This window comes from Hyla sarda, chromosome 2 (assembly GCF_029499605.1).
Source record: "Hyla sarda isolate aHylSar1 chromosome 2, aHylSar1.hap1, whole genome shotgun sequence".
Taxonomy (NCBI): Eukaryota; Metazoa; Chordata; class Amphibia; order Anura; family Hylidae; genus Hyla; species Hyla sarda.
The window spans coordinates 353,586,706-353,730,884 of NC_079190.1; the positions used below are offsets into that span (position 1 = coordinate 353,586,706).

Here is a 144,179-nt window from a genome sequence, read left to right on the forward strand (position 1 = left end):
ATTTTTGTTCAGAACGCTAGCTTTGGGTGGCCGTGGACGTGACTTCACACCACGCCCCATCCCATCCCCATCCATTCTATGGGAGAGGACGTGAGGAGCGACTACAGGTGTCACGCCCCCTCCCAAGGACATAAATGGAGGGGACCACCTGAACTCAGCATACTGAACAAAAATGTTCCGAACGCCATGGGGCTGCCTGAGATCTGATGTTTGATCGCGGGGGGTCTGTCCGCTGGGACCCCATGATCAGACATTTTATTCACTATCCTTTCAATAGGGGATAAGATGTTCAGGGGCGGACTTCCCCTTTAAGGACTCAGGAATTTTTTATTTTTGCACTTTCGTTCTTTCCTCCTCACCTTCTCAAAATCATAATGCTTTCAACTTTATGCCTACAGACCTATATGAGGGCTTGTTTTTTTGCGTCACAAATTTTATTTTATAATGACATCAATAATTTTACCCCAAAATTTAAGGCAAAACCAAAAAAAAATATATATATATTTGTGGGGCACAACTGAAAAAGAAAAAAAAACACAATTATTTTACTTTTGGGGGCTTCTGTTTCACGCAGTGCACTTTTCGGTAAAAATGACACACAATCTACACGCTGTAGGTCCATAGAATTACAAGGATACCCACATTTTATAGGTTGTAATTTGTTATACTTCTTTAAAAAAAATTATACTTTCTGTACAAAAATATGTATGTTTAAAATTGTACTTTTCTGACCCTTAAAATGTTTTTATTTATATCAGTACAGTACCATTTTTGTTTTGATGTCACTCTTTGATCACTTGTTATACATTTTATTATGGTATACGAAGGGACCAAAAATAAGCAATTCTGAAGTTTTGTATTTTTTTTTTAACGCATACGCCATACGTTCAATTACCGTATTTATCGGGGTATACCACGCACCGGCCTATAACACGCACTCTCATTTTACCAAGGATATTTGGGTAAAAAAAGTTTTTACCCAAATATCCTTGGTAAAATGAGGGTGCGTGTGTGTGCATGCGTATACCCCGATACACTGTTTCTGACCCCGCAGAAGCCCCCAGGAAAGGCAGGGGGAGAGAGGCCGTCGCTGCCCGCTTCTCTCCCCCTGCCTTTCCTGGGGTCTAGATCCCTGCTGCCGCCGCTTCTCTCCCGCTGGCTATCTGCGCCGCTGCCCGTTCTCTCCCCGTGGCTATCGGTGCCGCTGCCCGTTCTGTCCCCCTGACTATCGGTGCCGGCGCCGATAGCCAGGGGGAGAGAAGGGGCAGTGGCACCCATTGCCGGCACCGCTGCCCCGTTACCTCCCCCATCCCCGGTTGTATAATTGCCTGTTGCCGGGGTCGGGTCCGCGCTGCTTCAGGCCTCCGGTGTGCCTCCCCTGCGTCGTTGCTATGCACTGCACGTCAATGATGAGTGACGTCATTGCGTCTCGCAGTGCATAGCAATGCACTGCCCCATTGCCGGCGCCGCTTCTCTCCCCCTGGCTATCAGCGCCGGCAATGGGGCGCCTGCACCGATAGCCAGGGGGAGAGAACGGGCAGCGGCACCAATAGCCAGGGGGAGAGAAGGGCCGGCAGCAGGGCTCTAGATCCCAGGACAGGCAGGGGCAGAGAAGCCGGCAGCGACGGCAGGTCTCTGCACCAGCAAAGCCGCTGCAGTTCATTGATTTAAAGCACCCGCTTTAAATCATTGAACTGCAGCGGCTTATCGGCGTATAACACGCAGGTAGACTTTAGGCTAAAAATTTTAGCCTAAAAAGTGCGTGTTATACGCCGATAAATATGGTATATTTTAATAGTTTGGACACTTACGCACATATTTTTTTAAATGGGAAAAGGGGGAAGGCCTTAATTCACCTTTATTTATTTTTATTTTTTACTCATTTTTTTTTTACAATTTATTTGTCCCCATAGGAGACTATTACATGCAATTTTCTGACTGCATATACTGTTCAATTCTACTCCATAGAACAGCATTGTTCAGTGTTATCGGTGCTCCCTTGCTCCAGCCTGCTATGGCTGACTGGAGCATTAGAGCACCGATCTAACGGCAAGGAAGCAGGTAAGTGCCCTATCATAGTCCTCTCAGCTGATCGGGTAAAACAGCAGTGGTCCCAATCAGCACCGCTGAGCAGCCGGGATGGTTCTTCCGCAATCTTCCACCATATTTTCAGTTTCAGGCTGACTTGGAGCATGGGCAAAGCTATGTTACATTACCACTGCTGTTTGCAAGCAGTGGGATCCAGCATAGAACAGTGGCGGTGACAATACAAAGCTCTGCTCTTGCTCCAAGTCAGCCCCAGAACAGAAGATACAGCGAAAGATTGTGGAAGAAGCAGAGCACGGAACAGGACCAAGTAAGTATCATTGTCATCAGTGTCACCTGTGTCATGCACCTGAATGCGGGCTGTCACGAAACTCGATGTGGATCCCCTACCTGTGTGGCTGATGACTCGGACTGTATTGGGGAGCGGAGTCTAAGGTGCCACTGGTCTTCACCAGAGCCCGTAGCAAAGCAGGATGAATTTGCTGCGGCAGGCGACACCCAGGTCGCTACCCCCAACACGGCTCGACCACACAGACAACTGGGGAGGTACCGGAGGATGAGGCAGAGGTGTAGTCAACATAGCAGAAGGTCTAGGCAGGCAGCAAAGGTTCAGAGTAAAAAAAACATAGCAGGATGGACAGGAAACACAGGTAGGCAAAACAGGCAATGGGAACGCTTTCTCTTAGGCAATAAGCACTGAAGATCCGGCAGGGGGATGTGGGAGATGCAACAACTTATAATGTGCTGTCAGGTGCGTTTACTAATTATGGGCGTACTGGCCCTTTAAATTTCAAAGCTCCGGAGCTGAGAAAGTGAGGGAACTGCAGAGGCGGGACTGCAGGCCAGGTGGCGAGCTCCCTGATAACCTTAGTCAATTGTTCAATGTCCTGTCTAATACTCTGTAGGTCTGAAAACGTAGTGACTGACAGGGTTGCTTGGACTGCAGTCGGGCCAGTTGAACGGGGTGGTATAGGCCTGACCGTTGCCCCTGAGGGTTCACAAGCAGGTGCGAGGGAGTACAAACATCTTTAGACCCAGTGTTTAGCTAGTCTTTTAAAAACAGAAAATGACATACTGGAGTTTTGGACTGCTAACATTCTCAATTGGGCCTTGTCCCACTTGTTCTTTGTCCCATCAATAAATCTGTCCATTAATACTTTGTTGCCCTGCTCGGGAGATAGACCATCTAATTTTTAGACAGTCTCTAGGGCATTCTGTAAGGCTAGAGCATACACTCTCAAGTTCTCACCTGGCTTCTGTCACCTTTCATACAGTAGGAGACGTACCTCTGATGGAGAATGGGACTCAAATACCTGGCACAGTCCTTCAAAGATCTGCTCTACAGTCGCCTTCTCGGAGGCTGGCCAGGTGCAGACTTCTTCTAATGCTGGTCCCTGTAGTTGTCCTGTGAGCAGTTGCCCCTGTTGATTAGGAGGGAAAGAGTAAAAGACAAACAAACTTTGGATCCTTTACTTGAAATCCCTCAGGGTGAAGGGGTCTCCATTGTTGGTAGGGAGGACACGGTTCCCCATGAATACCGATGCAGATGCTGGAACACCAGGACTGTTGATGTTGACTGCAGGCAGGGCTGGCAAGAGCCTCCTGGCTGCTGGGGCAGGTGATGACCTTGCTGCTGGAGATGGAGGAGCACTGTCTCCTGGTTGATCTGGAGAGATGGGTTCTGACATCCTGTAGACTTTTTTGAGTGCGGTGTAACTTTAAGAAGAATTGACTGCGCTGTCACTTTAAGAAGAATTGAGTACGCTGTCACTTTAAGATTAATTGAGTCCTCTGTCGCTTTAAGATGCTGGATGAGGTGCTGCAGCGGCCTAGTCATGGCTGGTGGGAGCACTCTGGGGGGCTCTCCCCCTCTATTTTGCAGGTACCCGGAAATACTGTTGGGCACTAGGGGTTAATGTGGCTAATTACCGGCACTGGAGACTGGATACTTATAACCGCAGGTATTTGCAGAGTCTGCACTGCAGCGGGTGCCGGGTAGTAGACAGCAGAGCCAAACGCAGCCGCCGGAACCTCCAATATGGCTGTGTCCAGGAAACTTCCTGTTTCAGTCTGGCCGGTAAAGTCTCCCCCTGTGCAACACAGAGTGGATATTTGGCTCCTCCTAGCAACACTGAAGAGGCGTCACCGCTGGGGACTGACGGGTGGAGCTGCGACCGCTTGCGCACGTGGGAAACATTGGGCCAATTTAACCCTTTCAGATACCGACTCTTTACACTCCACAGCAGCTAACAATGGTCTTTCCTTCACCTCCCCTTCTATTTCACAAGCACCACTAGTAAAACACTTTTCAATGACAAAGTCCCGTACACCTTATAGTGCAAACTTCTGTGGCATCAGCATGCGATTTTTGCAAACAGTATTGGACACAGTTCAGACTAGGGGGGAGGACTTGTGGCATATGGCGCACACCCGTATCCTGTTGGTGACGCCAAAAGTTGTGGTGTCAGCGGGGTGCAATGCAGGGTAGATGTTATAACCCATGGGGCAGATGTTATTAACCCCTTCTTGTTGTGACACTAGGGCGTGGTTTAGCCTTAACGGCTGGTAATACCACTGGTCCTGGGCTAGGCACAAGGGCAACGAAGACAAAGATGCCAAGTTACGTACAACGGTAGCTTTACTGAGGGTAGACAGATGACACAGTCTATGCAGTACAGCCGATATCCCAAGGAGGTGAGCAGTGACACATGGGGACCTTGCAGGCTTGCTGTGACTTGCAGTAGGTGGAGACACTTTAGTGTAGGCCACGGTGACTAGACAATTGACTTGACTGATGATTGACTTGTGACTGACCAGACAATGACTTTAGCTTACTTTAGCTGACTTGTGACTGCAGACTTTAGGCTTGAGGCATCCAATGCTCCGGACACACACTGAGACGACTGCACTGGACCTCAGCAGGAATGGCAAAGAGCTAAGAGAGAGATTACAGCCCCTCCCCTCATTTTATAGGAGGCCTGTGCAAGGAGCCCATAGGTCACTTGGGGGGGGGGTGGTCACCTGGTCACTAGTGCCTCCTGGGTAACAATCACATGGTCACAGCAATTAAAGAAATATTACATTTTAATGTATAACATATGTACACTGTGGGTAACACTGGAGGGGGGCCCTGGGGACATGAATGGACACTGCCTGATAAGGCAGGAGAGGTACAGGGAAACACCATACCGTACTGGGCCACCACAGTGTTATTAGTTAGTGGTGATGGTGGTAATATTTGTCCCTAATGGTAACACACAAAATTAGCAGTGTGCACTTTTGCGATTAGGCGTAAATGAGGGTGTGGTTAGGGGCGTGACTTGGGACTTGGAGTGTGGTTAGGGGGTCTTTTGGAGACCTAGCAACTCCCCTGGTCTGAACTATTAAAATATAATGATAATGATCCCACACAGGGAATGACGTGAACAAAAAACAATACCAAATACAATAATTGTTGTTTTTTTTGGGTCATATCATGTTCCAGGAAAAATACCAAAAAATGTGATAAAAAAGCCCCAAAATGGTAAAAAAAAAAAAAAAAAAAAATACAGGTCATGACACAAACAATGAGCTCTAAAACAGCTCCATAGACAAAAAAAAAAAAAGATTATAGAGGTCAGAATATCGCAATTTAAAGGGATAGACATGACATGAATGGAGCGGGTGTGGCGTGAAGTCACAAGAGGGCGTAACGTCACATCTCCAGTCCTGGAAACAAAGAGGTTTCCAAGACTGGAGACACAGCCCTGCATAAAATGAGGGTGCTGCACGGAGATCGCGGGGGGTCCCAGCGGTGGGCCCCCCACGATCAGACAACTTATCACCTATCCTTTGGATAGGGGAAAAGATGTATTTGGCGGGAATACCCCTTTAAAGCATTTTTTTAACCCCTCTTATCCCATATCCAAAGGATAATGGATAAGATGTCAGATCGCGGGGGTTAATTTGATGAAGCTTTTCGATCGCTTTTTATACATTTCTTAGTATATACAAAGTGACCAAAAATATGCAATTTTGGACTTTGGAATTTTTTTTACGTATACACCATCGACCATCTGGTTTAATTAACCTTATATTTTTATAGTTTAGACTCTTACGCACACGACGGTACCACATATGTATTATTTTTGTTTACATATTGTGATAAAATGGCAAGGAAAGGGTGTATTTCCTTGGCTCACTCTGGAGAAACCTTCACCTGGGGCCTAATTAATGAGTCAGCAGAGAGGGGAGGTCTTTATAAGGAAGAGACTCAGTGTGATCTAGACTCTCCCTAGGAAACAGCAGGCTGGCTGTAAGGGGGCCCTGTTGAGGAAACACACCGCCGGAGCTGTGAGTGGTCCAAGTACTGGTGTGAACTGTGAGTGACAGGTTGCAGGAGGCACATGTTTTACTGGCTGAGGGTAGCTCACCAGTTAGTAGTCAGTGCATGCTGATATGTGTAGTCAGTGACCAAACGGTCTAGGATTTTATTTTGTTCCTGTATTATGTTTGTTTTTTTCCTGCAACCTGTATAAATAAAGCTGGCAAGGTGCCAGACTTGAATTATGAACTGTTGTCTGCCGATTTATTGAGAGGAAATGTGTCCCATGGCAGTGTCCAGGACGATCCCAGAGCTATCCCCAAGGTGGAATCCTTACATTATATATATATATATATATATATATATATATATATTTATATCATTTTTTTTTATTACTGAAGGGGTTAAAACATTTATGAATTTGTTTTAAAACGTTTTTTAACACTTTATTTTATGGACTATTCCATGCAATCCTTTGATTGCATACACTGAACAATGCTATCCCATAGCATAGCATTGGTCAGTGTTATCTGTGCTCGATTGCTTCAGCCTGCAGAGCCTGGCTGGAGCATTGAGGGACAGATCAAACAGTGAGGAATAAGCCGCAACCGGGAGCCACAGGGTATGAAGCACACTCAACTCCTGAGTGCGTTTAACATTACGGGAGTTGGCAATGGACGTAAATATATATCCATTTTCGTTAAGGGGTTAAAGCGTACCTGTCATATCCCAAAAAACGAAAACAAAAAAACTGTTATATGTTACTCAGTACCTCATCCTGGTCATGTACGTGTAATTTTTATGTATCTATCACCCATTTTTCACAAAAAAAAATAGCGTGTCCTTCTCTTGTCTGCACTGTGATGACTCCTCCCCCTCCCTCACTCTGCTGACTCACTGCTCTTGGGGGGGGGGGCCTGGAAGCCCTGCTCTGTAACCCTTTCCTCTCTGGATTTATGTTGTGTGTGCACACACATATACACACAATGATTATTGGAGATTGCCTATACTCTACCACCAAAGACACTATGGGGAGTTTATAACTTCCATCTTCTTACGTCATTCATGTGTGTCATCCTTAGGCAGTCCTTTAATGCTGGGACTTGTAGTTTTGGAATAGTTGGAGGTACAATGTTTGGATAACTCTTGCAGTGTTGCCTTAACCTGTGTGCCTACAGCTTTTGCAAAACTTCAACTCCCAGCATGCCCAGACATCCTTTGACTGTCTAGGCATGCTTGGAGCTGTAGTTCTGCAACACCTGGAGGCATTATTGGTAAAACTCTGTGTTACAGCAGTGTTGCTGCAGGCTGATTTCCTCCAGAAGTCTTGTCAATCAGACATCTCGTGTCCATGACCCTTGGACACTCATTCTGCTGTGAGACTCATCAGTGTCCCAGGGGATATGGGGACCCCTAGTAGTGGGATTTTCAAGGGCAGTTTTGTTTAATAAAATGTGATTTAAAAAAAAAAAAAGTGTGTTAGAAAAAATATTGTTTTGTCAAGATGTAAAACATCTGTAAAACACATATAAAAAGTTTTTTTTTATATCTGACAGTGCCCATTTAAGGACTCTGGCTTTTTGTTTGCACTTTTTTTCCTCCTCACTGTAACATCTGCACTCCTGCCAAACACGCTGGCCGTGAGTGTTCTCTTGTAATGTCCCGGCGGGGCTGGGATTTGAATCGCGAGACCTGCATGCATTTGAATCCCAGCCTCCCTGGACATTCTGTTCCCGCAGCCCCGGCGCGTGTGCGCCAGAGCTCTTACATTTAAAGGGCCAGTACTCATTTAATTAAGTGTCTACATCTGCACTCTGTCTTTAACCCCTTAAGGACCAGGCCAATTTTCACTGTAGGACCAGAGCATTTTTTGCACATCTGACTACTTTCACTTTAAGCATTAATAACTCTGGGATGCTTTTACCTTTCATTCCGATTCCGAGATTGTTTTTTCGTGACATTTTCTACTTTATGTTAGTGGTAAAATGTTGTCGATACTTCATACTGCATCATTTCTTGGTGAAAAATTCCAAAATGTTATGAAAAAATTGAAAATGTTGCATTTTTCTAACTTTGAAGCTCTCGGCTTGTAAGGAAAATAGACATTCCAAATAAAATATATTTTGATTCACAAATAAAATATGTCTACTTTATGTTTGAATCATAAAGTTGACATGTTTTTACTTTTGGAAGACATCAGAGGGCTTCAAAGTTCAGCAGCAATTTTCCAGTTTTTCACAAAATTTTCTAAATCGGAATTTTTCAGGGACCAGTTCAGGTTTGAAGTGGATTTGAAGGGCCTTCCTATTAGAAATACCCCACAAATGACCCCATTATAAAACTGCACCTCTCAAAGTATTCAAAATGACATTCAGAAAGTGTGTTAACCCTTTAAGTGTTTCACAGGAATAACAGAAAATTAAAGGAGAAAATTCAAAATCTTCATTTTTTACACTCGCATGTTCTTGTAGACCCAGTTTTTTTAAAATTTTTACCAGGGTTAAAAGGAGACAAATCCTCTCAAAATTTGGAACACAATTTCTCTCGAGTAAGGAAATACCTCATATGTGTATGTCAAGTGTTCGGCGGGCGCAGTAGAGGGCTCAGAAGGGAAGGAGCGACAATTAGATTTTGGAGTGAGTTTTTCTGAAATGGTTTTTGGGGGCATGTCACATTTAGGAAGCCCATATGGTGCCAGAACAGCAGACAAACCCCCACATGGCATACCATCTTGGAAACTACACCCCTCAAGGCACGTAACAAGGGGTCCAGTGACCCTTAACACCCCACAGGTGTTTGATGACTTTTCGTTAAAGTCGGATGTGTAAATGAAAAAAAAAATGTTTCACTTAAGTGCGTTTCCCCCCCCCCCAAATTTACCATTTTTATAAAGGGTAATGGGAGAAAAAGCCCCCCAAAATTTGTAACCCCATCTCTTCTGAGTATGGAAATATCCCATTTTAGGACGTAAAATGCTCTGCGGGCGAACTACAATGCTCAAAAGAGAAGGAGTCACATTTGGCTTTTTGAGGGCAAATTTTGCTGAAATGGTTTTTGCGGGGCATGTCGCATTTAGGAAGCCCCTATGGTGCCAGAACAGCAAAAAAAAAAACACATGGTATACTATTTTGGAAACTACACCCCTCAAGGAAAGTAACATTAGGTACAGTGAGCCTTAACACCTCATAGGTATTTCACGACTTTTTGTTAAAGTTGGATGTGTAAATGAAAATAAAAAATTTTTTTCACTAAAATGCTGTTTTTTCCCCAAATTTAATATTTTTACAAGGGGTAATAGGAGAAAATGACCCCAAAAATTTGTAACCCTATTTCTTCTGAGTATGGAAATACCCCATGTGTGGACATCAAGTGCTCTGCTGGCACACTGCAATGCTCAGAAGAGGAGGATGCGCCATTGAGCTTTTGGAAAGGGAATTTGTTTGGAATGGAAGTCAGGGGCCATGTGCGTTTACAAAGCCCCCCGTGGTGCCGGGACAGTGGTACCCTCCACATGTGACCCCATTTTGGAAACTACACCCCTCACAGAATTTAATAAGGGGTGCAATGAGTATTTACACTCCACTGGTGTTTGACAGATCTTTGGAACAGTGGACTGAGCAAATGAAATATAAAATTTTTCATTTTCATGGACCACTGTTCCAAAAATCTGTCAGACACCTGTGGGGGGTAAATGCTCACAGTACCCCTTATTATATTACGTGAGGGGTGTAGTTTCCAAAAATGGGGTCACATGTGGGAGGGATCCATTGTTGTGGCACTATGGGGGCTTTGTAAATACACGTGGCCTTCAATTCCGGACAAATTTTCTCTTCAAAATCCCAATGGCGCTCCTTCTCTTCTGAGCATTGTAGTGCGCCCGCAGAGCACTTTACATCCACATATGGGGTATTTATATACTCAAGAGAAATGGGGTTACAAATTTTGTGGGGCTTTTTTTCCTATTTTCCCTTGTGAAAATGAAAAATTTAGGGTAACACCAGCATTTTAGTGAACATTTTTATTTTTTTTTTCCCATCCAACTTTAATGAAAATTTGTGAAACACATGTGGGGTGTTTAAGTTCACTATACCCCTTGTTACGTTCCGTGAGGGGTGTAATTTCCAAAATGGGGTCACATGTGGGTATTTATTTTTTGGCATTTATTTCAGAACCACTGTAAAATCAGCCACCCCTGTGCAAATCACCAATTTAGGCCTCAAATGTACATGTGCGTTCTCACTCCTGAACCTTGTTGTGTGCCCGCAGAGCATTTTACGCCCACATATGGGATATTCCCGTGTTCAAGAGAAATTGTGTTACAAATTTTGGGAGTCTTTTTTTCCTTTTACCTCTTGTGAAAATAAAAAGTAAAGGGCAACACCAGCATGTTAGTGTAAAATGTATTTATTTTTTTATACTAACAGGCTGGTGTAGACCACAACTTTTCCTTTTCATAAGGGATAAAAGGAAAAAAAGCCCCCCTATTGTGGGTGGGCAGAACGGGGAAAACGAAAGTTAAACCCCCCGCCCCCGATCTGCTATTGGATGTCGCTTCTAGAAGCCCAATAGCAGGGATAGGAGGGGTGGCACCCCTGCCACCTCACTCCTATCCCTTCAGGGGGATCGTGGGTGTCTAATATTCCGGGTCACCATAGACCCGTAATGACCCGGAATCGCGCAAATCGCAAGTGTGAATTCACTTGCGATTTGCGCCGACATGGGGGGTCTGATGACCCCCCTGGGCATTTCCGCGGGGTGCCTGCTGATCGATATCAGCAGGAACCCCGGTCCGGTCCCCGCCCGGCACGCGGCGTGGACAGAAATTCCCACGGGCGTACAGGCACGCCCTTGGTCGTGAGAAAAGGCGTACCTGAACGCCCTTGGTCCCTAACAGGTTAAATATCAGCACCCCCCTTTGCTCCCTACTGGATCTTTGTTGCCTTTGTGCTCTAGAGAAAGCTACTGTGTTTTTGATATCTGTGTACCTGATCCTTGTTCCGTTACCTTACCCTGTACCTGTGCCGCCTGCACTGACCTACTTCTACCTTGACCTCGTCTTGCCAGTTTCCTTTTGTGCCATGCCACATCCCAGTCACCTGTGTGGACGAGTCGTGCCAGGGGTGGTGACCTGGGTGCCGCCTGCCGCAGCAAGACCATCCCGCTTTGCGGCGGGCTCTGGTAAAAACCAGCGGCACATTAGACTATGCTCCCTGGCATGGCTCACGTCATCATCCACACAGACTTAGAGGATCCACCACCTGCCGTGATCCGTTACAGTAAGATCCGGCCATTGATCCCGCCTTTGCCAGATGTCTCATATCTTTCCACTGTCATGGCTCAACAGTCGCAGCAGTTAGCCCATCAGGCACAACAACTGAATCAACTCTCAGCCATGGTGCAACAGCTTCTTGCCGCTCAGCAGCATCAACAGCAACAGCAGCAACCACCTGTTCCTCAGCCTCCTCCTGTGTCTGTAGCTTCTCCCGGGACCAAGCTTTGTTTGTCCTTGCCTTCTAAGTATCACGGAGATCCCAAGCTGTGTAGAGGCTTTGTAACACAGTGTTCATTCCATCTATAACCATTGGCGGATCTGTTCCTGACGGAGTGTGCTAAAGTGGCATTTGTGGTCAGTCTACTATCTGGAAAAGCTTTAGCCTGGGCTACTCCTCTCTGGGATCGTAGAGATCCTGTCTCATTGAACCTGTCGGCCTTTCTTGCAGAATCCTGCAATGCTTTTGAAGAACCCGCGTGAGCCTCCTCTGCCAAGACAGCTCTTCTGAAACTCTGCCAAGGGAACTCCTCAGTTGGCAACTACGAGGTTCAGTTCCGCACTCTTGCCTCTGAGCTTGCTTGGAACGACGAGGCTTTGTATGCCACCTTTTAAAAGAGGGCTTTCCTCTAGAATCAAGAAAGCTCTCGCTGCACGAGATTCTCCGACTAACCTGAGCGAACTTATCCATTTAGCCACTCGAATTGCTGTGCGTTTTGCCGAGAGGCAGGAGGAACTTCCTGTGGAAAAAGAACCTGCCTGAACCTGGCGATTACCTCGTCTGGCACCCATGTTCCAACATCCACCCCTACTGTCTTCTTTGCCTCCTGCCGAAGAGGATATGGAAGTGGACCGTTTTCGCTTAATGCAGCAGGAAAGATCCCATCAATGCAATGAGAATTTTTGCCTATATTGTACTAGTCCGGAGCACTTTCTCAAAGACTGTTCTATAAGTCCTCCGTGTCCGGGAGAACGCTCTCATCTTGGACAAGTAGGAGTGGCATCCCTAGACGTGAATATTACCTCTCCTCGCCAGCAAAATTAAAGTGCAAACATTTTTGATTTCCAAAGTTGTTAAGGAGTTAAAGAGAAAGAGGAAGAAAAACATTAAAGTGCAAACATTTTGATTTCCAAGGTTATTAAGGAGTTAAAGAGAAAGAAAAACATTAAAGTGCAAACATTTTGATTTCCAATTTTGTTAAGGAGTTAAAAAGAAAGGGTGCAAAAGACATCAGGGGAGATTTATTAATATTGGTGATTCATGCGCCAATCTAATACTTAGTTGGAGTAAACATACCTGTCATCAGCTTGTTACATGTAGGGTTTCTAAAATTCTTCATCTTTTTCTCCTATTTTCATACACGCTTATGTAAAATATTGGCTATTTTAAAGAATGTAATGCAATGTGGAATTCAAAATCCACAAAAATATCTGATAGAATGGTTGGAAACGTATTGAGACCTCAGCTGAACTCATTTCACAGATTCCTGGACTACAGACAAGAAGCATAACTCTACCTGTATAATACTATATCATGTGTGCAAGAGTGCTATGGGAATATCATTTTACATCTGGAATATTGTTACCAGGAGGTTTCCTGCCGAAGAGCGATAACTTTGCTGCTGTACGTCTCATTCTTTAGCTTGACTGCTGTCCATTTAACCTACACTAGTGGTGTCAGTCTTTAGTGACTAAAATACTTAAAGGGAAAATATTTTAAATGCAGCACAAACCGTATGAAAAAGGAAAGCAATACATTTCTGATTCAGAAAGAGCCTAGAGCTACACTGCAACTTTGGCAGTGGCATGGGTCTTATGGCCAAAGATCGTTGTGTCACAATGAAGGGATTGTGGTGAAGTGCAGTATGCCGATCTTGAGCATGTTACCCCATGGCTATAAATTCAGCTTACTGTCTAGAATGGACCTACTTCATTGTTCCAGATAGGTATGCCTAGCTTTACTAATATTGATGTTGCAATTCATGCTTATCCATGCTGCTTTAGTTAGTTACTTAAAGTACAACTAAGAACTCATGTGGACATTTTTATCACAGCTGGGTTCCCACTACATTTTCTCCCATATGGGAGCGCATACGGCAGGGGAGAGCTAACACCTCGCGCTCCCGCATGACTTTCTATGCGCTCCCGTATGTAATTCATTTCAATGAGCCGGCCGGAGTGAAACGTTCGGTCCGGTCGGCTAATTTTTGCGCCGTATGCGCTTTTACAACCGGACCTAAAACCGGTTGTTGACCACAGTTTTAGGTCCGGGGAAAAAGCTCATACGGCGCAAAAATGAGCCGACCGGACCGAATGTTTCACTCCGGCCGGCTCATTGAAATTAATTACATACAAGAGCGCATACGAAGACATACGCCAGCGCAAGGTTTTAGCTCTCCCCTGCCGTATGCGCTCCCGTATGGGGAAAACGTGATGTGTACCCAGCCTTAAAGGTTTTGTCCGAGTAATCTCAGATCCAATGGGACATGTCTCAATTTCAGGTGCTGTCCACCAAGGTCTGTGTACGTGGTGAGCCAGGAAAATTGTACATAGGGCACATGCGGCAATCTAACAAGCTTTGAGGTACGCAAATTGTCATGTTTGTGATTCCAAAAATAGGGTTGTGTATATAGATGTATGTGTGTATAGGTGTATGATGAGGGTTGCTGTATCACTATGAAGTTTCCAACAAATCACTATTTCTAAGAAGCTGTTATCCTTACACAAGGCTCTGAGAAATAAAACCTCTAAAGCCAGGGTCTATAAAAAACAACATGGCACTTTACTCCTGGTGCAGATCAATACAGTAACAATACTTTAGTATATGTATATATAGAAAAAAGACCAGCTCACCGCCCTGGGATTTCTTTAAATTGGAGGAACCTCTGTAGTCACTTGGAAGCACGGAACCAATAACCAAGCCGCTTACTTGGTGTGAACAGGCAACAAAAAAGAGATGAAATTCCCGCTCCCAAAAATAAGATAAAAGTGCAACATTTATTTCACATCATTAAAAATAAATGAAAAAAGTAAAGCATTTTTCTACACCTTTTTTTTTTTTTGTGCTGGTAATGTGTAGGAGCACCAAATTTATTAAATGGTCACAGAGCAGGTAAACATTTTCTGAAATTTCTCTCTTCACATACTCCATAAAGCTAAGCTAAGTCTGGGCTGGTGTAGTTTTAGAGACTTTTCAGTGGCTTTGTGCCTTTTTTGAGCCTTTTCAAAGGCTCCGTTCATAAAACCCTTCCATATCATGTGTATTTCCAAAATCAGTGGATTGCAACTCAAAATCAGCAGAAATGTGTAAACCAAAAGCCGCAACAAAAGGAGCAAATAAAACCTTCTTGCGCCTGTTTTGCACCTTTTGTAGACACAAAAAACATTCTAAAGACAATGATAAATGTTGGCCATAGTGTGCACTAACCACAGTATCAATCCCAATATGATAAGAGAGAGTAAGTAGCAAAATGAAAAAAATATATATGTGAACATGCAAGACCCACAAGCATAAGTAACAGAGAGTAAGGATACATCATACAGATCACTTCACAGACCCCTGATACGTGTTTCGCTGACCGCTTTATCTCCCTTGGATAAAGCAGTCAGCATAACACGTGTCAGGGGTCTGTGAAGAGTGGTCTGTATGATGTATCCTTACTCTTTGTCACTTATGCTTGTGGGTCTTGCATGTTCACATATATATTTTTTTCATTTTGCTACTTACTCTCTCTTATCATATTGGGATTGATAATGTTCATTGATCAGACACCCCCACGCAATCAGCTACTTTTGCCCTACCCACAGGTTAATATAAGTTAACTTTCGCTGGAGTACTCCTTTAAGGACCCTTTGGGGCCAGGGCTAGAAGTGCAGTATCCCAGTACCCGATCTACCTTTTGCTGAAGAATACAGGTTGCCGTGTGGTGGTAGCTTCCCGTCTATATATCAAGTAATTACTGTCTGTCTACTGTAAGTCAAAACATGTTACATGTACTGTATTTCTTTATACTGTTTAATATGTGCATATGTGCAGGTCACATGATCATCCCGCCACAGGCTTCTAGAAGCTTCTAGAAAGTTCTGTGAGAGGAGTTCGCAAATCCAACCAATCGGTCCCCAGTTGGCTGAAACAAACCAGGAAGTCCTAGCTAGGCCCAGGAAAGAGGAGGTCTAGTCTAGTCAGTGTGTCTAAGTCTGGCTCAGGGAACAATCCCAGTTGAACTGCAACACAATGGTGAATCTCAATGTGTGGAGTTAATATACTCCCACAAGCGGCATCCAGTGCAGATTCTAAGGGCTCATTCACACTAGGAAAAATCAAGGTGGAATCCGCTTGGAATGTCCGCCTTGCATCAGACTCAGAATTGTGGTGGAAGAATGAATATGTCTATACTTCTAGCAAAATCTGCTAGTAAAATCCCATGAGAGGTTGAATTTCGGCACTAAATTCTGCGGAAAATAAGCATCAATTCCACATAATTTCTGCTTCATTTTACAATGGGGCAGAAAGATTTCAGTAAGGAAATTTTCATGAATAGAATTTTCTCTCTGAATTCCGTATTGTGAACATAACCTTACAATCAGTGTTGCTTCCTGAGTGGACAGTGTGATTTCACAGAAGTGTGATTGACTTGGAGTTACATTGTGTTGGAGCAGTGTATTTCACTACAGAACTCCTTTAAGCACACATTTCAGACTTCGGTTCAATGGGGTCTCTGGTGACCCGGAAATTTTTTTTTCATTTGCACAGTCCACTGTTCCAAAGATCTGTCAAACGCCAGTGGGGTGTAAATGCTCACTGCACCCCGTATTAAATTCTGTGAGGGGTGTAGGTTCCAAAATGGGGTCACATGTTGGGGGACTCCACTGTTCTGGCACCACGGGGGGCTTTGTAAACGCACATGGCCCCGACTTCCATTCGTACCAAATTCTCTCTCGAAAAGCTCAATGGCACTCCTTCTCTTCTGAGCATTGTAGTTTGCCCGCAGAGCACTTTAAATCCACATATGGGGTATTTCCATACTCAGAAGAAATGTGGTTACAAATTTTGGGGGGCATTTTCTCCTATTACCCCTTGTAAAAATTTTAAATTTGGGGGAAAACCAGCATTTTAGTGAAAAAAAAAAATTCATTTACACATCCGATTTTAATGAAAAGTCGTCAAACACCTGTGGGGTCTAAAGGCTCATTGTACCTCTTGTTATGTTCCGTGAGGGGTGTAATTTCCAAAATAGTATGCCATGTTAGGGCTGTTTTGGCACCATGGGGGCTTCCTAAATGTGACATGCCCTCCAAAAACCATTTCAGAAAAACTCACTCTCCAAAATCCCATTGTTGCTCCTTCCCTTCTGAGTCCTCTGCTGAGCCCGCCAAACACTTTACATATACATATCAGGTATTTTCTTACTTGAGAGAAATTGGGTTACAAATTTAGGGGTCTTTTTCTCCTTTTACCCCTTGTAAAATTTCAAAAACTGGGTCTAAAGGAACATGCAAGTGTAAAAAAAATGAAGATTTAGAATTTTCTCCTTCACTTTGCTGCTATTCCTGTGAAACACCTAAAGGGTAAACACACTTTCTGAATATCATTTTGAATACTTTGAGGGGTGAAGTTTTTATAATGGGGTCATTTGTGGGGAATTTCTAACATAAAGGCCCTTCAAATCTACTTCAAAACTGAACTGGTCCCTGAAAAATTCAGATTTTGAAAATTTTGCGAAAAATTGGAAAACTGCTGCTGAACTTTGAAGCCCTCTGATGTCATTCACAAGTAAAATCATGTCAACTTTAAGATGCAAATATAAAGTAGACATATTGGGGGACATTTACTAATCTAGTCTATTCTGGGTATGCTTATAGACCAGTGTATGTGGTAGGCTCCTGTCTATTGTGCTCTTAATTTATCAAAGGTCTCACAGCCCTTGATAAATTCTGTGCTCAGACTTCAGGGTCTACAGCTTAAACTGCATTTAGACCTGCTCCAACATGGTCTGATATTTCAGCGTATTTTGGGCAGATGCGACTTGTCGCACAAAAGTCGCACTTGATAAATTCAGCACCAATGCATTTTCCAATGCATTTCCGTCTAAAATAGACTAGCATGCATCATGTTCTAAAAATCCTCTACAGCAAAAGTCGCAGAAAAGTCGCACATATTTAGACTGCGACTTTCTGTGCGACAGGAAAAAACAGTCTAAATCGTTTGATAAATCTCCCCCATTGTATTTGTGAATCAATATATAATTTATTTGGAATGTCTATTTTCCTTATAAACAGAGAGCTTCAAAGTAAAAAAAAAAAAAAAAAATAGCTAAATTTTCAAATTTTTCATCAAATTGTAAAAATTTTTCACCAAGAAATGATACAAGTATGACAAAAATGTTCCACTGACATAAAGTAGAATATGTCTCGAAAAAATTATCTAGGAATCAGAATGAAAAGTAAAAGCATCCCAGAGTTATTAATGCTTAAGGTGACAGTGGTCAGATGTGAAAAAAATGCCCGGGTCCTTAAAGGGGTTCTCCGGTGCTTACACATCTTTTCCCCTATCTAAAGGATAGGGGATAAGATGCCTGATTGCGGGAGTCCCGCCGCTGGGAACCCCCGTGATCTTGCATGCGGCACCCCGTTTGTAATCAGTCCCCGGAGCATGTTCGCTCCGGGTCTGATTACAGGCGACCACCGGGCCGCCGGCGTTTGATGTCACGCCTCCGCCCCCGTGTGACGTCACGCTCTGCCCCTCAATGCAAACCTACGGGAGGGGGCGTGATAGCTGTCATGCCCCCTCCCGTAGGCTTGCATTGAGGGGTGGAGCGTAGCGTCACACGGGGGCGGAGGCGTGATGTCACACGCCGCCGGCCCGGTGGTCGCCTGTAATCAGACCTGGAGCGAACACGCTCCGGGGACTGATTACAAACGGGGTGCCGTAGGCAAGATCACGGGGGTCCCCAGCGGCGGGACTCCCGCGATCAGGCATCTTATCCCCTCTCCTTTGGAGAGGGGAAAAGATGTGTAAGCACCAGGGAACCCCTTTAAAGTGAAAATGTGCTGGGTCCTTAACCCCTTAACGACCACAGACGTAAATGTACGTCCTGGTTTGGCGGTACTTCCTGCACCAGGACGTACATTTACGTCCTGTGTATGACCGCGAGCATCGGAACTGTGCTTGCGTCATACACGGCAGGTTCCGGCTGCTAGCAGCTGCCAGGGATCCGCCGGTAATGGCCGACATCCGTGATCGCACGGATGTTCGCCATTAACCCCTCAGATGCCGTGATCAATACAGATCACGGCATCTGCGGCAGTGCGGTACTTTGAATGGATGATCGGATCGCCTGCAGCGCTGCCGTGGCGATCCGATCATCCAGCATGGCGGCCGGAGGTCCCCTCACCTGGCTCCGGCCGTCTCCCGGTGTCTTCTGCTCTGGTCTGAGATCGAGCAGACCAGAGCAGAAGATCACCCATAATACTGATCGGTGCTATGTCCTATACATAGCACTGCACAGTATTAGCAATCAAAGGATTGCTATAGATAGTCCCCTATGGAGACATAAAAAGTGTAGAAAAAAGGTGAAAATTTTAAAAATAAAAAGTAAAAAAAAGTGAAAAATTTTATTTAAAAAAATGAATAAAAAATTATCCATATCGCCCTATATACGGAAAGATGAAAAAGTTATAGGTGGTCAAAATAGGGCGATTTTAGATTACTGATTTTGTACAAAAAGTTTTAGATTTTTTTTAAGCGGTACAAAAATATATCTAGCCATGGATATCATTTTAATCGTATTGACCCAAAGAATAAAGAACACGTCATTTTTACCGTAAATTGTACAGTGTGAAAACAAAACCCTCCAAAATGCGCAAAATTGTGGTTTTCATTTAAATTTCCTCCCTAAAAATTTTTTTTTTGGGTTCGCCGTACATTTTATGGTAAATTGAGGGGTTTCATTACAAAGTACAATTGGTCACGCAAAAAACAAGCCCTTATATGGGTCTGTACATGGAAATATAAAAGAGTTATGGATTTTAGAAGTCGAGGAGGAAAAAACGAAAATGCAAAAATAAAATTGGCCTGGTCCTTGAGGTGAAAATGGGCTTGGACCTTAAAGGGTTAAGGTTGGATGGTTATACAGTAGGACTCTCTCCCTCTATATAACACGCTCCCACAGCTGCAGCCCCAGTGATGAGGAGGGAGGAAGGGACAGAAGTTTTACCTAAACTATTGTCTCCCCGTGTCAGCGGCCGCAGCTCCAGATGACAGGACGGCTGGAGGATGGATGAGGCCGCTCCCAGTCCTGTGTTCGCGGCCCAATCACCGGCGGCGGCTGACCGGAGCCAATCCGGGAGCTGTTTACATGGAGCGCGGCCGGGGCTCAGCCTTGTCCTGATTGTGGAGCTGGGAGGAAACCGCACCGGGTGCCCGTCTCACTGCGTCCTGCTCTACAACAAAGGAGGAGAAGTGTGAGTACGGGGGGCTGCGGCCGGAGTGATGGGGGGCTGCACGGGGGCTGGTGATGCTGGGGCCGGGGGATGGGCGGCCTCGCTGGCTGCTGCTCTCAGGTCTCAGGAGCGGGATGCCATCTATAGGGGAGACTGGTACATAGAGTGTGCCCGGAGGTGTATCTGTACTGGATGCCATCTATAGGGGAGACTGGTACATAGAGTGTGCCCGGAGGTGTATCTGTACTGGATGCCATCTATAGGGGAGACTGGTACATAGTGTGTGCCCGGAGGTGTATCTGTACTGGATGCCATCTATAGGGGAGACTGGTACATAGTGTGTGCCCGGAGGTGTATCTGTACTGGATGCCATCTATAGGGGAGACTGGTACATAGTGTGTGCCCGGAGGTGTATCTGTACTGGATGCCATCTATAGGAGAGACTGGTACATAGTGTGCCCGGAGGTGTATCTGTACTGGATGCCATCTATAGGGGAGACTGGTACATAGTGTGTGCCCGGAGGTGTATCTGTACTGGATGCCATCTATAGGGGAGACTGGTACATAGTGTGTGCCCGGAGGTGTATCTGTACTGGATGCCATCTATAGGAGAGACTGGTACATAGTGTGTGCCCGGAGGTGTATCTGTACTGGATGCCATCTATAGGAGAGACTGGTACATAGTGTGTGCCCGGAGGTGAATCTGTACTGGATGCCATCTATAGGGGAGACTGGTACATAGTGTGTGCCCGGAGGTGTATCTGTACTGGATGCCATCTATAGGGGAGACTGGTACATAGTGTGTGCCCGGAGGTGTATCTGTACTGGATGCCATCTATAGGGGAGACTGGTACATAGTGTGTGCCCGGAGGTGTATCTGTACTGGATGCCATCTATAGGGGAGACTGGTACATAGTGTGTGCCCGGAGGTGTATCTGTACTGGATGCCATCTATAGGGGAGACTGGTACATAGTGTGTGCCCGGAGGTGTATCTGTACTGGATGCCATCTATAGGGGAGACTGGTACATAGTGTGTGCTTGGAGGTGTATCTGTACTGGATGCCATCTATAGGGGAGACTGGTACATAGTGTGTGCCCGGAGGTGTATCTGTACTGGATGCCATCTATAGGGGAGACTGGTACATAGTGTGTGCCCGGAGGTGTATCTGTACTGGATGCCATCTATAGGGGAGACTGGTACATAGTGTGTGCCCGGAGGTGTATCTGTACTGGATGCCATCTATAGGAGAGACTGGTACATAGTGTGTGCCCGGAGGTGTATCTGTACTGGATGCCATCTATAGGGGAGACTGGTACATAGTGTGTGCCCGGAGGTGTATCTTTACTGGATGCCTCCTGGGCAGAGATGAGGGCATAGTGTGTGCCCGGAGGTGTATCTGTACTGGATGCCTCCTGGGCAGAGATGAGGGCATAGTGTGTGCCTGGGGTTGTATCTGTACTCGATGCCTCATGGGCAGAGATGGGGCATAGTGTGTGCCCGGAGGTGTATCTGTACTGGATGCCTCCTGGGCAGAGATGAGGGCATAGTGTGTGCCCGGGGTTGTATCTGTACTGGATGCCTCCTGGGGAGAGATGAGGGCATAGTGTGTGCCCGGGGTTGTATCTGTACTGGATGCCTCCTGGGCAGAGATGAGGGCATAGTGTGTGCCAGGAGGTGTATCTGTACTGGATGCCTCCTGGGCAGAGAATAGGGCATAGTGTGTGCCTGGGGGTGGATCTATACTGCTGGATGCCTCCTGGGCAGAGAATAGGGCATAGTGTGTGCCCGGAGGTGGATCTATACTGCTGGATGCCTTTTTATACAGGGAGTGTGTTTATATAGTTTGTGCCTGGGGGTACATATATACTGGATGCCTCCTGTGCAAAGATGGGGGCATGGTGTGTGCCAGGGTGCACATATATACAGCTGGATGCCTTTTATACAAGGTTGGTACTATACATAGTATGTACCATGGAGGACGTCTTTACTATTGATATTAGGTGCCTTTTATGCAGAGACTTGGTGCATAGTGTGTGCCAGGGTGTACTGCTGTGCCCGGAACTAGATTCTTCCCATGCAGGAATTGGTGTATAGTGTGTATCAGGGTGTACTGCTGTGCCCGGAACTAGATTCTTCCCATGCAGGAATTGGTGCATAGTGTGTGCCAGGGTGTACTGCTGTGCCCAGAACTAGATTCTTCCCATGCAGGAATTGGTGTATAGTGTGTGCCAGGGTGTACTGCTGTGCCCGGAACTAGATTCTTCCTATACAGGAATTGGTGCATAGTGTGTGCCAGGGTGTACTGCTGTGCCCGGAACTAGATTCTTCCCATACAGGAATTGGTGCATAGTGTGTGCCAGGGTGTACTGCTGTGCCCCGAACTAGATTCTTCCCATGCAGGAATTGGTGCATAGTGTGTGCCAGGGTGTACTGCTGTGCCCCGAACTAGATTCTTCCCATGCAGGAATTGGTGTATAGTGTGTGCCAGGGTGTACTGCTGTGCCCGGAGCTAGATTCTTCCCATGCAGGAATTGGTGTATAGTGTGTGCCAGGGTGTACTGCTGTGCCCGGAGCTAGATTCTTCCCATGCAGGAATTGGTGTATAGTGTGTGCCAGGGTGTACTGCTGTGCCCGGAACTAGATTCTTCCCATGCAGGAATTGGTGTATAGTGTGTATCAGGTTATACAGCTACGGGTGTTACTGCCGCCGGGTACTTTCTATATGGGGTGCTGTGTGCCAGGGTATAGCATAATACTGCTGCCTAATGCAGATGCGGTTGGATAGTCTGTCTACCAGTGTATACCCAAAAGCCGCTGATGCTTGAGTTTAATGCCACCTATGCAGAGTGATATGTGTGAGTACCAGGGTATATACTTCTGATGCTGAATGCCACTTATGCAGGGCACATGTGAGTGCTGGGTGCCAGGCTATAGAATGGTCCCTCACGCTGCAATATCTGGACGACTGGAACTGGAAATTATTGGAAATTTAGACTTTGACTCCACAGGAATATAGTAACCGGTTCTGAAACTCCCAAAATATCAACCTAAAAAAATCGCATCACTGGTGGATCACTTTGGCAGGGAAGATTTTGTAGCTCTAGACCAGTGGTCTTCAACCTGTGGACCTCCAGATGTTGCAAAACTACAACTCCCAGCATGCCCGGACAGCCGTTGTCTGTCCGGGCATGCTGGGAGTTGTAGTTTTGCAACATCTGGAGGTCCGCAGGTTGGAGACCACTGCTCTACTAGACCGCCAATCGCTTCAGTAATATGGTGCCCTGAAGTTACATCAGTGAAGTGCCCATGTGGATTGGGGGATCCCCCCCCCCATCATACACCCCAGTGATTGGCTTTTCAAGTGCAGTTGTGTGCATATTAGGTTGGGCCAGTTTATGAGATATAATTTCTTAAAATCCTCCCTTTTTCCTACCAACAGAGGATGTTTTTCACATTGAATTCTAGTGTCTTCATAGCGAAAATGTCCCGAAGTGTTACAGATGGGAAATAATGTCATGGACCACTTCTCAGCTGTTTATGCCAAAACACCAATATTTTGGCACCTAAACATCTTTTAGGGCTGCAGCTTACGATTATTTTTAATATCCATTAGTTGGCTGATTATTGATACGATTTAATGGTAAAAAATGCAAAATGACAAACAAATTGTTTTACTTTAAAAAATAAATAAATATATATATATGTGTATTTAACGCGGGGCGAGTTCACCACTCCTGGTGAGACGGAGCTTTCAAGGGCCACTAAGCACTCCGCGGGCATTCTGGGTAGGGGAATATGCAAAGCAGCTCATTACATCACCTTTTCAGGCGATGTTCCCTGGTATCAGCTTAGCTCCAGTTACGGAATATAAAAAACTGATCGGCATTAATGCCAAGCCAGACTTACTCCCCAAAAGGGAAGTTTCTACCCATCTGCAGACAGCTGTTTCGGGGCAAGAACCCCGAAACAGCTGTCTGCAGATGGGTAGAAACTTCCCTTTTGGGGAGTAGTCTGGCTTGGCATTAATGCCGATCAGTTTTTTATATTCCGTAACTGGAGCTAAGCTGATACCAGGGAACATCGCCTGAGAGGATGATGTAATGAGCTGCTTTGCATATATATATATATGTATGTATGTATATATATAATAATGTGTGTGTGTGTGTGTATATATGTATGTAAAGTAGGCTGTAGAGTGACACTTCGATGTAACCAAATGTTATGGAGCTGTCGCAACTCCATAATAACATTCGGTTTCATAGAAGAGATAGCTCTAGAGAACTGCTCCCCAATCGGAGGCTGTTGCTAAACTACAACTCCAAGCATTCCCTGACTTCCTCGGATTTCAGGGGTGCCAAGAGTTGTAGTTTTGAATCAGCTGGAGGTCCACGTACCACGTATTGGGACACTGCTTAACATGCTGCAGGAGGGGACTGCTGGGGGACTGCTTGTTACCTAGTATAAGGTTCCCAATACTTGTTGCATTAGAGTCCAGATACAGAGTAGTAACCGGGACATTTCTGGCACACGGGGAACTGATGCGCTGTGGCCATGCCTGGTACCCAATAAACTGATGCGCTGTGGCCATGCCTGGTACCCAATAAACTGATGTGCTGTGGCCATGCCTGGTTCCCAATAAACTGATGTGCTGTGGCCATGCCTGGTACCCAATAAACTGATGCGCTGTGGCCATGCCTGGTACCCAATAAACTGATGCGCTGTGGCCATACCTGGTACCCAATAAACTGATGCGCAGTGGCCATGCCTGGTACCCAATAAATTGATGTGCCTTTCAGGCCGATAGCCGATAACTTATACCGATATTCCGGTATAAGGTATCGGCTATTTCCCCCCCCCCCCCCCACGGCCCCGAAGAAGCCGCTGCAGATCATTGATTTAAATCAATGAACTGCAGCGGCTTTGGCTGTATCAGAGACCGCCGCTGCCGCCCGCTTCTCTCCCCCTGCCTGTCCGGGGGTCCTCCCAACCACCGCCGCTGCCCCCCAGCCATCCCCCCGCACCCCACCGCCGCTGCCCCATTGCCTCCCCGGTTTTATAATTACGTGTTCACGGGGTCTGAGGTCCACGCTACTTCTGGCTCCCGTCCTGAGCTGTCACTGTGCGCACTGACGGTAACGTCACGTTGAGGACGTCATTGCGCTGCGCAGTGCACAGCGTAACGCAGGATGCAGCAGGAGCCAGAAGTAGCACGGGCCCCAGACCCCGGGAACGGGTAATTATAAAACCGGGGATAGGGGAGGCAATGGGGGCGGAGTGCGGTGGGGGGGCGGGACATTATCGGCAAGGTAATTGCCGATACCGATAACGTCAAAGATCGTGAATATCGGCTGATAATATCGGCCAAACCGATAATCTGTCGATCCCTACTGTATACTACAGAGAAAGTTCTTTTCTTTTTGAATTTCCTTTGTCTTAGCATAGTGCTCTCTGCTGACACCTCTGTCCATATTAGGAACTTTTCAGAGCAGGATAGGTTTTCTATGGGGGATTTGCTCCTACTCTGGACAGTTCCTAAAATGGAAAGAGGTGTCAGCAGAGAGCACTGTGGTCAGGCAAAAAGGAAATTCGAAAAGAAAAGAACTTCCTGTGGAGCATATAACAGCTGATAAGTACTGGAAGGATTAAGTTTTATGAATAGGAGCAATTAAAAAATCTGTTTAACTTTCTGGCACCAGTTGATTTAGAATTTACAGTGAAGTACCCCTTTAAGATGGGAAACCCCCTTTAAAGGATCTGCTGCTAAGATGTTGATGCCAGCTACCACAGGAAATCTTTAGAGGAATCCATTTGTTCCAGAGAGAAGAGCCATTAGTAAACATGACATATGTACCTGCTGCTGCTACCAGTAATGGACGGCTGCTCTGCCCAGTAACGTAGTACCGAACAGTTTCCAGACATGAAAGTAAATTAGAATAGACTTGTGCTAGTCATATTTCAGAATAATATTTTCCAGTTGTTTCCTCTGCACAAAAAGCTTCTTCTTTTTATTTCTTTTTTTGGTCACACACATTTACTTGGGGGCCACTTGGTGTTTTCATGGGATTCTATGCTTTTTTTCCTTTATAAAAAATGAAAAGTCAAGCAGTATTATAACTTTCCATAATTTCCTACAAGAATGCCCTACAGCGATGCCCTCATGCCAGGCTGCTTACACTTGTTCAGCTGTTCTTTTGAGTGGTTTATATATAAATATAAAACATTGAATATGCTCATGTTCCCACTCACAATTTTGGGTCATTGTTTCACTCCCGAGTCTGTGCGCTTCAGCTTCACCTAACTCATTACTTAAATGTATGTCATATGTCGGGAAAGGGCTGACAAAAACCTAGGTGCCAGAATAAAAAAAAAAAAAAGAGAAAAGGTCTAGTACCTGGGATTTGTTGAGCCCCGCGCAAAGTGGTATATGTTAGTGAGTCCCCTGACGAATAACCCTGTCAGGCACAAAAACTCAGTGAGTCTGACTCCTGAATAGTAAATCTGTAGCATCATGGGGTCATATATCTACATACGGTGGTCACCCAGTTTGCCTTGTAACCGTTATGGCAACTGAACAATACCTTGACCTGGCGTCAATTTTTACACTATTTTTATAGTTGTTAGAATGTACTGATTGTTGTTCTCCCCCTATCCAGCATCTTGGACATGTTGTGTGCAGGAGGTCCTCTGTGCTGTTCCCTGTGCAGAAGCTTTTGTAGGGGAGAACATTTTGGACAAGATGTCTAGGATCTGGTCTGTTGTATTTGTGTGTTTCCATACCTCCAAACCCAATGATTAGGTGTCAGGGTAGAGCAGGGCGGTATGACCAAAAACGTGTATCACAGTATTTTTGTAACTTATGGCGGTTCCACGGTATAGAACTGTATTTCTTCCCCCCCCCCCCCCCCCAATCATGTTACCTGCCAGCGCTGTTCTGCCCCCCCCCCACCAAATCATGTGACCCGCCAGCGTTGTTCTGCTCCCCCCCCCCCAATTAATGATCAGCCCAGCGGGGTACTACTCACATATGTACCCGCAAGCACTACCCTCCTCCTCTTTGTTGGGGGCTGCCGGCGCTGGAACTCACTGTACGCCAGTGGTCTCCAACCTGCGGACCCCCAGATGTTGCAAAACTACATGCTGGGAGTTGTAGTTTTGCAACAGCTGGAGGTCCGCAGGTTGGAGACCACTGCTGTACGCTGTATCCCTATGCCCGAGCTGCAAAAGATAAAGAAAATAAACTTTAACTTGCCTACGTCGGCCTTACGCTGGGGACTGGAAGGTCGGACAGCTTTCAGCCTATCACCGGCCGCAGCGATGTCCCGCCCCGGCCAGTGATAGGCTGAGCCCACTGTCTTGTAAGAAGCCGGCTTCTTACATGATAGTGGGCTCAGCCTATCACTGGTCGGGAAATCGCTGTGGTCAGTGATAGGCTGACGGCTGTCTGACCTTCCAGTCCCCAGCTTAAGGCCGACGTAGGCAAGTTAAAGTTTATTTTCTTTATCTTTTGCAGCTCGGGCATAGGGATACAGCGTACAGCAGTGGTCTCCAACCTGCGGACCTCCAGCTGTTGCAAACCTACAACTCCCAGCATGCCCGGACAGCCAATGGCTGTCCGGGCATGCTGGGAGTTGTAGTTTTGCAACATCTGGAGGTCCGCAGGTTGGAGACCACTGGCGTACAGTGAGTTCCAGCGCTGGCGGCCCCCAACAAAGAGGAGGAGGGCAGTGCTTGCAGGTGACATCTGTGAGTAGTACCCCGCTGGGCTGATCATTAATTGGGGGGGGGGGGAGCAGAACAGCGCTGGCGGGTCACATGATTTGGTGAGAACAGCGCTGGCGGGTCACGTATGATTAGTTCCCTGATGTGGGGACAGCGATGCGCTGATAATTCATTCCCAAGGGGGAGGGGCCAAACCGGTATTACAGTATGGGAAACATTCATATCGTGCAGCCCAAAAATTTGGATATGAACCGGTATACCGCCCAGCCCTATGTCAGGGCATACAAATTCTGCGTGATTCAGTGCCTTTTTGCGAGTTTTCTTTGGTTACAGGTTGCTAGATTAATGACTATAAGACTTCACAACCAACTCTTCTGCTCCCGTAGGGATGTTTCGCCTGCAATGTAGATTAGAAGGCCTCTCTGTTGCCAGCATCCTCCTGTCAATCCAGACTTATTTGAGATGTTTTATACTTTATGGCAACAAAAATAGTATATTCTGAGTCATCTGAACGAAGCTGTTCTTCCTGTGAGTGACAGCTAGAAAACAGCCCGTTCCAGTGTTCAGAGCCGTGTTCTCACAACATGACTATTTCCAGCACCCGACTCCTCTTGTACCATCTGGCTTGCTACCAGAGAAAGGAAAACACATCCTACACATGTCTACATTGTACACCTTGATCTCTCTTATATATGGTAGCCATTCTGTTAGACCTGAACAGTAAGTACAAAGGTTACAACATATTTATGTTGTGCTCAGTGACCTAAAGTGCATACGTGACATCGGCATGTTCTGTGTTTCCTCCGTGTATCTTCTGTCCTGGGTAACGTTCATGTCCAGATGTGATCCTGAAAAGTAAGGGGCAACCTATGGGTAATGCTCACCAGCTGACATCTGCATTGACTTCAGTATGGCTGTTCTGTTTAATGGGAGACTTTAAATAGTCTCTAAAAAAGACAGGAAGATTGTTCTAGAAAAAGACCGGGCTAATATGGTCATGTTTTTATATCTATTTTACGATTGCAAGTTTAGGCCCAACTGCAGGTCTACAGATCCAAACAGCCAGGACTTGAGGCCAAAATACAAATGCAAAAATTCTGTCTATTACACTTTTTCAAAACCAGCCTAATGCCATGTTTACACAGTGTGAAAAATGGTTGCAAAAAAATGATGCCTTCCCCCCCCCCCCCAATAATGTTAAAATAAAATCTTTAAATAAAATATGCCTTTTTTTTTTAAATACAGTGTAAAGTATAGTCTAAGACTACCCCTGCTTTATTCTCAATGCTTTGCATTGCATTTACTAAGCCGGTTTTGAAGCGCTCAACCGTTCCTGCTGTGACCAGTTCCTGAGGTAGACTGATTCACAGTTCTTAAAGTAAAGAAGGCTTGTCGCCCCTGGAGACTAGATGATCTTTTTGCTATAGAGGGGGGGGGGGGGGGGGGTTGCCCCCTTGTTTTTAAGGGGGATTTGCCTGAAACAGTTCTGCCCTAAATTTTTGTATGGACCATTTATATACTTAAATAAGTTGATCATATACCTCTTCTCCTCAAGACCAAACACATTCTTTAAACCTTTCCTTATAGCAAAGATGTTCCATGCTGCTTATTAATTAAAGTTTTTTTTTCTTTTTGTAAAAAACATCTTATTCCCTATCCAAAGTATAGGGGATAAGATGTCTGATCGTGGGGGGCCCGCTGCTGGGACCCCCCGCGATCTCCCTGCAGCACCCGCATTCTATGCGGGGCTGCACCTCCAGTTTCGGAAACCTCCAGTTTCGGAAACCTCCAGGTTTCCGGGACTGGGGATTTGATGTCACGCCACGCCCCCTCCATTCATGTCTATAGGAGGGGGTGTGACGTGAATGGAAGGGGCGTGGTGTGACGTCATGTCCCCAGTCCTGGAGGTTTCTGAAACTGTAGACGCAGCCCTTCATAGAATGCCGGTGCTGCAGGGAGATCACGGGGGTCGCAGCAGCGGGCCCCCCACAATCAGATATATTATCCCCTATCCTTTGGATAGGCGATAAGATGGTTTTTGCCCGGAATACCCCTTTAAGGTGTACATCTCCTTGCATGTACCCTTTCCAGTTCCAGAATGTCCCTTTTAGGAACTGGTGCCCAAAACTAAACAGCATATTCCAGGTGAGGCCTTTACCAATGCTTTATAAAGCGGAAGTATTGTGTCCCTGTTTGAATACTTGACTCTTTTTGATACATGACAATATCCTGCCAGCCTTAGAAGCAGCTGCTTGATGTTGCTCACTGTTCTATAGTCTATGATTTGCTAGTGCACGCAGATCCTTCTCTATCAGTGACTTTACCCACCCTAAGACATGTGATACATGCAGATTATTAGTACCCATATGCATAACTTTACATTTATCCACATTGAACCTCATTTGCCAAGTAGATGCCAAAATACGCAGGGGGGCACTTACTATTGCTTTTATGCCGTTTTTGTGGCGACAAAAAGGGTGTAGTTGTGTGTTAAAGTGCAGCTGTCACCTTTGTACAGGTACGGAGGTGCAGTTACCATTACATAGAGCAGCGGGTGCTTTTACTCATATTCGCCTTGGTCTGAAATGGGAAAATTCTTACTTTATTCTGACGCTGGGCCACAGTCGGATGGGCCGGCCGACTCCCGCAGCAACACACCGCCTCCCCTCCTAGCATGGAGCGCTGCATGTTAGTCGTGCTGATCCTGCATGATTGACGTGCAGCGCTTCACACTAGGGGAGGGGCCGGCCCATCCGACTGTGGCCCAGCGTCAGAATAAAGTGAGAATTTTCCTTTACAGACTGTAGCGATTGTGAGTAAAAGCACCTGCTTTTACTTCACATTCTGCTCTATGTAATGCACCTCTGTACCTATACGGAGGTGACAGTTTTCCATTAATGTGCCTTTTTGTTGCACCTTTTCCATATATGCCCTTTTCTTTAAAACTGACTGAAATCAAGCTGTGGGCACTTTCCAAAGTGGCAGATATTATTTGCGCCTTTTGGTAAAAGGATGCATCGACCTTAAACAAGCCACACATTAATTCCATGTTGCGTCAACCTTTTCATTGTGGTTGGAGATAGAGAAAGCTAAGGTATAATTCAAAAGGTGCCATATTTATTAACTTGTTAAGGATGAATGGCGTAGACGTACGCCCTTGCCTCCTGGTACTTTAGGACCAAGGGCGTACCTGTACGCCCTGGATCCTAAAACCGCTTTGAATACTATAAGTAGCCTCACACTGCTCATGCCAGGCAGCGCCACTCCCTAAAGTGAAAGATGTGGGCAGATCAATAGAGCTCATGGAACCCCCGCGACGTGATCATGGGGGTTTCCCGGAGCCAAAATGGTGGAGGAGGGTCCCCTTACCTGCCTCCTGCTGCCCAATCACAGATTCAATGATGTAGCCAGGCTAGCTCTGCGGATAGCCGATCACACTATAATATGGAAAAAGGAAACGGAAGTCGTAACTCGGCTCACTCATCAGTCTGAACGGTGGTTAACGGACATCCACAGTACATGCAGTGCTGGAGCTCAGACGGAGCGGGCCGCTTCCCGTGTCTAGTAGCAAGAAAAGGAGTGGTGGTCCAGTGGTGGAGAGCTGGACCACTACTCCTTTTTTTTTTTTGCTACTACACACTGTATCATGCCATCTCCTAGGCATAGCATTACACTGTAAATGCAAACTAATGATTGCCTATGAAAGTCCCCTATGGGGACTTAAAAAGTGAAAAATGTATTTTTAAAAAAGGTTCTAACCCCCCCCCCCCCCCCCTATCAAAAATCAAATCCCTCCTTTCCCATTTAACAAAAAAGGAAAAAAAAACTATTAAAATATATAATGTTGATGATCCCGCATGGTAAATGGCGTAAACATAAAAAAAAAATACCAAACACAGAAAATGCACATCATATGTTAATCACGTCATATGTTGGAAAATGAGTAATAAAAAGTGATTGAAAGTCACATAAAAACTAAAATGATACCGATAAATACTACAGATCACGGTCCAAAAAATGAGCCCTTGTACGTCCCTGTATACGGAAAAACAAAGTGTTAGGGGTCCGAAATTTTTATTTTATGCATACCAATTTTGTTTAAAAAAAATAAGCATTTTTGTTTATTGTAATACAATAATAGAAAAACCTATATAAATTGGGTATCGTTTTTTAAATAGCATTGACCTACAGAATAGAGATATTGTATCATTTTTACCATAAAGTGCACTGTGTAAAATGTTTAGCTGACTATGAATTTGCATTAAAGGGGTACTCCACTGGAAGAAATTTTTTTAAAATAAGCTGATGACAGTTAAACAGATTTGTAAATTACTTCTATTAAAAAATCTTAATTTATAATCTTCTGTATTCTCCGCACTTTGTCTGGCCACAGTGCTCTTTGCTGACTCCTCTGTGTATTTTAGGAACTGTTCAGAGCAGGAGAGGTTTGCTATGGGGATTTGTTCCTATTCTAGACAGTACATAAAATGGACAGAGGTGTCCGCAGAGAGCACTGTGGTCAGACAGAAAGGAAATTCAAAAAGAAAAGAACTTCCTGCGGAGCATTCAGAAGCTTATAACTACTAGAAGGATTAAGATTTTTTTTAATAGAAGTAATTTACAAATCTGTTAAACTTTCTGGCACCAGTTGATTTAAAAACCTTTTTTCTTTCCAGCGGAGTACCCCTTTAAACGGGTGCTTTGCCCCTAGACATCTTATCCCCTATCCAAAGGATAGGGGATAAGATGTCAGATCGCCGGGGTCCCGCTGCTGGGGATCCCGGGGATCGCTGCTGCAGCATCCCACTATCATTACTGCGCAGAGCGAGATCGCTCTGCACGTAATGACGGGCAATACAGGGGCCGGAGCATCGTTACGGAGACGTCACGGCCCGCCCCCGTCAATGCAAGTCTATGGGAGGGGGCGTGTCGGTCGTCACTCCCCCTGCCATAGACTTGCATTGACGGGGGCGGGCCGTGATGTCATGAGGGGAGGAGGCATGACGTCACGCTGCTCCGGCCCCTGTATTGCCCATCATTACGCACAGAGCAAACTCGCTCTGTGCAGTAGTGATGGCGGGGTGCCGCAGCGGCGATCCCCGGGGTCCCCAGCAGCGGGACCGCAGCGATCTAACATCTTATCCCCTATCCTTATGGATAGGGGATAAGATGCCAGGGGCGGAGTACCCCTTTAAGGGATTGAGAGAGAGATTGAACAGCCAAATAAGCATATGGCCAATCCTATTATGATAATATGAACCTGTCAGCATAGTGCAGGAAGTGTTGTCATGAGGATACAGATTGAGAAGAATTTTTTTCCTCCTTTTGGGATGAAGATATATTAAATAGCCTTTCCCATTTAATACAGATTACTTGGTAGTTATGCTGTACTTTCGTCATCATGTATTTAGACATCTATATTCATTGCTGGCCCAAGGGGCAAAACAGCATATGTTTGGCCTAATGACAGGATTATCCTAAATGATACTTAATTCTTTTCTGAGTCATTTTCCCTGAGGTTTTACTGCCTTCTTTCCATTCCATGTCTGGTCTTTGGTTCAGATTCTTGAAGTCACTTTCACACATTAAAGGGGTACTCTCTTACAAATTTTTTTATCCTATATGCCCGCTATGCCACCATTAAAACAATAAATGCAAACTGGCCTTCCGCCACTCCACCAGGAATTGTCCATAGTCCTCTGGCCCATGCCTTCCTCCTGGTTTTGGGGCTGACACGTCCTACTGAGTTCATCTTATTGCCAGCCGTAGAGATGTCCTGCTTCGGTCAGTCAAAGGTTGAGCAGTAGTTTGAAGTAACAGCCCCTGTGCCACATGAAGAAGGCCGAGTCTGTTATATGACATTGTCACTCAGCCTATCTCCGGTCAATGCAGGACATTGCTGTGGCCAGCAATAAGATGAACGCAGAGTGGCGTATCAGGCTCCAGAACCAAGAGGCAGTCCCGTGCCAGAGGGCGTGAGACTGATATTTGGGACATAAGGAGGCATTTATTAAAGGTGGTGTAGGTGAACAATTGTTCTACACCTTTAAATTGTGTGGTGGTAATGTGTACCTGCACCAAATTTATCAAATGCTCGCATGTCATGTGATGAATAAGGTGATATAGTGCTAGTACACATGTTTTTTGAGATTACACTCCTAATTGTATGATCCCTCCTTTGAGAATTTTTACAAATACTATCCACAGCCAGTTTTGAAAGTCAGGTTTTGGTTGAAGTAGATTTGCGACAAAGCACGTGCCTGCGCCAACATTTGCACATGATCGTTATTTTGCAACTGAGTGGTCATAAATTTATGTGTAACTGAAAAATTTACAGGAAAAAGATACAATGCTGGGAATTGTAGTTTTGCAGCAGCTGGAGACAAACCGGTTGGGAAACACTATGCTAGATCAATAATCATGTCAAGTTTGGATCTGCCCATATACAGTGGGCCAAGTATTTTGTAAGCCACCAATTGTGTAAGCTCTCCCACTTAAAAATATGAGAGGCCTGTAATTTTCATCATAGGTATACCTCAACTATGAGAGACTTAATGAGAAAAAAAATCCATAAAATCACATTGTCTGATTTTTTTTAAGAATTTATTTGCAAATTATGGTGGAAAAAATATTTGGTCACCTAAAAACAAGCAAGATTTCTGGCTCTCACAGACCTGTAACTTTAAGAGTCTCCTCTGTCCTCCACTGATTACATGTATAAATGGCACCTGTTTGAACTTGTTATCAGTATAAAAGACACATGGCCACAACCACAGTCACCGTCCAAACTCCACTATTCCCAAGACCAAAGAGCTGTCGAAGGACACCAGAAACAAAATTGTAGACCTGCTCCAGGCTGGGAAGACTGAATCTGCAATAGATAAGCAGCTTGGTGTGAAGAATTCAACTTTGGGAGCAATTGACCACTGATAATCTCCCTCAATCTCCCTCTATCTGGGGCTCCATGCAGGATCTCACCCCGTGGTATCAAAATGATCACAATTACAGTGAGCAAAAATCTCAGAACCACACGGGGGACCTAGTGAATGACCTGTAAAGAGCTGGGACCAAAGTTACAAAGGCTACCATCAGTAACACACTACTCTGCCAGGGACTCAATTAATGCAGTGTTAGACGTGTCCCCCTGCTTAAGCCAGTACATGTCCAGGCCTGTCTGAAGTTTGCTAGAGAGCATTTGTATGACTGAGAAGAGAATTGGGAGAACGTCATATGGTCAGAAGAAACCAAAGTAGAACTTTTTGGTAAAAACTCAACTCGTCATGCTTGTAGGAGAAAGAATGCTGAGTTGCTTCCAACGAACACCATACCTACTGTGAAGTATGGGGTGGAAACATCATGCTTTTGGCTCTTATTCTGCTAAGGGACCAGGACGACTGAACCGTGTAAAGGAAAGAATGAATGGGGCCATGAAGTGAGATTTTGAGTGAAAACCACCTTCCATCAGCAAGGGCATTGAAGATTAAACATGGCTGGATATTTAAGCCTAACCAGTCTCCAGATCTCGCCCCCTTTTTGAAAACCTTTTGGAGGGTGTTAAAAGTCAGTGTTGTCCAGCGACCGCCCCAAAACATCACTGCTCTAGAGGAGATCTGCATGGAGGAATGGGCCAAAATACCAGCAACACTATGTGAAAATCTTGTGAAGACTTACAGAAAACGTTTGACCTCTGTCATTGCCAACAAAGGGTATATAACAAAGTATTGAGATGAACTTTTGTTATTGACCAAATACTTATATTCCATCATAATTTGCAAATTCTTTAAAAATCAGACTGATCAGAAAATGTGATTTTTATGGATTTTTTTTTCTCATTATGTCTCTCATAGATGAGGTATACCTATGATGAAAATTACAGGCCTCTCATCTTTTTAAGTGGGAAAACTTGCACAAACGGTGGCTGACTAAATACTTTTGTTGCCCCACTATATCTGTGAGCTTGGCAACTGAGCAACAGTGCTCAAAAAGTTCTGTACTATTAGTATATCCTCGAAATGGGTGATCTATAGCTATCTTTTGTGGGGTAACCTTGTTACGCCTAAGATCTTTAGACTAAAGATGGGGCTATGATTGGTAAAGATGCCTTTTACTACCTATGCATCCTGTATTTCCATCCCACATATTTTGGTGTAGTGTATACCAGTGTTCGTGTAGCATTGTGCCTATAGAGGCCGGCTTCTGTAGCTAATTTCCAGGCAATTATGGCTATCTGATTGAATCCGTATGGTACAGGCTATATTTAGTCATGAATGGAGCTCTGCCTGTTTATTTTCCTTAAATTCCTCACTGACCTAGAGTCATAGGGCTGAAATTTCCATTATGCGTACAAAGAATGAATAGGGCATCTCATGGTTGGAAAGCTGTTACATTTCTCCCACGTTTATTAGAAATTACACATTTTGAGTACTAGCCTCACAGTCCTTTGATTTAGAATTGAGAGAACAGTGTGTGTATGTGATATACAATATATATATATATATATATATATATATATATATATATATATATATATATATATATATATTGTATATGTCATACGTATTCTGTATATCCTTTCCTTTAACATAAGAATGTGTTTTTTTTTTTTTTTTTTTTTTTTTCCCCCCCATCAATTAACTTAAAGGTGGTAGTAGTAGTAAACTAATAGGTCTTGTGCACATGAAAGAAAATGACGAGAAAAATTGAAAGCAGAATTTGGCACAGAATGTGGCAGGTATGGCGAAGAAATACAAAGTCCTATTGCCTTAAGTAGGATGTTTCCTTGCCGAATCCCCCTCAAGAGTTGACGTGTAACTTCTGTCGGAATTCAGATCAGCTTCAGAAATGTACGATATATGCTGAATATGTTTGTGTAAATCCCATTGAAATCAACAGAAGTTGGATACCAGGCGGAATCTATGCTGAACTTAAAGGGGTACTGAAAAACTTTATTTATTTATTTTTTTTTTTAAATCAACTGGTACCCGAAAGTTAAACAGATTTGTAAATTACTTCTATTTAAAAATCTTAATCCTGCCAGTACTTATTAGCTGCTGAATACTACAGAGGAAATTATTTTCTTTTTGGAACACATGCTCTCTGCTGACATCTCTGTCCATTTTAAGAACTGTCCAGAGTAGGAGAAAAAAAAACCATAGCAAACATATGATGCTCTGGACAGTTCCTAAAATGGACAGAGATGTCAGCAGAGAGCTCTGTGTTCCAAAAAGAAAAGAATTCCCTCTGTAGTATTAATCAGCTAATAAGTACTGGAAGGATTAAGATTTTTTTAATAGAAGTAATTTACAAATCTGTTTAACTTTCTGGCAACAGTTGATTTAATTTTTTTTCCCACGGGGTACCCTTTTAATTGGAATGCGCTTAAAAATCAGCTCTATTTCTTCCTGAAATGAATCACTTACATACCCATATATAGTTGTATTCAATCAGGGCAGTACTCTGACTTAAAGGGTTTATCCAGGAATTTAAAAAAAAGGTCTTTAAAAGAAAAAAAACTCTCATCAATGAAACCAAGCTTTAATACCATACACATTCTGAGGGCAGGAGTGGTGCTCTTTTTGGAAGACATCTGGTTACTTTTTTTTTTTTGCCAGGATAATCCTCCTTTTAAAGGGAGTCTAGGGCATGCTTGCCTCTTCCCTGCCTTCACTGCCTTAAGGGAGTATGGAGTAGTCTGAGACACCTCCTGTCTTAATTATTCCCTCAGGAATCCTCTTTACCCCATTGCAGTTCTCCCCTCTCCGAGTGGCTGCTGTGTATAAACACAAACACAGATTATTTTACCGGGAAGTCAGTGTATGGAAAGAGGATTTTATTACAGCAAGGAAAGAATGATTGTATGGTACAGACTACCGAAAGTGTCACTGTCACATGTCAAGACATTGAAAGCTTTGATTGGTCAGGGTGTGGGTTCTCAGACCCCTACTGATCGCTAGAATGATCTAAAAGAAACAATTGGCAGAGCGCTGCTTGTCCTATCTTTCTGCAGGAGATAGGCTCCATAGACTTTATCTTATGCTGCAAGACTAGGAGAGAAGTGCTCAGCCTTTCCCAGCCTGTTCTAGCAATCCATGGTGGTCTCAGCACCCAGACCCTTACCAAACAAAACTTTTGATGCGTCTTGGGTCAATCTGTAAGTGACAGTGACACTTTGCCAGATAAGCTTTTTTTGCTTCATCGCTAGTTAAGTCGCATGCATTGTAAGGGAAATGAGCTTTAGTAAGGAAGTCTGGAAGATCCTTTTTATGAAACAAGAAAACCCCATTTAAACTAGAGCTGAAAATGTCTTTTTCAAGGTTTTCTGGGTGTACGTTTGACTTAAAGGCACGTCCACGGCAAGTGTAGAGTTGCTAAACGCTTTTGGTGCCAGAGTGTTAAGTACTCTCCACAGGAGGCATGACACTCTCTATGACTTCTATGCACTTCAGAGCTTCTCCTTAACAGATCTTATAAATTCTTAGGTATCATTCACAGCATTCATTTTCACATAACAGAAAATCCTAAACGGATAGGTCATGAAAACCAAGCATGCCAAGGCACTCCATACAGGTTTATCAGCAAGATTAAAAATAAAACTTGTCTGGGCTTTACCGCAATCCCTTACATGTCAGTCTGAAGTATTGGGTGCTAGTAAGCACTTACAGCAGGTTAATATTTCCTCTAAACTTCAGAAAGTATTAGCGATGTAAGGCTGGGTTCACACCACGTTTTTGCAATACAGTTCCTGTATCAGGGTTTTGATTTAAAAAAATAATAATAATGTCCGGTTGCATCCGTTTTTTTTAAAGGAAAAAAAGTATACATTTTTAACTTCCATTATGAAGAAAGTTTCACTTGGTTGATTGAAATTCCAAGAAAAAAAACTGTGCAAAGTCAAAAACCATATGGTGAAAACCTGATGGAACCATACGCACTTACTGTTCTGTATGGTTCCCATTGACTCCCATGTTTAAAAAAAAAAGTCTACGTTTCAATACGGTCTTTTACCCGGACCAAAAACCATGGTAGGCTACGGTTTTGGGTTAGGGAAAAAACTGACAAAACCATATAGGCATGGGGTTAACATTAGGGATCGACCGATTATCGGTATGGCCGATATTATCGGCCGATAATCACGATTTTGGGCATTATCGGTATCGGCAATTACCTTGCCGATAATGCCCCACCGCACTGAAACCGCCCACCGCACCGCGTCGCACCCCCCACCGGTAGTGCTGGGCGGTATACTGGTATGGATTTTTGCCCATACCGCTATACCGGTCGGGCCCCTCCCCCACCCTCCGAGTCAATAAAAAAAATTAAACTTACCCGTAATGGGGGTGGTCCGGGCCATCCATACTTCCTGTAGTGTCCGGCGGCATTCCGGGTGGAGGGTGAACCGGTCCGGGCTGTCCTTCTCTGGGGGTCATCTTCTCCACTCCGGGCAGGCTCCGGCCTAGTACGCTGCATAGACGCCGTGACGTCAGGTGCGTCGCTACGCACGGGCGTCACTGCGCAGCGGCGTCTATGCTGCGTTACTAGGCCGGAGCCTGCCCGGAGTGGAGAAGATGACCCCCGGAGAAGGACAGCCCGGACCAGTTCACCCTCCACCCGGAATGCCGCCTGACACTACAGGAAGGAAGGATGGCCCGGACCACCCTGACAGGTAGGGGGAGAGAAGCGGGTGGTGGCGGCGGCCTATGGCACCGCAAAAGCCACTGCAGTGCATTGATTTAAAGTGCCGCTTTAAATCAATGATCTGCAGCGATGTCGCGGGGGGATAAATAGCCGATAACTTGTACCGGAATATCAATATAAGTTATCGGCTATCGGCCCTAACCTCCACCGATTATCGGTATTGGCTCTATAAAAACTATATCGGTCGATCCCTAGTTAACATACACAATTAATAATTTATCTTACTCGATTGCACATGACTGCACTTGAGTTGACCATGGGTATGCTATGAAAGTTGGCTGGATATGCAATTCAAAGTAGTGCACTCACCTATGTTGTGTACACTCTGAGTGCAACATGGAGACTGGCATAAGATATCAAATTTACCAGTGTGTACCGTAGGTTTGGGTCGAAGCCAATCCCAGCCATGGATCCAAGGAGGGACATAAGGAAGCAGCCAATATTCGAAGACTAACTGCAGGATACTGTAGGATAACAAGGGATACCTTCAGGCGCTAACGTCACAGATATGGATAGATAGATATTCTAATTGTGAACAGATATGACAACGTGTTTTGAGGAAGAACTATCCTTTTCATCAGGTCCATACAATATAGGTTATACACAGTACACAGACTTTTTATAGATACAAAGTGATAACTCGGGTAGTAAACAAGCATTCTATGTAAGGATAAAACACACAAAATACAAAATCAGCTACATGCATTCACATAAATATACATACAGGAAATTGTAGTCACATAAAACATTCATTAAAAATGCTAAGAATTATGTCAAAGATCATACAGTCTCAGCATATTTCATCTTTATTGTATGGACCTGATGAAGAGAATTGTTCATCCTCAAAACGTGTTGTCCTATGTATTCCTAATGAATCTTTTATAATATATGCCTATAATGACTGTTTGAATTTGGTACTCCTGGTCAGTGCCTGTAAGTATCCCTTGCTATCCCGCCATGTGCCACATTTGGTCTTTAAATATTGAATGATTGGTTAAACCCACCAAATGACCATATGAGCCCTCCCGCCTCTCTCCTGATGGTAGATGTCAGGAGAAAGAGGTATCAGGCATATTACCGTATTTTTCGCCATATAGGACGCTACGGCATATAAGACGCACTCAATTTTAAAGGAGGAAAATCTAGAATACAGTGTAAAGTATGGGACCGTGATCTTCAACCTGCGGACCTCCAGATGTTGCAAAACTACAACTCCCAGCATGCCCGGACAGCCATTGGCTGTCCGGGCATTCCAGGAATTGTAGTTTTGCAACATCTGGAGGTCCGCAGGTTGAAGACCACTGGTATAGGAGGTACTCGTGTGTCCCCGCTGCTCCGGACCCATCACCGCTGCCCTGGATGTCGCCCTCCATCGCTGTCCCCGTGTCCCAGTCGCTCCGGAACGTCTCTGATGCCCGGTATCCTCGCTCTCCGTCGCCGCCATCACGTCGCTACGCACGCCACTTCTATTGGATGACGGGACGGCGCGCGCGACGACGTGATGACGACGGAGAGCGCCCGCCATGCAGGGGATCCCGACACGGAGCAGACACCGAGGAGGCAGGTAAGGTCCCTCCCAGTGCAGCCGAGTTAGTGTCACTTTCCCGCTATTCGTGATGTCCTGTATTAGCCGTGGGTCCCGGCCGTTGATGGCCGCAGGGACCGCCGCGATAGGACAGGGTTTTAATGTGTATTTGCCATATAAGATGCACCAACTTACCCCCCCCCCCCCACAGATTTGGGGAGGAAAAAGTGTGTCTTATACGGCGGAAAATACGGTAGATATAATCTTGGTCCATCCTTTCTTCCTGCTGGAGATAAACCAGAGGTGTCTTTAGCAGCTTATTTTTCTCTCGCAATTGAAGTATGCATGCTTGGCAGAGTGGAGTCTGAATGGCATCCATTGGGTTTCTTATTGGTGCTCTCTATATTGCAGGGTTCTGTCATGACAAAAAATACTGCTTGCAGTGTTTTTGTGTCCTATTATCCAATCGGAAGCCTGCGTAAGCCTCACACACAAATGTGAACGAATCCTAAACAGCGAGTTTGCTACGTAGTTTTATTTTTTGGCTGGATGCCAGGCACAGTATTCTGTTTCACCCAATCATTGGTGACCCACATGCAGTGGCAAATGGCTGCTTGGGTTTGCCAATAAAACAGTAATATTGCAAACAAAATGATGCTGCCGATGCTGTTACAATAACCTCACCTGATATAGAAGTCTATAATCTGACCCATGTGCATGCTGACTGCTTTGCAGAGTCATCCCCTCTTTGTATCCTGTAGTCCTGCACTGTGTACGTTATCCCTGGGCTTGAAGCCTTGTTAATGGGTCGTAGCCTTCAGATTTCCAGGATGTTGTCTGTTCCTGAATACAGTGATTTTACTGTTCCTTGCATGGAGAACTCTGGCCCAGGTGTTCAGTTCATAAAGAGCTTCAGTTTTTTTTTTCTCGGAGAGGTAAAGCACCATATGATTACCTGCCATTATGTCTTGGGCGCTTTTCCTTTTAGGATTGAAAGGAAGTATTCTAGTTAACCTCTGTTTTGTTTGTCTAGTGCGAGATGGAGCTCTTTCCTGGGGGCCATGCTTTGTGTGCTGCTTGTTAAAAAGGTTTAATTGAAGTGTTGTATGTTCAGTATATGGCATAAAAAAAAAAATAAAAAGACGTAAGTACTCTGCTCCATCCCAAGAAAAAGCATTTTATCAAATACCATAAATGCATATATAATATATTTTCATACCTTCCTACTAATACCTCCATAATTGTTTGGGAGAGGTGTGAATAGCCTCATATATAATATGGTGATTTAAATTTTCCCCAAAAATGGAAGGAAAAAAAAAGCACACTCCATTCTGAACATGCAGAATTGCATTGGCTGTCAGATGTATTGCCTGATCACCCCATATACCGTATTTTTCGCCCTATAGGATGCACCGGCATATAAGACGCACCCTATTTTAAAGGTGCAAAATCTAGAAAGAAAAAAAAATTCTGAACCCAACAGTGATCTTCAACCTGCGGATCTCCAGATGTTGCAAAACTACAACTCCCAGCATGCCTGGACAACCGTTGGCTGTCCGGGCATGCTGGGAGTTGTAGTTTTGCAACATTTGGAGGTCCGGAGATTGAAGACCACTGGTATAGGAGGTAATACTTGCGTGTTCCCGCTGCCCTCGATGTCGCTCCATCGCTGTTGCCCCGTCCCCCGTGGTGTCCCCGACGCCTTCTTCCCCGGGATTCACGCTCTCCGTCGCCGTCATCATGTCGCTACGCACGCCGCTCCTATTGGATGACGGGACGGCGTGCGCGACGACGTGATGACGTCGAAGGAGAGCGCTGGCCATGCAGGGGATCCCGGAATGGAGCAGACACCGAGGAGGCAGGTAAGGTCCCTCCCGGTGTCCTGTAAGCTGTTCGGGACGCCGCTATATCACCGCGGTGGTCCCGAACAGCCCGACTGAGCAGCCGGGTTAGTCACTTCCCCTTCAGATGCGGCGGTCAGCTTTGATCGCCGGGTCTGAAGGGATAATACAGGGAATCACCGCGATCGGTGATGTCCTGTATTAGCCGCGGGTCCCGGCCGTTAATGGCTGCAGGGACCGCCGCGATAGGTGTGTGTATTTGCCGTATAAGACGCACCAACTTTTTCCCCCAGTTTTGGGGAAGAAAAAGTGCGTCTTATACGGCGAAAAATACGGTACGTCCATGCTTGGCTGCATGTGTTTTCTGGCACGGCTTATCTCCCAAAGAACAAGTAATATAGAGAAAAGGGGAGTAACCAAATAACTTTACGCAGATGTCCTTGGTCAGATTTGAATCCAGGACAGCAGCTCTGCAAGAAAACAGTGCTAACCACTGAGCTGCAGGGACTACATGGCCAAAAAATATTCTTGGTTGGGTTACAACTTTGTAACAGTTATATAGTTGTGGAGGGCCGTAACATTGTGTAGCCATTATGGAAATGTCGGCATACTGTACAGTTGTGCCTTTGCAGTTTTTAGCTGTTGTCTGGCATTATATCACTGAGAAGGTACTAGCAGGTCATGACCCCCGACTGACAGATTCCTGTGATGGTGGAGCCCGCAAATCCTATTATTTAAGTGGCATTACAGCTGAATAACCTGCTGGGTCTCCTTATGTGACACTTTACTTTTGAAAAAGCCTATTTTAGGTTGATAAAGGATCTATTGGATGCAGTCTGTAGCTCTAAAGGTATAAGCAGTTATTAAATTATTACCTTGTTCATTTTTTGGTGATACTCTTATATACTTTTTCTTGTAAACAAGCAGCCATATTTTTGTATTGGGTGACAATAGCTGGCTATATCTGGTTCTAGCTTTTGATTTTATATAAGGCATCATAGCAGGTTTAAAGGAGTAAACGGGGGGGGGGGGGGGGGCGGTGAGAGTCCACCTATTCAAGGGTTACTCTCTTAATCGAAAGTTACTCCCTATTAACAAGATAGGGAATACCTAGTGGATCGATGAGTCCAGCTGCTGAGACCCCCACCGACCCTGAGGGCAGAGGACAAATTTCCTCTGAATGAATGAAGCGGCTGCACACATGGGCATCTAGAACTCCATTCATTCGCTTTGGGGCTTCCGATCGTTGCCAAGCTCCATACCCATAGAAAATGAATGAATCGCACGTTCATTTGTAGAATGGTTGTCCTCTGTCGGGGTAAGTAGGGATACCATTAGTTGGAAGCACGCATGTGCAGCCAGCTCAGTGACCATCAGTGTTTAAAGGGGTACTTCACCCCTAGACATCTTATCCCCTATCCAAAAGATAGAGGATAAGATGTCTGATCACGGGGGTCCCTCAGCATTTGTTTAGAACACTGAATGCCAGCGGTGGGGGTTGTGACGTCACGTTTATGCCCCCTGTGACATCACACCACTCCCCCTCAATGCAAGACTGCCACCACGCCCCCTCCCATAGACTTGCATCGAAGGAGCGTGACGTGACATCACGAGGGGCATGGCTGTGACCTGATGACTCCACGCCGCCCGCTCCAAGTGTTCGGAATGCTGGGGCAGAGGAGTACCCCTTTAAAAGACCCAAGGAGACTGGAGTGCTGACCATGTTCACTGCCTCCATTTATGCCAGTTATTCCCTTTACTTACTACACCCCAAACTGGGCAATGCTAGAAGCTCCTTTAATGACTGAATTGAGACGAGCTTTAGAGCTGCTTGGCACACAGGCGATTCTATACTCCATACATGTATTCTGTATTTCTGACAGGCCAGGTGTTTTCTACTTCGCTTTCTTCATGAATCACAATCTGTGGGTGGAGGTGTGGATGGCTGGAAGAGCTGGTACTAACCCTGCTCATGCCATAGTGATACTCCCAGCTTGAACTGGAGCCAGAATCTGGGCGGATGTCATTGAAGGAAGTTCAGTCATTATTTATAATGTAACACCATCATGTTTGCTTAGAAGAATCGTTTACTGCTCCCCTATCTGGGCCTTCTGCTTATATTACTAGAACATGGTTCCAGATATGGCAGGATCTCAACAGATCTAGATTAGGACTATACTGATCACTAGGGGTGTGAATCGCCAAGAATTTGGCGATTCGATTCGAATCGCGATACCAGTGTGGCGATTCGATATATCGCGATATATCGCGATACCGTCTAGGTGACGATACATCGCGATATATCGCCCACCTGGGAGCATTCATAGATCCCAATAGACGCCGCTGTCAGCTTTGACAGCGGCGATCTAGTACTCCGGTGCTCACTTTTCTCATGTTATCCCGTGCGGGCTGCAAAATAAAATAAAACGCACTTTATCTTACCTGCCAACGAGCCCGCGGAGCTCCGGTACAGTCCGGTACAGGTGTTGGGTCCCCGGGCTGTATTCTTCTTACTTCCTGTTAGTCCGGCACGTCACATGGAGCTTCAGCCTATCACCAGCGGAGGCGGGACATCGCTGCGGCTGGTGATAGGCTGAAGCTCCATGTGACGTGCCGGACTAACAGGAAGTAAGAAGAATACAGCCCGGGGACCGAACACCTGTACCGGAGCTCCGCGGGCTCGTTGGCAGGTAAGATAAAGTGCGTTTTATTAAAAATTCCACATCCCTAAAAGAATCGATTCAAAAATATTTTGAATCGATTCTGTATCGGCAAATGAAAAATCGCGATTATCGCGAGAATCGATTTTTTCTTACATCCCTACTGATCACATCTCTGAATGCAGCCTTTGGTGCGATACGGGACCGTGGCCGCCGTCCGAGCTTCCCCCTGATTCCATCTGTCTCTCCCTGCAATGGTCACCTATCTCGGGACCTTCGTGAACATAGCCTGAACCAAAGACTTCCAGCAACAGTGTGAGTGCTCCGTTTTCTTTGTCATTTGCAATACCTATTTTTTATTTTGTTTTGTTCAGTGTCTGGTCAGGAGCAATGCAGTGCAGGGAAATGGATGTGGAAATAGGATTTACATGGAAGGTTCGTTCATACCAAAGAAGCCATTGTGGTGTAATAGATTAAGAACATGTAGCATTGGGGACCTGCAGACTGTCATGTTTGTGGTGACCCGTTGACTCCTCTGCAGCCAATCCTTTTGTTCCTCAAGAAAAACACACTTTTCTGAGGTGTCTGGAACCTCCCCTCGTGCCATTGAAATAAGGCTATGTTCAAACCAGTCTTTTTAAAGCGCAACTGTCACAAATTTGTACCCCCATAAACTAATCGCAGGGTAACAACGTTTTTTAGAATTACTCTCCAGGTATTCATTTTACTGCTTTATGGCAAATTTCATCAGGCTTAAAAATGCTTTATAAGACAGCCAGGAACATCAGTAGACATGCAGTGAGGGGGTGGGGTGTGACGTCATGAGGGGCGGGGCTATGACGTCACAAACTCCCGCCTCCAGTGTTTGGAAAAGTTTGTTCCAAATGTTGAGCAGCGGAGTACTCCTTTAAGTTCTAAGCCCATTTAATAGAACAGTGTTATTCGAACAGTGTCTCTAGCTGTTGCAAAACAACAAGTAGTTTTCAAACAGCTGGAGACACACTGTCTGGAAAACACTGTATTGAATAATAATAAGTACCGTATTTTTCGCCGTATAAGACACACACTTTTTCTTCCCCCAAAACTGGAGGGGGGAAGTTGGTGCGTCTTATACGGCGAATACCTGCGGCCATCAACGGCCGGGACCCGCGGCTAATACAGGACATCACCGATCGCGGTGATGCCCTGTATTAACCCTTCAGACGCGGCGATCAAAGCTGACCGCCACATCTGAAGCGAAAATAACACTAACCCGGCTGTTCGGGACCGCTGCAGTGAAATCGGGGCATCCCGAACAGCTTACAGGACACCGGGAAGGACCTTACCTTCCTCCTCTGTGTCTGCTCCGTGCCGGGATCCCCTGCATGGCCGTCGCTCTCCTTCGATGTCATCATGTCGTCGCCCACGCCGTCCCGTCATCCAATAGGAGTGCCGTGCGTAGCGACGTGATGACGGCGAGCGTGGATCCCGGGAAGAAGACGTCGGGGACACCGCAGGGACGCGGCGACAGCGATGGACCGACATCCAGGGCAGCGGTGACGGGTCCAGAGCGGCGGGGACACGCGAGTATTACCTCCTATACCAGTGGTCTTCAACCTGCGGACCTCCAGATGTTGCAAAACTACAACTCCCAGCATGCCCGGACAGCCGTTGGCTGTCCGGGTATGCTGGGAGTTGTAGTTTTGCAACATCTGGAGGTCCGCAGGTTGAAGATAACTGTTGGGTTCAGTATCTTTTTTTTTTTTTTTTTTTTTTTTTTCTTCTGGATTTTGGACCTTTAAAATGCGGTGCGTCTTATATGCTGGTGCTTCCTATAGGGCGAAAAATACGGGTAATATTTTTATATTATTATTATTATTATTATCATGTGTTGTACCATGGACAAAGATGAACATCTGTTCCCAGGACAAAGAGAGACTGCAGCTTTGCCCAAAGAATGGATTGTAGATTTCATGGTCTTTTTATTTATATTTTTTGTGTAATTTTTTTGAGTTTTCTAGACATAAAACTGAAGGAAAAAATTTAACATTTCTTACAAAAGTTGACTATTTAATTTTAATAGCTTTATAACAGTATCTAAAGAAAAACCAGACCAAAAAAAATCCCGGTATATAGAAGTATACCGTATGGACCCATATAGGTCATAGTACAGTTGTGCATGAGACCAGAACTCTTTATCAAGATCTTGCACAGAAGGATTGTGATCTGCATCTATAGCTGGGAGTGGTTGGGATGTGTCTCCCAACGTGCCAGCTAACAATGCACAACAGATTTTCAGCACAAACATAAGGAAAAGGCAAATCCATAGCACAGAGTCTGTCAGCAATTCTGAGTCCAGAGAACAGCTGACAGGGCAATATGGAGGGCGTTGAACTGTGTAAACATGTCTTTGGTCCATGGACAAAATATCATGGGTTTAAAGCCCCCAATGCAGCTATCGCAAGTTATAAGAAGCCCCCTGATGTGCAGTGCCCATAGCTTTGGGCATTTTACATGAAGGGGCCATAGCCTAGGCACTTGTGGTGGTGGTATAGGGGGCATTGTACTGTCATTGTTGTCCTCCATATATGCCCTTAACAACCAATCCCGGCTCAGCTTTCATTTTACCAGAGGTCATTAAGATAAACACTGAATTGTTATTGGTTATTATGGGCAAAACCAACCAAACAGACAGTCTTAGGAGGAATTTACTAAGACCAGCCTTCCACACATCAGTCTTAAAGGGGTACTCCAGAAGAGAAAAAAATTATGTTTTCAAATTAACTTTATTATAAAAAGGGGTTATCCAGAATTTGAAAAACAGTGCTAATTTCTTTCAAAAACGCCTCCACGTCTGTCCCCAGGTTGGGTGTGGTATTATAACTTGGTTCCATTTACTTTAATGGAACTGAGGTACAGAACCACACCCAACCTGGAGATAGATGGGGAGTGGTTCTTGAAAGGAATTAGCTGTGTTTTTTTTTTTTTTTTAACTTTAATTACACAGATTTGGAAATTATGTCTTATTTAAAAGTCTTAAGCCTTACAGTACTTAGCTGCTGTATGCTCCAGAAGAGGTTGTGTAGGTCTTTCAAGTCTGACCACAGTGCTCTCTTCTGCCACCTCTGGAGCAGGATAGGTTTGCTATTGGGATTTGCTCACGCTCTTGACGGTTCCTTACACAGACAGAGGTGTCAGTAGAGAGCACTGTGGTCAAACTGGAAATAACTACACACCTTACGCTGGAGCATACAGCAGCTGACAAGTAACGGAAGGATTAATATTTTTTAAACAGAGGTAATTTACAAAATCTGTTTAACTTTGACATCAGTGAAATTGAAACTTTTTTTCCCCCTCTGGAGAACCCCTTTAAGTAAACCCCCGCCTGTGTATGATTGCACAGGATTTATAAGAGGTGCACGCCTCTTGATATATCCAGCCACTTCAGAGGCTGCCCTGTGCAGCAGTCTTGGAAATCTACAAAAGAAGACAGCATAAACGGTAGTAAGTTTGGGGTGTGTGAAACTACACCCCTCTTTACGAACTACCACCAAGTGCAGGTTTGTGTACAGTCGCAGAATTTACTTTTTACCAACCTGTACTAGTTTAATCAGTTCCCCTCAAAGTGCCTGCCACAGAGATATACAAAGTCTCTACTGTACCTTTTAAAATGCCTCAGATTTCATAACACAAAACCTAACTTTATTTATTTTTTTTTTTTTTTAGATGATCAAAGTTAAAAAATTAAACAAATTAAAGTTTAAGTGTAGGGTCACACAGGAGGTCATCTGCAGTGTATTTGGAGCTGCGGATGCGCTGCCGGCAGTCAGAGCGAGGGCAGAGCGAACTCCTTGCTGCTGCCATAGCTCTGCTTGTCTACTCTTAGCGGTGGATTTCCCACAGTCACGAGTGGACACAGAGCTACGGCATCAGCAGGGAGTTTGCTCTGCGCTCGCTCTGTGACTGCCGGCAGCGCATCCCCAGCGTCAACTCACTGCGGATTCGCTCCTGTGTGACCCTACTCTAAGGGTAGGATCACACGCAACACGTCCGCAGCATATTTTTCGCTGATGATGACCCTAGTGTGACTCCTGCTGTGCCTGCTCATAGCGTCAATCTGCCACTTCGAGCAGACACACAGCACCTGCGAGTCGCCGTGCGCATGCACAGTGTACTCAGATATCGCAGCCGCTCTCGGCCTAGCTCAGGGAGCAGGGCGAGTGTTCATTACATCTGTGAGTCCACTGTGTGTGCATGCAGCGACTCGCAGGTCCTGGGAGTCTGCTTGTAGTGGCAGGAGGCACAGTAGGGCCGGTCATCGGGGGATCGCTAAAATACGCTGCAGATCTGTTACGTGTGGCCCTACCCTAAGGCATGAAATTTACCAAGATGGCATTTGATGCTTATGTCTTAAAAGTGCACTGCCTCGTCAACCCTAATTTATTAAGAATTGTATACAATGAAGCCGCCTGTGCGCAATGCTTCAGCAATCTGCACTAGCTCCAAGCTAGCATAGATTTAGTCAATTTAGACCTCTATAGTGTAAATTGGGATAAATGTGGTGTTGCAGGATGCTTAGTTCCACCCACTCGGCAAGAGAAGTGCGAGTTTGTGTTTACACAAGACAGTGGTACAGTCACAATTTTCTCTCCATTTGCCAATATCAATGTAAAGGCAATTTTACTGTTAATACCACAATCTTACTGTCATTATGCAAATCGTGGTAATACTGTGTGTTACGTCACACCACACCCCCTCCTTTCATGTCTATGAGAGGGCATGACTGCTAGTACACAGCCGTCATGCCCCCTCCCATAGACATGGAGGGAGTGTGGCGTGACGTCACAAACACAGAAGCCCCAAGCTTATGTGTTCAGAACATTGTGGTGCTGGCCTGGAGATCGCGCGGGGGGGGGGGGGGGGGGGGGTCCAGCCGCTGGGATAGGGGAGTAAATGTATAGGGGCAGAGTACCCCTTTAATGGGGTACTCCGTTACCTTGCTGTCGGAGCTCCGCTTTCCATCGTCTGGAAGTTATTGTTCAAAATGCTGTGTGTGGGCTTCCGTGTTCAGGGCCGCCCCTCGTGACGAAACGCCCGCCCCGTCAACGAAAGTCTATGGAAAGGGCGCGTGATGGCAGTCACGCCCCCTTCCCATAGACTTTCGTTGAGGAGGCGGGCGTGACGTCACGAGGGGCGGCCCTGAACACGGAAGCCCGCACACAGCGTTCGGAACAATAACTTCCAGAAGATGGAAAGCGGAGCTCTAACAGCAAGGTAACGGAGTACCCCTTTTAAATGCCCCGTGTTAGTGAAAACAGCCTAACATTCAAAAAAATAATGTGCCACTTTACAGCAGGCAATGATAGATTTTCCCCTGAATGTTCCCTTTAGAATAGATATCTGACCAAAATTTACAGGGTGGTGATATCACACCAGTGCATCACAGTAGAATTCATAAGACCTGACTCCCACACCACACCCAGACAGGTCACCTCACTCATACACATGTGAGGTAACAGACAATGATTCACTCTTTACTAATATAGGCTAGAAATAGATACATGTCTATGATTAGAGGTTTTCGGGAGTGCTTTATAGTGTAAAGCTATGTTCCCCTCACATTTTCTCATATGTTTGGAGTATACACTACAGGCGTGTGGAAATTTAAAAGAAAACTACTATAAGGTCTTTTATTAATAAAAAAAAACTTAAAAGGCACACCCAAAAAACACTAACTCCTTAAAGGAATTGGCCAGTTTTCGTTCTTGGACTTTAGCTTTGTTTTTTTTTTCTCCTCTCCCCATATTAGCCATAACTCTTATTTTTTCATCTACAGACCCATATGAGGGCTTGTTTTTTTTTTTTTTTTTTCTTTTTTGCAGGACTGATTGTACTTTGTAATGACACCTTTCATTTTTCCGTAACTTATACTCCGAAACCCCAAAAAGTTCATTGGGGAAAAAAGTGCAATTTAGCAAATTTAGGTTTTCTTTTTTTTTTTTTCCTTTTTATGCCATTCACCTTGTGGTCACACTTCATGTTAATTTCATACTTTAGGTTGGCGTGTATAAAATAACACATTTGTATAGTTTCTATCATGTTTTATTAATGGGGCAAAAAAATCTAAACTTTTTACACATTAGTCCTTATGGGACTTTAAAGGGGTACTCGGCCCCTAGCATCTTATCCCCTATCCAAAGCATAGGGGATAAGATGTCAGATCACCGGGGTCACGCTGCTGGGGACCCCCGGGATCTCCGCTGCGGCACCCGGCTTTCATTACGCACAGAGCGAGTTTGCTCTGTGCAGTAATGACGGGCAATACAGGGGCCGGAGCATCATTACGTCACGGCTCCGCCCCTCTTGACGTCACGGCCTGCCCCCTCAATACAAGTCTATGGGATGGGGCATGGTGGCCATCATGCCCCCTCCCGTAGACTTGCATTCAGGGGTGAGCAGTGACGTCACGAGGGGGCGTGATGTAACTATGCTCCGGCCCCTGTATCGCCGGTCATTACGCACAGAGCGAGTGTGCTCTGTGCAGTAATGATAGCGGGGTGCCACAGCGGAGATCCCGGGGGTCCCCAGCAGCATGACCCCGGTGATCTGACATCTTATTATCTATCCTTTAGATAGGGATAAGATGTCTAGGGGCGGAGTACCCCTTTAAAAATGAATCATTCCTCATACAGATCAATGCAGTTCTATTGAAATCCATTTATCTGTGTGATCTGTGCTCATTTGGTAGAGCCTGCTCCAGGAAGCTCAGGGTGTATGGAGCGGACTCCTGACTCGATCGCCCTCCATACACCCTGAGCACTGCTGTACTTGTCGGGGGTTTACAACCAGGGGCAATTAAACACAATAATTTTAAGGTAATACGTAGCTGCAAGTGCTTTACATTACACTAAATATGTGGCCCAATGTGCACTCCATTGCATGCAATTTCACGAGGAAAAGAGGGCGGAGTCACTCCTTATTGTAAAACATATATATATTTTATTGATATGCATTAAGACATGATTAGACAATATAAAATTTCACATAGCAGGGAGAGTCTCCGCTAGTTGGAGAAGAGGGTGTCACTCCAGAAGGTCCACATAACAGAGTCACATGCATAATATAAAGTGGCTGTTCCTCATATTGCAACATCTCCATGTGGAAAATCCCACTATATATAAGGTGCAAATATATACCAATATAGTAACACAATACACAGAGGACCACTGGAGAGACGCCACCCCAATGCATGTTTCGGGATGTCCTTTGTCCTTTTTTAAAGCTCTTGGGATGGAATTGCTAGGTCCTGAAAAGCCAAATATAAATCAATCCTTAATCTATAAATGTTATTATGGCCCTTTGCCACAAAAAAAGGTAAATATGAGCTTCCTGGATAAAGTCGGGAACTAACCAAATACACATATTAAACAACTACTGGCTGGAAAAGGAATAGTAGTTATGGCAGAATAACTAGTGCTGAGGGACGCGTCATTATGCAACAAATACAACAATAAAGTTTACAGGAATTGCAGCGTTGCCAAGTGGTGTTAGTACAACCCCATGAATAAGGTTAGAAAAACAAAATGTATCTGGAACTTGTTCATAAGTATCCAGTCCTCCTAAACTTGCCAAATAAATTCTTTATGTTTAAAATGTCAGAAACAGCAATTCCAACAGGAAGTATAGGAGAAGTCCATTCAGGACCGCTTCAACTGGAACAGTGAACTAAATGTGGAATCTCTAGTAATGCTGTTATCCTGAACATACTGCGAGGCTATGTTCACACGCCGGAATGTCCATGTGGGGTTCTGCCAAAATTTAAAGGATATTGGGGGAGATTTATTAAAACCTGTGCAGAAGGAAAGTTTACCAGTTGCCCATAGCAACCGATCAGATCACTTCTTTCACTTTTAGAGGCCTTTTTAAAAATAAAACCAAAACTGGTTGCTATGAGAAACTGGACAACTTTTACTCTGCACAAGTTTTACTTAATCTACCCCATTATGTTTAATGGGATTCCGCTTTTTAGGGCTGGGCAGTATGACCAAATATGTGTATGACGGTATATAACGGTATTTTCCCACCCCCCCCACCCCCACCCCAATCACGTGACCCGCCAGCACTGTTCTGCTCCCCCTAATTAATGATCAGCCCAGCGTGGTACTACTCACAGATGTCCCCTTCAAGCACTGCCCTCCTCCTCTTTTTTGGGGGCCGCCGGCGATGGAACTCTATACTGTACGCCAGTTGTCTCCAACCTGGGGACCTCCAGGCATGCTGGGAGTTGTAGTTTTGCAACAGCTGGAGGTCCGCAGTTTGGAGACCATTGCTGTACGCTGTATACCTATGCCCGGGCTGCAAAAGATACAGAAAATAAACTTTAACTTGCCTACGTCGGCCTTACGCTGTTCCTTGGGACTGGAACGTCGGACAGCCGTCAGCCTATCACCGGCCGCAGCGATGTCCCGCCCCGGCCAGTGATAGGCTGAGTGCTCTGTCATGTAAGAAGCCTATCACTGGCCGGGACGGGACATTGCTGCAGCCGGTGATAGGCTGACGGCTGTACGACGTTCCCGTCCCCAGCGTGAGGCCGACGTAGGTGAGTTACAGTTTATTTTCTTTATCTTTTGCAGCCTGGGCATAGGTATACAGCGTACAGCAGTGGTCTCCAACCTGCGGACCTCCAGCTGTTGCAAAACTTCTACTCCCAGCATGCCTGGACAGCCGTTGGCTGTCCAGGCATGCTGGGAGTTGTAGTTTTGCAACATCTGGAGGTCTGCAGGTTGGAGACCACTGGTGTACAGTATAGAGTTCCAGCGCCCGGCGGCCCCCAACAAAGAGGAGGATTGCAGTGCGGGTGACATATGTGAGTAGTAGCCTGCTGGGCTGATCATTAATTGGGGGGGCAGAACAGTGCTGGCGGGTAACATAGGATTAGTTCTCCGATGTGGTGACAGCGCTGCGCTGGGCTGATAATACATTCCTGAGGGGGAGGGGCCCAACCGGTATTGCGGTATGGGGGAAAATTCATATCGTGCAGCCCAAAAAAATTCGGTAGGAACCGGTATACCGCCCAGCCCTACCGCTGTTCCATTCAGTCTTTCCAGTCTGACCACCGTGCTCTCTGCTGTCACCTTTGTGTCTGGGGCAGGAGTGGTTTGCTATGGGGATTTGTTCCTGCTCTGGACAGTACCTGACACAGACACAGAGGTGGCAGCAGAGAGCACTGTGGACAGACTGGAAATAACTACACAACCTCCTCTGGAGCATAAAGCAGCTGATAAGTACTGGAAGGATTAATATTTTTTAATAGAAGTCATTTACAAATCTGTTTAACTTTCTGGCACCAGTTAATATAAAAGGAGTACCCCTTTAATATTAGTGAAGATCTCAGTAAATAAAGTTCTAAAGTTTTCCTAAGTTTTCACACAATTTACCACATGTCAAAAGAGACATATGAGAAGTGAGTTTTGATCAATGGGGGTCTGGCTGCTGATTGCAAGAATAAAGGGACCGAAGCAAATAAAGCTGGGCATGCAGAGTATGGAGTGAAAGTCTTATATCAGTGGTGGACTCGGCAGCGAGACCCCCACTGATCAGGACTTCTGACATGAAGTTTTGTATCACGAAGATAAAAGTACATTCTATTTAATCTCAAAAGTATTAAACCAGAATAAGTGGTATGATGCGCACAAGTTTATACAAGCAGAATGTAGACGACTCCTCATCAGAGAGCTCCCGATCTGTGCTTCCTCTTGTTTCTACTAGGACCAACTTTTTTCTTCTGTAGACTTGGCTTGCTGCAGGCACACAAAACACCAATGTCTTTGTAAATGGAGTCTAATGCCTGAGGCCACAGAATTAATGTGGCGACATTCCTGACCCTGTCAAGCCCCAAGAGGTTTAATGTTTAATCATTCACAACTGCTGTCTGAAAAGGCACCAAAAAGGTAAAGAGCTGTACGTGTATAACACACACATTTTATATATTTATATATATATGTATATATGTATATGTGTATATATATATATATATATATATATATATATATATATATATATATATATATAATATATAAATTTTTTTTTTTTTTTTTACATACACAGCTCAAAACAATAAAGGGAACCCTTAAACAACACAATGTAACTCCAAGTCAATCACACTTCTGTGAAATCACACTGTCCACTCAGGAAGCAACACTGATTGACAATCAATTTCACATGCCGTTGTGCATATGGAACAGACAACAGGTGGAAATTATAGACCATTAGCAAGACACCCCCCAATTAAGGAGTGGTTCTGCAGGTGGTGACCACAGACCACTTCTCAGTTCCTAGGCTTCCTTGCTGATGTTTTGGTCACTTTTGAATGCTAGCGGTGCTTTCACTCTAGTGGTAGCATGAGACGGAGTCTACAACCCACACAAGTGGCTCAGGTAGTGCAGCTAATCCAGGATAGCCCATCAATGCGAGCTGTGGCAAGAATGTTTGCTGTGTCTGTCAGCGTAGTGTCCAGAGCATGGAGGCGCTACCAGGAGACGTGGAGGAGGCTGTAGGAGGGCAACAACCCAGCAGCAGGATCGCTACCTCCGCCTTTGTGCAAGGAGGAGCAGGAGGAGCACTGCCAGAGCCCTTCAAAATGACATCCAGAAGGCCACAAATGTTTGTGTCCACTCAAATGGTCAGAAACAGACTCAATGAGGGTGTTATGAGGAACCTACATCCACAGGTTGGGGTTGTGCTTATAGCTCAACACCATGCAGGGCGTTTGCCAGAGAACAAAAAATTGGCAAATTCGCCAGCATGACCGGTTTGGCGGTGGGTCAGTAATGGTGTGGGCTGGAATTTCTTTGGGGGGCCGCACAGCCCTCCATGTGCTTGCCAGAGGTAGCCATTAGGTACAGAGATGAGATCCTCAGACCCCCTGTGAGACCATATGCTGGTGCGGTTGGCCCTGGGTTCCTCCTAATGTAAGACAATGCTTGACCTCATGTGGCTGGAGTGTGTCCGCAGTTCCTGCAAGAGGAAGGTATTGATGCTATGGACTAGCCCACCTGTTCCCCATACCTGAATCCGATTCAGTACATCTGGTACATCATATCTCGCTCCATCTACCAACGCCGCATTGCACCACAGACTGTGTCCAGGAGTTGGCGGATGCTTTAGTCCAGGTCTGGTAGGACATCCCTCAGGAGACCATCTCACCGCCACCTCATTAGGAGCATGCCCAAGCATTGTAGGGAGGTCATATGGGCAGGTGGAGGCCACACACTACTGAGCCTCATTTTGACTTGTTTTAAGGACATTACATCAAAGTTGGATCAGCCTGTAGTGTGGTTTTCCACTTTGATTTTGAGTGTGACTCCATATCCAGACCTCCATGGATTGATACATTTGATTTCCATTGATAATTTGTGTGATTTTGTCAGCACATTCAACTATTCGAAGACTAAAGTATTTCATACAATTAGTTCAAAACATACACACATATATATATATACACACACACACACACCTAATCACATAAATACAAAAGAGTTCTATCTTTAAAAATACTCCTCTAGGGTATAGCAACGTTAATGGGCACTCATATGGGTAACCAAATTAGTTGCATGCAGAATAGACTCACTGCCCATTCCCACAATCTACCACCTGAGACCGGCATACGGGAATCATTCTGCTTTTCTTCCTTGGCTTTTCTAGGTATTCCCAAGGAAGCAATGTATACACTTATCTACTTAGCAGGGATACAGGAAAGTCATACACAATAGAAGAAACAGTGCTATTCACAGATGTCTACATGACAAGTGAGAAAGTGGCAGAAAATCAAAGCCGAAGCAAGATTCCTATTAGAAATCCACTTTCTGGTCGGACGTACTGAACAGAACAATAATTTTGCATGTAAAACAACCACAAATATGAACTAACTGCTTTCAGCACAGAACACAATCTAATAATAAATGAATGGTTAAAAGAACATGCAGCCACTTGACAATGAATAGAAGACATCCAGCTGGGAGACATGCAGACTCCTAACCCCCCAACAACGTATAGAAAGCAAACAATCTTACTATTCACATTAGCGTCGTGGCTTCCTCTCTTAAAGGAGCCATGACAGCTTTGACAGATCCCATGGATATTTAATATGGTCTGTTTGGTGTATGGTTTGTTTCATGGCAAGAACAGCGCTGCTGTTCTTTCCATCAATCAATCCATACACCAAACAGACCATATTTTCTAACTGTCAAAGCAATGGAAACCTGACGGAACAGATGTGAACAGAGCCTAAGACAGTTGTCCTTGCTCCTACTGATGCTAAAGGTAACAACATACAGTATTCCTATATCCTTAATAACTCTCCCTGCAGTCTGGTCTGGGCTTCCGTTGACAGCATGCATACCTGTCATTTGGTATAAATAACATTACAAATTTATATACATGAAAAATTATACTGTATTTTTCGCCCTATAAGACCCAATTTTAAAGGTGCAAAATCTAGAAAAAAGAGATTCTGCACCCAACAGTGATCTTCAACCTGTGGACCTCCAGATGTTGCAAAACTACAACTCCCAGCATGCCCGGACAGCCAACGGCTGTCTGGGCATGCTGGGAGTTGTAGTTTTGCAACATCTGGAGGTCCGCAGGTTCAAGACCACTGGATAGGAGGTAGTACTCGCGTGTCCCCGCCGCTCCGCACCAGTCACCGCTGCCCTGGATGTCGCTCCATCGCTGTCGCCGCGTCCCCGGGGTGTCCCCGAAGCTCCGGACGTCTTCCCCGGGATCCACTCTCTCCGTCGCCGTCATCACGTCGCTACGCACGTCGCTCCTATTGGATGACGGGACAGCATGCGCGACGGCGTGATGACGTCGAAGGAGAGTGCCACCATGCAGGGGATCCCGGCACGGAGCAGACACCGAGGAGGCAGGTAAGGTCCCTCCCGGTGTCCTGTAAGCTGTTCGGGACGCAGCGATTTCACTGTGGTGGTCCCGAACAGCCCGACTGAGCAGCCAGGTTACTGTCACTTTCGCTTCAGACGCGGTGGTCAGCTTTGATCGCCGCGTCTGAAGGGTTAATACAGGGCATCACCGCGATCGGTGATGTCCTGTATTAGCCGTGGGTCCCGGCTGTTGATGGCCGCAGGGACCGACCCGATAGGTGTGTATTCGCCATATAAGACGCACCAACTTCCCCCCCATCTCCCCCCCCACAGTTTTGGGGAAGAAAGTGTGTCTTATATGGTGAAAAATACGGTAAATAAGATGACAAAGACTGATAAAAATGCAACACAGTAGATCAGAAATCTGCCTTTAGTCGGCATCTGCCAAGTCTGTTTGTGCCAACAAAAGCTGCTGATAGTCAACAGGAAGTGGTCTACATTGTCCTTTTCTTACGTCATTATAGATCAGCTATCTGTTGGGAGACGACCATTTCTTCAGATTTTACCATAAGCACTCACCAATGCCATCACATGGCAGGAATAATAATGCATCCAGCTCTATTCTTGCCATGAAATAAACCCTTTTAAGCCAACATGGTTAGAAGCATTTGGGGATTTACCTGTATCCTGCACAATGTCATGGTTTCCATTTATGTTGAAAGCGCAACTGTCACGAATTTGTACCGCCATAAACTAATCACAGGGTAACAAAGTTCTTTAGAATTACTCTCCAGGTATACCTTTTACTGCTTTCTAGCAGCTTTTTATCAGGCTAAAAAAATGCTTCATAAGACAGCCAGCAACAGTCTTATGAAGCTGATCTATAATGTGGCTATGGCCCTCGGCCGCCACGCCTGTCTCCTGTAGGTCATCGCTAGGACCGCTGTGTGATTGGTCCCAGCACATAGGCCCGTTTATTTTCCTTATAAAGTGCCTGTTTTCCTATTCTATTAGGTTACAGTGCCGTCACAGGGGGTTAGTATCACAGCAAGCGGCAGAGCATTACGCTGTGCACTGGGGCCAGGAGGGAGCACTTGCTATGAAAACTAGCCGCCTGCAGTGCCGGTGATGTAATCGCAGCATACTGGGGCCATCAGGAGAGAGTTCTTGTGGCCCGCAGCACCAGGAGACAGTTTTCTTCACATCACCGGCGCTGCAGGCGACTAGTTTGAGGAAGCCACCGCTAGGTGTGGCGGAACACGTGGAGCAAGCCGGTCCCCTGACTATGGGTGAAACTGTCCTTATGTTTTTATTGCTTACCTTATCATTACATCACTCTTTGCAGCCAGAGCCCATCTTCATCACACTGTTTCTAGGTCTTATTACCCCTTTGTTTTGGGGGTCACTAGGGACTTTAGTCCTACATTTCATACAGGTATTTCATCTTCACTAGCAGTGCTTTGGTACATGTTGATAGGTCATTAGATTGGGTGCACTAGGCACTCTTTATAGGGATTCAGTTCTTATATTCATTGCTGCTATATTTGAGGTTCTGGTGTGCATATATGGATTCACCTTATTTGCTTATTTACACGAGTCAGGGGACAGAGAGGGGTTTACATTCCTAGGCTCTATGATTTTTTTTTTTTTTTCGTATGGTTTTAATGGGGTCTGTACCTCCCCCCCCCCTCCCCCCTTGTTTTTTTCAATAAAAATGTAGTTCAATTTATAAACATACAGTGGTTGGTGTGCATTTTTCTTTTCCTTGGAATTGTCTATTTTTGACAACTGTGTCTGCACCCACAGTGAATTAATTAGCGGTGCCCATCACTTTTGTGTCGTAGTTTTCATAGCAAGCGCTCGCTCCTGGCCCCAGTGCGCAGCATAATGCTCTGCCGCTTGCAATGCCAACTAACCTGCTGTCGCAGCACTGTAACCAAATAGAACAGGCATTGTAAACAGAAGAACGGGCACTTGTTTTACTTATACATTTGTATGTTCGCCGCCACAGATAAGGATAATAAAAGGGGCCTATGTGCTGGGACCAGTCAATAGCTCCAAACCATTCACTTTTTTTTTTTTTTTTTTTTTTTATGCCAGAAAAAAATTTTTTTTTTTGCAATTGATGTTTTATAAGCACACCATCTAATTTTATATGTTCTTCCTTTTTAGGGGGACACAATGAATCTAGAAAAACTCAGCAAACCAGAATTGCTGACACTGCTGAGCATTTTAGAAGGGGAGCTGGAAGCCAGGGAGCTTGTGATCGAGGCAATAAAGGTAAGTTCTATGCTACAGCTCATTGAGCTTGCATAGCTTTACCCATGAAGACATCACATTGAAACATACAAAGCTAAAAATATTAATATCTGTTCATATGGAAAAAATCTACAGGGCACTCGCCAAACATTGTCTTGCTTGACATTCTTTATTCAGTCATAGAGAGCACTTCACATACAGTGCAGGGGAAAGAGACAGATTAGTGAATGTTGTTGCTTCATTGTGCCTGATGAAGTGCTAAGATAGCATGAAACGGCCCGTCGCCCAGACACATACTGATCTGTCTCCTACCCGCTGCACTATGTTATGTTATGTCTCCTCTATGATTGAATATAGAAAGACTAGCAAGACAACGGATTTAAACTGTTTCTGCATCTGTTGTACAGTGAGCACAACCGGTTGTACAGTATATATTCTTGCATATGTGGACTACAGGTGTGTAGGAAGTAAAGGCGGCTTACCTATTGCATTAGCAGTGTCGAGCATTTCTATCTCTATGTGCAACTGCAACAATAATATCTTTTTTGCCCAATGCATTGAGGCGTACCTGTTATGGAGACATATCAACAGATGTTATCAGTTGAGGTGTTCAGAACCCAACCAATGCCTAGAACAAGTGGGGTGAGAGGTGAGACCCGGACAGCCCCATAGACTTACATTATGGGATCTTCTAGGTTACTTGACACAGAGTAGGGAGAGAGCGTGCTAAAAAATATTTTTTTATTTTTATTTTTTGTGGGGGGGGGGGGGGGGTGCGGAGAACTGTGTGGTGTAATTCCTTGTACACTGGGTGCTGAGAGCAGCACTGTGAAGGGAATCAAGGACTTTGCTGAAGCTCTTTTCAAAGGGTTGGCTGAGTTCCAACAGTTAAACTCACATGAAAACAGTAAGTGACATCTTGGCAATTTGACCTCACAAATGGGAAAACCCTTTTAATCTTGGTAGTACCAAGATAAATAAATCAGAAGTGTTGTCATTTCCTGATATAGGGGCCAGAAAGAAGTTGGGCATTCTGTTCCCTTTACTTCAGATAACATTTGTAAGGATTCATACCCTCCCCTACATCCACCATCCCACAGGTCAGTGCTCAAGTTGGGGTCAACATTAAAGAGTACCTGTCACCAGATAAAACTTTTAATATAGTGTACCTTTTGTAATTGGCTGACAATTTCTCATTCAGTTGCTTTTACAATTATAAACATAAATCTGTTTAACCCTACCTGATATAGGGACATACCTACCTGAAGCGGGACTACCTACTTAAAGGAATACTGTAGTGCAAAATAACTTATCCCCATAAGTGATAGATCGTGGGGGTCTGACTGCTGGGACAACCCCCCCCTCTTGTATGAGGCCCCAGCAGACGGCATGAAGGGAATGTTCCGTCCCTGCATGACACTGCTGCTGAAATGCCCCCTCCATGTATCTATGGGATACATGGGTGGGGTGCATGTCGGTCAGTGCGTCATGTGAACAAGCCCCCATTCCTGCTGGGGCCGCTTACAAAAGACCGGGGGGAGGGGTTTCCCAGCAGTCAGGATAAGTTATTTTGCACTGCAGTATTCCATTAATGGGGCAGACTTACTTATCAGGGACCCTATCCCCCTAATGGGGTGACATACTGGTCTGCCTATGAAGTTTTTATTGATAAAAGACCTTATTTACCTACTATTTGGGTTAAAATTATTTTGTACCAGGACAGGTGGATTTTTATTAGGGACAAGTAGATCCTGCTCCGTTTTAGTCCCTTGGACAAGTAGTTTTTTTTTTTTTTACATTTCCACACCCCTGTGCTTTGATGTCAATAAACTCCTTTCCTTTGATACAAAAAAGAACACGACACAAAAATTTTGAAAATAAACAATTGGGAAAAGAAAAGATACTGAATTAAATTCCAAGACATAACTGGCCCCTGTGCTCTGTTTGAATGAAAGGACAAAATCAGATTAACCTGTGATTGATTAGGAAGGATTTGTCTGCACTCACATGACTTTTTATAAGCCTTTCAATGGTGGCGTTGATGCTTAAATAGACCAGTTTTATTCCCCGTTCTGTCAGTGATGAAGACGAGCTACCTGAACATCACCATGAACTAGCAGTCTGAAGGATACAAAACTATGAGAGAGATCCATCAAAACCTGTACAGAAGAAACATTGACTATAAACTGGTCAGCTTTTCCTGTGCACAGGTTTTGATAAATCTTCCCCGATGTCCAAAGATAATTAGCATCTAAGCTTAAACAGTTCGAAATGTTGTCAAGAAATTCGCTGCTCATGAAACAGTCAAGCACTTCCAGGATATGTGAGAGAGAGGAAAAGTGATGAGAAACCTATAAAGTTTAGAAATCTGGCAAAGAAACATGTTCAATATCCAGGGAACGTCATGCTGAGCCAAAGACATTTGGAGTGAGAGCATCATCCCATACATTTTCTGCACACTGAAGAATGAAAAAAAGGGGACCCTACTGCTTTTCCATGATTCACTCGGAATGGCTGTGTCATTTCAGAAAAAGAGGCCAGGAATGGGACATCCAAGTCATCCCCGTGATCAGCCAGCCCTGTCAATATGTTTGCCTCTATTGAGAAATCTGTGAACCTGAGCCAAAGGAACTCTGGTTTGTGGCCCCTGTCCCCGATCGAAGTTACAGCTATGATTTCTCTGAAATGGCGCAGCCGTGTTATCGTGATAAAGGAGCATCAAACTGTTTCATGTCGCCATGGTCAGGACACGCTGGCCTCTGCCAGGTCCTAGTTCACAGTTTTTGCTATCTCCCCTGGAGCTACACAGCCACCCACTGTACAGAATTGTTGTGGCTCCTTCTTTCTATGACATTATTTTACTGCACATAGATGATAAAACTTTAATTGAAAAAAACTACCCACATATGGTGTACCAATTATTCTCTGTAGACTCTGACTATTTTGTGGCTTTGAGGTGTACCACTATAGCCTGGCACCCACTAAAGTTACCTTTTGAGTTGTGCTGTCCGATGTAAGGTTTCCACATGGAGTTAATGAGGAGCTCACTTTAGGAGTGATACTCTGTTACACATGATCTGCAAAAAAACTAAACTGAAGACAAGGGGTACTCCAACCCGAACACATCTTATCCCCCCCTGCAATCTGTTATTCTGCACCAACCTGTGTGAGCTCTCCGCAGTGCTGGAGGCTGAGTGTAAGGCGTGACAGCCACTGGGCCGGAGTATCGTGACGTCCCGCCTCCGCCCCCGTGTGACATTACGCCCCCGCCCCCTCAATGCAAGTCTATGGGAGGGGGCGTGACTGCCTTTCATTGAGGAGGCGGGACGTGAAGTCACACAGGGTGGAGTCGTGACGTCATGATACTCCAGCCTCGTGGTAGTCACGCTACACATTTGGAGCCTCCAGTGCTGCGGAGAGCTCGCAAAGGTTGGTGCGGAATGACAGATTGCGGGGGTCCCCAGCAAACAGGCCCCCAGCGACCAGACATCTTATCCTCTATCCTTTTGGATAGGGGATAGGATGTATTAGGGCCGAAGTACCCCTTTAAACTATTCCACTTGTCCTTATTTTAGGGGTTAATTCTGTCGCCCGTCTTTTGAAAACTGTGCATTTCCTCCTGTGGTATTTTCATGTATTTGAACAATTTCCAAGACCATTATACCTTTGCCTGGGGTTGTGTGTGGACATGCAGTGAAGCGGCACCGCGGTTCTGTGTAGATAGTTTAGGTCTTGATAGAATACATCCCAGTAAGCCTGACCTACCCACATGCTATGTGCACGCTATTGTAGGATTTGACTTCCCAATATGGGCCATTTACAGAAGCACAGCCAAGCTCTGAGCTCTTTGCCAGGACTCTAAAAGGCTCGTGTGCCAAGATTAAACCTCTGAGCTGATGTAAATGCCTTAATAAGGGCTCAGAACAGTAAATATTCCAATCCACTTGTTAGAAACAGTTTGTCTTCGCCCTGTGTTGTGATCCGCCACAGTGACCCTTCAGTCAGTGGTGCCTGAGCCATTTCTCGTAGTTGCTGGATAGAGTACTTTCTATTCCTTTAGGCATTATTTGTTTGTTAATATAGTATTCCGTCTGAGACATCCTTTATATCCCTACATGTTATCACTGCTTGCTTCTTTGAAAGTAAATTTCGGTGCAAAGAAGTAGACTAGCCCTACTAGGAGACTCTTACCAGCAGTCTAATGATCTATTATATAATACTTTTCACTACTGCTGTGTATAATAAACTGCATTTCTGCTGTAGTTGTTTTGTCGGTCTGCTTTCTGCATAGCAGGCTTGTCATGACACTCATCCATGGCGGACAGACCCCAACTGCCATGGAGACCAGTCCAAACCTCGCAATCCCATCATAGACTTCTTCAATAGGTAAGAGAGCCCTTCAGTTCTGTTTCACGCCAGGGGTCATGTTTTAACTGCGGCATGTAATGGGTTTACTGACATAAAGGGAGGATTCTCTGCTCCTAGCAGTCGGTGCAGGGTCCCGGCTGTTAGAATGACTCCTGCTTTCCCGGCACAAGGGGCCCGTAAATAGCAATCAGGCTGCCGCTGTTTAAAGATGACAGCCTGGCGTAAAGCCCATTAGTGACCGCCGTTTAAAGACTTAAGGCGGTCACTAAGGGGTTAAAGATGATTAACAAACTTGTAGTAGGTATTTGATCTCTTGTATTCTGGTGTGTGTGTTTTGATTTATTTTTTTGTTTTGTATATGCCTTGAAACAGACTATGAAGGGAGGATGAGGGAAGCAGCCGCAGAATAGGAAGTGTTTAGTGTGCGAGGCAATGATTTCATCAGCATCTGGAGCTGTGGCCAGCAGCAGAAGTGACGGGCCGCCAGGAAAAAGCCACAAAGACCAGTTCAGCAAAACTGAGATGTCTGTTTTTCATTTCTGTGCTCTGTAGTCAAATGTCCTCTGAGCTTCTAGTTCACATATACTATTGCACGATTATTGATGTTATTAACCTTGATATATACCACATGTATATTTTTCATTTGTTTTGCACATATTGATTGCTACCGTATATACTCAAGTATAAGCTGTCCCGAATATAAGCCGAGGCCCCTAATTTCACCCCAAAAACCCAGGAAAAGTTATTGACTCGACTATAAGCCTAGGGTGGGAAATAAATCAACCCCCCCCCCCCCCCCCCGTCAATCCCTTCAGTCAGTGGTCTTCAACCTGCGGACCTCCAGATGTTGCAATACTACATCTCCCGGGCATGCTGGGAGTTGTAGTTTTGCAACATCTGGAGGTCCGCAGATTGAAGACCACTGAGAAGGGATTGACAGGCGGAGATGGACGGCCGGGGCCATCCCCTCACAGCTAAAGCCAGAAACGTTTTTTTGTTCACTAAAATTTGGAGTGCTGTGGGATATGTTTACGATATATATATATATATATATATATATATATATATATATATATATATATATATATATATATATATATATATATTATATATTATATATATATGTGTGTGTGTGTGTGTGTATAAATTATAATTTTTTAAATATATATGAAATAATTATAGTTTCCCAAATACCAGAAAAGATTTGTGAGACTTTCAAGCAAGATGTGAGATTTGTTATGCGATGGGGTTTAAGAAACTTTGCATGTATACGTATTATTTATTATTGTAATTTTTATCTTTGTTTCATTCCGAAAGTACATTTAGAATTTTGTTTAATTTTCCAATATAATAGCCTATGAATGTTACAGGTATTATTGTTGTCCATTACACAGGAGTACCTTGTTAGAAGTTGTCTTAATGGATTTATGAGGTAATCGATAAAGCACTATTATGATAATATTCAAACATGGCCATGCTTGTGTTCTAGTAGTAACCTTCAAGTCATGTGGCTTATTTAGTTACCCATGAACAGGTAACCTACTGCTAAGTGTGTAGTTGTAAATTTGATGTAATGACAAATTGTAGTTTCCCAAATCTCTTGAAAGAATTTAAAGAGTACGTGTCATCACAAAAACTTTTGATATTTTGTTAATCAATGTATTAGAAACAACTTTCCAGTACCTTGTGATTAACAAAAATGAATATTTATATATTTAATTTTACTTTTAAAAACTGACCACTAGGGGGGTCTCTACATGTCCTGGCCGTAAGTCTCTCATAGAGTTCGGACTCATGCTGGCCTGGCATAAGTCTGAACTCTGTGCCTGTCAATCAGCCAGCCGGTTGGGGCCAGATTATTATAATTTTTTATGTTTGTATACACTGTAGAGCAGTGGACTGCAGACTATGGACCTCCAGACATTGCAGCCTATCATGTGACACAGCTGTGGAAGAAGTTTGCGGAGAGCACATTGAAAACTATGCTGCCCGCTCACACCAGCACAGAGGATCGATCTCCCTCATATCTCTGTGGTCTCACCTTCTCCCGGACAGCCTGCAGCTTCTTCCTTCGCTGTTTCTCGGTCTCCTTCATTTACAAGACTCCACATGGTGCTAACAAGCCCACTTAATCGGCCAAAAAGCGTGAAGTGAGGGCAGAAGCGGTCCCCCAGCAGGCTTCAGTGATATAGGGCCTCCTAGGGCAAGCCCACATCTTCCTGCCCCCCCCCTCCCCCTCAGCACTCCAGACTGTATTTCCTGTGTTTGGAATTCTGCCTGGCCAACAGGAGTCCAAAGTCTGTGCAAAAGATGGGGGGGTGCTCTGGACAAGTAGAGAGACATCTAGTGGCAGCTTTTTTAACCACAAATAAAACGTAGAAAACTTTTTTTTTAACAAAGTATATTAGAAAGATTTTTTTTTTATATATATATATACCATAAGGATTAGAGATGAGCGAACTTGCAGTAAATTTGATTCATCACGAACTTCTCGGCTCGGCAGTTGATGACTTATCCTGCATAAATTAGTTCAGCTTTCAGGTGCTCCGGTGGGCTGGAAAAGGTGGATACAGTCCTAGGAAAGAGTCTCCTAGGACTGTATCCACCTTTTCCAGCTCACGGGAGCACCTGAAAGCTGAACTAATTTATGCAGGATAAGTCATCAACTGCCGAGCCGAGAAGTTCGTGATGAATCAAATTTACTGTAAGTTCGCTCATCTCTAATAAGGATTGCAATAGCAAAAATTTGTTTTAATGAGTGCCCGTTTTTAAGGGCAGGGGGAATGTTAGGTGTAGCTATGGAACATAGTGGAAGGTAGTTTAGGTGAGTTTGCTTGATGATGGGTACTCTTTAAACATGCCATGTCTTGAGAATTTTACTTCGGATCACACATAATGTATGCAACACAATACAGTACAGTTAATGTGTATAGGCTTCAGGGTATGTGCATGATGCAGTTATTCTATTTGGTGTACTGTGGACCACTCTGTCATACTGTACCCTTCCAGACCTGCACTAGGCATGACATTTTTTTTTTCCTATGGCCCTACATGTCATTGTTAGATTACTTTAAAGAGCACCTGTAGTCTCTCCTGACTGGTCTGATTTAGTAAACCCTTATATTCCCCATGAAATAACAATTCTTCTCGCACTGTGCGGGACCATTCCTCTGTTCTTACCAAATAGCCCACTGGGTGTTGCCCATCAAAGTTGCCCATGTCGGACAAACAATATAGGGACTTGCTCTTAGCTAGTAACACCCAATTGGCAATTTATACACTTCTAGCAAGAATAACCGGAATGGCACAATACAGTACCATAAGAAAGATTGTCAACAATTGTTGCATAAGGGATCCAAGTACGGTATTTACTGAAACAGACAAGTCAGGAAAGGCCACAGGTAGAATAACTGCTATTTTCCCCCTGTTTTTAATGCAGCTTTCTATATGAACTTTCTATAGAAAGTGTCGGTTTACTTTAAGAGACCAATAGCTCAATATATATATTTTTTTTTTTTTTTTTTTTTTAGCCCTACATATGTGTCTCCGAGCTGTGGTCCGGTTCACCTGTTATCATCTTCAGTTCAGGCACCTAGGCGGGTCCCCTCATTATTATTATAGGACAGGATTGTAGTAATATCTTATTAAACAGGAGGCAGACTGCACAAAATGACTATTAAAAGGGTTATCCAGGAAAAAAAATTTTATCAACTGGCTCCAGAAAGTTAAACAGATTTGTAAATTAAAGATAATATGGAGAGGCTCCTGTCTGTCTAACCGACACTAAAGACCTGAGCAACCCAACAAACACTTATACCTAAAGTGTAAAAATGGGGCAAATATGTTACACGAAAAAATGGGGCTCAAATATCAGATATTTGGTTTAACATATTTATTAATATACAATGATAAATTAAATAGGGGGTGTACAGGGCCCTTGTACCCCCCTAATTAGTATTAGATAATACAACACACATAAAAACAACTATAAAATATTCTGTTTTTTTCTTTTTTCTAAAGTCCCATGCAAGGGACTTATGGTACCTTACATTAGTAACATAGCTCATAAGGTTATCAAGTTCAACCTATAACCCTAATGAGTCCCTACTGAGTTAATTCAGAGGAAGGCAAAAAATCCTCATACTGGAGGTAAAAATTCCTTCCCGACTCCAAATATGGCATCAGAATAAATCCCTGGACCAACCTTCTGTCCCTATAATTCTAATATACACAACCAGCAATGTTCTTACTCTCCAAAAATGCATCTAGACCCCTTTTAAATTATTTTAGAGTTCCCCATGACCTCCTCCTTCCATAGTTCCACAGTCTCACTGCTCTTACAGTAAAGAACCCCCGTCTGTGCTGGTGTAGAAACCTTCTTTCCTCTAGATGTAGAGATTGCCCCCTTGTTATAGATACAGTCCTGGGTATAAATAGATCATGGGAGAGATTGCTGTAAGGTCCCCTGATATATTTATACATAGTTATTAGGTCGCCCCTAAGCCTTCTTTTTTCTAAACTAAATAACCCCAATATTGATAAGCTTTCTGGGTACTGTAGTCCTCCCATTCCCCGTATCACCCTGGTTGCCCGTCTTTGAATCCTCTCCAGCTCCACTATATCTTTCTTGTACACTGGTGCCCAGTACTGTACACAGTATTCTATGTGTGGTCTGACTAGTGATTTGTACAGAGGTAGAATTATTTCCTTGTCGTGGGCATCTATTCCCCTGTTGATGCACCCCGTAATTTTATTACAAGCTCTGCATCTCCTGGTGAGGGGTCCAGCTCTTGCAGGACATTTTTTATTTTTTTCTTCAGCTCAAGCGTTAAAACCCCATTTTTGCCCAATATACCCACATCACAGACCTTTTCATCAGTTTATCCCCATCTTACTCCACAGGCTCTGCATCTGAGTAGGTCCAGCTTGCAAGCCACGCTCCTTCTTCTTTTGGCCTACAATATCTTCACCAAAGCCCAGCCCCACCTGGTGTCATTGTTACCGTACTTTTCCTCTCCCACAAGGTTTAGGTAGGGAGACCAGGCAACACCGGGTACACTGCTAGTAATACTTAAAGATGAGACAACCCATTTTCAAAATGTGACCCCCCCACCCCGAGTGATCCACTAATCTTTTCACATCCCACTGATATTGCATTATTCGTCAGATTTCTTCCTTAAATGTAAGCCATTCTTCTGTTTGTACAGTCTCCTTCATTCTCTAGCAAACACAGCAGCAAGACTGTCTCTGCACACAAGAAACGTACAGTACATAATCTAGGGTTTACAAAACCCCATTCCCACACAGCTAATAAATTCTGAGAAGAAATGTTGGGGATTTCCATAGTAGACTTTCTACTTTGCAATTCCATAAAAGTAAAATTCTTGACAATGTACCGTATGTAACACTTGCAGATTTTGCAGTGGATGCAAGATCTGCGGCAGAAAAAGATCTACTAAATCAGCAGTAGAGATGAGCGAACTTACAGTAAATTCGATTCCTCACGAACTTCTCAGCTTGGCGGTTGCTGACTTTTCCTGCATAAATTAGTTCAGCTTTCCGGTAGGCTGGAAAAGGTGGATACAGTCCTAGGAAAGAGTCTCCTAGGACTGTATCCACCTTTTCCAACCCACAGGAGCACCTGAAAGCTGAACTAATTTATGCAGGAAAAGTCAGCCAGCGCCGAGCCGAGAAGTTCGTGACGAATCGCATTTACTGTAAGTTCACTCATCTCTAGTTAGCAGCATGCATTAAGGTCATGTTCACATCTTTATTTTGTTCTTCTCTGTCAGATGATCAATCATATGACTGATACAGTGTCAAGCTGACCTAACACCTCCAGCGCAGATGTGAGCATAACCTTAGTGCTCTTAGTTTTCTGTATACTTGGCTATACTGGCATAACTGTATGTCAATGTATACTGCCACCTACCTAAACTGCATCCATTCAGTTTAAAATACTGAATGTAGTCTACTAGTGACTACATTGCGTCCATTTCTGACTGACAGTCTATTGTAATTTTGCAGGAGTACAAAGGATTAGAAGACTACGTTTGGTCCCTTTTTAACTGAATGGGCACTGCTTAGGTATGCAGCAGTATACGACAACATACAGCTCTGCCAGTATGCCAATGTACACAACAAAGATAGGGTACTTGGCAAATTTAAACAAACCTTTACTGTCAAAACGGTAATAGTAGTCCACTGCATGGCTGGAACTCCAAACTAGAAAGAAATAGAAGAAAGTAAGCAGGGGATCAGGTGTCAAATATGTGTTCAGATTTATCGGGGAATCAAATCAAGTAACATACAAGTAATACGTACAAATAAGAACATGCAAAGGGAGCAGAGAAACAGTAGACTTGACGCGTTTAGAGTCACATGACTCTTCTTCAGAATAGGACTCGCGACTTGAAACGCATCATGTCTAGTGTTTCATTGCACCCGTGGCATGTTCTTATTTGTACTTGTCACTCTTATGTGACTGTTTGATTCTCCAATAAATTGGAAGACTTATTTGACTGCTGGCCACCTTCTGCTTTCTTCTAAACCCTTCCAAACCTAAAACCCTTATGCCATCACTACGAGTTATGAATACTTTAAATATTTCTAGTTCTATACTTGCCTATAAATCCGCAGTTTTTAGAGCAATGAGTGTTATCAAGGACTGATAATATACCTCCCCCATGCCAGGTTTGTCTCGCTGAACTCTCCCAGGCCCCTACTCCCCGCGCTCTTTCCTGTTTACTACGCCTAGTATCATAAAGGCTGCTCTTATACAGGCTGCAATGACATTTCCAGGCACAGAACGTCTTTCATACAGCACTGGCTTTTAGCCCACTTCAGCTACTGTAACATTGGGCTCCTTTTCTCTGTATTTTGCCGTTGCAGATAATGTTTTGCTCCCAAGAGCCAGCTTCCTTGTGAAGAGCTTTCTAAACCATTTCTGCGATAGGGGTTGTATACATCCTAAATGGCAGGCATTATTTTATTTAGCTCTCATACAGACTGTTGAGGCTGTTTCCAGTGGCATTCCACTAGGAATATGGGTGTAAGCCACAGGAGAAATCGCTCAATGAGTCTCTCTGCCTTGCCATGTGCTGCACACACTGAGCCGGTGTTGGCTTCTGATGTCCCATCATAATCTTGAAGTAACCTCTTAGCCACACGTTGACTTTTCTAGTAGACTAAATACAAGCATTAAAGGGGTAATCCGCTGCTCAGCGTTTGGAACAAACTGTTCCCAACTCTCGAGCCGGCACCAGAGCTCATGACTTCATAGCCATGCCCCCCTCATGCTGTCAAGCTCTGCCCCCTCAATGCAAGTCTATGGGAGGGGGCGTGACGGCTGTCACGCCCCCTCCTATAGACTTGCATTGAGGGGGCAGGGTGTGACATCATGAGGGGTGTGGCTATGATGTCACGAGCTCCTGGTGCCGGCTCCAGCATTCGGGACAGTTTGTTCCAAAAGCTGAGCAGGGGAGTACCCCTTTAAGGCAGTCTGGTAAAAAAAAAGATGTATTCTCCAAAAATGTCAACCGCATTTATTTCAGAATTTTGGAAACTGTAAAACATAAGGCACCATTGAGTAACATTCTAATTTCCTAGGAAAATCTTAATTGGCAGTTACTTGTGCATTTGATATGTTCATTCTACACAGTAAGTACTATTTATATGTTGCACCATTATTCTATAAATGAGACTCAAAAGCTGGGGTCACATGTAGTATTTTGGTCAGTATTTGGGCCTCATTTTGGTCAGGGTTTAACAAAAAAGTGTTCAAAACACAGTAAAAGGTTCAAGGTTTTTCTCTGCAATGCAGTTCAACAATGAAAAAAAGAAAAGAACAGAGTTTTTTTTAACCCCTTGTAACATGCCCATAGACTGTATATGTCCAGGGTCTGCAGGTTACTTAGCAGGGACCTTTCTGGACATCCTCATAAAATCGGCTGCAGCATGGAAATTGTGCCACTGCAGGAGTGGAAAGCCAGCTGCCATTGAGAGCCACGCTCTGAACAGAGAAGGCAGATGTTTTATTACTGTCTCTACATACCCAATCACTGTATACATAGTTCTCTGTGTATACCGCAGAGCAGGAGCCATACTTCCTATTCTGGTGATCATGTGATCATCAAGTACTGGCTAGCTGCAGAAACTATTGGGTCTTAAAGGGGTACTCACGTGGAAAACTTTTTTCTCTTTTATTTTTTTATTTTTTACATCAACTGGTGCCAGAAAGATAAACAGATTTGTGAATTACTTCTATTAAAACAAATCTTAATCCTTCCAGTACTTTTAAGGGGCTGTATACTACAGAGGAATTTTTTTTTCTTTTTTGGATTTCTCTTCTGTCACGACCAGAGTCTCTGCTGACCTCTGCTGTCCATTTTAGGAACTATCCAGAGCAGGAGAAAATCCCCATAGCAAACATATGCTGCTCTGGACAGTTCATAAAATAGACAGCAGAGAGCACTGTGGTCGTGACATAAGAGAAATCCAAAATGAAAAACATTTCCTCTGTAGTATACAGCCCCTAAAATGTACTGGAAGGATTAAGATTTTTTCGTAGAAGTAATGTACAAATCTGTTTAACTTTCTGGCACCAGTTGATAAAAAAAAAAAAGTTTTTCCACGGGAGTACCCCTTTAAAAGAGCTGACTTGGATCGGTTCGGCAATGGGTGTCAGACTGTATTCCCTCTGTAACGTAGGCCATGGTCAGCCCCACTCATAGAGACAATTGGCAGTTTAAAAAAATGTCTTAGTAACATGTGCCCCCCCCCCAACTATTTAAATGACCCTTTGGGGGCACTAGGGTTTAAACTGGAACTGTCTATAAGTGGTTAACGGTAATGTGCCACCCACGCGGTGACCCCACGTCATATCGGGTCGGTCCCGGCATGTATCTGAAGCTGGGACCCGGGGCTAATAGCGCATGACAGCGATCGCGGTGCCACGCGATATTAACCCTTTAGACGCGGCGTTCAAAGTTGAAAATGCGATGTCCCGATCAGCTGGGACACTAGCAGAGGTCCTCTTACCTTCCTCCGGCATGTCCCTTCAGCGATTGATTGCTGAGCCTGAGATGCAGGCTTGAGCAATCGACCGCCGATAACACTGATCAATGCAAAGCTATGGCTTTGCAGTGAACAGGGTATAAGATCAGTGTGTGCAATGTTATAGCCCCCTATGGGAGCTATAACACTGCAAAAATAAAAGTGTAAAAAAGAAGTTAATAAGTGTCATTTAACCCTTTCCCTAATAAAAGTTTGAATCACCCCCCTTTTCCCATAAAAAAAAATGTAAATAAAAATAAATTTACACACACAGCGATACCACATATGTTTATATGTCCGAACTATAAAAAATATATCCTTAATTAAATCGCACGGTCAATGGCGTACGCGCCAAAAAATTCTGAAGTCCAAAATAACATATTTTTGGTCACTTTTTATATCATGAAAAAATGAATAAAAAGCGATCAAAAAGTCCCATCAATACAAAAATGGTACTGCTAAAAACTTAAGATCACAGCGCAAAAAATAAGCCCTCATACCGCCCCATAAGCAGTAAAATAAAAAAAAGTTATAGGGGTCAGAAGATGACAATTTTAAACATATACGGTAAATTTTTCTGCATGTAGTTTTGATTTTTTACAGAACTACGACAAAATCAAACCTATATAAGTAGGGTATCATTTTAATCATATGGACCTACAGAATAAAGATCAGGTGTAATTTTTACCGAAAAATGTAGTGCGTAGAAACGGAAGCCCCCAAAATTTACAAAATGGCGTTTTTTCTTAAATTTCGTCGCACAATGATTTATTTTTTTCCATTTTGCCGTATTTTTGGGGGTAAAATGACTGATGTCACTGCAAAGTAGAATTGGTGGTGCAAAAAATAAGCAATCATATGGATTTTTAGGTGCAAAATTGAAAGGGTTATGATTTTTAAAAGGTGAGGAGGAAAAACGAAAGTGCAAAAATGGAAAAACCCGTGGTCCTTAAGGGGTTAAATCAATGAACTGCAGCGGCTTTTGCGGTGCCAGAGACCGCCACCCGCTTCTCTCCCCCTGCCTTTCCTGGGGTCCTCCTGCTGTCCTCTCACTGCCACCTCGACCGCCCCCCACCACCGCACCACGCTGCACCCCCCACCGCACCATGCCGCACCCCCCACCACACCGCACTGTCCAGGCCAGAGACTGCCGCCACTGCCCCATTGCCTCCCCCGTTCCCGGTTTTATAATTACCTGTTCCCTGGGTCCGCGATACTTCTGGCTCCGGCGGCGTCCTACTGAGCTGTCACTGTGTGCACTGATGGTGACGTCGCGTTGAGGACATCACTCGTCATTGCGCAGCGCACAGCGTAACACAGGATGCCGCAGGAGCCAGAAGTAGCCCCGGGAACAGGTAATTATAAAACCAGGGATGGGGGAGGCAATGGGGCAGCGGCGTTCTCTGGCCTGGGTGGTGCGGTGGGGGGAGGGGCATTATCTGCAAGGTAATTGCCGATTAACGTCCAAAATCGTGAATATCTGCTGATAATATCGGCCAAACCGATAATCGGTTGATCCCTAGAAGAGAGTACAGAGGAGTGCTATCAGAAAGGAGAGAGCACAGAGGAGTGCTAGCCCACCCTCACTTACTGGACTTTGTCCATACCTGTGCTTCAGCTTGGACAAAGCCATGATTTTAGAAGTCATGATTTCTATAAAAAGGAAATGACAGTTTCTTATGAAGTATATTAGAAAGGTTAATGTTTAGCCAAGATGTACAACATATAAAAAGTTTTTGCATCTGACAGTGCCCATTTAATTATAAAGAAAGTAAAAATTTTCTTAATCTTTAATCATATTTTTATACTTTTATTGTAATTATATGTAAGAAATACAGTCAAAATAAATATTTTCCAAGTACCCACTGTGTCCCCTCTCCTAAAGAAAAAGACAGAAAAAAAAGTTTCTAGGTCTGCTTTCAAAACAAGACAACTACCTGCATCAGGAGCCTCCCCCCATTCACGGTCTACAGTAGGATACACAAGCAGAGAAAACAGGTGTAATTTCCTGCTGATCTCCTAATTAAGTTTAACTAAATTATTTACGTTGATGTCTAAGTTTTATGTTCTGAGATATTTATGAGCAGAGATATTTAAATGTAGACAAGATTTAGCTGTATTTAGTATAATGAATAATATGCAATCAAACCACTTACTGTCAGAAAATGTAAAATACCGCACAGAAATGGCAAGCAGAGATAAATGCCAATAAACATATTTGCGTACATATTTGTTTGACCACTTACTGAACAAGCTATTAGGTTTTGTTTCCTGTAATTAAATTAAAATATAAAGGTCTGTTCTGACAGTTATATCGTTGAAGCATATTGTCGGCATTATCATGCTAATAAAATGTTTTTATTGGATGATGTTCTTTTTAGAATGTACGGGGTTGAAATAAAAACAATTTGCAGTATATAGTACGCATCAAATCAGATGAAGACTACAGAAAGCTGCTGGTAGTTTTTCTTGCTTTTTTGATCATAAGGCTAAGTTCACACTGCGAGATTTCTGCAATTAATTTCATTGGGATTCCACTGTGCTGTTTACACAGTGAACAGATATTTCTCGATTCCGATTCTTGCATCCTCAAAAAGAATAGACTTTTTTCTTATTCTTTTTGTGGATTTTGCTCAAATGCATTGTAGGGTTTGTGCCTATAAACAGAAGCCAATCGGAACAAGCAAGGCTGTGATTTTAAAGAATGAAAGAGGGACTGTGTAGAAGGCTAAATCTCTTATGGGCTCTCTGCACGGCGTGCAAGCAGGGCTCTCTGCACGGCTCTGCACGGCGGGCAAGCAGGGCTCTCTGCACGGCGGGCAAGCAGGGCTCTCTGCACGGCGGGCAAGCAGGGCTCTCTGCACGGCGGGCAAGCAGGGCTCTCTGCACGGCGGGCAAGCAGGGCTCTCTGCACGGCGGGCAAGCAGGGTTCTGGGCACGGAGGACACGTCCTGCCCGCACTTTGGTCTCTGCACAGAGACTTACAGGCAGTGTAAGACAGGCAGTGGACAGCATTTTTTTTACCCAAATATATACGCATTTTTAATCGATGTATATTACAAATATACTTATAATGGTATTATCTACTTTATATAAAAAGCTTTTGCACCCATTCCCGTTGCTGAAGTTAGAGACACCTTCACCTTGGGCTTGCCCATGATTATGCCTTCATTGCTTGTTACTTTACTATTGTTACCAACTTTGAACCATTTGCTTCTTTTGTTCCTTGGTTTTGGGGAAGTATCCTCCCTTTCTCTGATATTTTGTACTTGTATTTGAAAACCTTAATAAAAACTTTTTGCAAACATGTACATTTTAACTTATAACTTGTACATCATCTTTAAATATTTTATTTATTTATATTTGTCGCCCCAGCATTACCAGTTTGATACTAAACAGCTGCCTTTCCCTTTCCCTGTGTTCCATAGTGACTTATAGTCCACACGACTACTGTAGAACAGTGAAGTTAAGGACCAGTGTTTTTTTTTTCAGAGAAACCAGGCACTCCAGAAAAGAGAGGGAGTGGAGTGGTTGTTTAGCCTCACAATGGTAATGCAGGGGAGTGAAAAATAGTTTTTTTCCAGAACTTTTTTTTTTTAATGATTCATATGGACCCATCTTTAAAAGAGAAATACCACAGTTTTTTCAAATTATTGATCTCAGATAATAGGATTGAGTCTTTAAGGTGCCACGCTGACTCTTACCTTCTAACATTCAACTCTCAATATGGTGGCCAGTAGATATACATTCAAAATTTCTTAGTCTTCTAAAGAGTCCATTCTGGTAAGTTTCCCAGTTTTTAGGGAAGCACTTTCCCACTTCTCATCTCCCCAGTCATTTCCTGTCATTCTTTCAAATACAGAAGTATGTACTGCTCCTGCTTCCAGTACCTTTGTTTGTTTCCTTCCCTGCTCTTATTTATGGAACAAAAGCAATTTAAAGGGAATCTGTCCGTTATGTATCCTGCTCAGAGCTGCAGACATGGGCAGATGAAACGATGATAGCTTTCTCTTCACAAAGTTATGAAATTGAGTATTCCTTTCAAGGCTCAAGTCTGATAGACCATGCTGAGATGCAGCATGCCTCCTCCCTCCCCCATCCCTCCTTGGCTTGGTTTCCAGTACTGAGTCTTGTATATCAACCAGTAAAGGTAGGGAGGGGTGGGGGATTGAGGAGGCGCTGAGCATGATTATGCTGTGAAAGGGATCCTGGGAGAAAATGTCTAAGACTTTGTTAACAAATCAGTGTAAATACATTTTAACACTTTCATTTAGATTTGTTTGCTATCTATATGGTACTTTACACACGATATAAAAAGGACATGGTGAAGCTTACAATGTCAGCAAAGAAGAAAGTAGTTGCCTAGAGTTGTAAAACATTATATTCTATTTCTGTGGTATGATGTTCCTGGTTGTCTAAAGTATAGATATGACCTAGGTGTATGTTATGAGGCTGACTGGTGGCTCCTTATAACTACTACTGGTGTATTTCACCAAAATATTTTAAGTGGGAAGGGGACATTACCTCTATAATGGATCAATATACTCAGCACTGAATTGAGGTTGGGATCCAGTACCCATGTGAAGAACAAAAGGTGAACGTTGTCTCATCTGTTGAATTCACAATGGTTGTGCTACAGAATAGCTTAAATGCTAAAGAAAAAGATTGTTGCTAAAACGAATAATCCCTTTAAGGCTGCATTCAGATTACCTTTGCTTGCTACGACTACAGGATCCAGCTGGGAAATTTCAAAACCGGTAGCTTCCGTATCCCAGCCAGACCAGCGCCAAAACCTATTCTCTTTAATGAGCCAACCGGAGTTGGAGAGTGATTCCGGTCGGCTCATTTTTGCCCCGTATCCGGTTTTGTGACCGTAGTATACCAGTTTTAAGTCTGGTCACAAAACCGGATATGGGGCCTGACTGGTGTTAGGCTCATTAAAGTGGGTTTCGGCACCTGTCCGGCTGGGATACGGGAGCTGCCGGTTTTGCATTTTCCCAGCCGGACCTGGCAGCCGTAGCAAGCAAATGTAATGTGAATGCAGCTTAAAGGGGTTCTCTGGTGCTTAGACATCTTATCCCCTATCCAAAGGATAGGGGATAAGATGCCTGATCCCGGGAGTCCCGCCGCTGGGGACCCCTGGGATCTTGCACGCGGCACCCCGTTTGTAATCAGTTCAGGTCTGATTACCGGCGACCACACGGCTCCGCCCCTCAATGCAAGCCTTTTGGTTAGGGTATAAGATGTCAAGGCACCGGAGTACCCCTTTAACAGAGATCACTTCTTTGATATGGGTGACCAAGGATTGTGAGGGCCAAAAAGTGTTGTGAATGTGCATTTCTTCAGGCTAAGGTCACTTTTCATGGAGGTTTTTATTTTATTTTTTTTTTTATTCCTGAATGAAAAAAAAAACTTTCTAAATAGTCTTCATTAAAAAATGTCCTACCATTTAGCTAAGGGAAAGATAAGAGGCTATGTTCTTACATATTCTAAATTGGTTCAGGTGTCTGTGCTGCAAATATAAGTAGTTCAATTGTATGTAGTCATAGGGGGACTTTTGGACGCTTGTACCTTTTTTATGAGAAGAGATACAAAAATAGATCAGGAAAGATCAGGTAGCTGTCAGCAACGATAAGATAGAAATGTAGAGAGGCATTCTAGAAATTAACATACACTGCTCCAAAAAAAATAAAGGGAATACTTAAACAAATATATCCCTGGGGACCATCATTTGTTATGAAAACCCCTAACACCATTAACTATATTATATGCCATAGTAGATGTTTTGGATAACCTATAATGGATGCAACCTCCCAGATACACCTTTATATCTGGTAACTAACTTAAAGGGGTATTTCGGGCAAAAACATTTTATCCCCTATCCAAAGGATAGGGGATAAGATGTCTGATCGCGGGGGGGGGGGCCCGCTGCTGAGACCCCCCGCGATCTCCCTGCAGCACCCGCTTTCTATGTGGGTGCTGAATCACCAGTTTCAGAAACCTCCTGGGTTTCCGGGACTGGGGACGTGATGTCACATCACGCCCCGTCCATTCATGTCTATGGGAGGGGGCGTGACTGCCCGTCCCCAGTCCTGGAAACCCAGAGGTTTCTGAGACTGGAGATTCAGCACCCACATATAAAGCGGGTGCTGCAGGGAGATCGCGGGGGTCTCACAGCGGGACCCCTGCGATCAGACATCTTATCCCCTATCCTTTGGCTAGGGTATAAAATGTTTTTTGCCCGGAATACCCCTTTAAGTGCATCTGTGCAAGTTATCTTAGGTTTCTTGAGCTTGCACAGTAGTAAAGAGGGAAAATCTAGATGAGACTTGAATCTTATTTGCCTGGAAAACCATGGGCTAAAAAATTTCACAGGCAGAAAGAAAAGAGGACCTAATAAAGCACTTTGTATATTTTAGCAGTGCTGATACAGTAATGCCATTCTGTTGACTATGGAATGGCGGAGCTTGTTGTAGCTACTTGAACATTTTATTAAAAGTAAATCTGTGTGCAGGAGTCAAGAGACATTAGGTTATTTATTAAAACAACAAACCCCATCTGGAACTCCTCTGTGGTCCCATGACCTCAGTACGCTTGCCAGTTCCCATGAAACAAAAACATTGGTATCGGTGGAGGAAAACACAACATTTGTCCACATGGTAAATAAGATAAGTAGGTGGTATGATCTCCAACTCCAGTACCCACAATTACCCAGTTTATGCATTGTATTTAACCACCACAGTCTGTCTAAACTGAGTAACAAGTAGAATCCTAAACCTTAGTGGGGTTTTGAGTGATGTCCTATTTGTCACACTGGTTATATGTATTAGATGCTTTTTTTTCTTAGTTTTTTCATAGCTGGCATCTGGTAGGTTGATTTTTGTTTTTCTCCCCCGTATTAAGACTTTTTAATCTATCTCAGTTTTTTTTCAACTCTACAATGTGACCCCGTACAAGTAATACACTTTACTGACTTTGTCTCTGAAGAGATTCCATTGTCTAACAGTGACTGGCAAGGTGTGAACGTGTCCTATAATTTCATTATTTTCTGTAAATCCTGAAAGGGAATATGTAGAAGGAACTGACTAAACCAAACTATTACATCCTGCTCATATAACTCTCACCTATATGGCACTTTCCATTAAAGGGGTACTCCAGTAGAAATCTTTTTTTTAAATTAACTGGTGCCAGAAAGTTAAATAGATTTGTAAATTACTTCTATTAAAAAATCTTCTTTTTTGTTTTGTCCACAGTGCTCTCTGCTGACACCTCTGTCCGTGTCAGGAACTGTCCAGAGCAGCATAGGTTTGCTATGGGGATTTTCTCCTGCTGTGGACAAGACAAAAAAATAAAATTTCCTCTGTAGCATACAGCTGCTTAAAAGTACTGGAAGGGTAAAGATTTTTTTATAGAAGTAATTTACAAATCAGTTTTTTGATAAAAAAATAAAAAATAAAAAAAAATTCTACCAGAATACGCCTTTTAAGTGAAAGTGCTTCAACTAACAGAGAAAAAAAAATTTCTTCCAAAGGGTTAAAAAGCCACATTTTTATTATGCATGGAAACCAGGTAATTCAAGGCCATTGTGTTGTCCTTCCTGCTGAAGTGGATATTAATAGGGGAGGAAAGTCTTGACTATACATTATATGCAGCTGTAAGAATCATGTGATGTGCGTTCTATACCTCTAACAGCCCTAAACATGGCATTTTGTTGTTATCCCTAGGTCAGTGTGATGCCCTGGTACACAAAAATTGCTCCCTGTAGTAAACAGAGCTCAGATGACAGCCAGAATAATGCACCACAACCAAGGTGAAGCCATCTTTAGAATGCAGCACATCTTGTCTAGTTAGAAGACAAGAACCCAAGCAATCCAAATGGAATTTGTTTTAGATTAACCCCTCGGTGTGCATCCTGTCATTAGAATGGTTAACCTCTTTTTGCCATGATCGTGTTGCTCAGTCATTAGCCCTTTACTATTATCTGAATGTAGAGTCTCGTGAAGTATGTGATACTACAACTCTTCAATGGTCATCTAAATATAGATATCTGAGCCTTTCAAAATGAATGCGACCACTACGTACAGTTGACTGAGAAGGTGACATTGTGTTAACTTCTCCCAGCCACACTGAAACTTCGCCTAGATCCTTGTATTCAGGACATTGGGCAGACTAGATGGGCCGAATGGTTCTGATCTGAGAACCATTAGCGTAGGCTGCCCTGATCTCACTGCTTTTTACTATTTCTTGATACACCTTTCAGTTCCTGAGATACGTGGGTTTATAATGTCTGACAATTGAATAAATCTGTCAAACATCAGGTGATGGACGGGATTAAATACAGTCAGGGGGTGTGAATCCTGTTCATCACCTGATATTCAATCTCATTGTTAAGAATAAAGGGAATCTGTCACCAGTATCACCTGCACTAACCACCTGGTACAGGCTTGTAGTGTGGGTAACACTGATGGAGATTACTTTTTGCTGCTCTCAGTTGCCCCATTAAGCCCGTTATTTATTTATTTATTTATTTATTTTTTTTGGATTAAACTGGCTTGTTAAACACAGGGCATTCCCAAGCCCCTATTGCACCTTGAAGGCCAGATCCACCTCCGTCCAGCCCACCTTATTAATATGCATAACGCTACCCTTGAACACCCTGGGCTTGCACAGTACTCATGGACAGCAGGGAGTCATTGTTTGTGATCAGGGCATCGTATCCTATTTAATGACAGTAAAATCTAAAAAAATTAAATAAAATTGATTGGTCACAGGTCCTCTTAAACCAAGTATGTAGGTGAAATTAACCAGTTTAGTTTATACACAAATTTTGGGTGAAGAGCTATTTCTGTACAGGGTGACGGTCCATTTCTTTCCAGGTTGATCGTAGTATTCTAGAACTACTGTATGAAATATATAAAAAATCATGAACTTTTTAGGAGATTCATCAATAAAAGTCTCCAGCCATAGGACGGCAGTTTTACCTAAGCACATGATAGAGCTTTATGCTTTGCTTCTTCAGCTTTGTCACAGTAAATCATCTATTCACCATCTATTCTAGCGGGCTGAAACTGCATTAAAGGGGTGCTCCAGCGTTCTAATCGTTTTGTCCAGAACGCTCAGAGCCTGAGGCCGTGATCGTGATATCACGGCCATGCCTCCTCGTGACGTCACGCCCCCTCCATTCATGTCTATGGGAGGGGCGTGTCTTCTGACACGCCCCCTCCATAGACATGAATGGCGGGGGCATGATATCACAAGGGTCGTGGCGGTGACATCACGACCACTGCCGCAGGAACCTGACGTTTGTTTAGAATGAAGGGTGCTGGGGGAGATCGCGGGGGGCACCAGCAGCGGGACTCCAGCGATGGGACATTTATCCCATATCCTTTAGATAGGGGATAAGATGTCTACCAGCGGAGTACCCCTTTAAATGGAATAGTGACTTGGCTGAAACTATAAAAAGTGAAAGATACTACCTAACCTGACAGCATATGGGGAAGAGCATGTAGCATGATCACTAGTACAAGTGACCTGAGCAGAAAAATCTGTGAGTGATAGACGCAGGCAGGATGCTGTGAAGTAAAGCTAGCTTTATTGGGCAACAACAGCATACATTCTATGTCACACCCACCAATATAGTACAATAGATTCCAAAGGTCCTCACGCAGCATTTGATCAGGGCGGTTACCAGCAGCAGTAAATACGTGATTGTATAACACAGAAGATAAGGGTGTGGTGGAAGTCTCAGCTGCGTTCTTTTGCAGTGCTATGGGGCCTTCAGATGCCGCAAGCTAAACACTGAGCACAATGAGTGACTTTGTTTATAGGCTTAGTCCTGCGGTATTACTAAATGTTTGCTTCATTTTGATCTACGTTTACAAGGCCCTATTCAGTTGTTGAACTTATGTTGAATATGTAATAATACATTGATGGCCAAAAAACGTATAACTTTATAAACCCTTTTATGACAAGTCACTCAATGGTGGGAAAGTGCATGAGAGTCTTCTTTGTCCCTGCATCCCCCCCATCCTCACTGGATAGCCGATAACTGTTATTGGCTCGAATACCCTTTTAAGTATTTTAAGAACCCATTAGAAGCTAAAATAACAGCTAAGAGGGGTCAACTCGACTTTGTGGGGCTTCATGGCGATTGCAACCGCGTTGATGCTAAATTTTGATGTACATCATATTTGCATAATGTTCGAACACCACAATATCATAATAGCAAATATTCAACAATGGTTCTCTAAGGTTTTATAAGAATGCGTTTGCATCTGTCAGGGAATGATGGGAGTTGTAGTTTTGTAATACCTGAACCACAGGTTGGGAAACACTGCCTAAGAGCCTTTTAACATGGTCATTAGCTATGTATGTCTGTACATCACCAGAATAAGTTTGTTACTTATGAAGCTTTGGGTAGGAACTTGTAAAAACTACCATTAGAGCTGTATACTAGGGTATCAAACACTGTAAAAGTGCACTCTGGGAAATACCTCTGTGACTGGCAGTGTTATGTGGACAGGCATCTCAGTCTTAGACATACAGAATAGGTTTTGCTTTACTCCTGTGTGATCCTATACAGATAAATGTATAATGCATCACGATTAAGTTTTAATTCTCAGTTGTGGCAACCAGTTTATCGTGTCTGTTGGGTTTTTTATTGCTGTCTGGTAACATGAGTTTATGGGAGAAATTATACATGCGCAGCCGATCCTCATTGCGGTCCCACCCAGTCTGCTACATTACTCTGACTACTGTACACTCTCCATTTCTGTCTGAATAAATTACAATGGTGGCTGGCAGTTCCACATGTTAAAGAGCTGTTACCAGCTCCATCGATTTTACGTGACGTATGAGTTAAAGGAGAATTTTATTTTTGGACATTTTTACAGCACTTATTCAATCTGTGTAAAATGTTACATAACTTGTTACATACTTTGCCATCTCATACATTTGTTTGGGAGTATATAATGTATTCTTCTCTGTTGACATTCAAAACAAATGATGGTGCTGGTTTCCTGTTGTTGTCAATGAAGAGTGTATTGTGGGAACTTAAGATAGTAAAGTGCATAGAAGATAACAATGTGGATTTTAAAAGCAGCTTAAAGGGCTTATCCACCATAAGGTGATTTTAGTATGTACCTGGCAGACAGTAATGGACATGCTTAGGAAGGAAATGCGCTTGTCTTGGGGCTAAATGGCTATGTTGTGAGATTACCATAACACTGTGGCTAGATTTTTGTGAACTGGTATTTCCTGTTTGACTTTATTTTTTTGACTACAAATCCCACAATTCCATTTTCCTCCCTCCCACACATCAGCCACCCCACCCATTGAAACATAAATGAGCTGCATCCATTCAAAGACCTGTGGTTTTCAATCAGGGTGTCCACAGCTGTTGCATTAGTTGCAGATTGATCTCTCTCCCACCAAGCGATCGCTCCACCCATTGAAGCAGACAGGTTCCCTGTCATCAGCTGACTAGTGAGTCCGGTCTCGACCGCATTGCAACCTGGGAAAAATCTGAGACAACAGTCATTTTGTATGCTGTTAAAAATAAATATTGGGGTTAAAAATCACATAAGAATTGTGAGAAAACCGTCACACACAGGTACAGGCACTATATTATGAACTACACTAACTTCATAGTCAAATTAAAAATAATTCCTGGAATACCCCTTTTAAGATTTATGTGAAGATGAAAATGTGATTTAAGACCACGCAGATTCATCTGGTACAGAACAGGCTGGCAGCGAGCTAGCCTGTATGGACGGGATAAGCAGGACTCTGGGTCCCTCCTAGGAGTTGTCTTAGATAGAATAACTTAACGCAACAGAATAGATTATCAAATACCAGTCACGTGACAGTTTCTTTAGTTTCTCTTCTACAGCCACAAACTGTTGCTATGTCAGTTGCCTTATTTCTGCTCTTCTTTCTACATCATGTGGGAACTGTCCTTCAAGAATTCTGCACACTGTCTATAATATGGAACCATAGGGAATTGGTGCCACCATTCAATTTATGGATAAAATTCATTTTAAACATTTGCTTAATTCTTGATCATTTTTAGTTTCTTATTTATTTTTGTTTGCCATTGATTTCTAGGCACAGCATAAAGACCGATTCATTGAGGAGCGCTATGGCAAATACAACATCAGCGACCCCTTGCTTGCCCTCCAGAGGGATTATGAGATCCTCAAGGAAGATAATCATGGACAGAAACCCCCTCCGGTGTGCTCCAATCCCTTGTTCATCTTGAGTGAAGTGATGAAGCAATGCAAGACAATGCAGGAGCGGATGCTGGCTCAATTGGCTGCAGCTGAGAGCAGACACAGAAAGGTGAAGGTTTGATATATGAATGCATTATCTCTTTTCTACACGGGTGTCCTGGAAGTTCCTCAGGGCTTTTAACTGTGCAAATTCAGCAAGAAAGGTTTCAATCTAGGGTCCGGAGAAGCTTTGATGTGTGCAAAGCAATGATTTTTAGATCAGTCACGATTGTCTGCATTTGTATACTAGCGGCATTATGTACAGTATACTTGACGTTTAGGGTCCACAATGAAATCTTTTCTAAAGCCTTCCAATAGTAGCCTCGTGTGCGAGTCTGAGCCTTGTCAGCCGGATGGAATGTCAAGAACTCTGTGATGTCACCTCCTCCGCTTTGTTTATTCCTGAGGCGTATGATAGACATGACCTCTCTACAAAAAGTGTTAGTCCTCAAATGTCACAATCGGTTAATCCCTAACAAACTGCCAGGTTTGAAACAGCAAAATTATTCCAAATATTTTTAGTACATTGTTAAAAGAAAAATCTGCTTCAATAAATAGTTTCCTTTAGTTATCTTTTATGCATTTTGACCAAAATTTTGTTCTATAGGTACTTTGCCATTCACATAGAAAGTAAGACATTTACAACATAATTTGTGCCTCCGAGGCACAGATACGCCGGCAGAAACTTATAATTCGCTACCGATGTATCTGTGCTCGACTAGGCCAGGGCCCTATTCAATCCAATGAACCGAACATAGTCAACCTAGTGACTAAGTTTGGGTCATTCTCTGAGCATATTCAAGTTTTATGGTATGCCACATTTTAATCCAAGCCAAAACTCTATTATGCTCAAAAAATTACCTAAACATAGTCCCTTGGTGACCATGTTTGGGTTATTTAATTGAATGGGGCCGGTGCCGAACTGGACACATATGTTGGCAGCAGATTTTGAGTTTCTGCCGACGTATCCTTGTCTGAGGCACTAATCGGGATGCACCCTAGAACTAAAAAAAATTCTTCTGGCTCTGTTTTGGAGTTTGTAAGCAGTTTATTTGCACTCTACAGACTTACCGAACAGGTTAGTTCTGTGCCACAGTCAACTGAACCTTTACACTATCGTCTGGTAAAAGGAATCCAGCAGGAAGTGTTTACAAAGAGATTCTGCATTTTATGTAGATTGGAACTGCAGACTCCTTTAAATGTATGCTAAAGTGGAGTTCACCTGAATTTATTTCCCAAATCATAAATGATGCAGACATATTCCATAGAGCTGTACACAGATTATAATCGATCAATCCATGTCCTATTGTAACTGAGGATTCTAGTGATGCAAGAAAAACTGTAAACCAGTGAGCTTTGATCCTTTTTACATAGTGGGGTTTAGGCTAGCGATACACATTAGTTGAACCTGCCATTTTGAGCGGGACCAATTGACAATCTATACTGTATAGAGGCTTTCTTTCCCCCCCCCCCCCCAAGAGGGAGAGAAGGGTGAAGTGTGATACTTTTTGCCCAATACTTTTGTTCTGCAAAGGAAAAGCCAACATTAGGCCCCTTTCACATTTCAGTTATGTTCCTGCATTCTGACATCCGTTACTCAGCAATAATGGGTCATGAAAAAAATGGATAAAATAACTGAATACAACGGATGATAACTGATGACCAATTTTAACGGACATTCTGTCAAAATAAGGGACATGTGCCATCCGTTATCACCTATTATTGTCCGTTATTTTATTTTTGATGTGATTCCTGGTTGTAATGCTGTACTAGTTACAGTACCAAAAAAAAGGAATAAAAAAAGGACAATACAGTGACCCCCCCCCGACTTATGATGGCCCCGACATATGATCATTTCAACATATGATGGCCTCTCAGAGCCCATCGTATGAAGGCAGCATCGACATATGATGCTGCTGTAGTCGGCAGGATCATAATGGAGGACATTCTGTCCCCCCTGAAGGTATTTAAAGAACTGTACAGTACTGTATGCGATGTCACACATCACATACAATACATATACACACAATACACCCCATACATCAATGTTTCCCTATCAGTGTGCCTCCAGCTGTTGCAAAACTATAACTCCCAGCATGCCCAGACAGTCAATGGCTGTAGATGCATGCTGGAGTTGTAGTTGTGCAACAGCTGGAGGCACCCTGCTTTGTTAAACACTCCCCATACACTGGTCATCCCAGAACAAATTAGCAGTTTCCCATAGAGATATGTATTCAACATACAGTGGTTCCGAGGCCCCAGAACCAATTACCATTTTTACATAGACATATGTACTCGACATATGATGGTTTCAACATATGATGGTTCTCCTGGAACCAATTAATATCATATGTTGAGGGACCACTGTAACTGATAACGGATGTTTTTTTTTTTTTGTGAACATCCGTTTCCCATAGACTTGAATGTTAAATTTTAACGGACGTTATTTCCCCTTCATTTTGTGCCAGCAAAAATAACGGAGATTAGTGAAAACTGACATACCCGATGCAAAAGGATGGTCAAAAAATCCCATTGACATGAATGGGATTTTTTGACGGCCGTTTTAAGGGCTATTTGAAGGGAGTAATGATGGAGGTTTTTACAGGATGATACCTGCAGTGTAAAAGGGGCCATAGAGGTGTATAGCTGCAGCGTTTTCCCCTATCCTCATTCAGAACACATGCATACTAGGGTAAAATGTAAAGTCAGCTTTCGGTATTGGTCCTATGGTTAAAACGGAGCCCTAATTTTCACCCAAAAATGATAAACAAGTCTATACTTAACTTTTTTTTTTTAATACATTCTCTGTCCACTGACCAAAAAAAAATGTAAAATATTAAAACACATACCAGTGTTTTGGGTTTTTTTTCTTTTTCTTTTTTTGTTCAATAGAAGGTGACTGTAGAATGCTCTTTTATCCAATTTGTTTTTGTTTTCTCGTTTATTTCCCATTTCTACTAGGGCTCCCCCTAGTGACTTTCTTGGAGATTGCTATCAAAGAAACTAATTTTCCTCAATCATGTGATATTTTTCTTACTCCTTCATGGGGTTGACAGTCCCCCCTTCCCCCTTTGGTTCCCAAAATGCAGATGTTTTAGGCCCAGATATGTGAAAAATATGACCTCTTATTTCACTAGTATAAGTCTTGGTTAATCATGTTGTGCTATTTCCTGCTATTTCCAATCTTACATAGGGTGTTCAGACACCAAGGTAGCATGCTAGCTGAGAGGGAGTGTACAGGGACCTGTTTTATTTAAGTAAAACCTTTTAGAAATGTCTCGGACATCTTATCGCTTTCCATTGTATCCTCCAAGTTTACTGCCTGGGTCTTCACAGTTGATTTAAAGGGGTACTCCGCTGCTCAGCATTTGGAACAAACTGTTCCGAACACTGGAGCCGGCGCCGAGAGCATGTGATGTCATAACCCCGCCCCCTCATGATGTCATGTCCCGCCCCTCAATGCAAGTCTATGGGAGGGGGCGTGACAGCCCCTTACCATAGACTTACATTGAGGGGGCGGGATGTGACGTCATGAGGGGGCGGGGCTGTGAAGTCTAGAGCTCCTGGTTTCAGCGTTCAGAACAGTTTGTTCCAAACGCTGAGCAGCGGAGTACCCCGTTAAGAACGAGCAAAGGTGTCACTTTAGGTTTTTTCTGACTTCCACATGTTTCTGTCTCTTTCTGCTGCAGGTTATCCTTGACTTGGAAGAAGAACGCAGGAGACATGCTCAGGATGCAGCCGATGGGGATGATGTCACATACATGCTAGAGAAAGAGAGGGAGCGACTAGCTCAGCAGGTGGAGATCACTCTCTCTTTAATTGAACTTACTACTCATCTTGACCAATGGTTTTGCATAATGTTACATTATTTGTAATGTATAGGTTTTAGTTGAAATATTAATCTTTGGTAATTTCTAAGAAATATTGGTACAACTATATGTATTTATTGCCTACGGTGACTCTATTTAGCTGATAGATTAATAGTTTATATACTTGTGCAGTATCCATACATGTTTTAAACTGTTCTAAAGGAGTAGCCACCTTTTAGGCATGATAGTAAAACATAACTTTTACTGTTTCTAAGTTAAAAAAAGGGTACCTAAACACAAAAAAAGGTTTCAAAGTGTATATACGAAAATCAAATGGCCTGGATTGGAGACTGATCTCGATATAGGATTAAATAGATGTTGAACCGATTAGAGGTTAATGGTTATGATAATTAACGTAGGCGAGGATTGATGGAATAATCAGACAATATTGTTGGGACAAAGAAATGAGCAAGAAAGGGTAATCGTGCCCACCCTGATGTCTGTCCCCCCAAGAAGTCTTTCCCTGCCTTTCGAGGGACCCATCTCCTTAACAGGATGGCCTCGACCACGGTGCCGTTCCCTTCCTGTCAACTAAGTGCACAGGATAAAATAAAAAACAGATGCAGGCGGGGAATAAAGAGATAGCAATGCAAATATGAAACTATTGTATAATCTCCGATCATCTCGAATCCAGGCCACAGTGTATAAGTGAACACACGTGGATAAGAAAAAAAAACTCACATAGGATGTCCACTGGATATTTGGACCATCCTAGTTAAAATAAACTTGTTCCCTAAAAAAACAAGGTGACAATCCCCATGTATTTTACCGACTCGTTTCCCCCACTCTTTGCATAGAAGGGGTTCATCAGGGATAGGGAATCGGGTACATCACCTGGGCCACAATCACCCTGGTACCACAAATTCAAAGCAGGCTAAACCAGATTAAACACATAATATCAAAGCCACATGTTATATGGTGTTCAGGTAATAATAACCCAAAGAGGGGCTGCCCAAGACATACACAGATCACTTTGCACAATATGAGCATAAAGAACACAGGATGGATGATACTTAGCTCAATGCCCCCATTAAGGGATGAAAAGGCCCAGGTTTTTCAGCCCGATCAGCTGAAGTGCCCAGTCCTACAGGCAGTGATGTCCAGACTGCAGGGTGGCAATCCGGTTATGTCAAGAAGGATGCCAAAATCGCTGTATCCATCCTTTGGCATCCTTCTTGCCATAACCCGGTTGCCACCCTGCAGTCTGGACATCACTGCCTGTAGGACTGGGCACTTCAGCTGATCGGGCTGGAAAACCTGGGCCTTTTCATCCCTTAATGGGGGCATTGAGCTAAGTATCATCCATCCTGTGTTCTTTATGCTCATCACATTGTGCAAAGGGATCTGTGTATGTCTTGTGCAGCCCCTTTTTGGGTTATTATTACCTGAACACCATATACCATGTGGCTTTGATATTCTGTGTTTAATCTGGTTTAGCCTGCTTTGAATTTGTGGTACCGGGGTGATTGTGGCCCAGGTGATGTACCCGATTCCCTATCCCTGATGAACCCCTCTATGCCAAGAGTGGGGGAAACGCGTCGGTAAAATACATGGGGATTGTCGCCTTGTTTTTTTTTTTTTAGGGAACAAGTTTATTCTAACTAGGATGGTTCATATATCCAGTGGACATCCTATGTGAGTTTTTTCTTATCCACGTGTGTTCCCTTATACACTGTGGCCTGGATTTGAGACGATCGGAGATTATACAATAGTTTCATATTTGCATTGCTATCTCTTTATTCCCCGCCTGCATCTGTTTTTTATTTTATCCTGTGCACTTAGTTGACAGGAAGGGAACGGCACCGTGGTCGAGGCCATCCTGTTAAGGAGATGGGTCCCTCGAAAGGCAGGGAAAGACTTCTTGGGGGGACATAGACATCAGGGTGGGCACGATTACTCTTTCTTATTTCTTTGTCCCAACAATATTGTCTGATTATTCCATCAATCCACACCTACGCTAATTATCATAACCATTAACCTCTAATCTGTTCTACATCTATTTAATCCTATATCGCGATCAGTCTCCAATCCAGGCCATTTGATTTTTTTATATACACTTTGAAACCTTTTTTTGTGTTTTGGTACCCTTTCTTTTTTTAACTTAAACATTAAAAGTCATGTTTTACTATCATGCCTAAAAGGTGGTTACTCCTTTAGAATTAATTACATTAATTTGGACTGGCCATCCGATACCTTTGGCGTTTTTTGACCTGGCAGTTTGCAGCTACTGCACCATTTCCTGCTGTTCTGATATTTTTCATGTTTTAAACTGTGAAAGCAGTTTGCTCAAGAAGACATGTTCTTGTGCAGTTTACTAAATTGTGCAGTTTGTGGTCACATATTGTTAGCGCTCATGGCTCCAGCCATCAGTAAAATACATGTCACTACAGCAAGGTCCTCCAAAATCCCTTTTAACTCCTATCCCAAGAGACCATGAGTGTATGTGCTATCTTATTCAATGTTTTTTTTAATTTTTTTATAAAGTGGAATTATTACCTTTTATGGAAGTCTTACTTTGCATTGGCTTGGTACTGCTGGATTTGTACAGTCCAATGTCTGCCCTTCTGTGTCATGTGTACATTGGCATCTTGTCAACCTGACAGGGAAGGGCGCACATGCTTATAATTCCTAGAAAGTTTATGTATATGGGCAGTAAATGCCCCAAATGTAGTCTCTAGTTGACTACCTGCTGGCCTGTAAAGGTGTACTCCCCTGGAAAACATTTTTTTTTTTTTTTTAATCAACTAGTGCCAGAAAGTAAAACAGATTTGTAAATTACTTCTATATAAAAATCTTAATCCTTCTAGTACTTATCAGCTGCTGTATGCTCCACAGGAAGTTCATTTCTTTTTGAATTTCCTTTCTGTCTGACCACAGTGCTATCTGCTGACACCTCTTTCCATTTTAGGAACTGTTCAGAGCAGGATAGGTTTGCTACGGGGATTTGCTCCTACTCTGCTGACACCTCTGTCCATGTCAGGAATTTTCCAGAGAGCACTGTGGTCAGACAGAAAAGAAATTCAAAAAGAAAAGAACTTCCTCTGTAGTATACAGCAGCTGATAAGTACTGGAAAGGTTAAGATAAAGTATTTTACAAATGTGTTTAACTTTCTGGCACCAGTTAATTTAAAAATAATATTTTCCAGTGGAGTACCCCTGTAAAGCCAAGGAGCCTTGTGCAAATACATACAGGTATGCATTTGTATCTTTTTGAGATGTATAGGTGACATGATAGGGAAAATAGTTATGTGAATAAGCCCTAAGTCAGAGGCTTCCAAAATGCATTTCAGTGTTACCATAAAGACTGTAACCAATATCTGTTTTCTCTTTTTTTTTTCATTTTTTTTTTCTTCTATTAATGCGGTTTACAAATTATGGTTCCAGTTGGACTTTGAAAAATCACAAGTGAAGAAGCTTGAAAAGAAACAGAAGGAATTATCAGCTCAGCTAGAAGACGAGAAGGCCCGTCACAAAAAACTATCCACAGTTCTTTTGAAAGAATGCACAAAAGCAAATAATAGAGCGGCGGAGGAAGGACAAAGGGTGGAAGATGTCAACATAAAGCTGGAGAAGGCTAGGACCAAGGTCAGTCAGCTAGAAGAAGAGCTAGCTCTTGAGAAAAAACGTAGCCTTCAGATGGAAGCCCAGGTGGAGAAGCAGCTTTCAGAGTTTGATATTGAACGGGAACAACTAAGGGCCAAGCTCAATCGAGAAGAAAATCGCACCAAAGCTCTAAAAGAGGAGCTAGAGTCCTTGAAGAAATTTATAAAGGACATGTCCGCTGATGACAAAGACACCTCTGCAAAGTCTAACAAGGAAATGGCATCTAGTGTAATGGTGTCTGCAGAGAAGCCAGAGGTTTCATCTGTATCTTGTCAGACAGAAAATGTCCAAGAAAAGATTAGTACTGATGCTTTACCAAAAGCTCATATTTCCTTGTCAACACCTAGTAAAATTCCTCAGCCTTATTCGAAAATAAATGGACATTGTGGTGCTACAACCCAGAGTAATGAACATGCCCTAAAGTTGAATGTTGGGGAGGGTCATAAAGAGAAAGTGGCAAATTACGACAGTTCATCTGAAAATGGAGGTTCACCTGTCAGAGTGGAATCTCCTCTACACATGATAACACATGTTCCTTCTAGTGGAGCTTCCTCCTCTCCCAGCAGTACTGCAGCCTCTTCCTTAACATCCTCTCCATGCTCCTCTCCCGTTCTCTCAAGACGTCTGATTGGTGCCACTGGTAGTCCTGGTTACCAGTCACCTTATCAGGCTGGCATCAACCAACGATTTCATGCTGCCCGGCACAAGTTTCAGTCTCAAGCTGAACATGATCAGCATGTTTCTGGACTGCAAAGCCCACCTTCTAGGGACTTGTCTCCAACCTTGGCAGATAACTCTGCAGCCAAGCAGCTTGCTCGCAATACAGTCACTCAGGTCTTGTCACGTTTTACCAGCCAGCAGACCTCTGGTAAATCTGTGCCTCCCAATAGCTCACCCTTTGGTACAGACTATAGAAACCTTGCCAATTCCTCCAGCCAAAAGAATGATGGGAGCCTCTCTCCAAATCCTTTGAAAGTTTCCAGTCCTCTCAGTCCTGTATCTCCAGGAATAAAATCCCCTACCATATCACGGGTGGAAAGAGGAAACCCCCCACCCATCCCTCCAAAGAAGCCTGGTCTGGCCCAGTCCCCTGCATCTCCTATCCCACCAGCCAAAGCACCAACCATACCCTCATCACTGGCAGCTTCAGTGGATGTATCCAGTAACCACTGCTCCAACAATGGCATTATAACAAATGGGAAGGACATTGAAGTAATGTTACCGTCTGGTAGCTAGTTTTGTTAGATATTTGGACTTTAAGACGCTGTCAACTCTGGCAGTGCATACCTGAATAATCTATACTGTCTAGACGATCAAACTTATTTATTTTGCTAGTAGAAAATATAGTATATTATATGTAGCGTCTGTTTTTCTTATTTCGATTTTGTAGCCCAATTACAAATTTTAGTCTTATGTTAAAAGGGCAAAGGAATACTTCACTTCTCTTCTGTTTTGTTACTCAGAAGATGAGACTTGAAGGTGACCTGTCGCTTTTGTGTAAAGTCAACAATTCCATGAGCTTCACATCCAAGATGATGTCCAATGATAGGAAAATTGGTGCTTGCTGTTCAAGATTCAGATTCACCATAACCGATTAAGGAATACTTAAAATATGACCTGTTGGCAATCAAGCTTTATTCCCTATGGCTGCTTTTCATTTTTTATATATCATTTTTATTTCTTACTATTGTAGAATTACAGCACTTCTGTCAATAAGTTCGGGTGGCCTTCCGGGTAGCATGAATTGTTATGACAAAAAAGTTTCTTAAATTATGCTTATTCTTAGGCTTAGATCACCTTTTCGCTTTTTGAACATGGTTTGTAAACCAAAAGGAATATTCCCAGTCCTCGGGGGCAAACTGTGTGAAATGACACAAAGGGACGAGAAGCAGCTGACCACGAATAGTATTGTAGAATATATTTTAACTGTTTAAGTTCCTCCCCATAACAGAATTACTGTAATGCCTTTTTTTTTGTTTTTAGATTTTTTGGACTGCCAAAAATATATAACAAAACAAAATCTGAAGGTGTTAAGCAAAAGACAGTAAGAAACACTATCATAGCAAGTAATTGTGCCAAGATTCTTGCACTCAACGGAAAGGGAACATCAGCATTTTACTGTAACAAAGCACAATATTACCTCTAGTTACAGCTTTTCTGATAAGTGGCAATTGCCATCCATCATGTATTTTATATAATGCCAGATGGTTTGGTGCTTTTATAAAGCAGATTCAGCACTCAAAAATTTGGGTTATTTACACTTTGCGACGTAAAGAGTATTTTCTGCTGTAATTTTCTCTGGCTCAGCAAAAAGGAACCAACGTAAAATACTAAAGAAATGATGTTTGCCATTAATGTCACTAATGGTGGCTAGTCAATTCTTAGTTCGCATAGGAAGGTTAGATGATGAAATGTTGGAATGTCAAGTTACCAAGTGGTTGGTTTTATTCTTTTAATGGCACAGTGGACAGTCTCCTTACATAGCTAAGTATATAAAAGGTTATGTAACGAGACTGGGCGAAAGCTGAGCAGAGGGAGTTAATTCACAGGTTCTTAAGAAGTTAATACTGAGCATTCTAGGTTTGACTAGCCTGCCTTATCTATATGTGATTTAGTTGGTGTATATGGTTGGCGCAGTAACCAAGTTGTAAAGAAATGTTTTCTTTTAGTCTTAGGCTAGGTTCACGCTGCAGTGTACATCCGACCCATTAAGGGTCCCATCGGCTATTTTTATTTCTTGAGCCGATCCGACCCTGAAGCGGGTCGGATGCAAAAGGCTACTGCCCGGCAGACCCCATTCACTGGCATGGGGTCCATCGGTGATCCAGTAATTTTACAGGAGTTTAGCGGAGAAATAAAATATTTTTTTATGTCGGCATAACTTGAAAGAACTGCCGACGGAGCTCAACCTAACAGAACCCGACGGCAATGTGAACGAGGCCTTATTTGGGAATCTTTAGGAAATCTTTAGGGAATCTTTAACATAAACAATTTAGGAATTTTTATAGATGACATCTAGGTGATTCTGAAGTTTGGGAGCTCTGAACTAGTTATAAATTGAAAGAGAACATATCGGGTCCTCAGAGCCTTACATACTGGCCCTGGGATCCGACCGGTGAGGGGGAGCAGGGTTCCAACTCTGTTCTCCTCAGCTCTCTGTGATGCAGCTGAAAACTAAAAAACAAGTTTTATATCTGACCATGTCTGTTTTCCAGTCACAGCAGCGGCTTCACATTCACTGCACCTTCTCCTGCCCAGACTGGTGTGATTGACAGCCTGAATACAACGAGACGCTCTGTATGGACGGCTGTCTATCAAACCTGATTAGGAGCATGGTACAGCTGCTGCTGTGCTAGTTTTCAGCTTTTTTTGGCATGGCAGAGAGCTGAGGAGAACAAAGTTGGAAAGCTGCTCTCCTGACCGATCAGGTCCCAAGGCTGGTGTGTGTATGGCCCAGAGGACCCACGAAATTTACTTTAAAGACTTTATGGGATTTACATAATCTCTATAGTTTAAGTGAAATTCTCTAAATGCCATATTTAAATGGCAGCAAGAATATATGAGCCCTTTTTATTCTTTAAGGCTATGGATACCTTTTGGCATGGAAAACAATTATTTTAACATCTGTGGTTACTTTAAGTTAAATATGTTTTATGAAGTGTAAGTCTGCAATCCGTATTCCTCCATTTATTGTTATACCTACCCTGTTATTCAGTTTGCAGCCAGGTTCAGATTCTTCTCATGTGGATGTGTCCTCCCAGTAATAGATTTTGGGTATGAGAGTTGTATGTTCAGGAGGCCTCAGTTTTTTGTGGCTGCAATGCTTTCTCTCTGTACTTGTGCACAACTCATGTTATGTTATTCTGTCCTGCAAACTGCCTTAGTTTTTTCCTTCTTATCTACAACCTGTGTAAGCTGCCCTTCATGTATGCTCTCCCATCTCCCAACACTCTTGTTCTGCTGTGCAACCCCCTTTCCTTTTCTTTTGTAATCTCTAGCATTAAATGAAGGGGAGTCAGAAGAAAGGTTTTGATTAAAAGCTGAGAGATTTGTTAAGCAAATATTAATGAAGACTATTTAGAAAGGGAAAAAAGTGTCCATACCCTTGAATTTATTTTTTCACCTAAAAATATGTATAAATATAGTGCATTCCAATACATTCATTTGGGGTCAAGTAGTAGTATTCTAATAACACCTTTACTCAATCCTTTGGGTATTCATGCGCCAGAGCTGGTTTAGATTCAAGGCAAACTGTGGCAGTAACCCTTGCATAAAAAAATTAAGTCCAGTTATACCGTAACCCTGTCGTAAGACTTCATTTTTTTGCACTACTGCTTATTGCACTGGAACTAAGAGCGAATTGTACAATAATGTCCCTGCCCAGCCATAATGTGCCTTAAAATAGTATTAAATTACCAATTAATGCAGGTTGAGGACATCCTATATAGATACAATACTGGACACAGAGGCAGTGAATGGCTGCGTGAACAATGCACACATAGTGTTGTTGTTGACCCTCATCTGCTCAAAACTGTTATTTAAATGTATTAATAAGCAATGCATATGCTTGTTATGCATTCTTACATTTTAGCGGATCTATAAAATCGTGTACCTTTTTAGGAGTGATCAGAGAATACCCTAGATATGTAGTTTGAATCTGTATTCATACGCCATAAAGGTGTAGAAAAAAGGCCTCTATCTTCGGCACTGCTGGTCTCCCAAGTGTGGAAAATATCCAGGCGAGAGAAGAATAGAGATCAAGGAGTATTTATTGTCATAGAGACACACATAGTAACAGAATAACATTGTTTCCGGACTACGCTTCTTCCCTTTTTCAATTCAGTACTATTCCTTTTCTTTGTCATCCTAACTAAGGGATTTAGCGTTAATTGGGTAACTCGCCATTCCCTCCCCTCTACTGAATAACAGTAATGTGTATTATACGTACTTGCAGAACTTAAACCCTTTTTAAATGGAAAGTTTTAAAACGTGCACACAATTTACTAACCTATAACAAGTGGCAGAACAAATCTTATTTGTCCCATGTTAAAAGTGACTACTTATTTCTGGTCTGTGCTAACTAGTCACCTGAAGTTAGAAAATGGCCTAACGAAATGTTAAAAGGGACCTGTTTTAAAAATTCTAATAGCTTCAATTTTGGACTTATATGGGTAAATAGAAATCCCGTCAGGTTGGTGTTTCATTTTCTTAAAAGGTTTCATATCAAGTTCAATTCTAGCTCTTAAGAGTCTTATCTAGGAATTATGTACATTCCATTAATATTTGGAGTCCACCATAGTGAATAATGTGAAATGTGCCAGCGACCACAAGATCTTTCAGAAAATACTTTCTGTACCTCTTTCCATTAACTTGGTATGTGATACCAATATAACGTAAGCGGGTCAGTAATTGTTTTCTGCAGGTCAGCCTGTAGATATGTTCTTATGTTTCTACAGGATTTTTCCTCTAGGGGAGACTATAACGTGAAAATACTGCCTTTATATAGCTCTGAAAAAGACTATGGAAGGTCTGTTAACAACTAGGTGCTGAGCTATTTTTTCTTTTACAGAACACTAACTCGTATACATGAGTGGTCAGTTTATGAAGTCCTTGAAATTTCCTTAAAATTTTAGGCTCCACTTTATTGGCAATGGAATTATAACTGAAAGATGTTGATCAGAATGAAATGTTTTGAGAAAGGGACCCGGGTGCTGCCAAAATAAAAGCTACAACATACCTGTCTCAATTCCCTATCAATGCAGTCCCGCTGGCTCCTGGTCCTTTCTGCTTCTTCCTTTGACCATACAGAAAATACCTGCTTAGTCAGTCACTGGCGGGTGCGTCATGACCAGGAGCTGGTGAGACTGCAGCTGCAGGACAGGCAAGAATGGCTGATTTATTTAGGCAGACTTTTTTTTTTTTTTAGAATTTTTGGAATATGTATAAAAATATAAATATTTTTGTTAGTAAATTATAATATTTTTTGGGAGAGCCTTTTGTTATATTATGCCCTTTTTGTTATTCTTGTGTAATTTGTGCTGCCTATGTTAAATACATAAAAAGATAAGGATAATGTAAGCATATCTATAGAGTTTCATTACATTGTATTGTATGTTAGAAGATGCACTGATTCTTCATGTATTCCTTTTGATAGAAAGCTTTTTTATTTTGGTAAATGGACCCGAACTGCCTTGTTTAAATGGGAACTCCAGTGGAATTTTTTTTTTTTTTTGACAAATCAACTGGTGCCAGAAAGATAAACAGATTTGTAAATTATTTCTATTTAAAAATCTTAACCCTTCTAGTACTTATCAGCTGCTATATACTACAGAGAAATTTGTGAAGTTCTTTTCAGCATGACAACAGTGCTCTCTGCTGACACCTCTGTCCATGTCAGGACTGTCCAGAACAGGAGGTTTTCTATGGGGATTTGCTTCTAACCTGACAGTTCCTGATACGGACAGAGGTGTCAGCAGAGAGCACTGTTGTCAGGCAGAAAAGAAATTCACAAATTTCTCTGTAGTATATCTCTAGTATACAGCAGCTGATAAGTACTAGAAGGGTTAAGATTTTTAAATAGAAGTAATTTACAAATCTGTTTAACTTTCTGGCACCAGTTGATTTGTCAAAAAAAAAATTCCACCGGAGTTCCCCTTTAAGTGAATTTGGTTCTATTTAAGGAGCCTTATTTGATATAGGAAGCACCTGTCTTGTTGCCCTAAACTTTAAAAATAAGTATGCAAGTGACCATTCAAAGTTGGAAGTTTTTAAGGAATATAGTTGTATTTTGTTGTCCTTTTTTCCCTTCCAAACACTGGTCAGTATTCTCTAATGAATGTTCTAATAAAAACCAAATGTGTATTTTATTTGGAATCAATGGTACAATGCGGTCTTGTTTTAACTGAGGGTTTGGACTGGACCAGACTCTTTTAGAAGAAACTCTCATAACTCCCAACTGAGCTCTGAGTTAATTCACAAATATCCGAAAACCTTATTTGTCTGTGTGACAATGACAAAATGTACCTGCAAGATGACAGATGAGCTCAAGAACCTAAATCAAATAGGTGCTGTATGTATTGACTTGTGATATTAGTCAGGCCTGATATACACTGTCTTTTTCATCCAAAACTTGACATGCAATTGGGTCAATACAGCCAAGCGTTACCCAAATTTTGGAGTACGGTAAAATATACCAACAATGTTCAGATCCCTAAACCAAAAAGAAAGCTATTCTTATCGTAAGCTCAAATAGTACTGCACAGTGTCCACTCGTTTTGACCATTGACCTGTTTAAAGGGACTTTTATTATTTACTTTTTGGTTGGTGGCTGAACAAAAAGAGTGGGTCTCTGCCCCATTCCTAATCCTCTGTTTCCAGGGCAAGGTGTCTGATCAGACATATTTTTTTCTGAATTGATATGAATTGAAGTTTTGTGATTTGAAATGGTTCTATTATTCCTTAAAAATGCTTTAGTATCTGAAGGTGCCAATTCTGTGCTGCACATTTGTGTTATCTCCAATGATCCCTAAAACTCAGCAGTGTTTGCCTTTGTAAGTATGCAAAATTCTATTATACACATATTATACAAGTATTTACATATAAGCTTTCACCCGTGACACGGCTTAACCACTGCCAAACCAACCCCATGCACTGAAGACGTTTATATCTGTAGACAAGAGCGTATGAGAGATCCACCTATTAATCCTAAACTTTAGAAATGTCATAGTGATCGGTTTGGGTTAAGGGACAGCCACTAGGACATGTCAAAAGTTGTTCTGTTTTTTATGTCTTGTACATAGTACAATGTGCACTCCAGATTTTGCAGTAACGTTTCTAGATTTGTGGGGTGTTTCCTTTTTGGTGGAAAATAAAGAAAAAAGTGGTGGTGTAATATGCAATTTACAAAAAAATACACAACACCATTTTGTGTCACTTAAAAAGTTGTCTTATCAGAAACATGTGCCCTAGGCTCCAATGCTTCGAGTAACAGTTGAGTCAGCATGACCTTGTGGTACGTGATCTTGTGGTACATTTGAATGGATGCCGGGTTAAGCAACATTTTTCCCTGAAATGAATGCAGCTGATTAATAGAGGCTTTAGTCTGAGGCTATTTTCACATACGGGATTTTGGGACATGTTTTGAGCCACACAACTATTTTAAGGTTAAAAAAATCGACCAAGCACTAAAAATAACTGCTTTAAAAATGTATTTATATTTTTTTTCCAGCCATTTCAGTTCTAAATTATGCTTAGCTCAAGTGTCAAAGAGGCTGTACTGAGCTGTAGGATGCATGCTTCACCCTCCCTGCCTTGAATGATTGACCTACAGGGCTTGTCTTCCAGCACTGACTTGTGCTTGTCAATCAATCAAGACGGGAAGGGAGTTGGCGGAGAAATGAAGGGAACATTTTTTTATGTTTTTAATACATGCAGCTGCCGAAGAACTTGAGAAGAGGTGGAACCCAACCCTACCACTCTACATATATTGCAATCTTAGCAAACTATACAGAAACATTTTACCATGTAGTCTACTCATAGGAATGGGAAGAAGTGACAAGTATTTAGAGGGCCCTCCAGCATGGGGGATGCAGAGGAGCCCCATATTCTAAAAGAATCATGCTAATTCTGTATTACTCTTCTAGGTAAACAAAGATTTTGTCATTCAGGTCTAGGGATATAGAAGTCCTAAATATAAGCAGTTACTCATCTTATTAGAATGAAGTACAGTAAGTATTTTTGTACCACCTCCCAAATTCTATTCCAAAGATGTCAAACAAATGATGTGCTGTGCTTTAAAAAAAATAATGGACATCTACAGTGGTCTCTTATTACATATTTATTACACCAAATGTCTTTACAGAAACTTTAAAAGGGTACTCCACTTGCCATTTTGTTCCGAACGCTGTTTTCACGCTGCGGCGATCTGCCACGCCCCCTCAATGCAAGTCTATGGGAGGGGGTGTGACCCCCTCCCATTGACTTGCATTGAGGGGCGTGGACAACCACCGCAGTGCGAAAACAGCGTTCGGTACTAAATGTTCCAAGCGCTGGCCCGTGGAGTACCCCTTTAACAGGGCAACTCCATTTGCAGATACAGAACTGACTGATTTGATGTGCCCAGCGACAACTGGGACAAATACTTCTTCACAGCATTATCATTACACGGAGGCATTTATAAGTGAAATCATTGCACATTTAAAACTGTATAGGAACCTAATAAATTCAGTGTACTGTTATAAAATATTGCATTTGTATATAACACCAGATTGTGTTTATTCTTTTACGTTTTTTATACAGATAAAAGAAAATATCTAGAATTTTAGTATTCAATTCATATATTGGTTGGAGCACGTCTTTAGCATTTAGTGAGGTAATTTGGCAAAAATATTGTTGCGCTGACTCCTTTCTGCATATAAAGTAAAATAAAACAAAAACAAATTATGGACTTCTCTTGAAGCTTCTATTCCATATATATATATATATATATATATTAGCAGTCGCCATTAGCTAGCTCACCATCAGTTAGTCCAAATTTTTAGCAGCACATGAACTGGGACCCAGTCTGCACTAGCCTTTGAATATACTGTACACAGGGTCTTTGTTCAGAGTCTTGTACTAGGCCATTGTTAGAAATAACCCTCATAAATGTCTATGCTATATAATATCTGTAGAAATGGCTTATATGGAGGCTAGGTAGATGGTGTAAATATGAATTGCATTTGGTGTGCTGGCTTTCGTGAGTTTAAATGGGATTAATTATGTCAAGTGCCTTTTGTAATGGCCAAGATGTAAATATAACACTATTAGAAAAATGCTAATTGTTCATAGCAATACGTCAAATGTTACTCAATAAAGATTTTTTTCTTCAAGCTTAGCCTTTTTTTTTATTCTGCAATTGACTAAACTGGTATATGGAAGAATGAAGAATATGATCTAATAATATTTAAAATATTAAAATGATGTTAATAAACTATTAAAACCTGGATAAATGGTGTCCTTTCAATAGTAGTAGAGACAAGATTAAAAGTAAATTTTGGGTAGCACCGATTAACCTCTTAAGGACGCAGGGTGTACCTATACGCCCGGTTCTGGTATAAAACGGGGTCGGTCCCGGCAGCTAATGACAGTCAGGACCCTGGGCTAAGAGCGGCTCCGATCGTTCTGCTGCGCGCTATTAATCCTTTAGACTCGGCGTTCTAAAATGAAAGTAAAAGCTTCTCAGCAGCTCAGTCGGGCTCATCAGGACCATTGTAGTGAAATTGCGATGTCCCGGTCAGCTAGAACGCGAGCAGAGGTCCCCTCACCTGCCTACATCGTGTTTGATTGCTCCAAGCCTGAGATCCAGCAATCGACCGCCGATTACACTGATCTTTGCTGTGTCAATGCACAGCAATGATCTGTGTATGAGATCAGTATGTGCAGTGAAATAGCCCCTGGGGGGGATGGGGGGGCTATAACACTGCAAAAAAAAGTAAATAAAGATCATTTAGCACCTTCCCTAATATAAGTAAGAATCACCCCCCTTTTCCCATAAAAAAAAAAAAAAAAAACTGTTAATAAAAATGAACATATGTGGTATCGCCGGGTGTGGAAATGTTCGAACTATAAAATTATATTGTTAATTAAACCGCACGGTCAATGACATACGTGCAAAAAAATTCCAAAGTCCAAGATGGCGTATTTTTGGTCACTTTTTATATCATGAAAAAATTTATAAAAAGCGATCAAAAAGTCCGATCAATAAAAAAAATTGTACCGATAAAAACTTCAGATCACGGTGCAAAGAATGAGCCCTCATACCGGCCCAGTACGCAGAAAAATAAGTTATAGGAGTCAGAAGATTACACTTTTAAACATAAATTATCCTGCATGTAGTTATGATTATTTTTTAGAAGTACGACAAAATCAAACCTATATAAGTAGGGTATCATTTTAATCATATGGACCTACAGAATAAAGATAAGATGTTATTTTTACCGAAAAATGCACTGCGTAGAAACGGAAGCCCCCAAAATTTACAAAATGACATTTTTTCTTCAATTTTGTCACACAATAAATTTTTCTTCTGCTTCGCCATGGATATTTTGGTAAAATGACTGTCACTGCAAAGTAGAATTGGTGGTGCAAAAAACATTCTATAATATGGAATTTTAGGTGCAAAATTTAAAGTGTTATGATTTTTAGAAGGTGATGAGGAAAAAATTAAAAGGCAAAAACTGAATAACCCTGCGTCCTTATTTTCTTTTAAATAAAGTGGTGCCAGAAAGTTAAACAGATTTGCAAATTACTTCTATAAAAAAATCCCAATCCTTCCAGTACTTCGCTGCGGTATAATACACAGGAAGTTCTTTTCTTTTTGAATTTTCTTTCTGCCTGACCACAAGTGCTCTCTGCTGACACCTCTGTCCACGTCAGGAACTGTCCAGAGCAGAAGCAAATCCCCATAGCAAACCTCTTTTTTGCTCTGGATAGTTCCTGATGGTGACAGAGGTGTCAGCAGAGAGCACTTGTGGACGGGCAGAAAGGAAATTCAATAAGAAAAGAACTTCCTGTGTATTATACAGCAGCTAATAAGTACTGGAAGGATTGTGAATTTTTTATAAAAGTAATTTGCTAATCTGTTTTAACTTTCTGTCACCAGTTGATTTAAAAAAAACATATTTTCCAGTGGAGTACTCCTTTTTTAAGGGTTAAAGGGTACCTCTCATCAAAAAACTTTAGATATATTATAGATTAATGTATGCAGAATAACTTTACAATTGCTTTTTAGTAAAAAATATGCTTCTTTCTATTTAATTTTTCACTTTGAAGAAATGACCACCAGGGGTCTCCCTACCAGTCCTGGCAGCAAGCATTTCAGACTCATGCTGGAGTCCTAAACACTACGAGCTGCCAGTCTGCTTTTTTCACAAAGGAGAACACTCAGAAGTGCCAGCCTGCTTTGTTCACAGCCTGTTTGGCTGTGAACAAAGCAGGCTGGCAGCTCTGAGTGTTTAGGACTCCAGCATGAGTCAGAAATGCTTGCTGACAGGACTGATTGGGAAAAATACAATAGAAAGAAGCATATTTTTCATTAACATGCTATTGGAAAGTTATTCAACATTCATTAATCTAAAATATATCAAAAGTTTATTTGATGAGAGGTACCCTTTAAAGAATTGAGAAAGGAGCTTACTATCCTGAATGCCTTCTTTATCAGACACACCTTCTTAAGTGAAGCTTCCCTGTATGGAAATTATACTTAAGGTCACATAAAATCAAGTGAGCAACTTTTTCTGTGCATAAATGTGTACTTCCTAAAGAACAGAGGTCACTTTAGAGGGGTATTCTGCGATCAGAAAATGTGCATTTAACTAAAATAATTACTCCAAGATATATATCTTACCAGTATAGGGTTATCACTAATTGAACCAGCATCAGCGTGCTTTTGCGTGACTCAACTTTGACAGGAAGTGGTGTAGTCCTTTGCATTTTCAGTGTGGTAGCGTCTCAGCATCTGCCCGACTCCTCCCTCCCAAAATTAAATACCCTCCTCTGCTGGATCTTGTCTCTGAGCTCATGCCCGGCCTCCTGACTGATGTCACCATCTCTGACCAGCGCCTCTGACAGAGCTGATGTTCTGCAGGAGCTCTGGATAGAAAACTGTCAGTGCTATGAGATGGGAGTAAGCACAGTAGGCTATGATGGAAAGATGAATGAAAGCAATGCATTCTGGGAATTACCGTACTAACCTACTGCTTAACTAGGAAGTAGTAGGGGAGAGGATTACATACCCACTATACAAATGGCTTTTCAGTAGCAGAATAAACCAAGATAAAAGGTGGGAATATAAAGGGTGCTTTCATGGGTTCCTGAAGATCAATTACGAGTAAGTAATGTTATTTTTTTTCTTCACCCAGAAGATTGCGCAGAAAATTCCTTAAAGGGGTACTCTGCCCCTAGACATCTTGTTCCGCTGCTGGGAACCCACGCGATCTCCTGCAGAAGCCCTGTCCCTCAGCTGCATGGAGAGTGGCTGATGACTGGCGATACAGAAGCTAGAGTAACGTGATGTCACGGCTCAAGGGGGCAGAGCGATGACGTCACAATACTCAGTCTCCTGTATTGCCCGTCATCAGCTACCGAGTGATGCTCGCTCCATGCAGCTAAGGAACGGGGTGTTGCAGGCGAGATCGCAGGGGTCACCAGCGGCTGGACCCCCGCAATCTGCCATTTTATCCCTTATCCTTTGGATAGGATGTCTAGGGCCTGAGTACCCCTTTAAAGGACCACTGCAGTACCTTGCACCCAAAAGACAATACAGAAATAGAAGATAGATCCAGAAGGTAGCAACATCTCTGGTGAAGTGGGCCTTTTAAGGGATTGTCCAGGCAAGATGTATTTTATATATCTGCTTAGTCTGGCCTGAAAACTGAATATACATGAAACTAGCCATTCTAAATGTCTTAGAAACCTCTGAGTACTTAAAAACACACTTCTGGTTCCAACAGACAGGAGGGGCACTACCCCGCTCACCTCACTTCCAAGGGTCCCGGAGTTTGCAGGGAGCACATGGGGACTGTGATCACCATGCGGACGGTGGCAGCAGCCATCTTCTTGAAGCCAACAGAGTGTAGCTGATGCTGCTCTGGATTACCCACCCACCTGCTCCCCCAGGTAACAGGAGGGGGCAGCGATAAGGGACAGCAGCAACCCTATATCAGGCAGCCCCAGGAGTGATAAGGGGCTGCCTTTTTGCCATATTTCGCTCCAGCCACGCCACATAGAGGAATGGGCATCTTCTACAGGGTCACGTGATACCCCTGTGCTCATCTCTCCCACAGCCTCAGTGGAAGACATTCCAGGCTGCAGCACTATCTCCCAAGTACAGAGAGAGTTCAGGGGCTTCCTCTTTCAATACCCCCTCTGCCAGTAACCACAGCCCATCTCTGCCAGTGAACATCCGCATCTTGACCTACTTCTTATGGACCGCTACATAACTAAAGGGTCCCAACGTGGGGGGTCCCCTGCAGTGGCACCACACTCCAAGATCCACCTTCTGTCTCAGTTACTTCTAAGGGCTCACAACCTGCACCTCTTCAGCTCCCTCCCTTGGTGGGTGCATCGGAGGTATCTTTTGCTTCCCCTTGGATCTTAAGACCCTGGTAGCAACCTTGGTTAAGCTGATTACCCCTACTATACAGTCAACCCTTGAAAGCACCATTCGCTCAACGTTAACACAACTGCAAGCAGATTTAGGTGCTCAATCGGGTTATCTGGATGAAGCGGAACAGCGAATTATCGCTCTGGAAGATGAAAATAGTGGTCTCGCTACTAGACTTGCCAAACTGAAACAGATCTCTGCTATGTTAGTGAGAAACTGGAAGACCTAGAGAACAGATCACGCCGCAGCAATTTACGTATAGTGGGGGTCAGTGAGTCTCTCCCTCTCTCTGACCTACAGGACTTTTGTGAAAGCAATTTGCCCAAGGCTCTAGGACTTACACATAAATGCAGAGTGGAGAGAGCTCATCGAGTGGGCCAGCCTCAGTTAGCCCACTCTCAGTCTCGGCAGGCTGAAGAGTCCCGTCCTCGGCAAGTCATATTCAAATTGCTGGACTATAATGATAAAGTGGAGCTTCTGAGGGCCTTCAGGAAGCGCTCATCCCCACTTAATTTCCGCAACAAGAAGATATTGCTGTTTGAGGACTTTTCCACGGATGTCGCCAAGTGTCGAAGGGCCTATGGTAAAATCTGCTCCGAACTGTTCAAAGCCAAACGACGCTTTCAACTCCAGTATCCGGCCACTTTGAAGGTGTTCCGACCAGAGGGCTCCTTCTCCTCCTACCAAACCCCGGTCGCGGGGGAGGCCGCCCTACCGGAGCTCTTGAGGGAACCTGCTCGCCTCACCCACTCTCCCTCTCATGACTCTTTCTCCCAGATACTGGGTTGACCCATCTGGTCACTCCTCTCATGCAGAAATAACCGCATAAGATCTCTGGGGGACACTAGGAAGTGTTGCAAATAAGCAGGGAGGCGTAGCAGGAGCAGAAGCAGCCGATCCTCCTCTCCAGACTGAGTATCATTTATGTACTTGTCTCATACTGCCTTCATAGCATGGGGGATAAGCCGCTCTCAGGGGTTATAGACTGATGTAGGCCCTTATGGCCGCTTTCTATTTTTATTGTCCCTGGGAATCGCTTTATATTGTGCCCTAAGGGGTCCCAGCCGTTAGATGTTATATATATATGATGACTCTTGTTCTTATACACTGGTGGTTATATTCCATTGTGCCTCTTATGACCCTCAATAAGGTTGCTCCAATATTAATCTACTTGCTGCTTGGGGTAGAGGTTGGGAACTTTTCCCCTGCCATAAGTTTCATTAGGGTTTGCATAAGACTTCCCCTCCTGTCTCTCCTTATTTGTTTTTTTTTCCTCTTGTATGTCTCCCCTGGAGTCCCCTCTCTCGTTATTCTTATGTTTTATCCTGAGTCCTAGCCTAGTTGAGTTGACCATATAAGGAGTCTGGATAGGAGTTCTGTCTGCCACATTCCTGAAAAAAGTCCTTTACCCATCTCACTGCCATCCTTACCCTGTCCTGAGGATTGGTCTGTCCAGGGATTTTTATGTTCCTGTTATTGTTCTCCTTCTGGTTGACTTTGTTTGTTTCTTTGTCTTGGTTCTCCTTCTCCCTCCCTTGTGATTCTCTCGCAGTGCAAGATCCACTTCTGCTCTCGTTTCCTAGGAATTGTCAGTTCCATACACACTCTCCTTCTCCTGCATGTTCTCCTTGGGTCCTCTCCTGCATTTCCTATATGTCCATTGTTTGGTCTGTTTTTCTACTCCATCACCTAACCCCCAGGGGGCTATTCGTTTGCAATGTGTAAGATAGTGACATGGAATGTCAAGGGAATGCGCTCCCCTCAAAAGCGCATGAAGATTCTGCATTATCTGATCTGCGTCCTCATATAGCCCTTCTCCAGGAAACTCATTTAATTGAGCAGGATTTTCAGAGGATGCAGAAGTTATGGGTAGGCAAGGTGTTGGGCAGTCCAGCAGTGGAAGGCAAATCTGGAGTGGTAACATTGATTAACAAGTCGTTTGCACACCACATCCTCAAACATAACAGGGATGATGAAGGGCACCTCTCTCATATACAACTGGTACATCAGTGCACTGCCTATCATATTTATAATGTTTACGCTCCTAATGGTAATAACTCTTCCTTTTTTCAATCTCTAGCAGATAAGGTTAATGGTTCTAGCGGACCGCTGACCATCCTGGGAGCGGACTTGAATACGGTGGTCGCGCACAACTGGATCGGTGGCGCTCAGTCCCCACATCCACCGCCCCATGTCAGAGTGACAGAGTGCTCCCCCCCCCCCCCCGCACTTCTCGCACGTACACAGCTCCTGGTCTCACATTGACCATTTCCTGGTTAGCCCCTCACTGTGCTCCAGCTTTTGGACCATGTTCCAGTAGTTCTGGAGCTCCTGCCGTCATGCCCCAAGGGTTCTGATTTCTTACGGCGGTTTCTGTTTAATCTAATGAAAGATGAACCCTTCCTGAGTCTTCTCAAGGGATGGTGGCTGGAATTCCAGACGGACAATGCATCACGTATAGACAATCCCCCCCCCCCCCCCCCCTTTGTTGGGAAACTGCAAAAGTAGTGCTACAGGCAAGATTATGTCTTATAGCGACATAATTAAACGGAAAACCCTGGAGGGTCATTCATCGGCCAGTGCAGCCTTGTCAGAGGCTTACTCCCACTTCCTAGAGTCCATCACCACTGACTATAAAATCCAATGACAGGATGCAAAATCTGCGTATGAACTATGGTTAGCTAGGAAAGAGAGGATCTAAAGGTCCCACTTTGAGGCTAGCTTATATTAAGGTGCTCCCCAAGCCTGGCAAGGACCCTTTAGAGCCCGGTTCCTATCGCCCCATCTCCCTGATCAACCAGGATGTGAAGTTGCTATCTAACATCCTGGCTGATTGCTTGGCCGGATTCTTGTCCTTCCTTGTTGGAAAAAATGATTTTTTTTCCCACTAAAATGCAGTTTTTTCCCCAAATTTTACATTTTTTGCAAAGGGTAATAGGAGAAAGTGCCCCTTAAAATTTGTGATCGCATCTCTTCTGAGTATGGAAATGCTCCATGTGTGGACATCAAGTGCCCTGCTGGCGCACTACAATGCTCAGAAGAGGAGTCACATTTGGCTTTTGGAAAGCAAATTTTGCTGAAATGGTTTATGGGGGGCATGTCGCATTTAGGAAGCCCCTATGGTGCCAGAACAGCAAAAAAAAACACTTGGCATACTATTTTGAAAACTACACCACTCAAGGAATGTAACAAGGGGTCAAGTGAGCCTTAAGACCCCACAGGTGTTTGACAACTTTTCGTTAAAGTTGGATGTGTAGATGATTTAAATTTTTTTTTTTCACAAAAATGCTGGTTTTCCCCCAAATTTTACATTTTTACAAGGGGTAATAGAAGACATGGGGTTACAAACTTTGGGGGGCATTTTCTCCTAAGTATAGAAATACCCCATGTGTGGACGTCAAGTGCACTGCGGGCGCACTGCAATGCTCAGAAGAGAAGGAGTCACATTTGGCTTTTGGAAAGCAAATTTTGCTGAAATGGTTTTTGGGGGGCATGTCGCATGTATGGTGCCAGAACAGCAAAAAAAAAAAAAAAACAACAACCCACATGGCATACTATTTTGGAAACTACACCCCTCAAGGAATGTATCAAGGGGTACAGTGAGCCTCAACACCCCACAGGTGTTTGATAAATGTTCTTTAAAGTGGGATGTGAAAAGGTAAGATTTTATTGTTTACACTAAAATGCTGGGATTACCCCAAATTTTTTCATTTTCACACGTAGTACCAGTGGACAATGTCACCGTAAATTTGTAAATACATTTCTTTGGAGTAAGGACATACCTCATATTGGGATGTAAACAGCACTGCGGGTGCACACCAGGAGCGCAGTCAGTGAGCATTTACATAGCTGCCCATGGAGCCAGAACAGCGGGACCCCCCCCCCCCCCAAGAAAAGTTACATGGGGTACACTGGGTTAATAAAGTGGGGTACAGTGGGCCGTAAAATGATAAAGTAGGTTATGTTTCCAGAATGATGACCCAGAGCATAGCCAAAACTAAAAAAAAAAATATGCCCACCCCAAACCCTATGCTCTGAATCATCATTCTGGGAATGTGATGTGTGTGGCCGTCCCTAACCTGTTGCCTCAAATGCGCACCCCGCTCAGGTGGAGAGAGCACTGCGCATTTGAAGCAACATAAAAAAGTCCCTGATAATAGTGACTCAGTAACCCATTTTTGGAAAAAATACCCCCAGAGGTCTTATCAGGTTTGTTTTTTTTTTTGTTTTTTTTTTATAAAAGATTTTTTGGGGCAATTTAGTGGTTTATGGGGTTAAAATTTGGAATGTACACTGGACTTGGTACATTGGGGTCAAATTATGGGAAATTAAAATGAATAGGGAAAATTTAGAACTCCATGAAAGTGTGATACTCCCTGAAGCAGTTTTTAATGCAGAAGCCCGGATGATCGGGGTAATTGTCGCACTGAGTGGTGTGTCCTTCTGTATACCCCTCCTGTGACACACACTGCATTTTTTCTGGGATCGTCCCTTCTTTCCAGTGTGGGGGACCTCACCTGAAAAGTGCCTGCCTGGGACGATCCTGGCACCTATAACTTCAGTTCCTTGGGAACTCCGGCCTGCTCTTTCCCGGTCACCAAAGATCAGGGCCCTTAGGACTTCTTCTTGGAACTGCAGGAATGTCCCTGTGTTGCCAGCGTACTGGGACAGTACAAAAGAGTTGTACATGGCAACCTGTACCATGTAGACTGCAATTTTTTTTGTACCATACACGTGTTTTCCGCATGGCATTATATGGATCAACTCCCCCCATATACTGATTGTAGTCCGGAAGTTTATGTGTGTAGTTTATGTGCTTGGTATAACATATATAAGGTTGTGTGATTAGAAAGCACACACCTTTATAAAAAAAAAAAAAAAAAAAAAAAAAAATGCTGCGGCTCAAAAAAAACAAAAAAACAAAAATAAGGGGGGGGGGGCGGTGGGAGCCAAATGCAGTGCCCTGAAACCCTAATAGGGCCTGGGTTGTGCTGCAAAATCTGCGACAGACCCTTGAGGACCTTTTTTTTTTTTTTTTTTTAAACCTCCTACCTGTCCATGTACTGAAACTCACCCTGCACTAAAATCACTTCTTCAGCCCTGAGGGGCACAGATCTTCACGGAGGGGGGGGGGGGGGTTCCTGGCTCCTTGGCTCCTTCTCTCAGTTCTACCCACTGACTGAACACTGTGGGCTAGCAGAACTCATTAACCCCTCCCCTGCTGGCTGCTGTTGGTCGGACGATCATCCAACCAATAGAGCGCTCCTGGAGAGGCGACGAGATCGCCACCTCCCCCCAGCTACAGGCGGTGATTGGCGGTGTATAGTACACCGCCAATCACCTTCTAATTCCGAGTCATCGGGTCACACGGAATGGCTGCAGATCACTGTTGTGAATTTTGTATCCTTCAGGACCCCCCTGGGCAATGTCATGGGATGTCTGCTGAATGATTTCAGCTGACATCCCAGTCTGGTCCCCGCCCGGTGCGCAGGGGGGACCAGAATTCCCAGGGCATACCCGTATGCTCTAGGTCCTTAAGGGGTTAATGGCTCAGCGATCTTGCGTGATACCATAGTGGCTTGGGAGGAAGCGCAAAAGGTATTTGGCCTCCCGTATCTTCTGTCCAAAGAATGCCCTTACATGGCCATCCAGAATTCCCGCAGGGTAGATCTTCCCCGTGGTTGCACTTGTGGATTTCTAAGGGGGTTCAGACGGTGGGGCGACTGATTCACAATGATGACCGTAGGTGGCTAACACTGGGTGAGATACTTTGTATGTTTGACCTTTCCCTGTCCCACACGCTCTATGCCAATCAAGTACATGCCTTTTGCTCCTCTAGACTACAATATCTGTCTAAGGAAGCCCAGACCCACATCTTCGATGACATTATTGGTAGTGAACCCCAGAGTCAATTTCTGATTTATACACAATCTTCCTTTAACCGCTTTCTCAAATTCAATCCCAGTGGACAGGGGACACTGGCATTAGTGATGAAGTTTTCAGAGGGTGGGTCGCTGTACGGAAACATTTTATCAATGAGAGATGGAGGGAGGCCTCTTTCAAGGTAGCTCACGCAGCCTTATATGCTTTTACCATCTTGCCCTCTCCTTCTTTTCTGGATAGGATCACTCATTGTCCTAAGTGCAAAGCCCTGCTCACAAACATTTACCAAGGGATATGGGAGCGCTCCTACTCTGCTACTTACTGGCGCATCATACATATGGGACAATTGGAGGGTACGGGTCCTTTTCAGACCGCAATCGTTGATATTTCAACAATTGCGCCCACTGGAGGGAGGAGAGGAGGTTTCTACGTTTTGTTCATGTTGTCCTCTTAGTTGCATTGCGTTGTCTATTCGCTAAATGGGTAGATGATGCTACTCCAAATTTGCCACTGCTGATCACCAAATTGAAGTACTTTTTAGAGGTAGATCGCTTAGATGCCAAGCCACACTCTGACTCTGGCACAAAGAGTTTTTTCAAGAAATGGAAATCTTTTATTGTTACTTACTCTGACTTTCAGGGGATCATTGAAATTGTACGACCGTTTATATACACCACATGGTATGGTATAGAATCTCTGAGAGGTTCTCTAGGGGCGTTGTGTCTACCGGACACTTAATCTAATTCCAACACATTCCGGTGTGTGGGGCTGCACTCGATACCCATGTGTGGTATGGGGCCTGGGGAATTCAGTTGTGCCGTGTTTCCTTCTCTCAATTGGCCGCACCTATCTCTTCCCGACTGATTGCTTTGTAGTGGCAGAAGACACCTTTTCCTAGAGCTCCGTTTCGCTTTCTACATAAGTGACAGTGATAAGTGTTCTTATTCTCTATTCTCGAGGGGGGGGGGGTTGTTTACTGTATTGGGTGACACTCTTAGTGCAAGTAATGGAATTTCTTGCATTCTCTGCGATGTTGTGGTCTCTGCTTGTATTGTGCCATATTTTGTACATTGTGCTATTTTGTTTATTGTTTGATAAAAAAAAAAAAAATATAAGATATAACTTAATAATAGTGTTATCATAAACTATTCTGCCTTTGGCATGTTTTTGAGTGACTGACCCCTGACAGGAAGTTGTCAATTTTTTTATTTTTTTTTGGTGGTATTGCCTCCAGCTCACAGAATCCTTTTCTTTCAAGATGATTCATCACCTTCTGCTGTCTGAAGAGGCTTGGCTGGATTTTGTCTCTGAGCTTTAAAGTGTATTCCGGAGGGGAAAAAAATTTGAACCAACTAGTTATACAGATTTGGAAATTACTAAAATTAAAAAATCTTAATTATTCCAGTACTTACCAGCTGATGTATGCTTCAGAGAAAGTTGTGTAGTTTTTGTCAAGTCTGACCACAATGCTCTCTTCTGCCACCTCTGTCTGTGTCAGGGATTGTCCAGAGCTTGAGTGAATTCCTGTAGCTTACCTCTTTTGCTATGGACAGTCCCTGACACTAACAGAGGTGGCAGCAGAGAGCACTGTGAGACTGGAAAGAACTACATAACTTCATAACTTGCTGTGGAGCATACAGCAGCTGATAAGTAATGGAAGGAGTAATACTTTTGAATTTAAGTATTTTATAGCTCTAACATTTACTAACTTTCTGACATAAGTTGATTTAAAAACTTTTTTTCCTCCAGAGTACCCCTTTAAGCCCTGTCTTAAAGAAGAGATGTGTGAGACTGCATCGGGGTTCGACCTCTGTGCCTGTGTTTACCCAGGCCGCCAGCCCAGGAAAATTGTACACAAAATCCAAGGAACACAGCACCAGTCAGGTCACGGATCTTTAAAAATCTGGGTTGTCTTTATTATCCCAAAATCAGAGCAACGCTTCGGCAGTAGTAGCCTTTATCCAGCAAGCATGCTTGATAAAGGCTACTACTGCCGAAACGTTGCTCTGATTTTGGGATTATAAAGACAACCCAGCTTTTTAAAGATCCATGACCTGACTAGTGCTGTGTTCCTTGGATTTTGTGTATATATATATGTGTGTGTGTGTGTGTGTATATATATATATATATATATATATATATATATATATATATATATATATATATACTTGCCTCAAAAGCATATCCAAGAATGAAGGTGACCACAATACACTGAGATATCCAAGTAAAAAGTGGTTTATTGCATGAACAGAAAGCGCTTGCGCTTTCTGTTCATGGAATAAACCACTTTTTACTTTGATATCTCTGTGTGCTGCGGTCGCCTTCATTCCTGTATGTATGTATGCATATATATATATATATATATATATATATATATATATATACGGGGAGATTTATCAAAACCTGTCCAGAGGAAAAGTTGCCCAGTTGCCCATAGCAACCAATCAGATCGCTTCTTTCATTTTACAGAGGCCTTGTTAAAAATGAAAGAAGCAAGCTGATTGGTTGCTATGGGCAACTGGGCAACTTTTCCTCTGCACAGGTTTTGATAAATCTCCCCATTCTCCTTTATTAGGACATTAAAAGAAGAATGTGCTGTGTTTATGCCCTGAACAAAAGAGTAGACATACACTGAATACATCAGCTTGTGAAGACTTGCTGTGTGGAGAGAACAGGAAATTCTCTATTTAAGTGGGTGACAGCTGGGGTCTAGGAAGTACAATCTGTTTAGTTTGCTGTTCTGCCTTAAAGGGGTTGACCAGTATTAGAAAAAACTTACTTCTTTCTTGCACAAAAAAAGCAGTGTTTTTTCTAATCCTGGACATTCCCTTTAAATCAAAACGGTCTATCAGTGGCAATACACATAACCTGACTTTGCTGGAGCACCACCTGATTAAGACACAGTTCTCTGTGACACAAAATCTGACTCCTGAGAAATCTGCTTTCTCATTCTCTGAACCTTTTGATATGAATTGCAGAGAGTAATAAGTTTCCAGAAGATAAAAAATTTGGTGGGAAAGCTTTAATAACCTGTTCAGGACCCCGGGCGTACAGGTACGTCCTGACACCATGGGTCTTAAGGACCCAGGACGTACATGTACGTCCGTGAGAATTTTGGTCCACGCCGGGCGGGGACCGGACCGGGGTGACTGCGGATATCGATCAGCAGGCACCCCGCGCAAATGCCCAGGGGGGAGGTCATCAGACCCCCCCCATGTCGGCGATCGGCGCAAATTGAAAGTAAATTCACACTTGTGATTTGCGCCTATTCTGGGTCATACGGGTCTATGGTGGCCCAGTGACCCGGAATATAAGGGGGATCACGGTTGTCCAAGACACCTACGATCCCCCAGAAGTGATAGGAGTGAGGTGGCAGGGGTGCCACCCCTCCTATCCCTGCTATTGGTCGTCAAAAGCGACAACAAATAGCAGATCGGGGGCGGGGGGGGGGGGGGTTAACTTTTGTTTTCCCCATCCGGCCCACCAACAATAGGCGGGGAAGAACGGGGAAACCGAAGGGGACCGGCCGCCGAAGATCACTTACCCATCGGTGGAGGCTGCGGGACGCGATCGGCTGTGGTGATCGGCGTGGGCGGCATGTCGTGCGGCTGGCTCCCTGGATCCTACGGGAGCCGGTGAGTTGCCTAGCAACATCTGGAGAGCTACAGTTTGAGACCACTGTACAGTGGTCTCTACACTGTAGCCCTCCAGATGTTGCAAAACTACAACTCCCAGCATGCCCAGACAGCTGTTTGGGCATGCTGTGATTTGCAGTTTTGCAACAGATGGAGGTCTATAGTTTAGAGACCACTGCACAGTGATCTCTATACTGTGGCCCTCTCGATCTTGTATACGTTTTATAAAGAGGCGCAGTTATTGATCAACGGGGTCCACGCCTTCCCCAATGTACAATTTAATCATCCAGCATAATCACAAGTAAATAGAGCAACTAATTAGTGCCAGGGATGTGCATATAAAACTTAGCTTTTAATTTATCAAAAAATTAATAAAATGATATATATAACAGTGTTTAGTGATGTATATATGATAATTTTAGATCACTAATATCATTGGTCTACACTGGCCTCTGCAGGGCCCAGCCAGTCCAGTGTGACCAATCACCCTGGGTGGCACATGCACACCATAGGGTGACAATAGTATCAAACCACAACGCGTTTCTACCTGCTGGTACTAAGCAGGTGTCCTCAGGAGGTATAGAAAGTGATCAAATTAACAATTGGCTAGAGGACTATAGCATCCATTCTAGCTCCACAAGATCAGCTAAAATAAAATTATAGCTCAATGTTCATACCGCTATCATAATAGATAATGATACCGCATAGATTGACTTAGGTGCCTGTAAGAAAAAATGTATCTTCTATCCCTACGGTATTTGCTCATTCAGAGCTTGTACAACTTAATAACCTGTAGGGAGAAATAGCATAGGCTTTCCCTAACAGTCACACGTGGTATACAGTTGTGGTCTGTGGCAATCTGCCTCCGTGATCTCCACCTGCAAAGAAATGAGGATATCGATGTTGAACATATTCCCTGTGGAGAAATGAGCCAGTACTGTACTCTGACAGACTGCATATAACTCACGGTTAGTTGTAAGCAGAGTGCTTAGACGCGTCCCCGCTCTCCGCTGGGTGCCGGAAGTGTCCGGACACTCTCACCTAGTACGGTGAGATGTGGCGTCTGTCGTCACTTCCACCGGCAGGGCTGCTTTAATCAGTGCGGCGCGCACCGCCCTCTGTGACGCAACCAGATGGGCGTGCGTTAACATTGTAAACAAATACACGCCGCACTGACAGCAGTGAAAGCAGATGCCGGGAGTGACAGCTAAAGTAACAAATGATGTTAATAGATCCCATTAGGCGGATCCCAGCATTGGTGAATCACTATGTTAGATCAGGTGCGCTGCATAATAGGGACATTAATCTACAGATTAATGGCAAGTTAACAAGTAAAAATGACTAATTGTTTATTCATAACATTTATTTAAATGTGCAAGAAAATTCGATTATATTGTAATAGAAATGTCAAAAATGATGTTTAACTGTGTTATTGAACAATTGTGGGACTGAGGGTCATCCAGATCACGCACCAGAGCCATTATAATTTTTTTTAGTTATTGTTTTGTTCAAAATATTATTATATTTTATTATTTATTCTTGCGACATGGGGGGGAAGGAGGGCCCTGTGGGGAAGTTGACAGTAATTGATAGGGCCCTAGGGAACCTATCCTTTCCCTATTACGCCCTACAATGTTGACCCTAAAAATGGCGGTCCCGCACAGGAACCTCCTACTCTATATCTGTAATGCCCTCTTTAAGGGGAGGAGGTGAGTATATTACTCCTGACTGACCTACTAAGGTTGCCCCTAACTGCCTGCACCTCAAACGGAAACCCATGTCGCATTACAAGAAACATGCAAACTGAAGTTGTTCATTCAACCCCCTTGGTGAAATGGAATTCAAATTGTAAATCCATCTACACTCTTTTTGTAAGAGCAGTCTATCAAGGTTGCCCTTTCTTTCTGAAGGGATTATTCTCTCAATACCCTCAAATTTAATATCACTGATTACTCCTCTGTGTACTGTGTTAACATGAGCCGCTACTGGTGTGTCACGTGAATGCCGTATGTCGCCTATATGCTCCAATACTCGTTTTTTTAGGGGGCGGATGGTTTTACCAACATAAAGCATAGGGCAGGTGCATATGGCTACATAGATCACAGACACAGTAGAGCAATTAATGAACTGTTTAATCCTGTGGGTAGATGTGGGGACTGTCGCTGTCTTACGGATATGTTGACAAGCGCGACAATGACCACACTGGAAACAGCCCTGCAGTGATTTCTGTTTATTTAACCACGTCTGGCCCTGTAAATTCAAATTATCTAGATGACTGTGTACTAGTAAATCACCCAGGCTTTTTCCTCTTCTGTAGGTGATCTCTGGCTTTGTTCCCACTATTTCATGCAAGTCAGGGTCCATTCTCAAAATTTCCCAATGACGATTAATGATGTCCCGTATTGGTGTTGCTAATTTGTCCTATGTAGCAATAATCCTAGCTGGTTGTATTGTAGTTGCTGTAGATGGTTTGGGGGTAAGAAGCTCGGTGCGTGATCTGGCGGATGCCTCTCTATATGCCTGAGTAAGGATGTGTTGGGGATAACCCCTTTCCCGAAAACGTGCCGTCATGTCTCGGGCCTCTGTCTTGTAGTCTATTGTCCTCGAACAGTTCCTCCTGAGGCGTAGGAACTGCCCCTTCGGGATCCCCCTCTTGAGGGGGCCCGGGTGGCAGCTCTCCGACCTCAGGAGGCTGTTCGTAGATGTTGTTTTCCGGTGTATGGTACTTTGTAAGGTATGGTCAGAATCAATGAAAATCTCAATATCCAAAAAGGCTAATTCTTTGGTTTGTGTTTCGTGCGTAAAGAAGAGCCCTAAATCGTTGTTGTTAATAGATTGTACCAAATGGCTAAATTCTTCAGAGGTCCCATTCCATAGTACGAACACATCATCAATGAATCTAAGCCAAATCATGGCTGACTCACTGAAGTGTTCCTGTTCGCCATGGAATAGGATGGTCGCTTGCCACCAGCCCAGGGTCCCACCAACTTCCCCACAGGGCCCTCCTTCCCCCCCATGTCGCAAGAATAAATAATAAAATATAATAATATTTTGAACAAAACAATAACAACTAAAAAAATTATAATGGCTCTGGTGCGTGATCTGGATGACCCTCAGTCCCACAATTGTTCAATAACACAGTTAATTATTTTTGACATTTCTATTACAATATAATCGAATTTTCTTGCACATTTAAATAAATGTTATGAATAAACAGTCATTTTTACTTGTTAACTTGCCATTAATCTGTAGATTAATGTCCCTTTTATGCAGCGCACCTGATCTAACATAGTGATTCACCAATGCTGGGATCCGCCTAATGGGATCTATTAACATCATTTGTTACTTTAACTGGCTCCCGGCATCTGCTTTCACTTTCAGTGCGGCGTGTATTTGTTTACAATGTTAACGCATGCCCATCTGGTTGCGTCACAGAGGGCGGTGCGCTCCGCACTGATTAAAGCAGCCCTGCCGGCGGAAGTGATGACAGACGCCACATCTCACCGTACTAGGTGAGAGTGTCCGGACACTTCCGGCACCCAGCGGAGAGCGGGGACGCGTCTAAGCACTCTGCTTACAACTAACCGTGAGTTATATGCAGTCTGTCAGAGTACAGTACTGGCTCATTTCTCCACAGGGAATATGTTCAACATCGATATCCTCATTTCTTTGCAGGTGGAGATCACGGAGGCAGATTGCCACAGACCACAACTGTATACCACGTGTGACTGTTAGGGAAAGCCTATGCTATTTCTCCCTACAGGTTATTAAGTTGTACAAGCTCTGAATGAGCAAATACCGTAGGGATAGAAGATACATTTTTTCTTACAGGCACCTAAGTCAATCTGTGCGATATCATTATCTATTATGATAGCGGTCTGAACATTGAGCTATAATTTTATTTTAGCTGAACTTGTGGAGCTAGAATGGATGCTATAGTCCTCTGGCCAATTGTTAATTTGATCACTTTCTATACCTCCTGAGGACACCTGCTTAGTACCAGCAGGTAGAAACGCGTTGTGGTTTGATACTATTGTCACCCTATGGTGTGCATGTGCCACCCAGGGTGATTGGTCACACTGGACCCTCTAGATCTTGCAAAACTACAACTCCTAGCATGCCCACACAGCTGCTTGCTGTCTGGGCATGCTCGGATTTGTAGTTTTGAAACATCTGGAGGTCCACAGTTTGGAGATCACCGTGCATTGGTCTCTAACTGTAGCCCTCCAGATGTTGCAAAACTGCAAATCCCAGCATGCCCAAACAGCATGATTCTGGAGCATCATCCATGTTAGCAAAGAAAGACAATTGTGATACAGACACCTCATTCTCCCTATGTCTTTCTTCCTTCACTTACCTTGTGAAAACGATTGAGGCCCATACATCCTTGCGTTCCTATCCAGTTACCAGTTTATCTTTCTGTTACCACACGGTAAGGGCCTTATAAATCAATGGTTTGTATGTATACTCAGTGAGTGCTTTATACCGAATTTGTTTACACGCATACTCAGTGAATGTTTCAAAGTGTCAGTATATGATTATAAATACACTTACTTCTTAAATGTACCTTAAATAAGAAGAGTATTTCATAAATGTGGAGTTATACTGTATAAGACACAGATTTACCATAATAGCTGTCAGCACCAAAACTCCTATGTTAAGTATCCCGCACAAATTCTAAGATAACTGAGTTCATGACGTGGAAGTCATTACAACATAGTCACTAAAGACTGGATCTGAATCCTCTCCCTTTAATGTTATTGGAGGGACCCTTGTGAGATGTCTTAAGCTTGTATCAAAGATTTTATTTTTTTGCCCCAGAGGCAGGCTTGGCTCTTTAATAGCATACGGTTTGTGTTGAGTGAAGAAACCTATATACAACTGATACATGAACACTGTTAAAAACAGACAGGTAGGCAGAAGGAACAAAGTGTGCAACTTATATGAACTGGTTTATATGAACATTCCATATGTTTTAACTAGGGATGCACCGATATATCGGCCGAAAATAGCTATTTCAGCAAAATGCAGAAACAACTAAAAATGTGCCGATAATGACCACCTCCCCTGCCCGCCCACAGCACAAGTTACAAACACTGCCAGTGGCAGAGGCACTCGTGGGGGGTGCAGGGGGGGCCGGCCGCAACATCTGAGGGGGGGGGGGGTCGCGCTCTCAGGGATAGGATTAGGAATACTTCTTTTTATGTGCCCGGGCCGGCTCCCGTGTGTGGCTGCAGGCGGGGGCCGGCCAGAGCATATAAAACCTAATACTGTATACTAAAAACCAGGGGGCCTCCAGCTGTTGTGAAACTACAACTCCCAGCATGCCCGGACCGGCAAAGTCTGTCCGGGCATGCTGGGAGTTGTAGTTTCACAACAGCTGGAGGCCCCCTGGTTTTTAGTATACAGTATTAGGTTTTATATGCTCTGGCCGGCCCCCGCCTGCAGGCACACACGGGAGCCGGCCCGGGCACATAAAAAGAAGTATTCCTATCCTGGATGTCACTCACCATTCCCCGGCGTCCTCCTGCGATCCTCCGTCGGTCCCTCGCTTCTCCGCCTCTATGGTCGTACGCATGGGACGTCACTAACGTCCCATGCGTACAACCATAGAGACGCAGGAGGACCGCAGGATCGTCGCAGGAGAATGCGCGCTGGCCGGGGCTTGGTAAGTGACCGCGTCATTTTCTTCAGTGTTGCGGTCACCACTCCCCCGGTCCCGGCACCTACTGCTATGGTCCATAGGCCATAGCAGTAGATGTGACCCCAGGCCGGAGGAGCGGTGACCAGAACACTGTGGGGGCAGCAGTACAGACATACAGCCTCCAGCCATACACTGTATATTGCTGCAAGCTGTATGTCTGTGGGGTGGGGGGAAGCTGCCTACTATTGTGGGGGAGCTGCCTAATATTGTTGGGGGGGAGCTGCCTAATATTGTTGGGGGGCAGCTGCCTACAAATGTGGGGGGGGGGGTGAGCTGCCTAATATTGTTGGGGGGCAGCTGCCTACAAATGTGAGGGGGGGCTGCCTAATATTGTTGGGGGGCAGCTGCCTACAAATGTGGGTGGGGGGGGCTGCCTAATATTGTTGGGGGGCAGCTGCCTACAAATGTGGGGGGGGTGAGCTGCCTAATATTGTTGGGGGGCAGCTGCCTACAAATGTGGGGGGGGGGGTGAGCTGCCTAATATTGTTGGGGGGCAGCTGCCTACAAATGTGGGGGGGGGGGCTGCCTAATATTGTTGGGCAGCTGCCTACAAATGTGGGGGGGGGGGCTGCCTAATATTGTTGGGGGGCAGCTGCCTACAAATGTGGGGGGGGGCTGCCTTATATTGTTGGGGGGCAGCTGCCTACAAATGTGGGGGGGGCTGCCTAATATTGTTGGGGGCAGCTTCCTACAAATGTGGGGGGGAGCTGCCTAATATTGTTGGGGGGCAGCTGCCTACAAATGTGGGTGGGAGCTGCCTAATATTGGTGAGGGGGAGCTGCCTAATATTGGTGAGGGGGAGCTGCCTAATATTGTTGTGGGGAGCTGCCTAATATTGTGGGGGAACTGCTGACCTAATGTGTGGGGGAGCTGCCTACTATTGTAGGGGAGCTGCCTAATATTGTGGGGAAACTGCCTAATATTGTGGGGGAAATGCTGACCTAATGTGGGGGAGCTGCCTACTATTGTAGGGGAGCTGCCTAATATTGTTGGGGGGAGCTGCCTAATATTGTGGGGGAAATGCTGACCTATTGTGGGGGAGCTGCCTACTTTTGTGGGGGAGCTGCCTATTAATGTGGGGGAGCTGCCTATTAATGTGGGGGAACTCCCGACCTAATGTGGGGGAATCTAATGAGCGGAGCGCTGCATTTTACCAGAAGACGGGGAGAAGTCATTTTCGGTTTCGGTATCGGTTTCGGACGGACATTTTTTTTTATTTCGGTTTCATTTCGGTTCTGAAATTTCCATTTCGGTGCACCTCTAGTTTTAACCTATAGGGCCCCTGGTCAGACTAACCATGTTATAACTAAATCGGATAAATCATCATCTGGTCTAAAAATTACAACGATAATACCCTTACTGAGGAAACTGCTGATCGTCTCTTACCTAGAAGTCCTAAACCTGCCATTTATTAGTTGTAGATAGGTTGCTATACATTTACTCTTCACTCACCTATATATAAGTAGTGTAGGAACAAGGTGACGTTGAGAGGACAGAAGAAGTGTCATTGTGACATGAAACGGCCGTCGCCTTCTCTATGCCCCTGCACCACCATTCTTACCGACAAGCTAGCCGAAGTTTGTTTGCTGTCTCATTTAGGGTGGGTTCACACTATGTTTTCAATGTAGAGGTGCCGGATCTGGTTGGGGGGAGCGAAAACCGGGCGCTCCCATATCCCAGCCAGACCTGGCCCGTATCTAATGCATTTCAATGAGCCGACCAGAGTCAAACGGTGAATACGGTCGGCACATTTTTGCCCTGTATCCAGTTTTCTGACCAACCTATTTGTATCTGCAATAAAGTTGAGAAGTATCTACTGTACACGTCAATCCGTCAGTGTTATGTCCTTTCTTCTTATAGTTGAACGTTGCAAAGAAGGCCGAAAGATTCACCAAATTTTGCTAATGTACTGAACATAGGAATTGTACTTGATGTGTATTGTTAAAGCTAGATATTTATATTGTACATCTTCATTTTTTAACCTGTGTATCTGTATTACATTGTATGTTTAAATTAACGCTAGTGGTTTGAAACCTTTTTCAAATCAAGTTGTCTTAATGTCATTACCCCAAAATGACCACTAGAGGGCAGTGCTGACCAACTAAACCATAAGGACTAAGGCATGCGCAGCTTGAAATAGCCGATATATTCAACTTTTTCTTATTCCTTCATTATTTGTACATTACATTAAGAACCTAGAGTTATTCATGAAGGATATATTTTCTAACTGCAGATTGGTGTTAGCTAATCTGCAACCTAAAAACTCTCATAGCAGAGCGTGATGGGAGTTGTAGTTTTAGAGACATCTGAATGTATCAACCTATATATTGCCATAGGACTCATGGCACATGCACCACCAGCACTTCCAGGCAATGATTGTAGACTGATATACACTGCTCAAAAAAATAATGAAAACACTTAAACAACACAATGTAACTCCAAGTCAGTCACACTTCTGTGAAATCACACTGTCCACTCAGGAAGCAACACTGATTGACAATCAATTTCACATGCTGTTGTACAAATGGAACAGACAACAGGTGGAAATTATAGGCAATTAGCAAGACACCCCAATAAAGGAGTGGTTCCGCAGGTGGTGACCACAGATTACTTCTCAGTTCCTATGCTTCCTGGCTGATGTTTTGGTCACTTTTGAATGCTGGTGGTGCGTTCACTCTAGTGGGAGCATGAGATGGAGTCTACAACCCACACAAGTGGCTCCGGTAGTGCAGCTCATCCAGGATGGCACCTCAAGGTTTGCTGTGTCTGTCAGCATAGTGTCCAGAGCATGGAGGCGCTACCAGGAGACAGACCAGTACATCAGGAGCCGTAGGAGGGCAACAACCCTGCAGCAGGACCGCTACCTCCGCCTTTGTGCAAGGAGGAGCACTGCCAGAGCCCTGCAATATGACCTCCAGCAGACCACAAATGTGCATGTGTCCTCTCAAACGGTCAGAAACAGACTCCATGAGGGTGGTATGAGGGCCTGACATCTACAGGTGGGGGTTGTGCTTACAGCCCAACATTGTGCAGGACGTTTGACATTTGCCAGAGAAGAGAACACCAATATTGGCAAATTCACAACTGGTGCCCTGTGATCTTCACAGATGAAAGCAGGTTCACACTGAGCACATGTGACAGACATGACAGAGACTGGAGACACAGTAGAGAGCACTCTGCTGCCTGCAACATCATCCAGCATGACCGGTTCGGCGGTGGGCCAGTATTTGTGTGGGGTGGCATTTCTTTGAGGGGCCCTCCATGTGCTTGCCAGAGGTAGCCTGACTGCTGTTAGGTAGACTAGATCCTCAGACCCCTTGTGAGACCATATGCTGGTGCGGTTGGCCTTGGGTTCCTCCTAATGCAAGACAATGCTAGACCTCATGTGGCTGGAGTTTGTCAGCAGCTCCTGCAAGAGGAAGGCGTTGATGTTATGGACTGGCCTGCCCGTTCCCCTGACCTGAATCCGATTGAGCACATCTGGGACATCATGTCTCACTCCATCCACCAATGCCACGTTGCACCACAGACTGTCCAGGAGTTGGTGGATGCTTTAGTCCAGGTCTGGTAGGACATCCTTCAGGAGACCATCCGCCACCTCATCAGGAGCATGCCCAGGCATTGTAGGGAGGCCATACGGGCACATGGAGGCCACACACACTACTGAGCCTCATTTTGACTTGTTTTAAGGATATTACATCAAAGTTGGATCAGCCTGTAGTGTGGTTTTCCACTTTGATTTTGAGTGTGACTCCATATCCAGACCTCCATGGGTTGATAAATTTGATTTCCATTGATAATTTTTGTGTGATTTTGTTGTCAGCACATTAAACTATGTAAAGACGAAAGTATTTCATACAATTAGTTCATTCATTCAAATCTAGCATGTGTTATCTTAGTGCTCCCTTTATTTTGTTGAGCAGTGTATTTATTATATTTTCTTAATAAGGAAATACATATAGTAAATTCTACACATAATATACAGCACATTGTTATCAGAATACTGACTACCAATATAACATAGTATGGCCATGTCTGCTTCTGAACACAATGGCCCTCATTTACTATCACCAAACTGACAGCATTTGTCTGGTTTATGTTGTCACACATGGTCTGCGCCATGGTGCAGACAATGTGCGACATGTTGCGACACTAATTCCCGAACCACCCGACTCGGCTTGCTGAAAAGCCGAAAAAGGGGCGTTTCCCAACCAAAACCTTACTTTCACGCAGATTTACCAATTTTCCTGACCACATTACTTGGGTTTTGTCCTTTGTTTTCCCGACAGCTGCAAGCTGTTGTAAAAAACATGTTCTCATTTGTACAAAGTAGTTTTTTATGTTAAGAGATGTATACATATTCCCCCGCACAGCGCAAACATATGCCCCCAGCAGCGCATGTATATACAGTATATATGCCCCTGCACAGTGGAAACATAAGCTCCCGGCGCATCTATATACATATGCCTCAAGCGCTATCAAGGACAAGCATTTTATTAGCAGAGCATCTCTCCGGGAAGCTGTTGATGCTCTGCTAATGCTCTGCTTGTGAGTGATAGCGCTTCTTCTGGCTCTTCTTCTGGCTCCGGTGCTGTCACTGTGCACACTGACGGTGATGTCGCGTTGGGGATGTCACTCATCATTGCGCATCGCAGCGCACCGCCACATGCCGGAGCCAGAAGAAGCACGGGCCCTGGGAACAGGTATTTATAACAACGGGGATGGGGGAGGCGATGGGGCAGCTGTGGTGGTTGGACTGAGGAGGACTGTGTATAGAAGCGAAGTGGGGACCAGATTACACTCCCCACTTCGCTTCTATAAACATATGCCTCTGAAGCGCTATGATTGACAAGCAGAGCATTAGCAGAGCATCAGTCAGCAGCTTCCCGGAGAGATGCTCTGCTAATAAAATGCTTGTCAATGATAGCGCTTGAGGCATATGTATATAGATGCGCCGGGAGCTTATATTTGCGCTGTGCGGGGGGCCTATATACTGTATATACATGCACTGCTGGGGGCATATGTTTGTGCTGTGCGGGGGGCATATATACTGTATATACATGCACTGCTGGGGGCATATATACTGTATATACATGCGCTGCTGGGGACATATGTTTGCGCTGGGCGGGGGGCATATATACTGCATATACATGCGCTGCTGGGGGCATATGTTTGCGCTGTGCGGGGGGCATATATATATATACATGCGCTGCTGGGGGCATATGATTGCGCTGTGCCGGGGGCATATATACAGTTTACCGTGCGACACAATCTGTGCGACACATTAGTAAATCAGGGAGAAAAATACAGGGAGTAAATCAAGAAACACTCAGAGATAAATCCGACACTCTTAGTAACTGAAGGCCAATGAATTCATTTTGTTTGTATGAAGAAATGCTTTGTATGCTAAATATTCTCTAATATCTTGTATAGGAAGCTGATGTCACTATTGTGCAGACACTGCGGATCATAATCAAGGGGATGAAGACAAAAAGACTATATTTTGTTTAAATAATAAGTAATACTCTTATCACAAGTGTGTCAATCATTTGGAGAAGGAAAGTTGTTTCCAGAGGGAAGAGAAGGTAGTAAAAATGCCTATGTTTGAAGAACAAGCAAGTTAACTAGATTTCTGTGATATGCAGCCTTTTGTCCTTATGTACTTATGTACTACAACATATCTCTAATATACTTTTATTTTTATTTTTTTTCATTAAAAAGGTTTAATTTACATTTAAAAACCGGCCACTGAAAAAGGACTGATTTTGGAGTGGCAATCAGTCCTTTTTCAGTTAGGCTGCACTCGCTCCCTGCCTGTCAATCAGACAGGCGGGAGCGAGCACATTGGCTCCCCGGCCACTGGCTGGGAGGCCACTCCTCCCGCACATCGCCGCTGCCGCCTCGTTGCCGCCGCTGTCCCTGCACGCCCGCTGCCGGACTCTGCAGTAACTGCAAGTGTAATGAGGGAACGGGGTACAGCGGCATCTTAGTGGAGGAAAAAATACTGCAAACCATAATCTTTTCTCTGCGCAAAAAGACGGACACAAGAAGGAATCAAAATGGACCCTGTTAAAGTCAATGGGATCCGTCTAGACCCGTTGGCCTTTGTTGTGCAATGGACCTCCCAGTTAAGGTTTTATTGTTTTTTTTGTTTTTTTTTCAGAACGCATCTGACATAGATGGAAATCTAAAATAAAAAGCCAACATTGTAAAGAAACTGAAGCACATGGCCCGACATTTATCATTGTCTTTAGACAGTTTTTTGTGTCTACAAAAGGCGCAAAAAAGGCGCAAGCAGGGTTTATTTGTGCCTTTTTTGGACCTTTTGGTTTACATATTTCTGCTGATTTTGAGTTGCAATCCACTGATTTTTGCAATACACATGATATGGAAGGGTTTTATGAACTGAGCCTTTTTGTGAAAAGGCGCAAAAAAAGTGCAAAGCCACTGAAAAGTCTCTAAAACTACACCAGCCCAGACTTAGCTTAGCTTTTTGGTGTATGTGAAGAGAGAAATTTTAGAAAATGTGTAACAGCACAAAATGTATTAAATGCTTTGTGACCATTTTTAATACATTTGTTGCTTCTACACATTACCAGCACACACAAAAAAAGGTGTATAAAAATGCTTCACTTACATTGCCAACAACTCCTAATATAGCATCTTGTGTGCAGAATTTATAGTCTGCAGACTTGAGCTCTAGTAGCTCAATGGCCGTCATTTATCATTGTAGGTGTAAGTGAAGCATTTTTCTATGCTTCACTTACACCTACAATGCTATGCTATGCTACTGAGGGTTCTAACATCACCAACATCGGATTAAGGTTTTCACTGCAGATTCCACATTGATATCCAGATGGGGCTTGGTAGTGCCAGCTACTTGGTCTGTATATGTCAGGGTTTCCCAACTAGGGTGCCTACAGCTGTTGCAAACCTACAACTCCCAGCATGCCCGGACAGCCAAGGGCTGTCCGGGCATGCTGGGAGTTGTAGCTTTGCAACAGCTGAAGGCAGCCGAATTTGAAAAACTGGGGAACACTGATAGTTCAAAGAATTGAAAAATATATATATTTTTTGTTACCTGTATCAACCAACATTCACAATAATAAAATAAATAAGTATGTATTTCCCTTTTGTAATGTTTCCATCCGCATGTTCAGCCATAACTTAAGGAATTCACCTAAATGCTCTTTTACGAGAACACGTAGAAAATTGAAGAACAAATCTGTGACGGGTTTTTATTTCTACTTTGGTGTGAATATGTTGCAAAGATGTTGCAGTAAAATGAGCAAGACCACACATAGGGCGCTCATAAAATGCGTTGAGGAACAAAGGGATGAGAGAGGGCTTTGAACTAGATACTACAAGATAGACTGTGGCTTATTATAGTGTAGGTGGGTTCCAGATGAAAATAGAAAACCTTGGTTATGAGACTGTAATGTATCATTTATATCAATTATCTTTATGTATAAATAATGGAATAATGATATATTAAAATAAAAATGATGTGCAAACAAAAAGTCCCCCCAAAAATCATTACTTCTGGCCACACACAATGCAATACCTTAGCATGATGACTCCTAATTTTATCATAAATGTAATATACTTAATAAAGGGAAAACATACACCTATATTCTGATTTTTATTATAGACTATTATAGGCTTTGCCTGGTTTTTCCCACCTAATCCTTGTGAGGGACAAAAAGCAACAAAGGAGGAGGCTTTTGTCCTCATATCCCGACCCCAAATCTCCTCCTTATATCCCTACCTCCATCCCCTCCTCATATCCCATCCTCATATTTTGTCCTCTTTTCCCGGCCTCATATCCCGACCGCATATCCTGTCCACATATCCCAACCTCATATCCAGACCTCATATCCCATCCGCATATCCTGACCTCATATCCCGACCTCATATCCCGTCCTCAGGTGGGAGTTGTGATGAAGATATTGTAAGCTGAAAATAGAAGGGGGTATGGCTTTGTCGTAGTGGGTGTGATTTGCAAGTCAGACCGATGCACATAAAGGGTAGAAAAGAAAAGGGGTATGGCTTGAATTGTGGGTGTGGCTCTAAAGGATGAGGTGTGGCATGCAGGGAGAGCCTTCACAAATACAATGCAAAGCAATTTGAGCAAAGCATCATGCAGTGGGCTGACCTCAGTGACCTGCATTACTGTGTCCAGTACCTGCACTACAAATCCTGGCAGCGTCACTGTATTTTATGCCAAATAACCTGTATTTTCTTGGTTTAATCAACAACATTGCATTTGTAGCTGGGTGTGACATGAGGGTTACTGCATTGCCAGTTCTTGTTCACAGTCAACCAATCTTTTTCTGAAAAGTTCTGCAAGCCCATCGACTCCGCACCCGTGTGACATCGCGCTCCACCTCCTCAATGCAAGTCTATGGGAGGGGGCGAGGTGCCCCCACCCCCTCAATGCAAGTCACGTCCCCTCCCATAGATTTGCATTGAGGGGGTGGAGTCGTGATGTCACAATACTCCAACCTCGTGGTTGTCACACTGCATACTCGGAGCCTCCAGCGCTGCGGAAAGTTCGCAAAGGTGTGTGCTGAATGACAGATTGCGGGGGTCCCCAGCGGCGAGACCCCAGCGATCAGACATCTTATCCCCTATCCTTTGGACAGGGGATAAGATGTATTGAGACCGGAGTACCGTTTTAAAGACAGGCCTTTACATTTTGCAGAATGCTGAATTTTGTCGGAATTTTGCATGAAAATACTGCCATGTGATTATAGCCTTACATGGTGCAGTTTATGAACTTTCAAGTGGTCCACTGTCCAAGCTAGAACAGTGCTACGGCCTACTGTAAGTGGTGGATCTCAGCTTGATTCAGGGAAAAGAAACCTTGATGTCACATAAAGCCCCAATGGCTCTGGCCAAAAACATATAATTATTTATTTATATTTTGTTGGAATAGCTTTCTAATTCTTCAAAAGCATTAGATTAAATGAGTGGTGTTTGGTTTGGTTATCAATGATCATATAGTTGACTTGACTGCAGGCACCTATGATTTGCAGACATTAGGGGGAGATTTATCAAAACCTGTGCAGAGGAAAATTTGCCCAGTTGCCCATAGCAACCAATCAGATCGCTTCTTTTATTTTTAAAAGGCCTGTACAAAATTAAAGAAGCAATCTGATTGGTTGCTATGGGGGACTTATACAAAGGGGCAATTTAATGTTTGTTTATCAACAAATCTATAAAAAAAAATATTAAAATATTAAGAACAAACATGGAGAGGAAACATACGTTATATGAGTTAAAGGACCAATAAAGGAGATTTTTGTTTTATGTAGAATGTTCTCCCATTTCTAATATGTGGATAAGAAATCTCGGAGTCTATGACCGTCTTTAGTTGTCTAATGTCTAACCTCATTATTCAGGTTTTCAGACACCAGAATTACCTGCCTGAGACAACATTTTACACTCTCACTATCTGACTGATTGGGACAGTATTGACAATATTTTGCTAGCTTATCCCAAAGCTAAACCATTGTCTCCAACAGCAAATCAGTCAACGTCAAACAAGGCTCTTCCACCTTTTTTGGGTCACACCGAGTACAAACCATCATCCTCTGGTTGTTTAGTCTGGGATTAGTAAACTAGCTATGGGAAGTAATGATTAAAGAGAGATAATAGAAGAGAGCCACAAGAGCTTAGATTTGTCACCTTGCAGCGTGTAAGGGGTGAATGATTGGGTGTTACATTTTGGGATGGTTGTAGATAAGCGGACCTCTTACTGTGGTCAAGCTGTGGGAGAAAAATAAAGAGATTATGACTTAAGTTTGTGCTAATAAGAGCAAGTGAAGGCTTCAACCAATGAACTTAACTTAAAAAAGACATATTTGTTCCAAAAATACACCAAACCTATCCAAATGCACATCATATATAGGTTATGATTACACATTTATGGAAAATACTAGTGATTTCAGTGATGTAGAAAGAGTTCTAGACAACTCTAAGATTTGTTTGACATTTAGGAATTCTGGATTAAGAACAACATTTTTAGGTCAACTAACCACAATGAGTAATAGTCACAATTCTGCCAGATGTACATGGAGCATGTACATTCTCACAAGACACGTGTACATTAGCGATTAACATTACCAGCATTAAATGGGTTAAGATTGCGGGCAACTTTTTTTTTTTTCTCTCTAGAATTGGAATTTGTTTTATACAAAAAAAAAAACTTTCCCCCACAAAAGCCCCTGTAAGTGCCAAGCACTGATGTTTGTTTGAACAGAGTGACGATGACACACAGGATTTAATGTCTTCCCTTTGCAGTAAACACTTTTGGCCTGTGAAGTATGTAAACCCAAAGTGTTGTTGTGAAAAGTCTTCATACAACAGGCTTAGCATGAGAAAACACACACAGAGTGACTGTCTCTACTTCTCACTGAGGGCCTGCCCTATGTCAGCACTGATAACCTTCACAGGGGGGACTGCCATGAACAAGAGAGAGTCTGATGGCAGACATGGACCATTTGTTCTTTCTATTCATTGAAAAACAACAACCTGGTCATTCATGCAATGGACTTTTTTTTTTTGTATCATTTAATGTCTGTTTTATTATAGGAACATTGAATTGAATATTGCAAAATTTATCATCAGGTATATTGAACCGCAACATTTTTTAAATGACTTTCCTTAGATCTCTCTACAGTATTATATTACAAAGCATACAAATGCAACATTAGATTGTCAAAAATATTAATATAAATAGTATCTTTCTGTGGCACCTAAAAGGTGTACAGAGGTATAGAAACATTGTGGACAGTTCCCTTCCATGAGCCAGAGCAGCACAGTTCTAGCCATTTATTTCTATGGCTGTGAAGTAATAATTTGCACTGTAAGTGTATAAATATATGTGTAAATAAATAAATAAATAAAAAAAAATATATATACACACACACACCCCGTATATACTCGAGTATAAGCCGACCCGAAAATAAGCCGAGACCCCTAATTTCACCCCAAAATCCCAGGAAAAGTTATTGACTCAAGTATAAGCCTAGGGTGGGAAATACATCATCCCCCGATGTCATCATCCAGACCCCCATCATTAACACCCTCATCATCATCACCCTGTCATCATCCCCCCCTTCATCATCACCGCCTGTCATCATCCCCTTGTCATCATCCCACACACCCCTTCATCATCCCCTTGTCATCATCCCACCCCCCCCCCCCTTCATCATCCCCTGTCATCATCCCACCCCCCCTTCATCAACCCCTTGTCATCATCCCACACACCCCCTTCATCATCCCCTTGTCATCATCACCACATGTCATCAGCCCCCCCTCTTCATCATGCCACTTGTTAATGTCTGATACAGTGGTCTTCAACCTGCGGACCTCCAGATGTTTCAAAACTACAACTCCCAGCAAGCCCGGGCAGCCATAGGCTGTCCGGGCTTGCTGGGAGTTGTAGTTTTGAAACCTCTGGAGGTCCGCAGGTTGAAGACCACTGCGGCCTTCGACATCATCCAGCCCCCCCACCCTCTCACCCCCTTTAGTTTTGTACTCACCTCCGTTCGGCGGGACGTTAGGGTGCGCTGGTCCGGTGCTGCAGGACTGTCCGGTGGGGAGGTCGTCCGGTGGGATAATCGTTACGGGCTGTCCATCTTCACCGGGGGGCCTCTTCTCCGCGCTTCGGGCACGGAATAGAGGCGTTGCCTTGACGACGACGCAGAGGGACATTGCTAATGAACGTCCCAGTGCGTCGTCGTCAAGGCAACGTAACTATTCCGGGGCCGGGCCCGAAGCGCAGAGAAAAGGCCCCCCGGTGAAGATGGATAGCTCGGAACAATCATCCCACCGGACAGTCCTGCAGCACCGGTCCAGCGCACCCTAACGTCAAGCAGAGCGGAGGTGAGTACAAAACTAAAGGGGGTGGGGGGTCTGGATGATCTCGAAGGCCGCAGTGGTCTTCAACCTGTGGACCTCCAGAGGTTTCCAAACTACAACTCCCAGCAAGCCCGGACAGCCATCAGCTGTCCGGGCTTGCTGGGAGTTGTAGTTTTGAAACATCTGGAGGTCCGCAGGTTGAAGATCACTGAGGGCGGAGAGTTCACTCGAGTATAAGCCGAGGGGGGTGTTTTCAGCACGAAAAATCATGCTGAAAAACTCGGCTTATACTCGAGTATATACGGTATACTCGAGTATATACAAGTATATATGTGTGTGTGTGTGTGTATATGTATATATATATATATATATATATAATATATATATATATAAATTTTAACATATATATGTAAGTGTATAAATATATGTATATATATATATATATATATATATTATGAATTTATATATATATATATAAATATATAAATATATATAAGTGTATAAATATATGTGAATAAATATATGTATATATATATATATTATAAATTTATAAATATATATATATATATATATATATATATATATATATATATATGAAAGTGTATAAATATATGTGTATGTATGACAAAGAATAGTTAGAACTATGGCTTTAGTTTAAAGGTGCCCATACACCTTGGATTAAAGTTGATGGAAGTGGGCAATTTCAACCTAAACAATCATTTGTTGGGTAAAATTCCAGACAATACTCAGACGAAGAAACATTCATTGAAGAACAATCTATGTGTAGCAAAATACGACACATGACCCCACCCTATGGGTCTACTTACATGGCAGAATTTCCGCTTGCGGAATTCCGCCTTAAATTAAAGGGGTATTCCGGGCAAAAACATTTTATCCCCTATCCAAAGGATTGGGGATAAGATGTCTGATCACGGGGGCCTGCTGCTGAGACCCCCCGCGATGTCCCTGCAGCACCCTCTATGCGGGTGCTGAGCCTCCAGTTTCGGAAACCTCTGGGTTTCCGGGACCGGGGACGTGACGTCACACCACGCCCCCTCCATTCATGTCTATGGGAGGGGGCATGACGGCTGTCACTCCCCTCCCATAGACATGGATGGAAAGGGTGTGGTGGGGGGGGTCTCAGCAGCGGGCTGATAGGGGATAAAATGTTTTTGCCCAGAATACCCTTTTAAAGCCCATAGACTTCTATGGGATTCCACACTCCCATTCACACTTCCGAATTTCCGCTTGGGGAATTCCACTAGTGGAATCCCATAGAAGTCTATGGGCCTGGCTTTAATTTGAGGTCGAATTCCGCAAGCAGAAATTCTGCTGTATGAATAGACCCCTAGGGTACATTTTCTACAGTAGTAATCCACAGCAGACCCCATTGAAGTCAAAGAAATCTGCTGTGGCTTTTTCACTGCAGCTAAGACTCACTGCAGGGACCTCCAAAACATCCACCCCTGTGAGCGTACCTTAGATTAATGGGCTCCCTACTGTAGTCAATGGGTTCGCAAGGTCTTCCAGCATATAACAAATCGCGGTTGGCATGTACCTGGTGCCTGATAACACCAATGGCAAGGACGGTGGTTGTTTGGTTTCTATGCATACACCACAATCTTGGCCAGAAATGTTTTTAACTCCCCTATCATGACATGGCAGGGATCTTAGACCAGGTGGGTATGCTTTTCCTAGAAGCATAATTATAGCACCTTGTTGCAAACCATTGTGCAGCATCTTTGTATCCTATTCATACAACAATGCGGATAAGTTCCATGTTTAAAGAGTACACACATGTACTTTACTAATGTTCACTGTATTAAAATTGAAAATATGCCAGTGTTTTATCACATCCAGAGATAAAGTGTTCCGTGAGTTGGCTCGAATCCTTCTTAGCATCTTTCACTGAGGAAAATAGCAATTTATTTCCTATGCTGTTTCATTGAAGAGACAAGTTGAAGGTTAATTACAACGTGCCATGTGCTTCCAATAATATGTGTTATAGATTGTGCCGAGACGCCTGCCAACTTCTAAAGTTTCACTGCAGGAAAACTTCTCTTGATGCAGAATGAAGACCTATGTGTATGGCAGGGATCTAGACTCGCACAACTTGGATATACGTTGCTGACAAATTACTTCAAACTTTATTTCTCATATAATCTATGTTCAAATCCAGCTACTATAATGACACTCCGGGGACTCCAGTAACGCAGGATTAACCAGCATCACTATGTTACTCACTTGCTGTGTTGTCACAATATGTAATCATTGTCATTATCCCCCCCCCCGCTAAATGTGTATCCCTGGTCCGGTTTCCCTAAGTGTTTTCTGGTACACATGTTCTAAGATAGTGTTTCAAGTTGGCCATAAGCCTAAAATAATGAATGGTCAATCAAGTCATCTTATGACATCCAGACGAGAGTAATGGCTTAGATTGTTTTCCAATATTTGCAAACCACTTTATGCTGTTATACGTGTTCCTATTATCTTTTATTGGCATTCAAAACCAGAGGCAGGGCAGGAAGGATGGGAAAATTGTCAGATTTGCAAAATGTCAGACCTTTTGGATGGAAATTGGAGGAAGAATCGAGGAATAAATATTCAGATTACTGACACTCCATTATTCATTCTTAAAGAATACCTAGAAACGTCAAAAGCCTTGTTTAATCAGGGTCTGAGTGTTCAGGCCCCGACTGACAGCGGATGAGGGATTATCAAGTGTTTTTTAGACTCTTTTTATGTTGTTGTGGTATCTGGTGGGGGTATACATCAGGGGACTCTCTGACTGATACCTTTGCCATATACCTATGACAAATCCTACTTTGTGGCATCCATCATAAAAAGTCTTCCACGTAAGATGAAAAAAAAAAAAAATACAGTCTAGAGAATGTACAGAGGTTTGCACTATTGCATCCAGCATAACAGGTAACTCCTAGTGGAAACTACCTAAATAAAGGCCAAAATAACAAATTTTGTTGGCCCTGTGAATAGGTTTGCCCCTATGCATACAGCGAACATAGTCTTAACTGACAACTCCTGCAACCTGCCTGCACTCTCAGGGTTAACAATAGCTTTAGTTTCAGTTTCTTCCTGGAGTGTATTGGGAATGGCAATAAAGTCCATGTACTTGCTGCCCTGGAGATCTCCAGCCGAAATTCTGGCTGGAGATTCTGTTGTGTGAACCCAGCCTAAAGGTTCAGGAAATTGGCATTTGCATAAGTTGTATATCAAGATCCAAGGACATAAAAATGTTGCCACAACCCAGTACATTAAGATTTTCAGAATGTTTCTAGTACCATAGAGGTAAAATCAAAAAGTGGTCTAATCATTAATTCAGTTTTTTTTATGCCTGTGACATTTTTAAAAAGCCTTTGAGAAGGGCAATCCTGATATCACAGGACAGAATCCGATCCCACCCTGGACACAAAATATACAGCTCCAAGCATGTCATGGACCAATAATAATCCCAGATAAAATGTGCTCCACTTTTTCTCTGGACACGTTTTTGACATTTTTAAATGTGATTAAATCAATAAACATGATTTTTAATATTTGATTTCTTATGCCAAATAAATAACTTTTGTAATTGGCTTCCATTAAAAAAAAAAATAAAATAAATAATGTTTTATTTTAGTTATTCTGCTGTATACTTTTGGCCACCAGGGGTCTCCCTTCTTGGCCAGAACACATTCCGTCTGGTCAAAATCTTGGATTTTGGTCTCCTGCTTGTAATGGCAAGAGACCAAACTCAAGAAATGTTTATCTGCACTGAGCTTAATTGACAGCTGCACAGACTGAAAGCTGCAAAGAGCCTCAATTAAATATACACATACTGAAAGCTGTCGCACAGAGCTTGAGGTCTTCTATTCATCACAGCACTGCAACAATGTAAGGGGGGAAGTGGTACCCCAGCAGGCTTCAGTGATGCCATGCATGCTGGGAAACGAGCAAGGAAAAATGTATGATACACAGCTTTTTAAAGTTCTGAATTTGTTTTAAGGGTGGGAGGAGTGTTAGGAGAAGTTAGGTAACATAACCTCAGTTAGTTTAGAAAAGTTTATTTGGTGACAGGTACTCTTTAAATGAGCACTGTCAGACACAAAAACTTCTGAAATGTTGTAAGGCATGCAAAACCAATACTGTAGGTTTTGCAATTGTTTTCATTAGAAAATTTTCAGTATTTCATACTGAAAAAGCCAGTCAAACAACTAGCCCCCTGCCTGTTTGGACACATACTAGTCCAGCTGTGTCCATGTGTCATGGACACACTTCCTTGATTGACAGCTGTGGGCACAGGGCTTGAGGAAAAAATCCTCCTACTGTCAGCTTGTGTCCCGCTACTGTCAGTGAGGACAAGCTGGGAGTTGTAGTTTTGCTAATGCTAGGGGAGATGTGAGCAGACAGCATTCTGAGGAAGGGGCGGAGACCTGCACAGTGAGGCCACACCCCCTCCCTTTGATTGAAATTCAGACCAGTGAGCTAAATTAAAAGTATAATAAAAAAAATAAAGGTGCTAGACACATCAAAAATAGATGCACATGGTCAGGATTAGGTACTGAGTGATATTAAAAAAAAAAATTTTGTTGGATCTGATGGGTACGCTTTAAGTTTTAGAGGGGACCTGTCACATTAAAGATGCAGTCTAATCTGCAAGCCACATGTTATAGAACAGGGGGAGCTGAGCAGGTTGATATATCGTTTTGTGGGACAAGTTCCAGTACAACTTTTATTCATTTAGTCATTTATTCATGAAAACCTCTGCTCAGTGAGTAGGACCGCCCACATGACTACTTAGCTCAGAATGAGCATAGATTTACTTCAATAAATGACAGATTATACTGGAACTTTCCCCATAAAATTATATATAAATCTGCTCAGCTATGTCTGCTTTAAATATGATGAAAATATAGAGTTTCCAGCTTCCATAAAAATGATGTTTATTTCAATCCATTAAAAGATAAAGAGATTGCAAAAAAAAGTATATAATGTGCAGATAAAAGCCAAATGAAACGCCGACGCGTTTCAGTTTATTAAGAAACCTTAATCATAGCTATGATTAAGGTTTATTAATAAACCGAAATGCATTGGCGTTTCATTTGGCTTTTATCTGCACGCTATATACTTTTTTTTGCAACTTTTTTAAATCTTTTAATTGATTGAAATAAACTTATCTTTTTTTTATGGAAGCTGGAAACTCTCCTTTTTCTTCATAGTGCTCCTTACTGGGAACTGGTCCAGCAATCAACAGATGCTTTCCTGTGTCTCCACGCAAACCATGGAAGGGTGAGCTGACTCTGCATTTACTACATATATTTAAATAGTTATAATATTACATCTACAGATAGGATAAGCATTTTAAATGAGACAGGTTCCCTTTAACATCCAAACACTGTATTTATAATTCTGAACTCCCTGCTGATCCAGAGCAAAATCTGCAGCACTGGGGATTTCTTGCAGATTTTGACTTCCCTATTAGAGTCCAACTGAGACTTGGAACTGCAATGGTTAATTTCCGTTGTAAATTCTGTGAAAATGAAGCCTGATTCCGGGGGGCACAGATCCGCTAATTGCTGAATTTCTGTAATGTGCATGGGCCCTAACTGGCCATTTTTCTACAAACAAAATAACTTACATCACATGGTGCCCTCCTCATAAGTCATACCCCACATAGCTTATAAAATGCTATGACCCAACCAGTCAATCTGATAGAGAATGACCTAGTCCTATACAAGTTCCCCTATCTACCGTATATACTCGAGTAGAAGCCGAGTTTTTCAGCACGATTTTTTGTGCTGAAAACACCCCCCTCGGCTTAAACTCAAGTGAACTCTCCGCCTTCAGTGGTCTTCAACTTGCGGACCTCCAGATGTTGCAAAACTACAACTCACAGCATGCCCGGACAGCCATCGGCTGTCCGGGCATGCTGAGAGTTGTAGTTTTGAAACATCTGGAGGTCCGCAGGTTGAAGACCACTGCGACCTTTGTTATCATCCAGACCCCCCCCCGCCCCTTTTGTTTTGTACTCACCTCCCCCTCGGCGGGAAGCAAGGGTGAGCTGGTCAGGGCCATCTATGCTGCAGGGACCGTCCGGTGGGGAGGGATAGTCATTCCAGGCTGTCCATCTTTACCGGGGGGGCCTCTTCTCTGTGCTTCGGGCCCGGCACCGGACTAGTGACGTTGCCTTGATGACGACGCACAGGGACGATCATGCGCAACGTGCTGGGAGTTGTAGTTTTGAAACATCTGGAGGTCCGCAGGTTGAAGACCACTGGATTGACAGGCGGTGATGATGAAGGGGAGGGGGTGTGGGATGATGACAGGGTGATGATGACCGGGGTCTGGATGATGACAGGGGGAGATGATGTATTTCCCACCCTAGGCTTATAGTCGAGTCAATAACTTTTCCTGGGTTTTTGGAGTGAAATTAGAGGCCTCGGCTTATATTCGGGTCTGCTTATACTCAAGTATATACGGTATGTGAACGACCATGTGGCCATTGTACAAAGCTGTGCTCCTTACACTGTACTCGGAGAAAAGGGCCAAATACAGTCTGAGCTACAGCCAGTAAAGGGGAATGTATAAAATAAAATGTACAGAATTTTTATTTCATTACTAATAATATGTCAACATATGGCTAGTAAAAGAGAAACTTATCCGAAACAACCCCTTAAAATTGTAAGCTTTACAGGAGAAATGGACAGATGGGAGTGATTACAATCTGTGTCTATTGTTGTGAAGTATGATTGAAATAGGGAATATTATTTTAACTATTTCCTAAAATATATAATTTAAACATACAAAGAAGAAAAACAATGAGTAAAAGAAACATGCATCATTTGCTTTAGAAGCAGTTAAACAATTCACATACATTTCAGTTTCAACATCATATTGTTCTTATGTGATCTCAAGGTAGTTTTCAGTAAGGAATGGACTGGACAAACTCACATGATGAAGTCTACATGTCTACAAGCCTGTTGAGCACTTGGCTTACGTTGTTAAACTGGCAGCTGTTTTGCATTTGTGAACGGTGGTAGGTAAGGCCTCTACAGATGGAGCCCAATCAATCTTGACTGTTCCTTAAAAACATGCAGACTAGTGAATGTGTCTGCTCCCCAGAAGCAAGTCTATTTAAAACATACAGTACATACACATATATAATTGTTCTTGTATGCAAGTGTGTTGTTCCATATAATCTTCCCCTAGATCAGAGCTTTCCAAACTTTGCATGTCGGTGACATGAAAAAAAAGAACAACTGGAGTCATTTATAGAAAAATATTACCGTATTTTTCGCCGTATAAGACGCACTTTTTCTTCCCCAAAACTGGGGGGGAAAAGTTGGTGTGTCTTATACGGCAAATACACATTAAAACTCTGTCCTATCGCGGCGGTCCCTGCGGCCATCAATGGCCGGGACCCGCGGATAATACAGGACATCACCGATCATGGTGATGCCCTGTTTTAACCCTTCACACGCAGCAATCAAAGCTGACTGCCGCGTCTGAAGGGAAAGTGATACTAACCCAGCTGCTCAGTCGGGCTGTTCGGCACCGCCCCGGTGAAATCGCGGAATCCTGAACAGCTTACAGGACATCAGGAGGGACCTTACCTGCCTCCTCGGTGTCTGCTCTGTGCCGGGATCCCCTGCATGGCCGGCGCTTTCCTTCGTCATCATCACGTCGTCGTGCACACCGTCCCGTCATCCAATAGGAGCGGCATGCGTAGTGACGTGATGGCGGCGATGGAGAGCAAGGATACCGGGCAGCAGAGATGTTCCGGAGCGACGGGGACACCATGGGGACGCGGCGACAGCGATGGAGGGCGACATCCAGGGCAGCGGTGATGAGCGGTGATGGGTCCGGAGCGGCGGGGACACTGAGTATTACCTCCTATACCAGTGGTCTTCAACCTGCGGATCTCCAGACGTTGCAAAAGTTGTAGTTTTGCAACATCTGGAGGTCCGCAGGTTGAAGATCACTGTCCTATACTTTACATTGTATTTGGTTCAGAATCTTTTTTTTCTAGATTTTCCTCCTTTAACCCCTTAAGGACGCAGGACGTAAATGTACGTCCTGGTGAGGTGGTACTTAACGCACCAGGACGTACATTTACGTCCTAAGCATAACTGCGGGCATCAGAGCGATGCCCGTGTCATGCGCGGCTGATCCCGGCTGCTGATCGCAGCCAGGGACCCGCCGGCAATGGCCGACGCCCGCGATCTAGCGGGCGTCCGCCATTAACCCCTCAGGTGCCGGGATCAATACAGATCCCGGCATCTGCGGCAGTTCGCGATTTAAATGAACGATCGGATCGCCCGCAGCGCTGCTGCGGGGATCCGATCATTCATAACGCCGCACAGAGGTCCCCTCTCCTTCCTCCGTGCGGCTCCCGGCATCTCCTGCTCTGGTCTGAGATCGAGCAGACCAGAGCAGGAGATGACCGATAATACTGATCTGTTCTATGTCCTATACATAGAACAGATCAGTATTAGCAATCATGGTATTGCTATGAATAGTCCCCTATGGGGACTATTCAAGTATAAAAAAAATGTAAAAAAATGTAAAAGTAAAAGTAAAAAAAAAGTGAAAAATCCCCTCCCCCAATAAAAAAGTAAAACGTCCGTTTTTTCCTATTTTACCCCCAAAAAGCGTAAAAAACATTTTTTATAGACATATTTGGTATCGCCGCGTGCGTAAATGTCCGAACTATTAAAATAAAATGTTAATGATCCCGTACGGTGAACGGCGTGAACGAAAAAAAAAAAAGTCCAAAATTCCTACTTTTTTAATACATTTTATTAAAAAAAAATTATAAAAAATGTATTAAAAGTTTTTTACATGCAAATGTGGTATCAAAAAAAAGTACAGATCAGGGCGCAAAAAATTAGCCCCCATACTGCCGCTTATACGGAAAAATAAAAAAGTTAGAGGTCATCAAAATAAAGGGATTATAAACGTACTAATTTGGTTAAAAAGTTTGTGATTTTTTTTAAGCGCAACAATAATATAAAAGTATGTAATAATGGGTATCATTTTAATCGTATTGACCCTCAGAATAAAGAACACATGTAATTTTTACCATAAATTGTACGGCGTGAAAACAAAACCTTCCAAAATTAGCAAAATTGCGTTTTTCGTTTTAATTTCCCCACAAAAATAGTGTTTT

At 43.5% G+C, this 144,179-nt stretch overlaps 1 protein-coding gene across 2 annotated transcripts; it reads left to right on the forward strand.

Annotated features, from left to right (window-relative positions):
* The first annotated feature begins 19,780 nt into the window (after positions 1-19,780).
* On the forward strand, positions 19,781-100,295 carry CTTNBP2NL (CTTNBP2 N-terminal like). Of its 2 annotated transcripts, none has more exons than XM_056558282.1 (5): positions 19,781-20,081; positions 60,531-60,638; positions 86,145-86,378; positions 89,998-90,105; positions 93,562-100,295. In XM_056558282.1, exons 2-5 carry the CDS (start codon positions 60,540-60,542, stop codon positions 95,014-95,016), a joined length of 1,896 nt encoding a protein of 631 aa, XP_056414257.1. In that variant the 5' UTR covers positions 19,781-20,081; positions 60,531-60,539; the 3' UTR covers positions 95,017-100,295. The 2 variants fall into 2 exon arrangements, with proteins under 2 accessions (XP_056414257.1, XP_056414258.1); XM_056558283.1 differs by lacking the exon at positions 19,781-20,081 and adding an exon at positions 45,672-45,816.
* The last annotated feature ends 43,884 nt before the right edge of the window (positions 100,296-144,179 follow it).

Coding starts and splice junctions, on each gene's coding strand:
- CTTNBP2NL (XM_056558282.1), top strand. CDS start 60,540: ATGAATCTAGAAAAACTCAGCAAACCAGAATTGCTGACACTGCTGAGC. Junction 60,639..86,144: donor TTGTGATCGAGGCAATAAAG/GTAAGTTCTATG, acceptor ATTGATTTCTAG/GCACAGCATAAAGACCGATT. Junction 90,106..93,561: donor GGGAGCGACTAGCTCAGCAG/GTGGAGATCACT, acceptor TTATGGTTCCAG/TTGGACTTTGAAAAATCACA.